Genomic DNA, 144,179 nt, shown 5'->3' on the forward strand with positions numbered 1-144,179 from the left:
TTTCTGAATTGTACAACAGAGAATTCTAGATAATGTCAGTTTTTCTAGTAATAAATGCTCTCCATCCCAGCCCCTTTTGAGGTTGGGCTTCTAAAGATTAATTAGGTTGTCTCCCAAGTTTCTCACAGTGGAGGAGGGGAGGAAGTGCAGGAGGAAGCAAAAATGAATTTATAAACACTATAATAAAAGTGAGCCTAATTACAGCAAGAGATCAAAATAAATAATACCGATAGTTGCTTTTAGTTTTGAGTGCTAGCCAGGTGCAAAACACTTTAAAATGTGATTTAATCCTCAAAGAATTCCTATGAGATTTTGTAGCCGAAGAAACCAAGGCTCAGAGTGGCCAAATGGTTTGTTATTTGTGGCAGAGAATTTAGATGCCAATCTAGGTGAGTCTCGGACTCTAAAACCTTCCCACGATGCTGATGTGCGGCTTTAAAGAAGAATACATCTCATCGAGTGAGAATACTATTGAAGGCTTTCTAAAGATGGTTAGGTTTGAGCTAGGCAGGAAGAATAGATGGGGTTTTGTTAAAAAAGAAGACAAGATAGGGTCCAAGCAGAGGGACAGTATCAGTCAATGAGTAAGAAATGCTGGGAGCATGTTCAACACATTATCATGGTATTTAACCAAAATTTGAGGAGGGACACGTCTCTCCTTTGTAACGGGCTTGGCTGGGTCCAAGAAGAGGTGATTGGTGCCTGACTGGAGGGAATCTGTATTTGTAGGAAAATAGAGAGAGCCTGGTCTGCAGAAGAGTATCACTGAAACCACTAGTCTGGGAGAAAGATTATGGTGCCCCCATAGGAACTGGAGGGCTGCAGAGCCAAGAAAGGAGGGGCAGGAGGGACAGAAGGGAATGGGGCTCCCTTTGAGATGGGTAAATAAATGGAGTGTAAACATACACCCATGTATGCTTGAATGTCAAGGGAGACTCACAGGTTATTAAAGGATCCACTGTGACTACTTGGAGGAAGAAACGGAGTGATGGAAGCCAGTGGGTCTCGTTGAGACTAAGTCATGTGAGACATGCCTTACTGCTTACCTGTGTTTTTAAGATTAATTGATTAACGGATCTAAGAGAATCTATTGACCAAACAATCAATTAAGTAGTTCTTAGGCATCAATTATGTGATGGGCCCAGCAGACAAAGCTTTTCATGTTGGTGTTTCAAAAGGATATTTTCCAAAAATCTCTTGAGGGAAATATGGAGAAATGCACGTTTGATGACTCTGCAGTAGCTGATGCTACCATGGCAATCTGGAGGCAGGCTTCCAGGGACTTAACCACGTTCTTTCTTGACAAACGTGTTGAGTGATTCGAATAAAGAATTTGCCAAAGGGCTATCAGATTTGGTAAGGAGAACTAATTCATCATCCAGAGAATCAAAAGCAAAGCAGTTATTGTCTGCTATAATTGATTTGACTCTATCAGGATAATGTTTAATTACAAAAACTATAAAGTTTAGCATTTAGCCTCAGGAAAACCAATTTTAAAAGAGATGTCTGATTTGGTAATGTCAGCCTGCTGGCCATTTTTTTTTTAGCTTGAGCTATCAAGATGCTGTGGTGAATAAACTACTGCCTCACAGGTCTTTCATTCCTGTCAAAAGATCTTTAGACACAGATGGAATTCCTTTTACACTCGCTGCTTGAATGAGGACTGCAAACACTATGGTGACTTTTAGTGTGCAGAGGAGGCCTGGCTGTGAATAAACAGTGACATCCTGGCTTTTCTGCTGGAAAAAGAGAATTTTTTAAGTTAAAAAAGTTAAAACTGAGGGGTGGGGTTGCTGTGTGTTATTTCTTTTTCCTAAATGCAGATCTCTGCTTAGAAAGCCAGGGTCTATTTATCAGGCTTTAGCCCTGAGGGAATAAGAAGAAATGAGAGAAGGGAATGTCTCTAAAGTAGCACTGGATGGGGGCAAATGTGGGCAGAAGAAAAGACTGAGCTGCTTGAGAGTGGGATTGAGTTTGCCTTACTTTGCTCTGCCTGTTGCAGGCACGTGTGGGGCAGGCTAGATGGAGTGTTTGTTAACTGACTTAGGTGATGGCAGAGTCACTGACCTGGCCTTTCCTCCCTTCTCCAATCTTTTCTCACACTCAAGCCAAAGAGATCTTTTCAAATGAGTATTTGTGTATGCCCTTCCCAAATCTTACACTCTGCTTAAAATCTTTCAGTGATTTTCCAGAACTCTCAGAATAAAGCTAAAATTCCCGAACATAGTCTACTAGTCCCTGCCCAGTCTGCCTTGCAGCCTCATTTTGCCTCAAATCTCCCTCTATTTTGCTATGTTTCACCTGCTATGGTCTTAGATTTCCTGGCAATGTCCCATACTTCTTCCCACTGCAGGACCTCTGCACATGCTCTTGCTTTTGGCCAGTGAGTTCTCCTGGGCCCACTCCCTTACTTTGAGCTCTCAAAGATCCACGTTCTTCCCACAAGCTCCAGAGAGCAGGGATTGGCCTTTGTTTTCTCATTATATTATCCCCAGCACAGTGCCAGATGCATAGAAAATCCCTAATTGAAACCACCTTTGCAAAAACTATAACAGTGAGAAAATTATGACAGAGAAAGAGATCTTATCTAACCAACCCCCATCTTACCCTTAACCTTGGTCATTCCTGGGCTCGGGCCCAGCTAACTTTGGGAGAAATTTAGTATATAGTTGAAATAATAATAGCCCTTCCCCAAACTAAACCACCTTTGTAAAACTAAGACCATTAGGTTAAGAGGATGAGAGGAGGCTGAATTCGGCTAAGATGTGGGTATAAATGATGACTAGTCATTATTCTGGAAATCAGCTTCCTCAATTACTCCTGCAGATAACATCACTATTGTAGAACCTAAGACTGGCCTTTTGAGGTGTCTTTTCAGGCTTTTGCATTTATGATGACTGGATGACCCCACCTGGACCCATGACTCTGGACTTAACTGGTCCTGTGTCCCTCACCCAGAAGCAGACTCAGTGCACTATGACCGTGTTCCACACCCCTAGGATTGCATCCTCAACTAATCAGCAGCACCTATTCCCCTGCCTCCCCTGTCCTTGAAAAACCGCAGCCTCTGAATTTTTGGGAACATGGATTTGAGTAATAAAACTTCAGTCTCCTGTTCAGTTGGCTCTGCGTGAATTAAACTCTTTCTCTATTGGAATTCCCCTGTCTTGATAAACTGGCTGTATCTGGGGAGTAGGTAAGGAGAATCTGTTGGGTGGTTACATAATTATTGAAAGAATGACTGAATTTTCTTTCTAGATTGCAAGACCTTCGTGCTGTCCATCAGATTTTGCTTTTAGGAAATGAGAAGAAAAAATAACTCAGCAGTCTGAGTCATGTGAGGTATAGAAGACTTATCAGGCTCAGAGAAACATGAGTTTAGGATGTCAGTCACCCCCACCTCCACCCTGCACCTATATCTGGGGACAATTGTTTAAAGATATTTTATTCCTGACTAGTTGCCTCACTCATTATCTTCAGGTTTCTGAAATTTGTGATACAAAGAACAAGGTATAGCCAATCAATAGCTTATGTTGTTTTAAGAACATCTTGATAAACAACATAGAAACTGCCTCCTTTTTTCCTTTAAAACCTGACCTGTGGCCAGGCGCAGTGGCTCACACCTATAATCCCAGTAATTTGGGAGGTCGAGGCAGGTGGATTGTTTGAGCCCAGGTGTTTGAGACTGACCTGGGCAACATGGTGAGACTTTCTCTCTACCAAAAATTTAAAAATTAGCCAGATATGGTGGTGCTTACCTGTTGTCCCAGCTACTTGGGAGGCTGAGTTGGGAGGATTACTTGAGCCTGGGAGGTCGAGTCTGCAGTGAGTCATGACTGTGCCACTGCACTCCAGCCTGGGTGACAGAGTGAGACCTTGTCTGAAAAAACAAAACAAAAGAAAACAACCAACTTGAGCCTGGGTGCAGTGGCTCATGCCTATAATCCCAGCACTTTGGGAGGCTGAGGCGGGTGGATCACTTGAGGTCAGGAGTTCAAGACCAGCCTGGCCAACATGGTGCAACCCCATTTCTACTAAAAACAAAAATACAAAATTTAGCCGGGAGTGGTGGCGGGTGCCTGTAAACCCAGCTACTAGGGAGGCTGAGGCAGGAGAATTACTTGAATCTGGGAGATGGAGGTTGCAGAGAGCCAAGATTGCGCCATTGCACTCCGGCCTGGGTGACAGAGCGAGACTCCATCTCAAAAAACAAAAGAAAACAAAACAAAAAAACAACTTGTAACTGCTGCCAATCAGAGTGTATATTCAGGGCAACTTGAATCTATGGTCCTGCGTTTCAGTCCTCAAATGTGGCCCCAATAAACTGTCTACTTATATTAATTTTGCCTCGGTCTTTTGTTTTCCTTTTAGGTTAACAGAAAGTATGTAGTATCCATTTTTCATTGCTCTTTCCTTAACTTCTGGGTGGGCTGGGGTGACATCTTTACTTCCTGATGGGAAGGCTTTGATGTTGATAAAAGGCCAATGAGTAGGTAGGGAAGGTTTCTGGGGCATGTGACTGGGGGAGAAAGAAATTTTCCCAGGCTGTCTTAGGAACCACCTGCTTTGCCAATAGCCACATTTGTTCTGCCTGGCCCAATCTGAGTTGCAGGAATTTAATCTTAATAATTGGATGATAAAGAACACATCCACCCATAGAGCCCTAAAGGAGCTGGGGTTTCACCAGCTTGAGGAGCAGTATTCTATTCAAACCTATGTATATGTGGGAGAGGAAAAAATTTTCTATCCTCTTAGAGTCTCTAGCTAGGCCTAAAAATGAAACCAACGTAAGACAGATTAACAGAAGAACAGCATGCAAACTTTATTACTTTCTTTTTTTTTTAAGATAGAGTCTTGCTCCGACACCCAGGCTGGATGCAGTGGCGCGATCTTGGCTTACTGCAACCACTGCCTCCTGGGTTCAAGCAATTCTCCTGCCTCAGCCTCCTAAGTAGCTGGGATTACAGGTGCCCGCCACCACGCCCAGCTAATTTTTTTTTTTTTTTTTTTTTTTGTATTTTTAGTAGAGATGGGATTTTGCCATGTTGACCAGCCTTGTCTGGAACTCCTGACCTCAGGTGATCCGCCTGCCTCCCAAAGTGCTGGGATTACAGGCATGAGCCACTGCATATATGGGGATCTTTATAAGAGGACAAAGACCTGAAGGAGTAACCGGAACAGAAAGCTTTTATACCGTTTAAATAAAGAAATGATACTGTAGGGAAAGCTCACTGAAAAACCACTGACATGAGACAGCTTAACAGGATAAAATGCACACAAATTTATTTGAGAAGTGAACTACCTTCATGCAATGTGCACAGAAAGTGCACATGGAGGGAATTACAGGGTGACTACTCACCTTGCAACAGGGTTAAGAAGCTTATATAACATCCTGACAACAGGTTATGGGAGAGGTGAGAAGAGGAATTCCATTGAGGGGCAATAAAGGATTATGAGGGAGAATGAATGGATTCTGGAACTGAGAGTAACTTGTAAATAGTTCTCTTTGACAGTGAAAGGGCCCGTTCTGGTGTGGTCACATTTGTGGTCTTACAGGAAGGGGAAGTAGGTATGGATAAAGGAAATTCCTCTATCTTTAGAATGTATGGATAAAGGAACTTCACCTTCCTTGGGAGAGACAGCAGAAGGAGAAGGTCAGAGAAACCTTGAGGCTTCTTCTGTTCAGCCTGTCAATGCATTGAATTTGGGGTATCTGTTTCTGAGCCCCAACAATACATTTGTGAAGAAATGACAAGACAAAAGGGTTTGAACTAGGAGCAGTAAGTTGTGGAGAAGTCACTAGGAGCTATATGGTGGGGGTGGGGTAGGGAATAAAACTAGTGGAAGATAAGGGTTATTTTAGTATGTTTGTTTGTACAGATCCATTTCAGCATTGATTCCCAGTCTCTGGTGATAAGGGTATTCTTCTCTTCCTGGCACAGGGAGGGAATCTTTCTCATGGAAAATTCTGTGGCTTGTTTTCAGTAGAAAAGGAGCCGTCAGATGACTCTTCCTGCATCTGCTGTTTCTCAAGTGTCTTCAGCTTGAAATAATTAATATATCAAAGCAGCATATTTTGGCGTGGCTTGTCCTTAGCTCTTTCACCTGTTGTATCTCATGTGACTTTAAATCATGTTAAACCATGATGCTGTGGAATAGCCTCATGAAAGTGGAATAGAGCTGTACTGAAAGGTTGCTATTTTCCTGTTATTAATGGGGATAGCCATGGATTCTTCTCTTGGGAGTCAAGCAACCCACACAGACCATGTGCCCCCAACTGCCTTTGGGCATATGCCATCGGGGGAATCCCAGGTGGTGCAAGAATTCCAGTGCTGGAATGGGAAGGTTTGCTTAATTCCTGGATTTATTATTCAGAAGCTGACTTGCTCATAGATGTTGTGCACACTTCCCAATATCAGAGTTTTGTTCTTTAATAAATGTAATATTTTGATCTCCTGCTTCACTATATAGTTTTATTTTCTCAATTAATTCAAAACTAAAACTGAAAGAAAAGGGGAGCTATAATTTTTGTCCCTTTGGAGCTCCAACAAAATATACAAATTTAAAAATAAATGATGGGACAGAAATACATTGGAAACCTGTAAATCTATTAAAATTATGTTTTTGAAGACTAACAATAAAACAGGTTCATAATGTATTCTGGAGTGTAAAAAAAGAGAATAGAATTATAGTGTTTGTCCAGCATTCCAAAAATGTGTTCCCTGTATCAATATTATCAGCACTACCTGGGAACTTGTTAGCAAGTTCTTGCACCCCACCTAGAGCTACTGAGTCAGACACTCTGGAGTGTTGCCAGTGGTTTGTGTTTAAAAAAACCCTGCAGGTAATTCTCATAAACAGTAAGGTTTTGGAATTCTTCAATTTTTAGCACACACACAATACTGGATGGAAATATACCAAAATGTTAATACTAATTTTATTTGAAAGGTGAGGCTACAGTTGTGTGCATGATTCAGTATAAGTTAATATTAAAATAAATTATTTCATTTCCAGAGGTTTTTTGTGGATTCCTTGGCTTACCTCCCATCAATAAATCCAAAAGAGAACAGTAATTCTTGTTGTCATTTTGTAAGTTATCATCATTTATTTATCAAACCCAAGCAAGATTACATACATTTGTGGTTTATGAGAGTAGGTCATTTTTCCATTTAAGATTTTTTTTTTGTTTTGAAGTAATTATACGTTCACAGGAAATTGCAAAGATAGAACTGAAAGCAATTGACTTTGGTATCCTAAACCTTTCTATAACTACTTATCAATTTCATGAGGGTTTTGTTTGTTCATTTTGAGATTCCTTGGGATTTTCTGTAGAAAGAATCATATCATCTACAAAGGCAGTTTTTTTTCTTTTACTTAAAGTTTTTTTTTTTTTTAACTTCTATTTTAGGTGCAGGTTTGTTATGTAGGTAAACTCATGTAACAGGGGTTTGTTGTACAGATTATTTCATCACCCAGGTATTAAACCTAGTACACATATAGTTATCTTTTCTGCTCCTCTTCCTCCTCCCCACCCTTCACCCTCGAATAGACCCCAGTGTCTGTTGTTCCCTTCTTTGTGTTCATGAGTTTTCATCATTTAACTTCCACTTATAAGTGAGCACATTCGATTTTTTTTTTCTGTTTCTGTGTTAGTTTGCTAAGGATAATAGCCTCAGCTCCCACAACAGCTCATGTTCCCACAAAGCACATGATCTTGTTCTTTTTTATGGCTGCATAGCATTCCATGGTATATACGTACCACATTTTCTTCATCCAATCTATCATTGATGAGCATGTAGGTTGATTCCATGTCTTTGCTGTTGTGAACAGTGCTGCAATGAACATTTGCATGCATGTATCTTTATGGTAGAATGATTCATATTCCTCCATGCATATATCTAGTAATGAGACTGCTGGGTCAAATGGTAGTTCTGTTTCAGCTCTTTGAGAAATCACCGTACTGCTTTCCACATTGGTTGAACTAATTTGCATTCCCACCAACAATGTATAAGTATTCCCTTTTCCCCACTACTTCTCTAGCATCTATTATTTTTTGACCTTTATAGCCATTCTGACTGGTGTAAGATGGTATCTCACTGTGGTTTTGCTTTGCACTTCTCTAATGATCAGTGATATTGAGCTTCTTTTTTCATAAGCTTGTTGGCTACGTGTGTATGTCATCTTTTGAAAAATGTCTGTTTATGTCTTTTGCTTACTTTTTAATGGGGTTGCTTATTTTTTTTTCTTCTAAATTTGTTTAAGCTCCTTATAGATGCAGGATATTAGACCTTTGTTGGATGCATAGTTTGCAAATATTTTCTCCTCTTCTGTAGGCTGCCTATTTATTCTATTGATAGTTTCTTTTGCTGTGCAAAAACTCTTAAGTTTAATTAGATCCCATTTGTTAATGTCTGCTTTTGTTGTGATTGCTTTTGGTGTCTTTGTCATAAAATCTTTGCCCATTCCTATTTCGAGGATGGTATCACCTATGTTGTCTTCCAGGATTTTTATAGTTTGAGCCTTACATTTAAGTCTGCCAGGATTGTCAAGTGACCATCAGATGATAGTCATGGGGGATGTTAAATTGTCTCTCTAAAGTAGTAATTGGTCACCACTTGACTGGCAGGGGAAAAATGAAAAATGCCTCAGATAAGCAGGTGCACAACTTCAGTAAACACACTGCACATGTGGCCCCTTCTAAGTGCTAGCAGGTCACTGTACATACAGACAGTCTACCCCAAGGGAAGAATTGGGGTAGAAGAGATGAAAAATCTGGAAGCATGCCAACAGATAAAGCCTCAAGTCAAAGGTCAAACAGCACACTTGGATATCTCCAATCACCTGCTTGGCCCTCTTCCAAATGTACTTTACTTCCTTTCATTGCTGCTCCAATAATTTTTAATAAACTTTCACTCCTGCTCTGAAACATGCCTTGGTCTTTCATTCTGCCTATAATCCTTGGGTGAATTATTTCCTTCAAGGAGGCAAGAATCGAGTTGCTGCTGACTTGTATGTCTTTGCCACTGCTAACATACTTCAGTGCCATGACTCACATACGTTCCCTAGTGGTAAGATACATCTATGCCTTTCCTTCTTGGGCTGGAGGTATTCGACCTCCTCATGTGGTTTCCTTCTCCCCTTTTGCTCTCCTGCTTGCTAAGCAATGCCCAGAATGATTCCTCCCCTGATTCTTCCCTTGGGGCAAACAGCGGCTCTGCTCTGCACAGCTGATCTCTCATCTCACACTGATGAGTGGCTTGTGGAGGTGGAAAAGACCTTGAAGTCCACATCAAACAGATCTGAGCCACTAATAGCCCTCCTGGACAGGAGGCTCATGAGAGTGGTAGGGCTAAAACCTAGGACGGTGCCATGTCTGGGGCTTCCTCTGCTTTTGAAATGAAAATCAGGTCTTTCTCCAAAACCCACTCTGCCTACTCTCCTGTTTTCTCGGTGTGTATTCTGAAATGGCCTTGCACACCCACTGGACAGTCTACCTCAAAGGCAAGTATGTCTCTTCTTTGATTTCACTTCACATGCCGTAAGACTTCCTTCTCTGCCTTAAACACACACTCCCTATTATTCATACACCTGTGGCTCTTGCTGCATTTGCGCAGCTGCAAGGAAACAGGCTCCCCTGTGGATGTCTTTTGGCTTATTGCTGGGACAGACAATAATTAGAACCATGGCTCTGCCAGCTTCTTATGACTTACCCTATGTTTTTTGTCCCTGTTATGCTCCATAGCCAAGTTTTTCAGTGGCTCTTGAAGAAATTTGCTCACCTGCAGAGGGCTTCCCTCTAATGGCCCTTTAAGGACCCCATCCACTTGCTTTTTATGAGTTAGCACCAGTTTGGTAGGAGGGAAAATTCTTCCTTTGCATTTGTGAGCCCTTATCCCAAGCCCCACATCTTCCAGAATTTCTCATTTATGTCAAAAGGGCAAATAAATGTTGCCGTCTCAAATTCAAGGGCTGTCGTTTTTGCAAGCACATGAAGCCTTTCCTTGAGTATCCCCCTTCTTCCTTCAGCTTCCTCCTATAGTAATAGGATTGTCCTGTCTGCTTAAGTATTTTTTCTGCACATTACTCTGGGAGGATGAGGAACCCAAAATACAAAATTTCCTCCATTCCTCTAATCACCTTCATGCCCTTCTCGGTATACCTCAAGACCTTCAAGGTCATGTTTGAAGGGAGGTAAGTCCAGCCCTCTTGCAGAAATTAGCTAAAAAATAGGCTTCTCATCTACTTAAAAAGCATGGGGAAATGTGATTATAAGAAAAGAGATAATCATTTTGTTGCCAGAATGCCCCAAGCTAGAGTCACTATAAGGTCATGGAGACAAGGATATAGGCCAGCCCAAGGCTGCAGATGCAAGAGACAGAAGTGCCCATAGGACAGAGAGATGAAGGCTGACCCCAGGACAGATTACCAATAGAACAGAGATGAAGGCAAGGTTAGGGGTACCCATAAGACTGGTTAATTTCAGAACCCTGGAAATGAATAGGATCCCCATGTTTACCCTAGTATCTCCTCTGTTCTCAAGAGGGTAATTGTGATGAGATGAGACCAAGGTTAAGGGTACCTGGTGAGACTGGTTCATTCCAGAACCCTATGGACAAATGGGGGATGACCTACCTGTTCAGGAAAGGATAATAGGGAAATAAGAGGAGACACATTCTCTCCTTTTTTATTTTCTGTTTTCTTTTCACAGATGGGTAATTGCACCTCCATACCACATGACATGCCCCTCAGATCCATCCTTAAGAACTGGGAGGAAATTACAAAAGTCAGCTTAGAACCCAGTGCCTCATGCAGGAACACCTCAAATTAGCCTCCTTAGTCTTTTCTAATTGACAGTGGAATAAGGAGGACAGGGCTAAGGAAAAGGGAAAATGCAAGAACAAGAGGCAGGCTCAACTATTGGCTGCTCTACCAGCCCTGCAGCCTCCCCCCGAGGTTGTCATCAGAATATACTCCCAGGTTCCTGCCATCAGTGAGGGAAGCCAGGAAACTGGAAGGCAAACTGTCCCAATAGGATAAATGGGAAAAAGCCCTGCACAGCTTGCTTCCTCTGTCACAAGCTTGGCCACTGGTAAAGGGACTTCTCTGAGTCCCAAAGGGCCCCTGGGACAGAATCCCAACCCATCATGGTGGTCTTGAGCTGAAGAGGCTCACTACTCTGATTGACTTACAAATGAGACATCATCATCAACAAGATGAAGCCAAGGGCAACTCTGGAGTTGAAAAGTAAAATTATAAATTTCCCTCTTAGGTCCAAGAGCTGCCTACTTCACTAATCTCCTTCTCTGAACAACTCTCCTACAAATCCTGTTGGGTAATGGGGGCAAATGACATCTCCTCTCTCCAAAAGAAAAGAGCCACACCCCTTTATATAACTTTAAGGGACCAATTACGATTCTCCCACCAGTCCCTGGTAATGTCTAAATATGCAATACCTCTTTGGGGCAAAAATATACTTTCCAAAATGAGTGCCTGCTTAATATTTACTCAACCTCTAAATTCACCTTTCTTTCTAATAGCCCTATTTCTCTTGGGGTAAGTTACAAAAATATTTAACCAATAAGTTCAACCTGGACAGTCTTACCTTAGTGGTTTAGAATAGTCCATACTTATTTGGACAAGCCCTAGGAAAATCTAACCAAGCAATCTCTTGAGGGAGGATAACTTATACAGTACATAGATAACCTCTTTATCTACTCCTCTGTCACAAGACTCACACAGCAACACATAGTACAAACATAACTTCCCAACAAACGGAAAATGACTTTTGTCTAATTCAGAAGTTATAAAGATAAAGAGGTATTGTTCTTGGTAAGGAAGGTTATAAAGAAAATATTTTGTCTAAAAAAGGATATTGTATGGTAAATTCTTGTCCTTAAGTAAAATGACTGTCATTTAAAAAGAGAGATGTTTAGGATAAGTCAGAAAGCCTAAGCATGTTGTAGATGGTCTATGTAAGTCATGAAAAGAATTGTGAAAAGAAATTTATAAAAATGCACAATTTTACAGACTATTAGGCCTAATAAATCCTTCATAAACTGCTACTGTGACTCTTAACTGTACAATTTGCCTGTTTTAAAGCCATTAAATTATATGTAAGGACTGGGGACAAAAGGAGTTAGCCATGCCCCTTACCTATGCTGGAACAAGTCAAACTTCTATTCTGTTTTGACATTTCTACTTGGTTTAAAACCCAAGGAGCCTTCTCTATTTGTGGCCAATCCTTTCACCAATGCCTCCTCACTAACTGGTCTAGGACTTGTATCACAGGCTATCTATCCCCTGACATCTACATAGCTCCTGGCAATCTCTCTCTTCCAGTACCAGTCTATGGCCATTCCATCTTTCCTGGGGTGAGGAGCATTATTCAATTAATCCCCCTTCTTGTGGGACTTGGCATGATAGCTGGTACAGAAACTGGAATTGATGGAATCACAAAAGCCTTCTTAATCTATAGCCAACTCTCAAAAGAAATAGCCAACAATATTGATGCCATGGCTAAAACTTTAATTATGCAAGGACAAATAGGTTCTTTAGCAGCTATAGTCTTCTAAAATTATCAAGGACTGGAAATGTTAATGGTGGCACAGGAAGGAATTTTGTCTACCCTTAGATGAAAAAATGTTGCTTTTGGGTAAATCAATTTAGAAAAGTATAAGGCAACATCAGACAACTCCTAAAACGAGCCTCCAATTTATAGGAACAAACCTCTTTGGGTTGGTTAAATTGGGAAGGAAACTTGAAATGGTTCTTCTGTGTGCTTTCTTTTATAGGCTCACTTGTTAGTCTCCTACATTTGATCCTTTGTGGTCCATGTTTTCTAAATCTAGTAACTGATTTGTCTTCTCTTGCCTTCAGCCCATCAAGCTCCTGATGATTCTCAGTGAGGGATACCATCCTGTCAACATTCAAAAGTCACCCTTCTACCGAGGACTCTTCGACCAGCCATCAGAGGGACACAGCAGAAGTGAAATCCCACCCCTGTCTCCCTTGGCCCTGACTGGATACCACTTTCACTAACTCACAGAGCCACCCTGTTCTGAGAGCTAGCAAGAAGCCAAGGCCCACAGAACAAGCACCACCACCTCCTCATCAGTAGGAAACAGTTTCAGAAGACTGACCTTTGTCCATTTTCCCAAAGAATTGGGTCTTGAATTCTTGAGGAGGGAAATGTTAGAGTAGGTAGTTAGGCAGGTGTGAGCAAGGAAAGAGAGGTTGCCCTCCCCAGGAATGTCAGGCAACCATCAGGTGATGGTTATGTGGTTGTTCAACTGTCTCTCTGAGATAATAATTGATCATGGCTGGTGACAGGAAAAGAGAGTCTCCCAATAAATAGGAAACACCTAAAGCTGGTGATGAGCAGCTTCCTGATAAGATTTAAGGAGTTTGGCAAGTGCTTAAGCCTGTGCACTGAGGCAAAATGATGGAATTCAATTGGTGTATGACCACCCTCTAAAAATACTAGAAGAACGCTAGAGGGAAAAATGCCTCAAATGAGCATGCACATAACTTCAGTAAACACACAGTGCATGCAGCCCCTCCCAATTTCTGGCAAGCCACTGCACATATAGACAGTCCCTCCCCCCAGGGGAAGAATTGGGGAAAAGATTTAAAAACCCTAGAAGCATGTCAACATATAAAATCCCAAGTCAAAGGTCAAACAGTGCACTTGCATCTCTCACATCACCCATTTGGCCCTCTTCCAAATGTACTTTACTTCCTTTTGTTCCTGCTCTAATAATTTTTAATAAACTTTCACTACTGCTCTAAAACTTGCCTTAGCCTTTCACTCTGCTTTATGCCCCTCAGACATACAGTTTTTCACCATTAACAATAATGTTATATGTAGATTTTTGTAGATGCACTTTCTCAGCTTGAAGTTCTCCTTAACTCTTAGCTTCCTAAGAGATTTTTTTTTATTATACTTTAAGTTTTAGGGTACATGTGCACAACGTGCAGGTTAGTTACATATGTATACATGTGCCATGCTGGTGTGCTGCACCCATTAACTCATCATTTAGCATTAGGTATATCCCCTAATGCTATCCCTCTCCCCTCCCCCCACCTCACAACAGTTCCCAGAGTGTGATGTTCCCCTTCCTGTGTCCATGTGTTCTCATTGTTCAGTTCCCATCTATGAGTGAGAACATGCGGTGTTTGGTTTTTTGTCCTTGTGATAGTTTACTGAGAATGATGATTTCCAATTTCATCCATGTCCCTACAAAGGACATGAACTCATCATTTTTTATGGCTGCATAGTATTCCATGCTGTATATGTGCCACATTTTCTTAATCCAGTCTATCATTGTTGGACATTTGGATTGGTTCCAAGTCTTTGCTATTGTGAATAGTGCCACAATAAACATACGTGTGCATGTGTCTTTATAGCAGCATGATTTATAGTCCTTTGGGTATATACCCAGTAATGGGATGGCTGGGTCAAATGGTATTTCTAGTTCTAGATCCCTGAGGAATCGCCACACTGACTTCCACAATGGTTGAACTAGTTTACAGTCCCACCAGCAGTGTAAAAGTGTTCCTATTTCTCCACATCCTCTCCAGCACCTGTTGTTTCCTGACTTTTTAATGATTGCCATTCTAACTGGTGTGAGATGGTATCTCATTGTGGTTTTGATTTGCGTTTCTCTGATGGCCAGTGATGATGAGCATTTTTTCATGTGTCTTTTGGCTGCATAAATGTCTTCTTTTGAGAAGTGTCTGTTCATATCCTTCACCCACTTTTTGATGGGGTTGTTTTTCTCTTGTAAATTTGTTTGAGTTCATTGTAGATTCTGGATATTAGCTCTTTGTCAGATGAGTAGGTTGCAAAAATTTTCTCCCATTTTGTAGGTTGCCTGTTCACTCTGTTGGTAGTTTCTTTTGCTGTGCAGAAGCTCTTTAGTTTAATGAGATCCCATTTGTCAATTTTGGCTTTTGTTGCCATTGCTTTTGGTGTTTTAGATATGAAGTCCTTGCCCATGCCTATGTCCTGAATGGTAATGCCTAGGTTTTCTTCTAGGGTTTTTATGGTTTTCGGTCTAACGTTTAAGTCTTTAATCCATCTTGAATTAATTTTTGTATAAGGTTTAAGGAAGGGATCCAGTTTCAGCTTTCTACATATGGCTAGCCAGTTTTCCCAGCACCATTTATTAAATAGGGAATCCTTTCCCCATTCCTTGTTTTTCTCAGGTTTGTCAAAGATCAGATAGCAGGGATGCCCTCTCTCACCACTCCTATTCAACATAGTGTTGGAAGTTCTGGCCAGGGCAATTAGGCAGGAAAAGGAAATAAAGGGTATTCAATTAGGAAAAGAGGAAGTCAAATTGTCCCTTTTTGCAGACAACATGATGGTATATCTAGAAAACCCCATTGTCTCAGCCCAAAATCTCCTTAAGCTGATAAGCAACTTCAGCAAAGTCTCAGGATACAAAATCAATGTACAAAAATCACAAGCATTCTTATACACCAATAACAGACAAACAGAGAGCCAAATCATGAGTGAACTCCCATTCACAATTGCTTCAAAGAGAATATAATACTTAGGAATCCAACTTACAAGGGACGTGAAGGACCTCTTCAAGGAGAACTATAAACCACCGCTCAATGAAATAAAAGAGGATACAAACAAATGGAAGAACATTCCATGCTCATGGGTAGGAAGAATCAATATCATGAAAAATGGCCATACTGCCCAAGGTAATTTATAGATTCAATGCCATCCCCATCAAGCTACCAATGACTTTCTTCACAGAATTGGAAAAAACTACTTTAAATTTCCTATGGAACCAAAAAAGAGCCCGCATCACCAAGTCAATCCTAAGCCAAAAGAACAAAGCTGGAGGCATCATGCTACCTGACTTCAAACTATACTACAAGGCTACAGTAACCAAAACAGCATGGTACTGGTACCAAAACAGAGATATAGATCAATGGAACAGAACAGAGCCCTCAGAAATAATGCCACATATCTAAGAGATTTTTAAAACCATCAATTGATTTTTAATTTTGAAAAATACTTTTTCCTACATCTCTTGATATTTTCATAGTTTTTCATCTTTCATCCAATAGTGGAGTACATATTGATTGGCTTGTAATGTTGAACCAGCCTTGGGCTCCTAGGATTCACCTCACTTGGTTGCGATGTATTATCCTTTCTACACGTTGTTAGATTCACTAATATTTTCTTGATAAATTTTGCATCTATGTTCATAAGGTACCTTGATCTGTAGTGTTTAGTTGGTAACGAATTTGTCTGATTTTAATATCAGAACAATTCTGGTCTCATAAAAATTATAAAGTATTCATTTTTATATTATGGAAGAGATTGTATAAAATAGATGTAATTTTTTTCTTAAATGCTTGATAGGATTTGCCAGTGAAGCCATTTGGAACGTGGCCTATTTTTATTTCCTGGAAAGTTTTTAGCTACAGATTATTTTATTTAGTAGATATATATGACTATTCACATTATCTCTTTTCTTTTAAGTGAGCCTTGTTAGTGTCTTGGAAAGAATTGTTCTATGCCATATAAGTTGTTAAAGCTATGGGCATCGAGTTGTTTGTAGTATTCCCATATCTTCCTGTGAAAAGTCTGTGGGGTCTCCCATAATGTTCCATCTTTTCTTTCTAATATTTGTAATTTGTGTTTTCATTCCATTTTTCTTCATCAGTCTGGGTAGAGATCTATTAATTTTATTGATCTTTTAAAAGAAACTTGTTTTAGTTTCTTTTTAATATGGTTTTTCACTTTCATTGAATTCTGCTCCTATCTTTGTTGTGTACTTTAGATTTCTATTGGATAGAACTACACTGGAATGTGCCTTGCATACAATAACACTCCATAGATAAGTGCTTCATGAATGAATATTTGAGTTAAGATATGAAAGATACTTTTTTTTAGACCTCAAGTCTTGAGCTCAGTCCCAATTCCTTAACCATTTAATATTTCCAGGCTTCCCTCATCAAAGGTACTGCATTTCTGTGGTGCACTGTTCTAAGCCTTACAAACTTACAGTCTTACCTGCTATGTTTTACTGTTGCTTCTGGCCAATATCCAAAACTAAAACTCTCTAATGTTTCCCTTAGAAAAATATTTTACTATTTATCCTTTGTGTCTTTCTCACTCACACCTTGGGATTTGGTTTTGGCAATTGTCAAGGAAATTATAAAGTAGTATAGAGACATGTAAACATTTCCAAGGAAAAATAATAGAGTGTGAGATGGAAAATTCTCCATTCTGGTTATCAACTAATTTATCATTTTGCTTTTTCTGTTTACCCACATTTAAAACAATGAGGTAACCAGTGGAATCTTTTTTTGTTTATAATCAAGGTATAATTTAATGCAGTGAAATAAATTAAGTGTACAGTGCAATGAATTGTATACACCTGTGTAACCCACGTACCTATCTACACTTCAATTATTCCAGACAGTTCTCTCTTGCCCCTTACTAATCAATCCCCGCTCCTTCAGTGATAGCCCTTCTGAGGTTTTCCAACTTATTTTGTCTTTGCCTGTTTCAGATGCTCATATACATGAAATCATATAGTACATATTTTGTCTTGCTTCTTTTATTTAGTATAATATTTTGAAATCCATCCATGCTGTTGCATGTTTCATTAGTTTTTTTCTAATTGCTGAGTAGTATTTTTATGGTTAAAATACAATTTAGTTTATCCATTTTCTTGTTGATGGGCATCTGGGCTATTTCTACTTTTGGGCTAGTATGAATAAGATTGCTATGAACATTCTTATACAAGGAGTTCTGCAGATATGCTTTCATTTCTCTTGGATACATGTCAGAGTGGAATTGTTGGGTCATGGAGCAGACACATGCTTAACTGTATAAGAAACTGCCAGTCTTAGGCACAACTTTAAATGTATGAGAGTTCCAGTTATCCACATCCTTGCCAACATTTAGTGTTGTCAGTTTTTAAATTTCAGCTATTTTAGTGGTTCTAAAGTGAAATCTCATTATAGTTTTACCTTGTATTTCTCTAATAGTGAGTGTGTTGAGCACTTTTATTGTACTTATTGGCTCTATTTTCTTTCTTAAAGTGTCTACGTCTTTTGCCCTTTTAAAATTGGGTTGTTTTCAAAATCAATATTGAGGTGTAGGAGTTCTTTATATATTCTGGATATAAGCCCTTTGTTGGATATCTAAGATGCCCACATATTTCCATGGTCTATCTTGCCTTATTATATTCTTAATGGTGCTTTTAATAAGAAGTCTTTAATTTTGATGAAATTTGAATCTTTTTTTAATAGTTACTGCTTTTTGTATCTTGCCCCAATTTTTGCCTACCACGTTTTCATAATCTTCTATGGTTTATACATTATATTTTAATTTTTACATTTAAATTTCCATCTCATATTAAATTTTGTTTAAAATGTCAGGTTAAGGTTGAGATACATCATGACATGCAGTTTATGTATATAACAAACCTGCACATATGTCACTGAACCTAAAATAAAACTTAAAGAAATACAAAAAAAAGAAACTAACAACAAAAATAATACAAATAAAAAATAATAAAGCATAGCAAGTATTTACATAGTATTTTATATCAATTTAGCTATTACAAGTAATCTAGAGATGATTTAACATACATAGGAGGATGTATGCAGGTTCTGTGCAAACATTAACTTGAGTGTCCTCGAATTTTGTTATCCTCGTGGATCCTGGAACGAATCATTTGAGCATACCAAAGGATGACTGTACATACATACATGGATCACCATTTACACGTACACGTGTGCTGTATGAATATATATACTTGTGTACATATAAACTCATGCATATGAACATATATGTAAACATACATAAACATGTGTAATCATTTATAAATATGTACATGTACTTGTGTACATTGTATACATATTTTACACATGTATACCTGTACATGTTATACATGTACTTATATATGTACCTATATGTTATATGTACTTATGCATTTATATAACCTATATTATCTATAGTTACTTTCATATATGAGACTTAAGAAATAATATATATATATTTATTGAAATTACACTCTTCATAATTTTACTTTTGTTCCTCTCTTCAGCTCACCTCTCATCCTTCCCTCCCATCCGAACTCCCATTCCAGCCACAGTAAACTGCTTGAAAATTTCTGAGTTGCCCATCTTCTCCTGTATCTTTCAAAGTATTGCTTCCTTAGCCTGGAAAGACTACTCTGATCCCTTTCTTAACTGGGCTTAGCGGGTAATTTTATTTCAAGACTCCTCTCAGCCATTATCAGCTTCCTAAACCTTCCTTGAATGCTTAATCTGAATTTAGTGCCTTTTATTTGTGCTTCCACAGCTTCCCTCCTTTCCTTTCTAGGTACAGGTACAGCATTCAAAATAAACTCATCGCAGCCATTTTGTTCAGCACCAATTACATGAAATATGTACATCAGGTTACATCTTGCTTTCCTTCAGAGTGAGGCGTGTCATGTTAGTACTTTCATACTGCCAGCTGTGATCACTGAAGCTGAACAAAGAGTTCTACCCACAGGTTGAAGCAGCCAGTCCCCTGGGAATTTCCCTTGGACTGGAACATAAGAATCAGGCTGGCAGAATCAGATTCCCTGAGTTTGACAGCAGAGGAAAGGGCTTTGCTAGGCAGTTTCCCTGATCCCCATCTCACTCTGGCACATCCTGCCCTAGCTACAAGAAAACTGCTGAAGCACTGTCGAAATTCATGTGACTCAGTTGAGACTCATTCTGTAGGGACAACAGAGAACTGATTTGGATCACCTGGCTCAAGTGGGTGAGTAGATTTAGTAAGATTTAGGGACACAGTCCTTGCTTCATTGATGGTCTTCATTTTTATTCCTCTCTCTTCTTTGTGCCTTCTAGGGGGAACTCCACTCCACATTTCCAGGGACTTGACAGTCCTGTATTTAGCCACTAGTTTAAGGCATATCCCACATGTCCTACCTGAGCCTATTAGAGGCTTTATGAAGTCAGCTGTATCTGGGTTGTGGGAATGTGGTGAGACTAGAGAATGTCATGGTGTTAAGCCCATTGCTGTGCTTCATTTGCTGTAAAATGATTCTGTTTGTGAGAGACAATGTTGTATAGCAGGGGTCCCCACCCCTGGGCCACAGACTGTTACTGCTCCATGGCCTGTTAGAAATCAGGCCAACAGCAGGAAGTGAGTGCAGGGCCAGCAAGCGAAGCTCCATCTGTATTTATAGGTCATCCCCAGTGCTCACATTACCTCCTGAGCTCCGTCTCCTGTCAGATCAGCAGCGGCATTAGATTAATATAGGAGTGTGAAACCTATTGTAAACTGTGCATGTGAGGGATCTAAGTTGCATGCTCCTTATGCCTGATGATCTGTCAGTCTCCCACTGTCACGCCCAGATGGGACCATCTAGTTGCAGGAAAACCAGGACAGGCCTCCCACTGATTCTACATTATGGTGAGTTGCATAATTATTTCATTACATATTACAATGTTATAATAGTAGAAATAAACTGCCCAATAGATTTAAGGCACTTGATACATCACCAAACTAATCCTCCCTTCCCCCAGTCCATGGAAAAACTGTTTCCCACGAAATCTGTCCTTGGTATCAAAAAGGTTGGGGACTGCTGTTGTATGGGATATCACGGAATGAAAAGGCATTCTGTATGTATATGAGTTGTTGTGCATTAAGAAGTGCTGCTGGCAGGGACATCAGATCCAATAACAGAGTATCTGTCCCTTCAAGGTAAATGAGTGTCCCTTTAATTATAGATGTGCCCATCTAACCTATTAGGTTCCTGAAAACTAAAAGTCCTCTACTGCATGTCTTTTGGCTAGGGAGAAGATGAGGGACTCCTTCAGAGCTGAAATGGAGACCTCTGGGTTTTTCAAACATGTGCTCAGTTGTCTATTTAGAACTTTAAATTTCCCCTTTTCCTTAAGTCCGTCTTCCAGGGTAGTCTGAAGAAGGTAGAGGACTGCACAGTCTTTACAATTGCTACTTTTTGCCATAGCAACCAAGTCATTTTGTTTTCTTCTCTGCACCTTACTCCTCACTTGCGGTTAATCTTTGTGCCTCAAATATTGGCAAATTGCATCCATATATTAGCTGTGCCCTCCTCGACTACATAAGCAACCCAATTTCAGAATCATATTTGGAGGGTTTCTTTCTGGGAGGCAATTTAAGTACCAGTTCCTGCATCAGTCATGGTTCTAATAAAAAAAAAAAGTTGAAATGCTCAAATTTTGGGGCATTCAAATAAAAGATCATTTACAAATGTGCGAACAAGGTGTAGAGAAATCCTATTGCAATACCCTGGAGCTAAAATAAAAGGGTTGTGACCAGGCCTGGGCTTGAGGGAGCAGGAGCAGGAAGCAGTAACTAAAACTTGAGGACAACAAGGACTTTTTTGTTTTAATGAAAATTATGAGTCGAGATTTGAATCTGGTTCCAAAGCCCCTGCTTTTTATCCCTTTTAAACAATAAAATTCAATATACTAAAAATGATGAGTGAACTAATACTTTATCATTCTTAATTTTCTTGTAGTACTTATACATTATAGTATAGTACCTATTAGGCACCATTATGACCACTTTATATATAATAATTCCATCAATTCCAACAATAAATGTAATGAGGAAAAATTATTATTCCTTACTTACAGCTGAATAAACAGAGTCACAGAGTGTTTTTATAGTAACTTGCCTAAGTTCATACAACTAAATAGTAAAAACAGGATTTCTACTTAGCAGTACCATTTTAGGACCTCGCTTTTAATCACTATGCTTACTACCTCTTAGCCTCTTAGTAGTTCCTATCCTAGAGGATAAAGCTTAAATTCATTACCCTAGCATATGAAGCCCTTCACAGTGTGCTCTCTGCCTCATTCCTTAATCTTGCTAGACAAATATATTCCTCAATTTCCCTTGCTCAGTAGGGTTTCTGCATATTGAATCTGGTGTATGTCCCCATTCCCTTTATATTCTATGAGATAACCACCTCATTCTTCAAAATGTTGACACCACCTCACTAGTAAAGTCTTCACTTTGTGGATCTTCTCCCTGCCATGATGCTGCAGAGTGAATTGCTCTCCAAGGTTGCAAGAACTGCCCATGTACATAAGATGGCATTTTTACATTATTGTTAATATCCAAGTGTCTGTTCACTTGTCTATGACCCTAGAATCTAGCAAACCTTTTTTTGTTGAGGGATGAATAGATAACCATCACATCTGTCTGCTGAAACAAAAGCCAAAACATTATAGAACTGATGAAAAACCTTCACATTAGACTAAAATATGCAATTGTATTTTACCCTTTGTTCTCCATGGCCATAGTAGGCTCATTCATCTGTCTCTAATTGTGAGTTCTTCAGAAGCAGGAAATTCTGAGGGATTGCCATAACTAAAGAAAAGAAAGTCATATTCTCTTATAAAGTGGTTACTTATTCATTCCATAAGAATAATAGATCTAAATGTGTCTTTAAATTTTTCTTTGAACCTAAATGAAACTAAATGTGGCAGATGCTTAGGCTACTAAGGTTTTGGAGAACAGGACCTACTCCCTAGATCTGCTGCCACTTTCTCTGGAGAAGCAGGTTCACCTGATGAAATTTACAACACCGGAAGACAAATGACATCTAGCCTGGGAGGAAGAAATCCTTTAATGAGAAAGAAGCCGCTGGCTGGACTTGGTCATTATATTGAACATCTTAAAAGTAGAGTTACCAGATTTAGAAAATAAAAATTATATGATGCACAAGAAATATTTATACCAAAAAACTTGCACTGCCGATCTGAAATTCAAATCTAACTGGGGGTTCTATGTTTTATCTGGTAACTCTATTTGAGAGTTAATTACTGCAGGAAGATGTGGAGATATGTGATTTCTGTGACATATTAATCCTGTTCTCACTGAACCTGCCTAATTTCTTATCACAGGTATAATGGAAACTACAGGGCTATCTTTATCCAGATACTTTGTTGTTATGAATCTCCTCCAGATGACAACATCAAGTTCAGGTATGACTCTCTCTTACCCTTACGGGCCTTGGCAATATGAAGTGTGCCAGAAAAAGCAAGGACCAAACAAAAGGGACAAACTCTTGAGCATTGTTCCTTAGGTTTAATACATAGTTATGTAATGAGGATATGTACTATAAGAACTGTCTTATGGTTAGGAAAAATTACTTCTAATCAGCAAGTCTTTATCATGTATTGGGTTCCAGGGAGAAAAAAAAAATGAAGAAGACCTAATATTTGCCCTTACGAACTCAATATTTGTATTGAGGTGACATGATTTACTTATATCTTATACAATGAAGAAGCTGTCCAAATTGTGGTCCATATTGGAACCCATGTGAGTTCTCTGTAGAGTAAGATAAGCAAAGACACAATAGGCTGGTGGGACCTTGATAGGTGATGAAAATTTGCAGTGGAAGAGGATTAATGCAAAGCAGACATAAATATAGTTTATTTAGAGACATATACATTAAAATCCTGAACCAATAAGTGGCACACAAAATTTAAAATTTCTGGCAAAAGCTACTTGTTGCATGGTACAAATCTTACCGATGCATAGTTGGGTAGTGTTCAGTCTTTGGCTAATAAAACAAAAGCTGCCACAAACACCCTTGTACATATATTTTGAGCATATCTATGAGTAAGAATGTAGGAAATATTTCTATGAATAGAACTATTTTGTCAAAGGCTATGTGCTGTTTTTATTATGATATTAAAAATATTATTCTGAAATAGTTACCAATGTACATGTCCACCAACAGCATATGTGAGTTTGTCAGGTGGGTGTTACAGGTTTCAGGGTATTTTATATTTTCCATACTTACAGATGAAAAATAGAAACTCACAGTGATAATATTTTAATATCTTACTTGTTTATTGAGTTAGGGTAGCCTTCTTTCCTCTCAAAAAATTGTATTCATTTTCTCTAAACTGCCTACTTGCTGGCCTTACTCCACATTTTGTTTGCATTAAACTTGCACAAATCTCTTTTTGATCTGTTATAACTGCTGCATGTGTTTCTGACCAGTTTATAATTCAATAGACTTGTTAGTTATATTTTGGATGTGCAGAATTGTTTGGTTTTTGACTTTTGATTTTATTTTGTGAATTACAAAATTTCCCGCAAGTTTCCATTTATTTTGCCCTCCTTTTTCTCCTCATTGACTTTTAACATTTTTATAGACTTTATTTTCTATAGAAGTTTTAGGTTTACAGAAAAAATGTGCAGAAGGTATACAAAGTTCCCACATAGCCCCACTCCCTCTTCCCTACCTGCCCCCCTTCCACAGAGTTTCCCCTTTTGTTAACCTCTTGCATTTGTGTGGTACATTTATTGAAATTAATGAACAAATATTGATAGATTATTATTAACTAAAGTCCAAGTTTACATTAGACACTCTGTGTGTACCTTTCTCTAGGATTTAACAAATTGTTATATAAATGAGCCAGAGATAGCCTTTGCATATTGGCCCTTTGCTGCTTACTTCTTAAATCAGGCTGAGACTCATTAGCTCAAAAGCCCACAATGCCAAACTGAAATGTTTTCTCATCCAGTTGTTGTAAATATATCTCCAACAGGCAGATTTTTTTTTGCCATTTTATGTCTTCCTGCTTTGTACAGCTTGGGAAACTGCACCCAACATCTGCCAGCCGTAGATAAGAAAAATCTTGTAGTTATATAAACTGCAGGCTGCTGCCCTTCAGAGCCCTCTGACCCAGCAGCTTCCTACCATGCTGTGAAGTGATGTTATCTAGACATGCAGCATCTCCCTTCCCATCTTTGGGAGCTCCTTTGTCCTCCTGCATTCTGGATGGTGGTCCCCTGTGCTTCTATAAGGCCTTATGCTGTGAGGACTGTTCTTTTTGCAACCCTGTCCAAGTAGTGTCCAAATAGAAGCTTTGTGTGCTACTGCCACCTGTGGTCTTATCTTTTTCCTTGATAAGCCTCTGAAATTCTCAAATTCATTATATAAATGTATTATGCTATGTATCCACTGTTATAGTATCATAGGATATAATTTCACCATCATAAAAATGTCCTGTGCTTCACCTGTTCATCCCTCCCTTCCCCTAAGGCCTGGCCAATTACTGCTCTTTTTACTGTCTCTATAGGTCTGACTCAGAATTTCATATGGTTGGAAATTCAACAACCCTTCATGCTAAAAACTCTCAATAAATTAGGTATTGATGGGACGTATCTCAAAATAATAAGAGCTATCTATGACAAACCCACAGCCAATATCATACTGAATGGACAAAAACTGGAAGCATTCCCTTTGAAAACTGGTACAAGACAGGGATGCCCTCTCTCACCACTCCTATTCAACATAGTGTTGGAAGTTCTGGCCAGGACATTTAGGCAGGAGAAGGAAATAAAGGGTATTCAATTAGAAAAAGAGGAAATCAAATTGTCCCTGTTTACAGACGACATGATTGTATATCTAGAAAACCCCATTGTCTCAGCCCAAAATCTACTTAAGCTGATAAGCAACTTCAGCAAAGTCTCAGGATACAAAATCAATGTACAAAAATCACAAGCATTCTTATACACCAATAACAGACAAACAGAGAGCCAAAGCATGAGTGAACTCCCATTCACAATTGCTTCAAAGAGAATAAAATACTTAGGAATCCAACTTACAAGGGACGTGAAGGACCTCTTCAAGGAGAACTATAAACCACTGCTCAATGAAATAAAAGAGGATACAAACAAATGGAAGAACATTCCATGCTCATGAGTAGGAAGAATCAATATCGTGAAAAATGGCCATACTGCCCAAGGTAATTTATAGATTCAATGCCATCCCCATCAAGCTACCAATGACTTTCTTCACAGAATTGGAAAAAACTACTTTCAAGTTCATATGGAACCAAAAAAGAGCCCACATTGCCAAGTCAATCCTAAGCCAAAAGAACAAAGCTGGAGGCATCACGCTACCTGACTTCAAACTATACTACAAGGCTACAGAAACCAAAACAGCATGGTACTGGTACCAAAACAGAGACATAGATCAATGGAACAGAACAGAGCCCTCAGAAATAACGCTGCATATCTACAACTATCTGATCTTTGACAAACTTGAGAAAAACAAGCAATGAGGAAAGGATTCCCTATTTAATAAATGGTGCTGGGAAAACTGGCTAGCCATATGTAGAAAGCTGAAACTGGATCCCTTCCTTACACCTTATACAAAAATTAATTCAAGATGGATTAAAGACTTAAATGTTAGACCGAAAACCATAAAAACCCTAGAAGAAAACCTAGGCATTACCATTCAGGACATAGGCATGGGCAAGGACTTCGTGTCTGAAACACCAAAAGCAATGGCAACAAAAGCCAAAATTGACAAATGGGATCTCATTAAACTAAAGAGCTTCTGCACAGCAAAAGAAACTACCAACAGAGTGAACAGGCAACCTACAAAATGGGAGAAAATTTTTGCAACCTACACATCTGACAAAGGGCTAATATCCAGAATCTACAATGAACTCAAACAAATTTACAAGAAAAAAACAAACAACCCCATCAAAAAGTGGGCAAAGGATATGAACAAACACTTCTCAAAAGAAGACATTTATGCAGCCAAAAGACACATGAAAAAATGCTCATCATCACTGGCCATCAGAGAAATGCAAATCAAAACCACAATGAGATACCATCTCACACCAGTTAGAATGGCAATCATTAAAAAGTCAGGAAACAACAGGTGCTGGAGAGGATGTGGAGAAATAGGAACACTTTTACACTGTTGGTGGGACTGTAAACTAGTTCAACCATTGTGAAAGTCAGCGTGGCGATTCCTCAGGGATCTAGAACTAGAAATACCATTTGACCCAGCCATCCCATTACTGGGTATATACCCAAAGGACTATAAATCATGCTGCTATAAAGACACATGAACATGTATGTTTATTGCGGCACTATTCACAATAGCAAAGACTTGGAACCAACCCAAATGTCCAACAATGATAGACTGGATTAAGAAAATGTGGCACATATACACTATGGAATACTATGCAGCCATAAAATATGATGAGTTCATGTCCTTTGTAGGGACATGGATGAAATTGGAAATCATCATTCTCAGCAAACTATCTCAAGAACAAAAAAGCAAACACCGCATATTCTCACTCATAGATGGGAATTGAACAATGAGAACACATGGACACAGGAAGGGGAACATCACACTCTGGGGACTCTTGTGGGGTGGGGGGAGGGGGGAGGGATAGCATTAGGAGATATACCTAATGCTAAATGATGAGTTAATGGGTGCAGCACACCAGCATGGCACATGTATACATATGTAACTAAACTGCACATTGTGCACATGTACCCTAAAACTTAAAGTATAATAATAATAAAAACAAAAACAAAAACAAAGACAGACTCTGCTGGGATGAGAGGCTGAGCTTCCTGACCCCAGGCTTGAGTTCAGTCTGTTGACTGTCAGATTACTGGGATTTAAACTACTAAATAAATTCAGCAAACTTTTCTACCTGAAAAAAAAAAAAAAAAAAAAAAAGAATTTCATACGGTTGGATTCATACAGTCTGTGCTCTTTTCAAACTGACTTATTTCACTTAATAATATGTATTTAATCTTCCTACATGTCTTTTAATGGCTTCATAACTCATTTCTTTCTATCACTGAGTAATAGTTCATTGTATGGACTTATCATAGTTTGTTTATTCATTCACTTACTGAAGCACATCCTGACTGCTTCCAATTTTAACAAGTATTAGAAAAGACTCTTTAAGCATTTGTATCAAGTTTTTGTGTGAATGTAGTTTTCAACTAATTTGGGTTATACTTAGAAGCACAATTTCTAGATTATATAGTAAGCTTATATTCAGCTTTGCAAGAATGTCAAACTGCCTTCCAAAGTTCCTATACCATTTTGCACTCCCACCAGCAATGAATGAGAGTTCCTGTTCTTCACGTCCTTGTTTGTATTTTTGATTTCAGCCATTCTTATAATAGGTTTAGGGTAGTATCTCATTGTTTGAATTTGCAATTCCTAAATGAAATATGATTTTGAGCATTTTAACATCTTTATTTGTCATCTATCTTCTTTAATAAACTGTTCAGATATTTTGTCTATTTTTAATTGTGTGGTTTGTTTTTACACTGTTAATTTGTATATTCTGCATAGAATCCTTCATCAGCTATCTTTTGCAATTTTTTTTTAGTCTGTGGCTTGTCTTTTTCTTCTCTTAACAAAAGCTTTTGCAGAGCAGACATTTTTAATTTTAATGAACCAAAATTTGAATATAATGAATTAGTGTTTGATCTGTTATACCTTTTCTATACATTCTTGACCAGTTTGAAATTCAATTTAGTGACTTATTTTTATGTTGTGCAATTCAACAGTTTCTTCTTTTCACAGTGTCCAAGTCCTACGTTTGCTTAGTAAGAGTTTTCCAGACCACATTTCAAGATTATAACAATGACTCTTTCATTTTTTTTAAATTTTGAAACTAACCCATGCAAAATGATTTCTTATATAATTGAGATTAAAATCTGACATTATTTTTTTCAAAAAATACCTAGTTTTTTTTTTATTTATTAAGTAATCCATCTTTCTTCAGATATCCCAGATGTTATTTTTATCATAAACCAAATTCCCCTAAGGATTTACATTTCCAAACTCTGTCCCATCGAACTCTCTTCTCATGGGCCAATTATAGAACTTTTAAAAAAATGTAGTATTTATATAATTAATTTAATATCTTGTAGAAATAATCTCTGCTCAGTGTTTTTTATAATATAGTTTTTCTATTTAAAGTTTATAAGCATATTTTCTTTTTTGAAGTACTTTAAAGATATTTTTATTTTCAGGATCTCAAATGGTTACATCAAGTTATGTGTGCTGTATTGTTGATTTTAACATAAAATGTTCGATATTTTCCATTATGCCTTTCAAATTTTTTTCTTTCTTTTTCTTTATTTTCTCTAAGATTGTTGTAAACTGGAAAATGTGATAAAATATGTATTATACAACCTTAAGAATATATCAAATTATATATCTAGTTAGATATAAAAACTAGTATAGAATAACAATGAAATAATTTTACCTTGCATTATTATTATTATTTTAGAATAGACATAAAGGTAAATATGACAATTAGCTTATAATCACTCTATATGTGATATTTTGCTGTTACATATGCATTTAAAACACATTCAAAATAATCAATATTTTAAATAGATCATTGGAGTTTAATTGATTAAAGCACTAAAATTTGCAGAGTCTGCAAAATATCTCAAGCACTGATCTTAGGAGCAGTTTAGGGAGGGTAAGAATCTTGTAGCCTCAAGCTGCAATGCCCTTTAGCCATAATTCCTAATCTTGTGGCTAATGTTAGTCCTACAGAGGCAATCTAGTCCCCAGGCAAGAAGGAGGCCTGCTTTGGGAAAGGGCTGTTATCATCTTAGTTTTAAACTATAAACTATAAATAAGTTTCTCCCAAAGTTAGCTCAGCCTACGCCCAGGAATGAACAAGGACAGTTTGGGTGTTAGAAGCAAGATGGAGGCAGTTACGTTAGGTCTCTTTCACTGACTCAGTCTTAATTTTGCAAAATCGATTTCACTTTCCTCAATGAGTGGGGCAAGGGACCAACATGGAGAGTTTGAAATGTCCCCTCTTCCCACATCTTATTGTAGTCAGGGACTAAATATCAACTTTGAGAGTTTCTGAGCCTCAACACTGAAAGAACATCTGTTACAGCCAAGTTGTATCACAAACAGAAAATGATAAATGAAACATCCTAACCTGTGTACATTTGTAGGGGCAGGTGGTGGTAGTTTAAGACATCTTGTTGGTAACATCCAAGAAAATAGAGAGACGCGACGTGTTAAGCATAGTACTTCCATAATAGCAGACTGTGAAGAATAAGGAGGTCAAACTAAACATAGAATGTGTGAGAATTTTCCAGAATTTAAAAAAGACAAGAATCATCCAATTCAAGAAGCACTATGAAAGAGCCAGAAAAAGACAAATGCATTCATACATGGATTCATTATAGTTAAAATGGAGTAAATTTTAAGAACTGCCTGAAAGTATGTTTAGAGTAAATGAAATAATGGAATGAAGATGGGCATGTGTGGCTGGCAAGATGACTGAATAGGAACAGCTCGTCTGCACCTCCCAGCAAAATCATTGCAGAAGATGGGTGATTTCTGCATTTCCAACTGAGGTACCCAGCTCATGTCATTGAGACTGGTTAGACAGAGGGTGCACTGAGGGCAAGCTGAAGCAGGGTGGGGCATCACCTCACCCGGGAAGTGCAAGGGGTTGGGGAACTCCCTCCCCTAGCCAAGGGAAGCCACGAGGGACTGTGCCATGAGCAGCAGTGCTTTCCAGCCGAGATACTACGCTTTTACCATGGTCTTCACAACCCATAGACCAGGAGATTCCCTCAGGTGCCTACGCCACCAGAGCCCTGGGTTTCAAGCACAAAACTGGGCGGCTATTTGGGCAGACACCAAGCTAGCTGCAGGAGTTTTTGTTCATACCCCAGTGGCGCCTGGAATGCCAGGGAGAGAGAACCATTCACTTGGCTGGAAATGGGGCTGACGCCAGGGAGCCAAGTGGTCTAGCTCAGCAGATCCCATTTCCATGGAGCCCAGCAAGCTAAGATCCACTGGCTTGAAATTCTTGCTGCCAGCACAGCAGTTGGAAGTCATCCTGGAATGCTTGAGCTTGGTGCAGAGAAGGGCATCCACCATTACTGAGGCTTGAGTAGACGGTTTACCCCTCACAGTGTAAACAAAGCCGCCTGAAATTTCAAACCAGGCAGAGCCCACCGCAGCTCCGCAAAGCCACTGTAGCCAGACTGTCTCTCTAGATTCTTCCTCTCTGGGCAGGACATCTCTGAAAGAAAGGCAGCAGCCCCAGTCAGGGGCTTATAGATAAAACTCTCATCTCCCTGGAACAGAGAACCTGGGGGAAGGTTGGCTGTGGGCACAGCTTCAGCAGACTTAAACATTCCTGACTGCTGGCTCTGAGGAGAGAAGTGGATCTCCAAGCACAGCACTTGAGCTCTGCTAAGGGACAGATTGCCTCCTCAAGTGGGTACCTGACCCCTGTTCCTCCTGATGGGGAGACACCTCCCAGAAGGGGTTGACAGACACCTCATATGGGAGAGCTCTGGCTGGCATCTGGTGGGTGCCCATCTGAGACAAAGCTTCCAGAGGAAGGAAAGGGCAGCAATCTTGGCTGTTCTGTAGCTTCCACTGGTGATACCCAGGCAAACAGGGTCTGGAGTGGACCGACAGCAAACTCCAGCAGACCTGCAGCAGAGGGGCCTGACTGTTAGAAGGAAAACTAACAAACAGAAAGAATAGCATCAGCATCAACAAAAAGGATGTCCACACCAAAACCCCAACTGAAAGTCAGCAATATCAAAACCAAAGGTAGATAAATCCACGAAGATAAGGAAAAAACAGGGCAAAAAGGCTGAAAATTCCACAAACCAGAAAACCTCTTAATAACAAACTCCTCCGAGCTAATGGAGCATGTTCCAACCCAATGCAAGGAAGCTAACAACCTTTAAAAAAGGTTAAAGGAATTGCTAAATAGAATAGCCAGTTTAGAGAAGAACAGAAATGACTTAATGGAGCTGAAAAACACAGCACGAGAATTTTGTGAAGCATACACAAGTATCAATAGCTGAATCGATCAAGAGGAAGAAATTATATCAGAGACTGAAGATCAACTTAATGAAATAAAGCATGAAGACAAGATTAGAGACAAAAGGATGAAAAGGAATGAATGAAGCTGCCAAGAAGTATGGGACTATGTGAAAAGAACAAACCTATGTTTGATTGGTGTACCTGAAAGTGAAGGGGAAAATGGAACCAAGTTGGAAAACACTCTTCAGGATATTATCCCAACCTAGCAAGACAGGCCAACATTCAAATTCAGGAAATACAGAGAACACCACAAAGATACTCCTCGAGAAGAACAACCCAAGACACATAATTGTCAGATTCACCAAGGTTGAAATGAAGGAAAAAATGTTAAATGCAGCCAGAGAGAAAGGTCGGGTTATCCACAAAGGGAAGCCCATCAGACCAATAGTGGATGTCCATGCAGAAACCCTACAAGCTAGAAGAGAGTGTGGGCCAATATTCAACATTCTTAAAGAAAAGAATCTTCAACCCAGAATTTCATATCCAGTTTCATATCCAGCCAAACTAAGCTTCGTAAGTGAATGAGAAATAAAATCCCTTACAGACAAGCAAATGCTGAGAGATTTTGTCACCACCAGGCCTGCCTTACAAGAACTCCTGAAGGAAGCACTAAATATAGAAAGGAAAAACTGGTACCAGCCACTGCAAAAACATACCAAATTGTAAAGACCATCAACACTATGAAGAAACTGCATCAACTAATGGGCAAAATAACCAGTTAGCATCATAATGACAGGATCAAATTCACACATAACAATATTAACCTTAAATGTAAATGGGCTAAATGCCCCAGTTAAAAGACACAGACTGGAAAATTGGATAAAGAGTCAAGACCTTCAGTGTGCTGTATTCAGGAGACCCATCCCATCTCATGTGCAAAGACACACATAGGCTCAAAATAAAGGGATGGAGGAATATTTACCAAGCAAATGGAAAGCAAAAAATGCAGGGGTCGTAATCTTAGTCTCTGATAAAACAGAGTTTAAACCAACAAAGATCAAAAAAGACAAAGAAGGGCATTACATAATGGTAAAGGGATCAATGCAACAAGAAAAGCCAAATATCCTAAATATATATGCACCCAAAACAGGAGCACCCAGATTCATAAAGCAAGTTCTTAGAGAACTACAAAGAGATGTAGACTTTGACTTAATGATAATGGGAGACTTTAACACCCCACTGTCAATATTAGACATATCAACGAGACATAAAATTAACAAGATATTCAGGTCTTGAACTCAGCTCTGGACAAAGTGGACCTAACAGACATCTACAGAACTCTCCACCCCAAATTAACAGAATATACATTCTTCTCAACACCACATCACATTTATTCTAAAATCGACCACATAATTGGAGGTAAAGCACTCCTCAGCAAAAGCAAAAGAATGGAAATGATAACAAACAATCTGTCAGACCACAGTGCAATCAAATTAGAACTCAGGATAAAGAAACTCACTGAAAACTGCACAACTACATGGAAACTGAACAATCTGCTCCTGAATGACTACTGGATAAATAACAAAATTAAGGCAGAAATAAGTAAGTTCTTTGAAACTGATGAGTACAAAGACATAATGTACCAGAATCTCTGGGACACAACTAAAGCAGTGTTTAGAGGGAAATTTATAGCACTAAATGCCCACAGGAGAAAGTGGGAAAGATACCCTAACATCACAATTAAAAGAACTAGAGAAGCAATAGCAAACAAATTCAAAAGCAAGCAGAAGAAAATAAATAACTAAGATCAGGGCAGAAGTGAAGAAGACACAAAAAACCCTTCCAAAAATCAATGAATCCAGAAGCTAGTTTTTTGAAAAAAATTAACAAAAGAGATAAATGGCTAGCCAGACTAATGAAGAAAAAAGAGAAGAATCAAATAGACACAACAAAAAATGATAAAGTGGTTATCACCACTGATCCCACAGAAATACAAACTACCGTCAGAGAATACTATAAACACCTCTATGCAAATAAACTAGAAAATCTAGAAGAAATGGATAAATTTCTGGACACATACACCCTCCTTAGACTAAACCAGGAAGAAGTCGAATCCCTGAATAGACCAATAACAAGTTCTGAAATTGAGGCAGTAATTCATAACCTACCAACAAAAGCCCAGGACCAGAGGGATTCACAGCCAAATTCTACCAGAAGTACAAAAAGGAGCTGGTAGCATTCCTTCTGAAATTATTTCAAACAATAGAAAAAGAGGGACTCCTCCCTGACTAATTTTATGAGGGCAGCGTCATCCTGATTCCAAAACCTGGCAAAGACACAATTAAAAAAAAAAAGAAAATTTCAGGCCAATATCCCTGATGAACATCAATGTGAAAATTCTCAATAAAATACTGGCAAAATGAATCCAGCAGCACATCAAAAAGCTTATCCACCACGACGAAGTTGGCTCCATCCCTGAGAAGCAAGGCTGGTTCAACATATACAAATCAATAAACCTAATCCATCACATAAACAAAACCAATGACAAAAACGACATGATTATCTCAATAGATGCAGAAAAGGCCTTCAATAAAATTCAACATTCCTTCATGCTAAAAACTCTCAATAAACTAGGTATTGATGGAATGTATCTCAAAATAATAAGAGCTATTTATGACAAACCCACAGCCAACATCATTCTGAATGGGCAAAAGCTGGAAGCATTCCCATAGAAAATCGGCACAAGACGAGGATGCCCTCTCTCACCACTCCTATTCAACATAGTATTGAAGTTCTGACCAGGGCAATCAGGCAACAGAAAGAAATAAAGCATGCTCACATAGGAAGAGAGGAATTCAAATTGTCTCTGTTTGCCAATGACATGATTGTATATTTAGAAAACCCCATGGTCTCAGCCCAAAAACTCCTTAAGCTGATAAGTAACTTCAGCAATGTCTCAGGATGCAAAATCAATGTGCAAAAATTACAAGGATTCCCATACACGAATAATAGACAAACAGAGAGCCAAATAATGAGTGAACTCCCATTGACAATTGCTACAAAGAGAATCAAATACCTAGAAATACAACTTACAAGGGATGTGAAGGGCCTCTTCAAGAAGAACTACAAACCACTGCTCAAGGAATTAAGAGAGGACAAAAACAAATGGAAAAACATTCCATGCTCATGGATAGGAAGAATCAATATTGTGAAAATGGCCATACTACTTAAAGTAATTTATAGATTGAATGCTAACCCCATCAGGCTACCATTGACTTTCCGCACAGAATTAGGAAAAACTACTTTAAATTTCATATGGAACCAAAAAAGAGCCTATATAGCCAAGGCAATCCTAAGCAAAAAGAACAAACCTGGAGGCATCATTCAACCTGACTTTAAACTATACTACAAGGCTACAGTAACCCAAACATCATGGTACTGGTAACCAAACAGATATATTGACCAATGGAACAGAACACAGGCCTCAGAAATAACCCCACACATCTACAACCATCTGATCTTTGGCAAACCTGACAACAACATGCAATAGGGAAAGGATTCCCTATTTAATAAATGATGTTGGGAAAACTGGCTAGCCATATACAGAAAACTGAAACTGGACCCGTTCCTTACACTTTACACAAAAATTAACTCAAGATGAATTAAAAACTTAAATGTAAGACCTAAAACCATGAAAACCTCAGAAGAAAACCTAGGCAATACCATTCAGGACATAGGCACGGGCAAAGACTTCATGACTAAAACACCAAAAGCAATGGAAACAAAAGCCAAAATTGACAAATGGGATCTAATTAAACTAAAGAGCTTCTGCACAGCAAAAGAAACTACCATCAGAGTGAACGGGCAATCTACAGAATGGGAGAACATTTTCGCAACCCGCTCATCTGACAAAGGGCTAATATCCAGAATCTACAAGGAACTTAAACAAATTTACAAAAGAACAAACAACCCCATCAAAAAGTGGGGAAAAGATATGAACAGACATTTCTCAGAAGAAGACATTTATGTGGCCAACACACATATGAAAAAAAGCTCATTATCACTGGTCATTAGAGAAATGCAAATCAAAACCACAATGAGATACCATCTTATGCCAGTAAGAATGGTGATCATTAAAAAATCAGAAAACAACAGATGCTGGTGAGGTTGTGGAGAAATAGGAATGCATTTACTGGGTATATACCAAAAGGATTATAAATCATTCTACTACAAAGACACATGCACACATGTGTTTATTGCAGCACTGTTCACATTAGCAAAGACTTGGAACCAAGTCAAATGCTCATCAATGATAGACTGGTTAAAGAAAATGTGGCTCATAAACACCATGGAATACTATGCAGCCATAAAAAAAGATGTGTTCATGTCCTTTGCAGGGACATGGATGAAGCTGGAAACCACCATTCTCAGCAAACTAACACAGGAACAGAAACCAAACACTGCATGTTCTCACTCATAAGTGAGAGTTGAACAATGAGGACACGTGGACACAGGGAGGGGAACATCTCACACCAGGGCCTGTCAGGTGGTGGGGGGATAGGGGAGGGATAGCATTAGGAGAAATACCTAATGTAGATGATGGGTTGATGGGTGCAGCAAACCACCATGGCACGTGTATACCTATGTAACAAACCTGCACATTCTACACATGTATCCTAGAACTTAAAGTATAATAATAATAATTTGTTTTAACTAGGGTGAAAAAAAAGAATGAAGAGGGGCAATTGTTATACTGGTAGTAGTACTTTTTCTTTATTTTAACAGAAATGAAACCATACAGCAACAATGGAAACCATTTTTTATATTTCTTTCTTTTTTTTTTTTTGTTTTTTGTTTTCAGATGGAGTCTCGCTCTGTCTCCCAGGCTGGAGTGCAGTGGTGTGATCTCAGCTCACTGCAACCTCCGCCTCCTGGGTTCAAGTGATTCTCCTGTCTAAGCCTCCCAAGTAGCTGGGATTACAGGCGCACACCACCATGCCCGGCTAATTTTTTTTTGTATTTTTAGTAGAGACAGAGTTTCACCATATTGGTCAGGCCAGTCTTGAACCCCTGACTTCAGATGATCCACCTACCTCGGCCTCCACATATTTCTTAAAGTAAATAATTTGATGAATTTCCATTCAAGCAAAGTGCAAAGTAAAGGTGTTTTGAAGGAAAAGAGAAAACAAAAGAATGTAGAATGTACTCTCAATAAAGTGTGTGTGTGTGTGTGTGTGTGTGTGTGTCTATGGGTGATTGTGATATAATAATTCAAATAAAAATTTTGTCTTGGTCCACTTCTCACCCTTTGGTTGCTGTCTCCCTTCACAGAACAATTCATAGTGAATAGCTTATAGAGGCCAATCTTGGCTCCACTGGGTGGAAAAGTTGAGCTCAGTTGCCAGCTGTCTCCACCACAAAGCGCAGAACACATGGAAATACGCTGGTTCTGGAGTCACTACACACGACCTGTTTACCTGTATAAGGATGGTAAAGACCTGTATGGAGAAACTATCTCCAAGTACGTGGAGCGGACAGAGCTCCTGAAAGAAGCCATTGGAGAAGGTAAAGTGACCCTCAGGATCCTTAATGTCAGTGCTGATGATGACGGGCAGTGCCACTGCTTCTTCAAAGACGGAGATGTCTATGAAGAGGCCATCACAGAAGCGAAGGTCACAGGTAAGGATGGATCCCTGTGAGTTTTCTATGCATCCAAGATTCTCAACCTGTATGAGGCTGAGTATTAGGAAAATTCTCACTATTTCTATTTTTATATTATATGATCTGGTTAACAAGGTCAAATTTATGAGTTTAGAGTTTGATTGGGAAAGAGTGGAGGATCAAGAATGAGAATTATATCTGTTCAGACATCAAAACTATCAGTAAATACTGTCTGCTTTTTTACATCTACATATATTGCTAGATTGCTAAAAAATTAACAGAATCCTTTTAGAATTTCTTACAATCCTTCTAATTATTTCTGGCAACACTTTAGTAAAACTTGACTTTTAAAAGTACCTGAATCTTTACAATAGACTCTTTAATGATAATTTTTATTCTCATTTCTCCCTGAATCAAATTACTGACTACTTAGTTACAGATTCACTTTTCTAAATGTATTTCAGAAAGCCTTCACCTACTATCTTCAAAATTCTACAGTCTATATACTATATAGGTGTTATTTGCAAATATGTAGCATTTAAGCCAATCACCCTTGAAGTATTCTGAATGAAAGGTGAATACTCACCCTTGAAGTATTCTGAATGGCAAAGAAATGGAGGGGAGATGGAGAGCTTGAAGCAAGCTAAGGTCTTCACAAATGTGAGGACACATGTGGAGGGATCCAGGGCACTGAGGCTTAACATCTTTACTGGATATTATATGACACTCAACTCTATAGTCTACAGCTGAGCTATCCAATATGATACATATTAGCCACATGTGGCCATTTAAATTCATATGAAAATTAAATAAAATTAAGCATTCAGTTTTTCAGTCTCAATGGCCACATTTCAGGTGCTTAGTTGTCTCATGTGGCCAGCAGCTACTGCATTAGAGGGCACACATATAGAATATTTCCATAATTGCAGAAAATTTTATTAGACAGAGCTGCTTTAGAGTCACACTTTAAATCTCTGTTCATTCTTTCTTTGCCCACATATTAGGCAAGACTTATGTTCTAGGTAATATCCTGAAATTTTTCAAAGACTTCTTTATTTTCTCTAAAGTGATATGCACCATATTTTGAAAACAGTAATGTATTTCCTTTTTTTTGTAAAACATATTGCATGTAAAAATACCTATTGTATGCAAAATACAGATTTGTAATTTGTTATGGTGGCTCAGAAGTGGCCAATGGTGAAGATAAAAGAAAAAAACATTAAGCCATAAATTCTATGAAGACTGAGATCTTGATTTTTTTGTTTATCATAATCCAAGGACCTAGCCAAGCTACTTAAATTTAGTAAATAGCCCATATTTTGAGTGAATGAATAAATGTAGAAAACAGGCATTTCCTTACCTCACTTACTTTGGACTATGTTGTTAATATGATTATCATAACACTTCAGTATGGCTTATCCCTTTTCCTTTTTGAATGGCTTGTCATAACAATCAGCCTCACAGCTTAGCTATCAACATCTAAGGACACAGGGATTAAAGAGGGCAGGAAGGCTTTTCCCTCATCTCTTCTGTGTTCCTTGTCTTCCTCTAAAAATAGTTTCTCCCTTTTTGTTTTCCAACCAGCTACAAGTTTAGAAATACAAATTCTTATTCATCCTCCGAATAGCAAAGTTCTTTTAGTGGAGTGTAATTCAGAAGGTTGGTTCCCATAGCCTCAAATGGAATGGAGAGACAGCAGAGGAGAGATCATTCCGCCTGCATCAAAATCCCATTCCCAGGATAGAAACAAATTGTTCAACATGAAGATGAGCCTTCTCCTTAGAGATAGCTCCCATGGCAACATCACTTGCTACCTTCAAAACCCTGTAACTGGTCAAGAGGAAAGGACAAGCATTGTCTTATCAGGTGCGATCTGAGTGTTTGTTCTTCAAATGATGGCCATTGACATAAAATTTGTAAATTAAAGAAAAAAAATCATATACATACTTTCTTCACTTGGTTTCCAAGACATTACTTTCTCTTGGTTTTATTCATTGTCTTCTTGCTTGTTTTCTTTCTTATTCTTTTTGTGATAGTCTTTTTCTTTTCACTCTGCCTTCTTGCTATTCAGATTCCCAGGACATAGTTTTTGTTTTGCTTTATTTTTTAGATTTTTAACTTTTATTTTAACTTTTATGTTAACTTTCATTTTAAGTTTATTTATTTTAAACACATGTGCAGGTTTGTCTGTTTGTTTGTTTGTTATATAGGTAAACTTATGCCATGGGGGTTTGTTGTACAGATTGTCACCCAAGTATTAAACCTAGTACCCATTAGTTATTTTTCCTGATTCTTTGCCTCTTCCCACCCTCCACCCTCCAAAAGGCCCCAGTGTGTGTTGTTCCCCTTTATGTGTCCATGTGTTCTCATAATTTAGCTCCCACTCATATGTGAGAACATGAAGTATTTGGTTTTCTGTTTCCCAGGATGTAGTTTTTTGAGCCTTTCCTCTGTTGTGAGTTCACTCTGTCTCAAGACTTCAGATATCATCAGTGTGACTATGGCTCCTCCAATAGTATCTCCTGCCCTGTCCTCTCTCCAAACTCGGTTTTCATCTTCAAACTCAACCTCTCAACATAGAAGTCTAATAAATATCCTGAACCGAACACATCATAAAGTAAACTCCTGATTACCTCCAAATTTGCTTAATTAATGTCTTTCCAATCATACTTTATATGTTCAGTTTCTCAAAACAAAATAATTGAATTCATCATTGACACCGATTTTTCTCTCATATTCTGCAACACATCAAGAAATAGTGTTAGCTCTACCTTTAAAATATATTCAGCATCTCATCACTTGTCACCAACTTACTACTGCTATCCAAGTCTGAGACAGTATCACCCATGGTCTCAACTTTGGCAATAGCATCCTAAATATCCTCTTATTTTTATTCTTGTCCACTATGGTACATTCTCAACATATAAATAGGAACCCTCTGTTCAAGACCCTGCAATTTTTCCCCATTGTTTTTCAGAGTAAAATGCCCTTCAATATCCTGCATTATCTCTGCCCCCATTACCTATCTGACCTCATATCCTAACACCCTCCTTTGTGCACTCTACTCTAGTCACACAGACTTCCTTGCTGTTCCTAAACCTGCAAGACATGCTCCTACCTTGGAGGCTTAGCTCTAGTTGGTCCCTCTTCCTAGAATGCTCTAACTTCCCGTATGTCCTTCCAGTCTCTTCTCAACTCAACCTCCCTAATGAAGAGTACCTTGACAAACCAGCTTGAAAAAAATGCCACCTGCCCCCAAATTACTTGATTCCCTCTCTCCTTACTTTCCTTAATTTTTCTTTCTTCCATGTTATTTTCACCATTTAGCCCACCATACAACCTATTTATTATGTTTATTTTCACTTATCTGTTTCCCTGTCTGAAACATGAAGATACAAATCTTTGTCAGTTTCATACACTAATACACTCCAACTGCTTCAAACATTGCGCAGCACATAGCAGGAATGCAATAAATCATTGATACCTGAATAGCAGAAATACACCCTAGTAAGTGTCTTATAAACTGTCAAGGAAATACGAATGTGTTAGTGTTTGTGTATTCCATGAAATTGTTAGAGTCACATGCTGAAAGGGACATTATCACTTACAGGAATGACTCCCCTAACAATTTTAGCAATTTACTACATTCAAACATTTTTGCGTTTATTTTCTCATTTGATTTTCCAGAAAAAGAAAGCTTCATATTATGGTTGTGTCAGAAACAGCAATACAAACAGTTACAGGGGATAAAGGAGAACTAAACTACATACCTTCCTTCCCCCAAGTTCATAGTAGGATATATATATGAATAAAACAAACAAAGAAAAAGGCAGGGCTGGGGGAAGCCCTGCTGATTTATTTACAACTTTAGTGAAAAATGCTTTTTAAAAGTATATGCACTTTTAAAAATGATGATTTAACAGAATTATAATTAGCACAAACTTTGAGCATGAGTTACAGTCCTGGGAATAGAGACATCTCAGGGAGACCTTGTCTGTATTCACTGAATGTCAAAAAACATGGAAGAGGCCAGGTATAATGGCTCATGCCTGTAATCACAGCACTTTGAAAGGCCTAGCGGCCAGGATGCCTTGAGCTCAGGAGTTTGAAACCAGCCTAGGCAACATAGCAAGACCTTGTCTCTATGAAAAATTAAAAAATAAAAAATTAGTCGGGCATGATGGCATGTGCCTGTGGTCTCAGATACTCAGGAGGCTGATGTGAGAGGATCATTTGAACCAGGGAGGTTGAGGATGCAGTGAGCAGTGATTACGACACTGCAATCCACCCTTAATGATATAGCAAGATTCTGTCACAAACAAACAAACAGAAAACATGGGAGAGCAGCCTTCACTCACCTTTGCTCCATCTTCAAACTAACTCACATTCAGCTCTTCCCTACTCCAGATCCTATCCCATTTTTCACATGCACAATTATAATTAATTTCCCAAATTGGCCTTGGTTTACATTTGAAGGTGACAGGTATTAAGCAGAAACATGCTTTGGATGAACCATCATTCCTAGTTTGGGTGGGTTCAAGTTTCCTAAGTGGTAAAATTTGTGACTCCCTATTTCAGATAAACTGTTTCCATGGAATTCTATCTGGATACTGATTCTGGTTGCAATCTTGGCTGTTCTGCTATTCTTCATTATGTTGCCAAGTGTTGAACTACAGCAAAGAGAGCAACGTAAGTTGGCTTGAAGGGTGAGAGATGCTAATGGGAGTGGGGAAGCTAAAGCTGCATGACCCATAATTCTCAAGTCTGTCTGTCTCAAGAAGTTCTGAACTTTTCCATGTATGTTAAACATATGCTCTCCACCCATTCCTTGATCCTACATACTGTTCTCTTTTGCTGCTGGAGCTGTTGACAATGCTGTTGTCTGAAAGTGTGACCTTTTTGTATCTCAACCAAGTTGAAACCCATTGTCCTTATGGTGACAGATTTTCAAACAACCTGGGAAAGCTTTTTAACATTTAACACCTAACAAAATTTACACATATTTCTCACTTGAATTCTTAAAGGGACCACTGACCCTTCGGGGCATAAAATAAAGTCTTAATTGCACAGCATCAGGAAAATATACCACATAGGGAGAGTTACACTAGCTGCAACACCAGGTGGTTTACTTTTCCTTAAACAAAAAGTTTTCATTCATTCTCAACTATGGTGTTGGGGGCGGGGATTGGGGGAACTTGCACGATAAGCAAAAAAATTTAAGACACCAAAAAATAGCTGTTCATGATTTGGGATTGTGCTCAATTTAAGAAGCTTCAGACTCACAGATCTCTTCTGGCAGAGCTCTGTTTCAGGAGTAGAGTCTCCTGTGCTTTCCCCCTACTTTTCACCAGGCTCCTGCGCCGCCTCCCACCACATGTAGTTCTGCTGTCAGCGAAGGATTTGGGTCTTGGTCTTCCTAAATATCTCTCCACTTCTTGGATTTTCCGTTTACATTTGCAGCTGCTCTTCTGGCCTGAACTCTCTTATCTGACCCTCAGAACTGCCATTTTCCACCACTGTGGCTGTGGGGTTTGGGGAAGACACCACTCCACCAGAAAGCCACCAGTTCACAACATTCACCTCTGCTAGCTGCTGTTTTGCAAAACAAACTGTACTGTAGCTTCTATCGGCTTATTCACACTATCCAAGTTTTTAGAGGATTTGTTTTTTTCTAATGTTCCTGCTTCAATACATCTTTTAATGCTTGTCCTTATTTAGTACTGACCTGCTTCTCTGTATCTTACACTTAATTGAACATTCAAAGGTCACATGTGTAACAGCTGACATTTCCCAGATAGCTCTTCAGAGATTAGCAGTCAGGAACATTTCAAACTTGACCTTTGCCAAGCTGAGGGTGCCCAGTTATTCAACTGTTTCTCATGGGCATAATTTGAGTTTCTGAAAATCTCTTCAACTTTATCTAAAAGGTATTGGTGAATCAGTTGGAATAAATAATTTTTAAGGATGCAGAATTAGTTTTATAATAGTAATTATTACATCATCATTAGAGGCTAACATTTTTTGTATTTTTACTACTGAAAAACTCCACACCAACAGATTTACAGAAATTCGTGCATTTAACCTCCATAATACACTTTGAGTTAAATATTATTACCACTCCAATTTCTATATTATGAAAATAAACCCACCAACATTAACTATTGCACCTAAAATCACACAGCTAGTAATGGTAGGAAACAAGATCGATTATAAGCCATACGGACACTGTATCCCATATTTTAACCACTAAGTTACACTGTGCCTATGCCACTCCAGTGGTGGAATGGCATCACTTGTGGTAGTAAGCCCCACACTGTCTATTTTATGGACAGACTAGATAGCCAAATGATGTTGCTATGATGCGTGCTAAAGAATATTTTTAATATTATGTTGTTGAAAACCCTTTCACTCATGAGAGTCGTATTTCCAAAGCTCATATGATCTTTTAAGCAGTTCAGAGGTCTCCAGAACTATTGTACTCCCAGCCTCTTTCAAGCCCAGGTGAAATGATAACAATCGGAGCGTAACTCCATCTAGTGCTCTAATGAGGCCCATTTACTGATGGGCTAGATGGAGAAAAAGAAAGATGAGTTGTTTTTCTCCAGACCTGTTTAGCCTCAACCCAAACCTATCCCATCCTAGAAACAGCCGTTCTTCTTGTCTCTGTCACCCACAGCTCTCTGATCTTTAGACCTAAGCCTTAGCCCAAATCTAAATGAATTCAGTGGGATGGCATCAAAACATACCTCTTGATTTCTTGACACATTGCGCCCCAGTCGAAAGTGCCTCCACACCAATAACTAACAATTACAATATCTCTTCTTCTTCAGGTAACTGGTGTGACTAGAATTCTCCCTGCCTGATATGCATTGGGATAGTCTTCTTTTCAATGTGTGTGATTGTTGGACTCATTATCGGTTTGCATCGCAGAAACAGAGGTATGTGGATTAAAAGGATGGGGATGTCCTGAAAATATCTCATTTCCTAAATGCCCATTCTCTGGTAAGACGTTTAGCCAAAGAGCAGTAATGCTTGTTTGAACTACAGGAATAATACCTACTTGGATCTCATGTCCTAGAGTTTGGAATACAGCTTCCTAAAATTTGTGGGCTTAATGCTACAAACTGCTGATATTTCTGTTCCTAGGAAAAGAAAATTTTTCTTTTAGTTGATAGCTTTATTTTTGCCAAACATTGGCCGTCACATCGTCAGATAAATTATGTTAATTTTTACCGTACTTTTAGCCTAGAAGGGGTAATAATTCAGTATATCTTTAACTTTTTAGGTCATAGGTATTTTTTCAGATATCAGTGTAAATCACACTCCTCTCAAAATTATTCACATGTTCACACACATTTTGCTAAATTTCATGGTCTGCATGGACACCTGAAATTGATTCTTTTCCTTTTTGGTAAAATGGGAATGGTAATTGTGAAAATGTTGGGATAGCTGAACCCAAAATGTTTGACATGTGCCCTCAGCTTTATCTTTGAGGTCCCTATGGAAATGACATATGCAAGGCAATAATCAGCCAGATAAAATAATTCTTCTTCTTCTTCATAAGCTGGAGCTATAGCCAGAAATCACAATTAGAAGTTATAAAGTAGGGCTGGACTCTTCAGAGAGTTTTGTTCAATAGTTTTCTCCTGTGAAATGAAGACACAAGTGGCCTTAAACCAAATTAAGGTTAAAGTGCTTTTTATATTTTACTCCAAAAATGTCCATACCTGAGCCAGTGAATATTTACTGTGTTAGTAGACTAAATTGCATATTCACCTTTACCAGAAGAAAAGGAGCAAAGTGATTTGATATTAGTTAATATACATTACATGCTTATTATATGCTCTAAGAGTTGTATACAGATTAATATATTCAATCTTTAGTGAAAGAGATGTTATAGTTGACAAATTCTGGTACAAAAGGAAGCTAAATATCTTATCTAAGATGACATAGCTAAATAATGGCAGAGCCAGGATCCCAACTCAGGCACTTACATGCCTTCACCGTGTGTTTCAACAATCTTAGTATATGGTTTTAAGAGAAAATAGAAAAAAATATTATAAATGCATCATGAAATTGAGACATAATGCATTCTAAATTCAAGTTCTTGTCAATATATGTTTTACAGATATTTTCTCCCACTCTGTGGGATACATTCTCCCACAAAGTATTTTCAAAAGCAGAAAATTTTATTTTTTTGGTAAAATCTATGTAACATAAAATGTACTATTTTAGCCATTTTTAAGTGTACATTTTGGACACACAGAGTACATTCACATTGTTGTGCACCCATCACCACCATTCACCTGATCTTTTCATCTTCCAAAACCGGAACTGTACACATCAAACAGTAATTCCCTATTTGCCCCTCTCTCCAAGCCCGGGCAACCTACATTCTACTTTTGGTCTGTATGATTTTCAGTACTCTAAGTTACTCATATAAGTGGAATTATAGAAATATTTGCCTTTTTATAACAGACTTATTTCACTCAGCATAATGTCCTCAATGCTCATCCATACTATAACACATTGCAGAATTCCATTCCTTTTTAGACTAATATTCCATTTTACAAATATAACACCTTTTGCTTCTCCATTTATCCATCAGTTGGGATTTGTGTTGCTCCCATATCTCAGCTATTATGTATAATGCTACTATAAATAAGAGCGTACAAATATCTCCTCAAGATTTTGCTTTTAATTCCTTTTGGGTATATACCCAGGGTGGAACTGATGGCTCATATGGTAATTCTATTCTTAATTTTTTGAGGAACCACCATATGGTTTTCCCCAGTGGCTGTACCCTTTTAAATTCCTACTAAAAGTGCACAAGAGTTTTCATTTCTTTATATATTTGCCAATGCTTGCACGTATGTATGTATGTGTGTATGTATATATATAATATTGTATAGAGATAATACATTTATGAAATATATGCACACATACACTATCCAAATACTTCCATTTGTATAGCATATGTGTGTATATATATATGAAAACTATATACAAAATGTGTATTTATATAATACACATATATATTATGTATGTGTAATATAATAATTATATATATATTATCCAAATGCATGTGGTTTCTCATTATAGATTTTATTTGCATTTGCCTAATGATTGGCATATTGGGCATCTTTTCAGGTACCTATTGGCTGCTTACATATATTCTTTGGAGAAATGTCTATTCAATTCATGTGCTCATTTTTGAAAAGGGTTGTGTGTCTTTTGTTGTTGACTTTTCAGATTTCTCAACATATTCTGGATATTAATTCCTTGTCAGATGTAAGATTTTCAAATAATTTCTCCTATTGTGTGGTTGCATTTTTACTTGGTGAATGATGACTTTTTGAGGCACAATTTAAAGAATTTTTCATGCAGTCCAATGTCTGAATGTTTATCATTTCTTTCATTGTTGTTCTTTTGGTTTCATGTTAAAGAAATCATCACTAAATCCGAGCCAAGAAGTTTTACCCTATGTTTTCTTTTAATAATTGTCTTACTCTATGCTTTTGATCTACTTTCTGTTAATTTTTGAATATGGTGTTATATAAGGGTCCAACTTCATTCTTCATGTGGATATCCAGTTTTTCCACAATCATTTATTGAAATGACTCTCCTTTTCCCAGTGAATGCTCTTAGCACCCATGTCAAAGATTTTTTAACCATTTTGTAAAGGTTTATTTCTGGGCTGTATTATATTCCAATGGTCTATGTTTCTTTTTCTATGTCAGTATTACACTGTTTTGTAATACTGTACAGTATTAAACTGTTTTGATTACTGTAGCTTTGTAGTAGGTCTGGAATTAGAAAGTGTGAGTCTTTTGGCTTTGTTCTTCTTTTACTTTTTAAAAATTGAATCCAATATATTACATTTTATGGGGTACATGTGGTATTTTGTGTAATAATCAAGTCAGGGGTTTGTGACAGGTCCATCACTGAGTATTTATCATTTGTATCTGTTGAGAACAATTTATCTCTTCTAGCTACTTTAAAACATATAATACATTGTTATTAACCCTACTCTGTAGTTGAGCAATAGAACTTATGCCTTTTATTTATGAGCATGTGCGTGCCCATTAAGCTATCTCTCTTAATTCCCCCTTGAATCCCCTCATCCCAGCCTCTAGTATCTATCATTCTTCTCTCTACGTTTATAAGCAAACTTTTTTAGCTCCCACATAGAAGTGAAAACATGCAATATTTGTCTTTCTGTGCCTGAGTTATTTCACTTAACCTCCAGTTGCATACAACTTTTTGCAAATAACATGATTTTCTTCTTTTTAATTGCCAAATGCTATTCCATTATGTATATGTACCACATTTTCTTTATCCATTCACCCACTGATGGACACTTAGGTTGATTTTATATCTTTGCTGTTGTGAATAGTGCTACAATAAATATACATGTATAGTTATTCCTTTGATATGCTGATTTCTATGCTTTTGTATAGATACCACATAGCGAGGTTGATGAATTTATTTTTAGTTTTTTGAAAAATCTCTATACTGTTTTCCACAATGGTCATGCTAATTTACATTCCCAACAACAGTGTATGAGTTCTCTTTTCTCTACATCCTTATGAGCATCTGTTATTTATTTATTTATTTATTTATTTTACTTTTTAATAGTAGTCATTTTAACTTGGGTAAGATGCTCTCTCACTGTGGTTTTGATGTGCATTTCCTTGATGATTAGTGACGTTGAGCATTACTGATGAAAGACAAATAAATGGAAAGAAATCTCATGCTCATGGACTAGAAGAATTAGTCTTGTTAAAATGACCATACTGCCCAAAGCAATGTATGAATTTGGTGCAATTCCTATCAAAATACTATTAACATTTTTCACAAGAATGGAAGAAATAATTCTAAAATTTTCATGGAACCAAAAAAGAGCCAGCATAACTAAAGCAATTGTGAGCAAAACAAACAAAACTGGAGGTATCATACTACCTGACTTCAAAATATATTACAAGGATATAATAACCAAAACAGCGTGGTATTGGGATAAAAATATACACATTGACCAATGGAACAGAACAGAAAACTCGGAAATAAGTCTACTTACATACAGCTAACCAATTTTTGACAAAAGCACCAAGAACATACACTGGCAAAAGGACACTCTCTTAAAAACCAAATATCAATATGCAGAGGAATGAAACTGGACTGTTATCTCTTAACATGTACACAAATCAACTGAAGATGAAATTAAAGACATAGATGTAAGACCTTAAATTATATTCTACAAGAAAACATAGGGGAAACACTTCACAACATTAGTCTAGGCAAATATTTTATGACTATGATCTCAAAAGCACAGACAATTAAAATAAAAATAGGCAAATGGGACTATATTAAACTAAAAATCTCCCATGCCACAAAACAAACAATCAACAGAAGAAAGAAACAACATGTTGAGTGGGAGAAAATAGTTGCAAACCATTAATCCAACAAGAGACTAATATCCAGGATATACAATGAACTCAAGCAATTCTCCAATAATAATAACTATTACTACTATTATTTCACTTAAAAGTGGAAAAAGTCATGGCTAGACAATTCTCTTTTCTTTCTCCCAGGTTAAATTTTATGTTAGGTTTCAGAGTACATGTGAAGACTTGTTACATGGGTAAACACGTGTCATTGGGGTTTATTGTACATATATCATCACCTGGATATCAAGCCCAGTACCCAGCCGTTATCTTTCCTGCTCTTCTTCCTCCTCTCACCCTCCACCCTCAAGTAGACCCCATTATCGGTTGTTTCCTTCTTTGTGTTCATAAGTTCTTATCACTTAGCTCCCATTTATAAATAAAAACATGTGGTATTTGATTTTCTGTTCCTCCATTAGTTTACTAAGTATAATAGCCTCAAGCTTGATCCATGTTCCTTCAAAGGACATGATCTCACTCATTTTTTTGGCTGCACAGTATTCCATGGTGTATATGTACCACATTTTCTTTATCCAATCTGTCATTGATGGGCATTTAGGTTAATTCCATGTCTTTCCTATTGTGAATATCGTGGCAGTGAACATTCCTGTGCGTGTGTCTTTATGGTAGAATGATTTATATTCCTCTGGGTATACACCCAGTAACGGGATTTCTGAGTCTAATGGTAGTTCTTTTTTTTTAGCTCTTTGAGGAATCACCATACTGCTTTCCACAATGCTTGAACTAATTTACACTCCCACCACTCCCACCGACAGTGTGTAAATGTTCCCTTTTCTCCACAACCTTGCCAGCATCTATTATTTTTTGACTTTTTTTTATTATAGCCATTCTCTGACTGGTGTGAGATGGTATCTCATTGTGGTTTTGATTTGCATTTCTCTAAAAACTTAGCGATATTGAGCTTTTTTTTTCATATGCTTGTTAGCCACATGTATGCTTCTTTTGAGAAGTACATGTCCTTTCACCACTTTTTACTTGAGTTGTTTTTCTCTTGTAAATTTGTTTAAGTTCCTTATAGACACTGCATAGTAGACCTTTGTTAGATGCATAGCTTGCAAATATTTTCTCTCATTCTGTAGGTTGTCTCTTCACTCTGTTGATAGTTTCTTTTGCTGTGCAGAAGCTCCTAAGTTTAATTAGATCCTACTTGTAAATTATTGCTTTTGTTGCAATTGTTTTTGGTGTCTTTGTCATGAAATCTGTGCCTCCTCCAGTGTCCAGGATGGTAGTGCCTAGGATGTCTTCTGGGGTTTTTATAATTTTGGATTTGACATTTAAGTCTTTAATCTATCTTGAGTTGAATTTTGTATATGGCACAAAGAAGGGGTCCAGCCTCAATCTTCTGCATATGGCTAGCCAGTTATTCTAGCACCATTTATTGAATAAGGATTCTTTTCCTCATTGCTTGCTTTTATCAGTTTTGTTGAAGATCAGGATGATCACAGATGTGTAACATTACTTCTGGGCTATTTTTTCTGTTCTATTGGTCTATATACCTGTTTTTATAGCAGTACTATGTTGTTTTGGTTACTGTAGCCTTGTTGTATAGTTTGAAGTCAGGTAATATAATGCCTCCAGTTTTGTTCTTGTTGCTTAGGATTGCCTTGGCCAATTGGGCTCTTTTTAGAATCCATATGGATTTTAAAATATTTTTTTCTAGCTCTGTGAAGAATAATGATGGTGTTTTGATGAAAATTGCATTGAATCTGTACATTTCATTGGGCAGTATAGCCATTTTAATTATATTGATTCTTCCTACCCATGAGCATGGAATTTTTAAAATTTGTTTGTGTCTTCTCTGATTTCTCTGAGCAGTTTTTTTTGTAATTCTCATTGTAGAGATCTTTCATCTCCCTGGTGAGCTGTATTCCATTGTTTTTGTGGCAATTGTGAATGGGATTACCTTTCTGATTTGGCTCTTGGTTTGGCTGTTGGTGTAGAGGAATGCTAGTGACTGTTGTACATTGATTTGGTATCCTGTAACTTTGTTGAAGTTGTTCATCAGCTCAAAAAGCTTTTGGGCCAAGATTGTGGGGTTTTCTAGATATAGAATCATGTCATTTGCAAACAGGGAGAGTTTGGCTTCCTCTCTTTCTATATGGATGTGCTTTAGTTTTTTCTCTTGCCTGATTGCTCTGGCTAGGACTTCCAATACCATGTTGAATAGAAATGGTGAGAGAGAGCATCCTTACTTGTGCCAGTTTTCAAGGGGAATGTTCCTAGCTTTTGCTTATTCAGTATAATGTTGGCTTGGGTTTGTCATAGATGGCTCTTATTAGAGGTATGTTTCTTCAATACTGAGTTTATTGAGAGTTTTTAAAATGATGTGTTGAATTTTACTGAAAGCCTTTTCTACATCTATTGAGATAATCATGTGGTTTTTGTCTTTAGTTCTGTTTATGTGATAAATCACATTTATTGATTTGTGTATGTTGCACCAATATTACATTCCAGGAGAAAAGCCTACTTGATCATGGTGGATAAGCTTTTTGATGTGCTGGTGGATCCGATTTGCAGTATTTTCTTGAGGATTTTTGACTCAATGTTAATAAAAGATATTGGCCTGGTCTGTTTTGTTGTTGTTTTGTCTCTGCCAGGTTTTAGTATCAAGACGATGCTGTCATTATAAAATGAGTTGGGGAGAGATCCCTCCTCCACAAGTTTTGCAATGGTTTCTGTAGGAATGGTGCCAGGTCTTTTTTGTACAGCTGGTAGAATTTGCTTGTGAATCCATCAGGCCCTGAGCTTTTTTTTTGGTCAGTAGGCTATTTATTACTGATTCAATTTTGGAGTTCATTATCGATCTGTTCAGGGAATCAATTTCTTTCTGGCCCAGTCTTGAGTGGGTGTATGTGTCCAGAAATTTATTCATCTTTTCTAGGTTTTTTGTTTGTAGAGGTGCTCATAGTTTCTGATGGTTGTTTTTATTTATGTGGGGTCAGTAGTAACATTCCCTTTATCATTTTTAATTGTATTTGTTTGAATCTTCTCTATTTTCTTCTTTGTTACTCTCTATAGTTAGTGGCCTACTTTATTAATTTTGTTTAAAAAAACCCTCCTGATTCATTGATATTTGGAATGTTTTGTGGGTCTCTATTTACTTCAGTTCAGCTCTGATTTTTGTTACTTCTCATCTTCTGCTAGCTTTGGGGTGGATTTGCTCTTGCTTCTCTAATTCTTTCAGTTGTAAAGTTGGGTTGTGAATTTAGATCTAACTTTTTGATGTGGGCATTTAGTGTGATGAATTTCCTTCTGAACACTGCCTTAGCTGTGTCCCAGAGATTCTGGTATGTTGTATCTCGGGTCTCATTCTCATTCCGGATCATGTTGTTTAATTTCTATGTAATCGCATGGTTTCGAGCAATTTTCAGTCCTGACTTCTATTTCTATTGTGCTGTGGCCCGAGACTGTTTTTGGTATAATTTTTTTTTTTTTTACATTTGTTGAGGGTGGTTTTATGTCCAATTATGTGGTCAATTTTAGAGGATGTGACATGTGGTGATGAGAAAAATGTATATTCTGCTGTTTTGTAGGGGAGAGTTCCGTAAAGGTCTATCAGATCCATTTAGTTCAATGTTGAGTTTAGTTCCTGAATATCCTTGTTAATTTTCTGCCTTGATGATCTAATATTTCAGCGAACTGTTGAAGTCTACCACTATTATTGTGTGGGAGCCTATGTCATTTTGTAAGTCTTTTAGAACTTCCTTTATGAATCTTAATGCTCCTGTGTTGATTCATATATATTTATGATAGTTAGGTCTTCTTGTTGAATTGAACCCTTTACCACTTTTTTAATGCCCTTCTTTGTCTTTTTGGTCTTATTGGTTTGAAATCTATTTTGTCTGAAATTAGGATTGCAACCTCTGCTTTTTTTCTGTTTTTCATTTGCTTGATAGATTTTCCTTCATCCCTTTATTTTTAGCTCGTGAGTGTCATTACATGTGAGCTGGGTCTCTTGAAGACATCATAGCATTGGGTCTTGGATCTCTATTCAGCTTGCTATTCTGTCCCTTTTAAGTGGGGACATTTAGCTTGTTTACATCAAGGTTAGTATTGATATATTGAATTTGATCCTATCATTGTGCTGTTAGCTGATTATTATGTTGGCTTGTTTCTGTGGTTGTTTTACAGTGACTCTGGTCTTTGTGTTAAAGTGTGTTTTTGTATTAACTGGTAGCAGTCTTTTCTTTCCATATTTAGTTGTCCTTTCACATCTCTTGTAAAGCAGGGCTGGTGATAATAAATTCTCTTAACATTTGTGTCTCTGGAAAGAATTTTATTTCTCTTTCACTTAGGAAGCTTAGCTGAACTGGACATGACATTCTTGAATGAAGATTTTTTTAAGAATGTTGAATATAGGCCCCCAATCTCTTCTGACTTGTAAGGTTTCAGCTGAGAGTTCTGCTATTAGCCTGATAAGATTCCCTTTGTAGGTGACTGCTCTCTCTCTAGCTGCCTTTAACATTATTTCTTTGATTTCAACCCTGAAAACTCTGATGATTATGTGTCTTAGTTATGATCTTCCTATGTAGAATCTTAAAGGAGTTCTCTGTATTTCCTGATTTTGACTATTGGCTTCTCTAGCAAGGATGGGGAAGTTTTCACGAATGATATTCTAAAATATGTTTTCCAAGTTGTTTGCTTTCTCCTTCCCTTTTTCAGGATGCCAGTGATTCTCAGATTTGGTCTCTAAATAATCCCATATTTTTTTTAGATATTTTGCTTATTTCTTTTTATTGCTTTTCTTTATTTTTGTGTGTCTTATTTCAGATAACCAGTCTTCAAGTTCTGAGATTCTTTCCTCACCTTGGTTTATTCTACTGTTAATACTTGTGATTGCATTGTCAAATTCTTATATTGTGTTATTAAGCTCTGTCAGACCTGTTAGCTTCTTTTTTATACTGGCTAGTTCATCCTTCAACTCCAGTATCACTTTATTTTGACACTTTTTTTTTTAGATTGGGCTTTACCATCCTTCTGAATCTCAATTATCTTTATTTCTATCCATATTCTGAATTCTATTTATGTCATCCCAGCCAGTTCAGCCTGGTGAAGAACTCTTTTTTTCTTTTTCTCTTTTTTTTTTTTTTTTTTTTTGAGACGGAGTCTCGCTCTTTTGCCCAGGCCAGACTACAGTGGCGCTATCTCGACTCACTGCAAGCTCCACCTCCCGGGGTGAAGAACTCTTGTTGGAGACCTGGTGTTGGAGGGCATACAACACTCTGGCCATTTGAGTTACTGGAGTTCTTGTGTTGGTTCTTTCTCACTCTGCATGTGGGTGTTCTTTTGACTGCAATGTAGACTGAGTACGGTCAAGACTTCTTTTCTGGACGTTTTCACTGGACCAGGTCTTTTTGTAGGGTCTTTATTTGAAGCTGACTTATTGCCTCTTGTTTCAGAGTTGGGGAATGTTAGCCAGGTATTTTTGATGTTGAAGCTTTGGGGTGTGATCCAGCAGGTGGCATGTAGGCTTACTGGTCAGTTGGTAGACTCTTTCTTGGCTGTGTGTCTCCCCCACGTTTCCTCACAGTTGCATCCTGAATGTCACCTCAGATGGAAAGGGAGGGTGTTGCAACAGCAGAGGAGATGCAACAACAATGGTTTCCCTTTCGGTGCCTGCACCTTTTGATTAGAAGCAGTGATGAGTGATCAGGCAACAGATCACCAATATTTAGAGGAAAGAGTTCTTTTTGCCTGCTGTGGCTGTTGCAATCTATGTGCAGGCTGCTCCAGGAGCACACACACAACTGTCTGTCAAGAGGATAGGGATAGGGAATGGGTTGCTGCTGTGCTAAAAGCTGAAATTGACTGTAATTAACTACAGTTTAGTATCCAAGACTTCCCCTGGTAGTTGCAAACTTTCAATACGCTCCAGAGATTCCAAGTTTACATCACACATATTCTGCTGATGTAATTTTTATTTACATGAGAAGGTTCCTTCTACTCTTTCATCTTTCCAGAATCTCCTCTATCAGCTTTTAATATGTTCTTTACACTGCAGTCAAAATAAGCCTCTATGTGTCTATAGGATCTTGGCACTTTGTTAAAATACTTCAGTGAACTTCTGTTGTTCACACAGTGAGCTCATTGCTCATTGCTTAAGCTGGTTTTCAAAGCCCTAAATGGTCTGATCCTGATTATTTCTTACTGATACATTGGATAAATACTTCTGATCATAAACTCTTTTGAAAATACAAACCATCATTCTCAGTAAACTATCGCAAGAACAAAAAACCAAACACCGCATATTCTCACTCATAGGTGGGAATTGAACAATGAGAACACATGGACACAGGAAGGGGAACATCACACTTCGGGGACTGTTGCGGGGTGGGGGGAGGGGGGAGGGATAGCATTGGGAGATATACCTAATGCTAGATGACAAGTTGGTGGGTGCAGCGCACCAGCATGGCACATGTATACATATGTAACTTACCTGCACATTGCACACATGTACCATAAAATCTAAAATATAATAATAAAAAAAAATTAAAAAAAGAAAATACAAACCTTAGACAAATTAAATAAAGTTTAATTGAATAAAGAACAATTAATCAGGCAACCTTCTAAACCATAATAAGTTCAGAGAGACTCCAGTGCTGCTGTTACTGGTGGAGGGTCTTGACTATGAGTCGTCCAGGTTCTTGACTTATTGAACAAGGAATTGGACAAAACACAGAAACAAAGCAATGAAAGAACAACAACATGAATGCATAGATTTACTGAAGCAAAAGTACACGCCACAGAATGGGAGCAGGCTTGAGCAAGAGGCTCAAGAGCGCCAGTTGCAATGTTCCTTGGGTTTTTATTAAGCTAGAAGAATTTGGTAACACCCCTAGGTATCTTTTAGAGGCTTCCAGTTGATTACACCTTATGCAAATGAAGGATTCACCCACAGCCAACCAGAGGCTGAAATGGGGGCTTGGCCCATGGCCAGTAAGAGGCTGAAGTTTTTCTTTAGTTTAATTAGAAGAAGCCAGCCATGGGTTGGCCTTAGGCTCCCTGTCTCCAGACTCTATTCTATCTCATTTCCCCCTGAGAGATGTGAGCCCCATACATTTTTATGGGAGGCAGAGAGACCAATGGTCTTTCTTCTGTAACTGCTTCATGATGATTTGTATGCAGTCCCTACCTATTGAGGATCACAAAATGCTCTCCCTTCTCTGTCTAATGAAGACAGTGTGACCTCTCAGTGACCAGGGCCATTATCTGAAACTGGCTGGTAGCTCTTCTGCATGATCACTTGAAGCTTAATGGTCTCTAGGTGAGAAGAAATAAATCTGGTTAAAAGATTTACAAACATGGTCTACAAATCATTGCAACTATAATTATTAATAATGGGCCAACTAAGCTAAGGAGCCCCATAACTCAGACAACTATCAACCTATTTTAGAGACATGGTCAGCTAATTTTTGGATGGCATCTCTTACTAATCCTGATTGGTTGACATAAAAACAGCATTCTTCCTCTAGGAAAAGACATATGCCACCTTTTTCAGCAGTTAGGAGATCCAGTTCCCTTCTATTTTGTAAAGCAACCACTTAGCCTTTCTTGTTGTATGTAGCAGAACAGAAAAGCATAGTTGTGGGTGTGCTCAATAAAAGATTAGGCCTAGAACCCAGGCCAACCACCTACTTCTTAAAGAAATTGGACAGAGTGGCCTTAGAGTGGCCAAGCTGCCTGTGGGCAATAGTAACCACTGCTATTTTTGTGGAAGAAACCACTAAAATCACCCTGGGTCAACCACTGGATGTGTTAACCCCGCATCAAGTAAGGTCAGTCCTAGAAATAAAAGGATACATCTGGATGAGAGAGGAAAGGTTAACCAAATACCAGCCCATGCTCCTAGACCATCCAGATATGAGAAGGGCTAAGTGAGTTTCAGGATACCAACTGGTGGAACCTGGCTGAGAGCCTTTTTTAACTTGGTGAAGCCTCCCTTCATTTCTGGGGTCAACTCCATTGATTTATTTTCTGCCTCCCTTATTGCTTCATAAAGTGGTTTTGCTATGAGCCCCAAATTTGGAACTTATATCATAGTTTTTATACATCAAAGGAAAAGTTCTAAAACCAACTCAAACTATTGATTCAATTGACTGACCCTGGAAACAAACACTACTCAAACATTTGCACTCTCATCCACCTCTCCAAAAAACAAAATATATAATGTACTTTCTCTGTTTATATCATATAAAACTAAGTCTTTTTTTTTTAGCTCTCTGGATCACCAGAGGCAAGCAAAACCAACCAAATTCCAAATAGCTGGTAGGCTCCATCAATTTCTGCACACCAAACAAAGATAGCCTAGGAATTCAAGATAAAGGGAAAAAATATTGACTTGCTAGAAATGCACAGGAAATGAAATAACCATTCAGAGAACCAAATGAAAGCCTTCCATCAGAAACTAAAAAAAAAATCAATGATTTTATATATATATATATATATGCATACACGAGCAAAACCCCAAACAGAACAAACAGCAAACAAATGAAAATGAGAAGCAAAAACAAATAAACAGAAAACCAACGCTCAACCTTTTTCCTACTCTGTCTACTCTGGAGGCTACAGTGTTACTCAGAGTCCCCCACAAAACATATAGTGAATACTTTAGTCCTGTTATGCAATTCAATATTATTAAGTCCACTGATATTAGCATACATCCTGTGCAATCAAGAAATTTACTCTAGGCACATGACCAGTAAGTACTCTAGTGCCAGCACTATCCATGCAAAACAGCAGACATAACGTGAAGCAATGTAAGCATGTACATTAAGGCTGGCTTCATGCTTAACTATATTAAAAAAGAATTGTCAAACTGCCAGTGCATTTCTTTACAATATTTCTTATTTTAATTTACTTAAGACTCAGAGCTTTAACTATGAAAATGTTAATTAGCCCTACTTCTCCAATTGTCTATCAGGTTTTAAAGAATATTTTATTATCTAAAATGTTTCAACTTTTTAGTTTCTCTGTATGTGCATGAAGATAAACACACAGAAAAACAGAAAAAAAAAAACTATGTATGACATACAGATAATCCACAACATGCCTGAGCTTTCCATTAAGTCCCAGATTTCCTCTACTCCTTCTTCTCCTCCTTCTTCCTTCTTCCGTCTTTCTTCTTCTTCTTCCCAGTCATTTTACTCCAGGACAAGAAAATCTACCATGGAAGATCCTTTCTCATACAAAATTATTAACTTTATATCCTTCCTTATAAAAAATACATCTTCATATAATAACTTTCTTCACATCTCTCTCCCTTACTTACAAGCTCCTTATTACTTTGTTTCAAAACCTTTTTAAAGTCCATAATTTTAATTAACTTTCAGATAACTTCTGAGTTACACAAAATTATTATTTTTTACTAATAACATAAATTTGGGCACATTTTATATACAGAATTCTGTGTTAACTATAATTCTTATCCTTAGTAACATTAAATTTTAGTGAAACCTAAAAAAAAATCCTGAACTATCAGATATGATCATTTTTATAGATGAGAACAATTTCACAATTTTTAGAAACATATTTCCTCATATCACAATCCTTTTGAAATTGGAAATAACCCAGATATCCAATAAGCATAAAAATAATTTTAGAATTTTAATTTACACAAAAATTAACCTAAAACATTTATCCCATTTACACATAGTCAATTTTTTTCATTTTTAACAGTTTATCTAGATTACTTCTGAAAACCAAGCTATTACACACCATTATTTAAGGTTAGTTATTTTCTTGTTAACCATTTTTTTTAAATAGCCAATGAACATCATATGCTCACCTAAATAAAAGCCTCAAAGTTAAATACGTAGGTATTTTTGCTGATAACTCAAAAAATTTAGCTAACAACATTAAACTATTTTCATTTGTCAAAGAAGGCACACAAATCAAGATGATTTTGTTTTGGCTGAGTTAATAGGTTTATTACCTTCTATGCCAAACGCTGACAACTCAAAATATCTAGCAAAGACAAATATAAAACCCAGAAAAAAATGTATGTTTACAATTCTGAAGACATTTCTATTTTTATTTTACCGATAATTTTAAAACCAGCTTGTTCAGTAAAGATATACTTTACTGAAGATATACTCAAGATATACTTAAGTCATATGAACTTGAAAATTGCTTGCACTTATTTACTTAGTTTATGAGTGCTCTTCTGCTTATAAGCCAATTTGGTAGCCACAAGAATAAGTGTACATACAAATAAACACATCTAGACATGTATACACACATAAAAATGAAGATCCAGTAGCTTTTGCCTTGGAACTTTAGCTGTAAGATAACAACACAAGCTCACCAGTTTTTACATGGTTACACTTTGTTTGCCCCAATAGGTAATCCCACAAAGACTGTGAATCAAAATTTTAGGTAAAGCAGCTTCTATGAAAGTTTGATTTTTAAAGGCCAAACCTCCCTAGACTCCAAAGAACACTGAGGACCAACAGCACCAAAAGAGAGCATCACAGTTGCATAGGGTGTAACTCTATGCACAGCCTGACCCTGCTTAGAACAGCAGCACAAAAGTCTGGATATGTGCAACTTCATTCCACTTTCCCATTCAACAGCAAACTCCAGATTCCAAACAATATTGAAGCCAAACAGTACTGCAAAAGAGTATCAAGCATTTCCTCCTTAGATTATCAGGGTCAAACTGATTCCAATGGTTGAGGATGCAGCCAAGGGCGGAATCAGGTAGAATAGATGCAGTGTTTCCCATAATGGTAAGGAATAAAAAAGATTCTAAGAAAAAAAGCCTAAGGAGGGCTTATTTATTGATCCAAAGTTTCTGCCTGGGGTGTCCCTCTGGGGAAGTCTTTGGTTTCACGTTGGACCCCCAGGTGTACCCTTTTAGGGTCCCATCTTAGATTTTCAGATGTCTCTGATCTTAGGTGGGCAACAGCACCACTTTGTATGTTTTCCCTTCAGAGGCAATGGCCAACTATGATCTTTCCTTTGGTTCCTGGATGTAATCTCTGGCCTTTAACATCCCACCAATTTAGATGGGCCACATCTTCTGGCATTTTTTTTGCAGGACTAAGGAGGTTTCCAAACATCACAGAGTTAACAGTAGCAAGGTTTGTGGGGTGTCTCCATGAAGGAAGATTCCAGGGGTTATATCAACGATTGGGGCTGAGAATTTATTTGGGGTCCATGGCAAGCAAATTGATGCTGAAGCAATGTCCATCAAGCTTGGGGTCCCATCAATGGAGGTTCAGGATGTAGAACATATTCTAATACTTGTGGGCCCCAAAGGCCCTCAGCCAGTTGAATAGATCAAGTAGAAGGGAGGTCTAAGAAACATTACCTTTTGCTGTTATGGGCTAACTCTATAAATAGTTTAGCATAAGAAAAGATAATTTAAGTTGCCTGAAACATGTGTGAGTTCACCCTGGATGAGCTGCTACCCCCATTGCCTCACCCAGGAAGCACAAGGGGTTGGGGATTTCCCTTTCCTAGCCAAGGGAAGCCATGACAGATGGTACCTGGAAAATTGGGACACTCCCATCCTAATACTGCGCTTTTCCAACAGTCTTAGCAAACGGCACACCAGGAGATTATGTCCCATGCCTGGCTCGGTGGGTCCCATGCACATGGAGCCTTGCTCACTGCTAGGACTGCTAGCGCAGCGGTCTGAGATCGAACTGCGAGGCAGCAGCAAGGCTGGGGGAGGGGCATCTGCCATTGCTGAGGCTTGAGTAGGTAAACAAAGTGGCTGGGAAGCTCAAACTGGGTGGAGCCCACCGCAGCTCAATGAGGCCTGCCTGCCTTTGTAGACTCCACTTCTAGGGGCAGGGCATAGCTGAACAAAAGGCAGCAGAAACTTCTGCAGACTTAAACATCCCTGTCTGACAGCTTTGAAGAGAGCAGTGGTTCTCCCAGCATGGAGTTTGAGCTCTGAGAATGGACAGACTGCCTCCTCAAGTGGGTCCCTGACCCCCAAGTAGCCTAACTGGGAGGCACCTCCCAGTAGGGGCCGACTGACACCTCACACAGCCAGGACGAAGTTTCCAGAGGAACCACCAGGCAGCAACATTTGCTGTTCTGCAATATTTGCTGTTCTGCAGCCTCCGCTGGTGATACCCAGGCAAGAATTTTCTGCAGCCTCTGCTGGTGATACCAGGCAAGAATTTTCAACCCAGAATTTCATATCCAGCCAAACTAAGCTTCATAAGTGAAGGAGAAATAAAATCCTTTACAGACAAGCAATGCTGAGAGACTTTGTCACCAGCGAGCCTGCCTTACAAGAGCTCCTGAAGGAAGCATTAAATATGGAAAGGAACAACCAGTACCAGCCACTGCAAAAACATACCAAATTGTAAAGACCATCCAGGCTAGGAAGAAGCTGCATCAACTAACAGGCAAAATAACCAGCTTACATCATAATGACAGGATCAAATTCACACATAACTATATTAACCTTAACTGTAAATGGGCTAAATGCCCTAATTTAAAGACACAGACTGGCAAATTCGATAGAGAGTCAAGACCCATCAGTGTGCTGTATTCAGGAGACCCATCTCATGTGCAGAGACATACATAGGCTCAAAATAAAGGGATGGAGGAAGATCTACAAAGCAAATGAAAAACAAAAAAAAAAAAGCAGGGGTTGCAATCCTAGTCTCTGATTAAACAAACTTTAAACCAACAAAGATCAAAAGAGACAAAGAAGGCCATTACATAATGGTAAAGGGATCAATTCAACAAGAAGAGCTAACTATCCTAAATATATATGCACCCAATACAGGAGCACCCAGATTCATGAAGCAAGTCCTCAGAGACCTACAAAGAGACTTAGACTCCCACACAATAATAATGGGAGACTTTAACACCCCACTATCAACATTAGACAGATCAATGAGACAGAAGGTTAACAAGGATATCCAGGACTTGAACTCAGCTGTGCACCAAGCGGACCTAATAGACATCTACAGAACTCTCCACCCCAAATCAACAGAATATACATTCTTCTCAGCACCACATTGAACTTATTCCAAAATTGACCACATAGTTGGAAGTAAAGCACTCCTCAGCAAATGTAAAAGAACAGAAATCACAACAAACTGTCTCTCAGACCACAGTGCAATCAAATTAGAACTCAGGATTAAGAAACTCACTCAAAACTGCACAACTACATGGAAACTGAACAACTTGCTCCTGAATGATCACTGGGTAAATGACAAACTTAAGGCAGAAATAAATAAGTTCTTTGAAAACAATGAAAACAAAAACACAAAGTACCAGAATCTCTGGGACATAGCTAAAGCAGTGTTTAGAGGGAAACTGATAACACTAAATGCCCACAAGAGAAAGAAGGAAAGATCCCTAACATCACAATTAAAAGAACTAGAGAAGCAAGAGCAAACAAATTCAAAAGCTAGCAGAAGACAAGGAATAACTACAATCAAAGCAGAACTGAAGGAGATAGAGACATGAAAAACCCTCCAAAAAATCAATGAATCCAGGAGCTGGATTTTTTGAAAAGATCAACAAAATAGACCACTATCCAGAATAATAAAGGAGAAAAGAAAGAAGAATCTAATGGACGCAATAAAAAAATGATAAATGGGATATCAACACTGATCCCACAAAAATACAAACTACTATCAGAGAATACTATAAATGCCTCTATGCAAATAAACTAGAAAATCTGAAAAAAAAGGATAAATTCCTGGACACATACACCCTCCCAAGTCTAAACCAGGAAGAAGTCAAATGCCTGAAAGACCAATAACAAGTTCTGAAATTGAGGCAGTAATTAATAGCCTACCAACCAAAAAAACCCAGGACCAGACGGATTCACAACCAAATTCTACCAGAGGTACAAAGAGGAGCTTGTACCATTCCTTCTGAAACTATTCCAAACAATAGAATAAGAGGGAATCCTCCCTAACTCATTTTATGAGGCCAGCATAATCCTGATACCAAAACCAGGAAGAAACACAACAAAAAAAGGAAATTTCAGGCCAATATCCCTGATGAACATCAATGCGAAAATCCTCAATAAAATACTGGCAAACTGAATCCAGCAGCCCATCAAAAAGCTTATCCACTACGATCAAGTTGACTTCATCCCTGGGATGCAAGGCTAGATCAACATACACAAATCAATAAACCTAATCCATCACATAAACAGAACCAATGACAAAAACCACAAGAATATCTCAATAGATGCAGAAAAGGCCTTCAACAAAATTCAAAATCCCTTCATGCTAAAAACTCTCAATAAACTAGGTATTGATGGAATGTATCTCAAAATAGTAAGAGCTATTTATGAAAAACCCACAGCCAATATCATACTCAATGGGTAAAACTGGAAGCATTCCCTTTGAAAACTGGCACAAGACAAAGATGCCCTCTGTCACTACTCTTATTCAACATAATATTGGAAGTATTGGAAGTTCTGACCAGGGCAATCAGGCAAGAGAAATAAATAAAGGGTATTCAAGTAGGAAGAGAGAAACTCCAATTGTCTCTGTTTGCAGCCCAAAATCTCCTTCAACTGATAAGCAACTTCAGCAAAGTCTCAGGACACAAAATCAATGTGCAAAAATCACAAGCATTCCTATACACCAATAACAGACAAACAGAGAGCCAAATCTTGAGTGAACTCCCATTCACAATTGCTACAAAGAGAATAAAATACCTAGGAATCCAACTTACAAGGGATGTGAAAGATCTCCTCAAGGAGAACTACAAACCACTGCTCAATGAAATAAAAGAGGACCCAAACAAATGGAAGAACATTCCATGCTCATGGACAGGAAGAATCAATATCGTGAAAATGGCCATACTGCCCAAGGTAATTTATAGATTCAATGCCATCCCCATCAAGCTACCAATGACTTTCTTCACAGAATTGGAAAAAACTACTTTCAAGTTCATATGGAACCAAAAAAGAGCCCGCATTGCCATGTCAATCCTAAGGCAAAAGAACAAAGCTGGAGGCATCATGCTACCTGACTTCAAACTGTACTACAGGGCAACAGTAAGCAAAACACCATGGCACTGGTACCAAAACAGATATATAGACCAATGGAACAGATCAGAGGCCTCAGAAATAACACTACACATTTACAACCATCTGATCTTTTACAACCTGACAAAAACAAACAATGGGGAAAGGATTCCCTGTTTAATAAATTATGTTCAGAAAACTGGCTAGCCATATGCAGAAAACTGAAACTGGACCCCTTCCTTACACCTTACACAAAAACTAACTCAAGATGGATTAAAGACTTAAATGTAAGACCTAAAACCATAAAAACCCTAGAAGAAAACCTAGGCAGTACCATTCAGGACATAGGCATGGGCAAAGACTTCATGAATAAAACACCAAAAGCAATGGCAACAAAAGCCAAAATTGACAAATGATATCTAATTAAACTAAAGAGCTTCTGCACGGCAAAAGAAACTATCATCAGAGTGAACAGGCAACCTACGGAATGAGAGAAAATTTTTGCAATCTATCCATCTGACAAAAGGCTAATATCCAGAATCTACAAAGAACTCAAACAAATTTACAAGAAAAAAAAAATAACCCCATCAAAAGATGGACAAAGATACGAACAAACACTTCTCAAAAGAAGACATCCATGCAGCCAACAAAGATATGAAAAAAAGCTCATCATCATTTGTCATTAGAGAAGTGCAAATCAAAACCACAGTGAGATACCATCTCATGCCAGTTAGAATGGCAATCATTAAAAAATCAGGAAACAACAGATGCTGGAGAGGCTGTGGAGAAATAGGAACGCTTTTACACTGTTGATGGGAGTGTAAATTAGTTCAAGCATTGCGGAAGACAGTGTGGTGATTCCTCAAGGATCTAGAACCAGAAATACCATTTGACCCAGCAATGCCATTACTAGGTATATACCCCAAAGGATTATAAATCATTCTACTCTAAAGACACATGCACACATATGTTCATTGTGGCACTGTTCACAATAGCAAAGACTTGGAACCAACCCAAATGCCCATCACTGATAGACTGGATAAAGAAAATGTGGCACATATACACCATGGAATACCATGCAGCCATAAAAAAGGATGAGTTCATGTCCTTCGAAGCTGGAAACCATCATTCTCAGCAAACTAACACAAGAACAGAAAACCAAACACCACATGTTCTCACTCATAAGTGGGAGTTGAACAATGAGAACACATGGACATAGGGAGGGGAACATCACACACTGCGGCCTGTCAGAGGGTGGGCGGCTAGGGGAGTGACAGTATTAGGAGGAATACCTAATGTAGATGACGGGTTGATGGGTGCAACAAAGAACCATGGCACACGTATACCTATGTTAACAAACCTGCATGTTCTGCACATGTATCCCAGAACTTAACGTATAATAAAAATAAATTTAAAAAAATGATTTAAGGCCGGGCGCGGTGGCTCATGCCTGTAATCCAAGCACTTTGGGAGGCCAAGGTGGGCGGATCACGAGGTCAGGAAATCGAGACCATCCTGGCTAACACAGTGAAACCCCATCTCTACTAAAAATACAAAAAATTAGCCGGGTGAGGTGGCGGGTGCCTGTAGTCCCAGCTACTCGGGAGGCTGAGGCAGGAGAACGGCGTGAACCCTGGGGGGCGGAGCCTGCAGTGAGCCGAGATGGCGCCACTGCACTCCAACCTGGGCGACAGGGAGACTCCATCTCAAAAAAAAAAAAAAGTTTTAAAAATCTAAAATTCATATGGAGCCCCCCAAAAATGCCCAAGTAGCCAAAGCCATTCTAAGCAAAAAGACCAAAGCTGGAGGGATCCCATTTCCAGGCTTCAAATTATATTAAAAGGCTCTAGGAACCAAAAATGCATGGTACTGGTATAAAAATAGACACATAAGTCAATGGAACCGAATAGAGAACACAGAAAAAGAGCTACGTATTTACAGCCAACTGGTCTTTGACAAATTTGATGAGAACATACGCTGGGGAAAGGACACATTATTCGATCAGTGGTACTTGGAAAATTAGATAGCCATACGCAGAAGAATGAAACTGGACCCCTATCTCTCAACAGTGACACAAATTAACTCAAAATGGATTAAAGACCTAACCATAAAAGGTGAAACAATAAAAATCCTAGAATAATACCTAGAAAAAACTCTACTAGACATTGGCCTAAGCAAAGAGTTTTTGAGCAAGTCCTCAAAAGCAAATACAACAAAAACAAAAACAGACAAATGGGACTGTATTAAACTAAAACTCTTCTGCCCAGCAAAAGAAATAATGAACAGAATAAAGACACAATCTGCAAGATGGGTCAAAATATTTGCAAACTATCCATGTGACAAGGGCCTAATATCCAGAATATATAAGGAACTCAAACAACTGAACAACAACTAAAACAATGAATGATATCATTAATAAGTGGCCAAAGGACATGAATAGATATTTTTCGAAAGAAGACACACAGGTATATGAAATAAAACTCAGCATCAATAATCATCAGGGAAATGCAAATTAAAATCACAATGTTATATCATCTTGACCCAGTCAGAATAACCATTACTACGCACTTTGGGAGGCTGAGGCAGGTGGATCACCTGATGTCAGGAGTTTGAGACCAGCCTGCCCAACATGGCAAAACCCCATCTCTACTAAAAAATACAAAAATTAGCCAAGCATGGTAGTGCATGCCTGTAGTCCCAGCTGCTCGGGAGGCTGAGGCAGGAGAATTGCTTGACCCGGGAGGCAGAAGTTACAGTGAGACAAGATCACCCCACTGCACTCCAGCCTGGGAGACAAAGCGAGACTCTGTCTCAAAAAAAATAAAAATAAAAAAATAATAACAGATGTTGACAAGAATGCAGGGATAAGGGAGCTAATATACTGTTGGTGGGAATGTAAATTACTACAACCTCTATGGAAAACACTATGGAGATTTCTCAAAGAACTGAAGATAGAACTACTATTTGATCCAGCAATCCCGCTATTGGGTATCTACCCAAAGGAAAAGAAATCTATATATCAAGAAGATACCTGCACTCATATGTTTATTGCTGTTCTATTCACAATAACCAAGGTATGGAATAAACCTAAGTGTCTATCAACAGATGACTGGAGAAATAAAATGTGGCATATATACAAAATGGAACACTATTCAGCCATAAAAAGTAATGAAATCACATTTTCTGTAGCAACATGGATGACACTGAAGGCTTTAGTGAAACAGGTCAGACACAGAAAGACAAATACCACATATTCTCACTTATAAGTGGGAGCTATTAATAAATAATGTATACCAATGGACATCAGGTATGGAATGATACACAATGGAGACTCAGAAGGGTGAGGGGGTTGGAGGGAGTGGATGATGATAAATCACTTAATGATTATGATGTACTTTATTAGGGTGATACCTTAAAACTCCTGACTTCACCACTATGAAATCTATGCATGTAACAAAATTGTACTTGTACTGAATAAATGTATACAAATAAAAAGAGATGCCTGATAATAAGACACTAATTGACCATAAAAACATATACTAGCCCATTAACATGAGCTGATGGGTGTGTCAGCTGGTCAGAATCTTTGCATAAATCAAGTTGAAAGGTTAGTAAATGAAGTCTGGGAAATGTGTTAATATAACTTTCAGAATGAGCACAAAGTATGATATTGTCGTGAATTATTTACATCATTATACAAAGTTGCCTATTGGAGAGGAAGCTTTCTACAGTCGAATCACAAGGTGCCCCATCCTGTGAATGTCAGTCACTCTTTGAGCAACTCTGGTGCTTGTTTAATGGACTCATGTACAAAACAGCCATGGTGATGGGCTAGAGGTTATGCATGAGGTCAACAAAATGGATTTTCTCTTCCCACAGCTTCTCTGCCTGCTGAAACAACTCATTACCCAAATGTCAATGATAGTGATTATACATTAAGTCCCAGATTGGCACGCATTCTCCACTGATTGATTATATTGGACCTCTTCCACCATAGAGAGAGAAGAGCATTCTTTTCCACTGGATTAGACAATTATCCTATATATGAATATGCCTTCCTTGGCTGCAGCGCTTCTGCCAGCATCCTCAAGCACAGACATATGACAACATTTGTATTATCATTATGCTATTCTGTGCAAAATGGTTTCTGATCAAGGAACTAATTTTACCACAAAAAAAAAGTACAGTGAAGAGCTCCTACTTAGGGAATTGACCAATATTACTATATATATATTTCTTTACATAGAAGCAGCTGCTCATCTAGATCTTTGGAATATCCTACTAAAACCATGTTGCTAGTTGAAAAGCACCATCTGCAAGGCTGCAAAAACCCCATAAAATGCAGTCCTTTATTTGGATCAATGACTTATATGTGGTGCTTTTTAGTTTCGTGACCAAAATGCATAATTTCAAGACTAGAGAGATAAAAGTGGGAGTGGTTTCTTTTACATCATACTCAACAATCTATTTATTATATACTCTTGTTTCTCACTCCCACGAGTCTGAGGTCTGTCAGTCTAAAAGGCTTCCCAAGAAAGGAGTGACTTCATATAAGTAGGCAACATCTGTCCTGGTGACATGGAAGTTGAGACTGCCACCTGGCCAAGTTAGGCTCCCAGTGCCACTGAATCAACTGGTCAATAAAAAGGGATTGATTCCAGCTATCAAGTGGAAATAAACACCATCAAGGTAGAGAGAATTATGCCTAAAATCCAAGGAGTTCTCTGAGAAACATGTAATTACTTCAAGTTCAGTAGTAGACATTAATTAAAGACCACAGGGATGCAATGAAGGCAGGGTCACTAAAGACTCAGATGCTTTAGGAATTCAGATTTGAGTCTTCTTACCAGATAAAAAAATAATCCCAACATAGAGAGGAATGGCTGAGGGAAAAGGGAATCTGGAGCAGGCAGTATTAAGTATAACTATTATTTATAGCTTTATAACTAATTACTGAAAAGAGGACTGTCACAGCTATGCCTATTCTCCCTCTTGTTGAGGAGGAATTATAAGCATCCTCCACATAATCTTTTCTTGTGGGACTAAGTAAAAATAAAAATGTGTAGCTGAAACACTGGCAATCAGAGCTGACCAGAAATTTTGCTATTCTAAGAAACATGCTACTTATAATATAGACAGATGTCCCCTAGTAGAGTACAAATGTGTCTTTTCTGTAATAAACTGCTTCCACATCATCATACTGCAGTCCATTGACACTAAGCCTCTGAAGAAGACAGCACTATAAATCCGAGGAAGATGAGTTTAAATGATGCTGATCACAAGGAAAAATCAGGACGAATCATTGTCTCATTGTCTTAAAGAGAAATTAGTATCCTTTGCTCTTATCCTGAATGTGGACATACTTTCCCTAAGTTCCATTTCTGTTAGTAGCTACAACCAAGCTGACAAAAGAGAAGGCAAACTTATTTTCTTTATTTGCCTTTCCCAGGATCTATCTGCCTCTAAACTAATTATGAGACTCAAGATGTTTATCTTAATTAACTTTCCTAAAACTAGCCAGTAGCAAACTTCCCTTCTTGACACAAAAGAGGAGCCAATAAAATAGGAAAATAAGATTTTTTTAAATTACGGAATAGAACCTGGGACTGCCACTGCCCAATCAGAAGAGAAGTATTAGACTAATCACCCAAATATGACTTAATCAATCCAGATTTTTAACATGTCCTTGCTCCCTCCAATTTCTCAGAAACACCACCTTGGTAATCAGTGCTGCTGTGAGGTGAGAAAAGAGCAGGACAGAACTGAAGTAACAACCAGCTCTCTCACAGTGAGTGATTCACATCAACTCAAGTCAAGCCAAGGCAAGTCACTGCAGCAATAAACCAGTAGCATGAAAATCAAAGTATTAGTGAAACTCCTAAGTGAAGGAAATCTCCTCTCAAAGATAACCTTACAAAACTCAATTTCGTACTTTCTACAGTTTTATTGAGGTATAATTGACAAATAAAACTTGTGTATATTTAAGGTGTACAACTTGACATTCTGGTATACATATATACTATGGAATAATCATCATAATCAAGCTAACTAACATGTAAATCACCTCAATCAATCCCCTCACATAGTTATCTTTTTCTTTTGGGCGAATGAAAACACATAAGAACTACCCTCTCAGCAAATTTCAAGTATACAATACAGTATTGCTAACTATAGTTACATTGTTCTAAATCTTACTCATCTTGCATCACTGAAAATTTGTGCCCTTTGACCAACATCAACCCGTTTGCTCCTCTTTCCAGCCCCTGGCAAACACGATTCTACCCTCTGCCTCTGAGACAGCAAGATAGAGCTTAAGTAGCAACCAGCTCACTCACAGTGGGTGATTCACATCAGCAGCACCAAGACAAGACAAGGTAAGTCACTGCAGCAACAAACAGCAGCATGAACATCAAAGTATCAGTCAAACTCCTAAGTGAAGGAAATCCCCTCTCAAAGATCACCTTACAAAATTCAGTTTGATATGTCAAGCTCGAATATTTGAAATTACACATATAAATGTGATTATTCAGTATTTGTCTTTCTCTGACTGGCTTATTTCACTTAGCGCAATGTCCTCCAGTTTCATCCATGTTGCCACAAATGGCAGGATTTTTTTCTTTTTTAAGGCTGAATAATACTTCATTGTATATATACACCATATTTGCTTTTTCCATTCATTCATTGATGGACATTTAGATTTTTTTGCATATCTTGGCCACTGTGAATACTGCTGCAGTGAACATGGGGGTGAAAATATCTCTTCAACATACCAATATTATTGCCTTTGGATAGATATGTAGTCAGAAGTGCAATTGCTGGATCATAAGGCAATTGTATTGTTAATTTCTTGAGGAACCTCCATACTGTTCCATAATGGCTGTACCAAGGTACATTCCCACCAACAGTATACAAGCATTTTCTTTACATCTTCTCCAACATTTGTTATTTCTTTTTTATGATAGCCGTTAGAACATGTGTAAGATGATACGTTATTGTGGCTTTGATTGGCATTTCCCTGATGATTAGTGGTATTGAGAACTTTTTCATATGCCTCTTAGCCAATTGCATGTCTTCTTTTGAAAAATATATATTCAGGCTCTTTACTCATTTTGTAATTGAGTGTTTTGGCATTCTGCTCTTGAGTTGAATGAGTTCCTTATATATTTTGAATATGAATCCCTTATTAGAAATGTGACTTGCAAATATTTTCTTCCATTCCATACATTGACTTTTCATTTGATTATTTCCTTTGCTGTGCAGAAGCTTCTTAATTTGATGTAGCCTTACTTATCTTTGCTTTCACTGCCTTTGTGTTTGATGTCATATCTAAAAAATCATTGCCCAGACCAATGTCAAAAGGCTTTTTGCCTGTATTATCTTCTAGGGGTATTATGGTTTCAGTTCTTACATTTAAGTCTTTAATCCATTTTTAGTTCATCTTTGTACATGATGAGAGATAAAGGTCCAATTTACTTTTGCTACATGCAGGAATAGTTTTTCCAACATCATTTTTTGAAGAGTCTCTCCATTTCACATTGTTTTTATTGGCATCATTATCAAACATCAGTTGATAGTAAATGTGTAAATTTACTTCTGGGGTCTCTATTCTATTCCACTGGTCTATATGTTCTGTTTTTATGGTGGTACCATACTGTTTTAATTATTGTATCTTTATAATATATTTTGAAATCAGGGAGTGTGATGTCAGCTTTTATCTTGCTAAATATTGCTTTGGCTACTCAGATCTTCTTTAATTTTTTCACATCAATGCTTTATACTTTTTAAGGTATAAGTATTTTACCTCTGAGTCACATTTATTCCTAAGTATTTTATTCCTTTTGATGTTATTTCAAATGGGCTTTTATTACATAATTTTTTATGTGTCAATTTTTGTCAGTGTATAGAAGGACAAGTGTGTTTTGTATGTCAAATCTGAATCCTGCAACTTTACTAAATTTATTAATTCTAAAAGTTTTTTACTAGTCGTTAGAGTTTTTACATATATGATTATGTCACCTACAAACAGATAATTTTACTTCATTCTTTCCAATTTAGGTGGCTTTCATTTCTTTTTCTTATCTAATACCTCTGGCTGGGACCTTTATTAATATGTTGAAAAAAAGTATGTCATGTGGATATATTGTGTAATGCTAAGGTTCAGAATATGAATTATCTTGTTACCCAGGTAGTGAGCAAAGTATTCAATAATTTTTCAACCCTTGCCTTCCTCCCTCCCTCTCCACTTCAGTAGTTCCCAGTGTCTTTTGTTGCCATCCTTATGTCCATGAGTGCCCAATGTTTAGCTCCCCCTTATAAGTGAGAACATGTTATATTTGGTTTTCTGTTCTTACATTAATTTGCTTAGAACACTGGCCTCCAGCTACATCTATGTTGTTGCAAAGGACATGATTTCATTCTTTTTTATAGTTCCGTAGTATTTCATGGTATATATGTACCACATTACCTTTATCTAGTCTACCACTGATGGACACCTAGGTTGATTCCATGTCTTTGCTATTGTGAATAGTGCTGAGATAAATATATGCACACATGTGTGTTTCTTATAGAATGATTTATATTCCTTTGGGTATATATCCAGTAATGGGATTGCTGGGTTAAATGTTAGCTCCATTTGAAGTTCTTTGACAAATCTCCAAACTGCTTGCCACAGTGGCTGAATTAATTTACAGTCCCATCAGTAGCGTATAATCATTCCTTTTTCTCTGTAACCTCATCAGCATCTGTTATTTTTTTACTTTTTTTCTAACACTACTCCAATATGATGTAGTGTACTTTAGCCTTCTGTACTTGTGCGTCTGTAACTTCCCTCTTTCTGAGAGAAACTGGCTTCCAGCACCTGCTATCCATTTACTTGTTTTGGGTTTTTGTGTTTGAGATGGAGTCTTACTCTGTCACCCAGGCTGGAGTGCAGTGGTGTGATCTTGGCTCACTGCAACCTCTGCCTCCCAGGTTCTAGTGATTCTCCTGCCTCAGTCTCCTGAGTAGTTGGGACTACAGGTGCCCACCACCATGCCCAGTTATTTTTTGTATTTTTAGTAGAAAGGGGTTTCATTATGTTGGCCAGGCTGGTCTCAAACTCCTGACCTCAAGTGACCCGCCCAGCTTGGCCTCCCAGTGTTGGGATTACAGGCATGAGCCACCACGCCCGGCCCATTTTTTTACTTTTTAATAATCACCATTCTGATTGGTGGGAGATGGTATCTCATTGTGGTTTTGATTTTCATTTCTCTAATGATTAGTGATGTTGAGCATTTTTTCATATGTTTGTTGGCTGTGTGTATGTCTTCTTTTAATAAGTACCTGTCCATCTCCTTTGCCCATTTTTTAGTGGGGTTGTTTAGTTTTTGCTTATTAAGTTCCTTATCGATTCTGGATATTAGACCTTTATTGAATACATGGCTTGCAAACATTTTCTCCCATTCTGTAGTTTTTCTGTTTACTCTGTTGATAGTTTCTTTTGCTGTACAGAAGTTATTTAGTTGAATTAGCTCTCACTTGTGTATTTTTGTTTTTGTTGCACTTGCTTTTGGAGACTTTGTCAAAATAGTCTGATCTTCGACAGTGTTGACAAAAGCAATGGCAAAAGGATTCCCTATTCATTAAATGGTGCTGGGATAAACAGATAGTCATATGCAGAAGATTGAAAATTGACCCTTCCCTTTCACCATATGTGAAAATCAACTCAAGGTGGTTTAAAGACTTAAATATAAGACCTAAAACTGTAAAAACCCTAGAAGAAAACTTATGAAGTACCATTTGGCAAAGATTTCATGACAAATTCTTCAAAAGCAGTTGGAACAAAACTAAAAATAGGCAAGCAATGTTTTTCTTCAATAAGCCATTTTTCTAACTGAAATGCATAAAATGTGTTTGTGGTGAGTGGGTGGAGAGCTTTAAGGAGCATGTGCTCTTCTTAAACTACTGTGTTATGGGACATTGCCATGGTAATGAGTGGCCAAAGGGAGTTCAGATGAAGGGTTTTGGAATGAGGGTCAAACAATCTTGAAACTGGGGTGTTGGATTGCTTTTCCTTTGGTCACTAAAGCCTCGTATGATTATATAAGAACCTATGCTGAATAAAAACATAATAATTGCTGGCTCCTATGTATTGAGTGCCTGCTAATGGTCTCATATTACTAAATATTTTGTACACATTGGCTCTAATTCTGACAATTACCCTTCAAGATATATATCACTGTCCCAGATGTATTGGCTAAAGCCAGACATTATCTGGAAAGAATTAGTGGAAGGGATAGGAAAGTTGGTTGCTTTTGTTAAATCAAGAGGCATAAAAGTAGTGTGTACTGTTTTGGTTGGATAGCCTCAGTAACAAAGAAAGGTGGATTTTTACCTGATAAGAAAATAACATGCCTTCTGAGGACATATAAGGGAGCTTCAAAATGCTGACACTGCCCCCTGGCTCTTTGGTCTAGGGTGGGAAAGGAAAAGCAGTAACAATTAGTGACACATACAAGGTAGGTGGTTTCCATGGGGCAGAGTCAAGTTTTCTTTAAGGGAATGTGTTAGTAAAGGTTCTCTGAAGAAAAAAAGCCAGTAAGATGTGTATATGGAGAGAGAGACTTGTTTGAAAAGACTGCCTCACATGATTGCAGAGTCTGGCAAATCTGAAAACTGCAGGGCAGGCCAGCTATCTGGAAACCCAGCGAAGAGTTGCTGATGTAGCCTTGAGTCCAAAGGGGATCTGGACACAGAATTTCTTCTTCTTCAGAAAGAGGAAGGTTTTTTTTCTGAAGGCCTTCAACTCATTGCATGAGGCTTGCTCAGATTATTGAAGGTAATCTGCTTTAGTCAAAGTCTACGAATTTAAATGTTAATCACATCTAAAAAATGTTTTCACAACAACATCTAAACTGCTATTTGATCAACAACTGGATACCATAGCCTAGCCAAATTGGAAAATAAAATTAACTATCACAGGAAGGAAGAAAGAAGATAATTATATAAATAAGGCAGAAATATTGGGTAGAGTAAACTGAAATAGGATGAATGTCCTGGATCAACAGATAGAATGGGTAGAAAAAATAAATGAAAGACTAAAAGCATAAAAGGATCCACGAAATGAGAGACTACAGGAATTTGCATTTTGGAGTGCCCTATGATGAGAAAGATAAGACGCATGGTAAAATGGATGTTTCTTGAAGGGAGGGTCAAAGCTAAGCTAGTAAAGTCCTGTACTATTGGAGGCCTGAGCAGATTAATAGACTGAGTCTTTCTCATTATTGAAATGGAATGTTGTAGGGCACCATTCTAATTTCTTGGAGCAGTTCTTTTAGAAACAGAGAGGGACTAATCACCTTAGCAGCAACTCATCAATATCAGTCCTTCTCTTGTGGTCAGAAAGCCCTAAGCTCTGGAAGTGGACCTGAGAAAGAGTAGATTTTTTTCCATATTGCTTCAGTTAAATCTACCAGCTAACTCAGACTTTTCTCAATTCTCCACCCACACCTTTAATATTTCCACTATCTAATTTGAGATATTTATGAGATATCCAACTGTGCGTGACACTCTACTTCACCATTTTACATTTTTGAGGCTCACCCAGTCCAATTGTCCCAAGTCAGAACTGGTTTATGGAGGCTGTCCTCCTGCTGGAATTTGGTCTGCTTGTTATCTTTGTATCTTTCTGGTGTCTCATGTGTGGCCACTGCTTCTGCCATGGTCTCTCCTCCTAAATTCCTGAGAATGACTCCTCAGCACTACTCCTTGCCTTGACCCAATGCAACTTGGTTCCAAATAGTCTTTCCTGTAGCGCCATAATAAAGCACACTCAAAGCCCTTTCTGAAAATATTTCTGACAATAGGTTTATCAAAGCTCATACATAACAAAACAAAAACAAAACAAATAACAATAACAAAGCCTATCTGCCCAATCTACTCTGAGGGGGTATTTTAGCTGATTCTGAGTTCCTATGTCCTGAACCCAGACAGCCTGCTAAATAAGAGTAACTGCCCAGACAATTTGTTTCATTCTACCAGATCCCAGATTCATATCTTACTGACTTCCAAAATCCCCTACTAGAAGGCTCCAAAAAAAAAAGAAGAAGAAGGGCTCCAAATTTGATATCATCATGGTCCATGTGACAACCCAGACACACCCTGAGAAAGTAGTGACATAATGGATTGAATCAGACTGCTCTAAATTATAATCTTGCATGCTATTTGCTGGCTGTGTGGTTGCAGCAAGTCAGTGTAAAAGATAAATATTAATTCTGTGCTCAATATTGTATATTAAATGGAACTAGTCTCATGTTTGTGAAGCCAAACTACCAGACTACTCAGCAAAAGATCAATGTTGAGTCTGTTAAATGTAAATATGAATGAACAGAAATAGGACTTTCATCCTACTTGCATTCTCTGGTACAAGAGAAACTTAAGAACCTTGATTCTGCTCATTAATCAGCCAGAAAACCTTGATTACTATAGTATTTATAGCATCAAACATAATAATGTAGAATATATAAACATGGAGGGATTATACCACTTACTTTTCAAAAGATTTCTTTAAACTGCAAGTTCTTCCACTTGCAATTATATACTATGAAATATTAAATATATGTCAAAACAGCTGATTCTAAAGCAAACTGGAGAAATTGAATTTTTATTCTTCTTTACTCCTATTTCCACTCCATGATCTCAGCTGAGTTCTTATTTCTCTGAGAGCCAGAAAAGGAAACATTTCCTGAATATTCAAGGAGAAAAGAGAGGAAATAATAAAAGACACATTTCTTCTCACCCACTATCCAACACACTTCCTTCTTAGTAGATGCCAATGATAGGCAGACAACCAATAAACTAGAAGAACAGGAGTTACATTTTCCTCAACAATGGGCAGGTATAATATGTGTAAAATTGTGTATTTTCTTCAGTAAGCCTTTTTCTAGCTGAAATAGCATATAGGATGGGACTGTGAGTAATTTTAATGAGCATTGCAGAAACTTCATTTAGGTGTTGAAGTGGTGTGATGACAAAGAAAAGAAATATGCAGGACAATTTTGAACCAAGCAGTAACCCAGTCCAGAGAAAATGGGATTCCATTTAAGAGGTAGGAGCTTGGATTGGTTAAGAGCTTAGACTGAAGAGAGTACAGAGAACCTAGGAAAGAACTCAGGCCATACCTGGATTAAATTCTGGTAAATGAAGGGAAAGTAAAATGAATGATTGATATTAGCATCTACTTTTCCTTGTACCTCCATTCCATTGTTAGATATACTGCTTTATTATTTCAGTTCACATTCCTGCTGGCCCTGCCTGGAATGCCATTTAATACATCCAATATTGAGAACAGAATTAATATTTATCTTTTATACTGACTTGCTGCAATCTTTCCTAAAAAGGATATTTGTGACTTATGCAAAATTTGAGCTGAATTTGGCTAGGTCATATGCAATAAAACTGAAAGTTGATAAGGGGAACCAATTCCTGGGTGAGGCAGCAACGTTGACACAAACAAGGTAAATTGTGCAAGCTCAGACAGGCTGAGCTTAATTTTCAAAATACATGGCAATGACCATTATGCATTATTTCTGGAAGCAGAGGACTGCATACCAGACCATCCTCCCTCTCCAGAAAGTCTACTAGGAATATGTTCATACTATTACTTAGGTCACAGTAACAGGAGGCTGAGAGCTTTGTAGGGTCATAGATAGAGGCAGAACGAAAGTCAGGCTAGAGAGTGCTCAGCAAAAGGGACCAGAATGCAAAAACCAAACCATGGACTGCAACAAAACTTGCAAAAACTTGACAAAGCTTTGTGAAAGAATAAGAATTATAGAGGAAACAAGGATAGGATCTCAGACAGAAGGACATATAATTTGACCTTAGTGTGTGTCCTTGATACACAAAAACCACATGATTATCTCAATAGATGCAGAAAAGGCCTTTGACAAAATTCAACAACCCTTCATGATAAAAACTCTCAATAAATTAGGTATTGATGGGACGTATCTCAAAATAATAAGAGCTATCTATGACAAACCCACAGCCAATATCATACTGAATGGACAAAAACTGGAAGCATTCCCTTTGAAAACGGGCACAAGACAGGGATGCCCTCTCTCACCACTCCTATTCAACATAGTGTTGGAAGTTCTGGCCAGGGCAATCAGGCAGGAGAAAGAAATAAAGGGCATTCAATTAGGAAAAAAGGAAGTCAAATTGTCCCTGTTTGCAGATGACATGATTGTATATCTAGAAAACCCCATTGTCTCAGCCCAAAATCTCCTTAAGCTGATAAGCAACTTCAGCAAAGTCTCAGGATACAAAATCAATGTACAAAAATCACAAGCATTCTTATACACCAATAACAGACAAACAGAGAGCCAAATCATGAGTGAACTCCCATTCACAATTGCTTCAAAGAAAATAAAATACCTAGGAATCCAACTTACAAGGGATGTGAAGGACATCTTCAAGGAGAACTACAAACCACTGCTCAATGAAATCAAAGAGGATACAAAGAAATGGAAGAACATTCCATGCTCATGGGTAGGAAGAATCAATATCATGAAAATGGCCATACTGCCCAAGGTAATTTATAGATTCAATGCCATCCCCATCAAGCTACCAATGACTTTCTTCACAGAATTGGAAAAAACTACTTTCAAGTTCATATGGAACCAAAAAGCCCGCATTGCCAAGTCAATCCTAAGGCAAAAGAACAAAGCCGGAGGCATCACGCTACCTGACTTCAAACTATACTACAAGGCTACAGTAATCAAAACAGCATGGTACTGGTACCAAAACAGAGATATAGACCAATGGAACAGAACAAAGCCCTCAGAAATAATGCCGCATATCTACAACCATCTGATCTTTGACAAACCTGACAAAAACAAGCAATGGGGAAAGGATTCCCTATTTAATAAATGGTGCTGGGAAAACTGGCTAGCCATATGTAGAAAGCTGAAACTGGATCCCTTCCTTACACCTTATACAAAAGTTAATTCAAGATGGACTAAAGACTTACATGTTAGACCTAAAACCATAAAAACCCTAGAAGAAAACCTAGGCAATACCATTCAGGACATAGGCATGGGCAAGGACTTCATGTCTAAAACACCAAAAGCAATGACAACAAAAGCCAAAATTGACAAATGGGATCTAGTTAAACTAAAGAGCTTCTGCACAGCGAAAGAAACTACCATCAGAGTGAACAGGCAATCTACAGAATGGGAGAAAATTTTCGCAACCCACTCATCTGACAAAGGGCTAATATCCAGAATCTACAATGAACTCAAACACATTTACAAGAAAAAAACAAACAACCCCATCAAAAAGTGGGCGAAGGATATGAAGACACTTCTCAAAAGAAGACATTTATGCAGCCAAAAAACACATGAAAAAATGCTCATCATCACTGGCCATCAGAGAAATGCAAATCAAAACCACAATGAGATACCATCTCACACCAGTTAGAATGGCGATCATTAAAAAGTCAGGGAATAACAGGTGCTGGAGAGGATGTGGAGAAATACAAACACTTTTACACTGTTGGTGGGACTGTAAACTAGTTCAACCATTGTGGAAGTCAGTGTGGCGATTCCTCAGGGATCTAGAACTAGAAATACCATTTGACCCAGCCATCCCATTACTGGATATATACCCAAAGGATTATAAATCATGCTGCTATAAAGACACATGCACACGTATGTTTATTGTGGCACTATTCACAATAGCAAAGACTTGGAACCAACCCAAATGTCCAACAATGATAGACTGGATTAAGAAAATGTGGCACATATACACCATGGCATACTATGCAGCCATAAAAAATGAAGAGTTCATGTCCTTTGTAGGGACATGGATGAAACTGGAAACCATCATTCTCAGCAAACTATCACCAGGACAAAAAACCAAACACTGCATGCTCCCACTCATAGGTGGGAATTGAACAATGAGAACACATGGACACAGGAAGGGGAACATCACACACCGGGGACTGTTGTGGGGTGAGGGGAGGGGGGAGGGATAGCATTAGGAGATATACCTAATGCTAAATGACGAGTTAATGGGTGCAGCACACCAACATGGCAATGTATACATATGTAACAAACCTGCATATTGTGCACATGTACCCTAAAACTTAAAGTATAATAATAATAAAATTTAAAAAATAATAATTAAAAAATTAAAAAAAAAAAGAAAATAAATAAATGGTACACAAAACAACAGAGATGAATCTCAAAATAATCATGCTGGGTGAAGGAAGCCAAACACAAAAAAGTTCATATTGTATGATTCCATTTATATAAAGTATTGGAAAATTCTCAGCCATTATTTCTTCACATATTGCCTCTCCACCATCCCCTGATTCTTCTCCTTCTGTGATTATTATTATACGTAATTTGGCCCCTTTGACACAGACCCTCACGTCTTTTACATTTCTCTATGTGTTTTGCATTCTTTCTCTGTGCTTCAGTTTGGATACTTTTTATTTATTTGTCTTTCTGTTGTTTTGCTGTGCTCAATTGACTTAATTTCAGATTTTGTTTTCAGTTTTTAAGTCCCACTTAATTTTTTTATAAATTCCAATTACCTATTAAACTTTCCATCTATTCATCTGTGTTAGCTTGGGCTGCCATAACAAAACTATAGACTAGATGGCTTCAACAACAGAAATTTATTTCATTGCAGTTCTGAGGAGGCTGGAAGTCTGAGATCAGGGTGCCAGCATGGTCTGGTTCTGGTTCTGGTGGGGACTCTCTTCCTGCTTGCAGATGGCTACCTGCTCACTGTCTGAAGGAGACTTTATTTTATCTTCTCAATTTCCTATTAAGTTTTTTATAATCCAAATTTTAATTTCCAGTAATTTGTTGTAATTCCTTAATCTTTATTACTGTGTTGCCTTTTTGATGTTATTGGCAGAGAAGGTGGGTATTTGGGGTTTGTTTCTGTTTGATTTTGAACTCCTATTCTCTAAATACATCTTTATTTTTTTCAGTTTTTTTAATATTGAATTTCTTTCCTTAACATTGCACACTTTTCTCGAGTATCTTGGAATCATTTTTACCAATATATATTTAAGACTGAAGAAAAAGAAAGATGAAGTCAGAGTGAGACTCACAGACCATCAAACTTTATCAGCTACCAGAAAACCAGTCATTTTTCTAAAGCACCTCTCCCTCAGAAAAGTGCCAGATTATGGAAAGGTTTACACAGATAGGCAGTAGCTACACCTGCTCTCCTAAATGGCTTCTTTAATATTTTTTAAAAGGAACTTCTATTTTATTTTGTTTGTCTGATATAATCAAAGTTATGGCCTGTTTGGTTTGCTTTTGCCAAGGTATAAATACTGCCTAAAGGCCATTCTGCACATGGGGATAGGATGCAAGTCGACTTGCATGTACAAAGCTTCAACTGGTCCTTCTGTCTGGGCCCTCACTTTTAATTCTCATTCTTTGTTATGCATACAGTCTCAAGCCTTTCTAGGGTATTACCAGGGGAGTTGACTGCCTTTAACTGTAGTTTCCTTGGAATTGCAAATATCAATAGAGAGCTGGTTCCTTCTCTTTGTTCAGGTTTCAGCTCCAACATCACCCCAGAAAAGTCTACCATGACTTCTCTATCTAAATAAACCTCATCTCAATCACTCTCTATTATGGTTTTCTATCTTGTCATCCTCATAGCATTTACCATCATCTGAAATGATTTTGTTATTGGATTTTTACTTCCGCTACTAGCATGCAAGCCCATGGGAAGAAGTTTTGTTTGCCTCATCTGTAGCTACTTCCTCAATGCCTTTACCAATACTTGAAATGCGAGAGGTGCTCATATATTTATTAAATAAAGACATAGTCATAAGATACTGGGCAAGGTCAGAAGAAGGAGAGATGCTTCTGCTCCATCTCAAAATTCAACTAGCCCAGGCTCAGCCCCATTCCCAGAACTTCTCATTCCAAACTCAAATTCATTCTCCCCTATCCAAGCTTAGAAAACCCAGGATAATATTATTTCTCTTTTACCAACCCTTGCCTCACCTCCAATTCCTATGTTCCTAGTTTATTGATCGTTACGTCTGTCTGGTAATTTCAAATTCACAGTTTCTCATGACTTCCCTAAATACAATGCTTATGACTGTGCCTTACCTCCATCCTGTCTACCTAGATGTGTCTCAGAATAATAGAATAGTTAACAGCAACAAAAAGTAATAAATATGGAATTGAAGAAAACAAATTTCCTCCACCTCTCTGCCACTTGAGACAAAACTGGTTCTTTTCCCCAGGGCAGGGCTGTGTCAGAATCTTGTCCCTTCATAGACTCAAAGTCCAAAGCCTGACCTTCTGTGCAAGGATCCAAAGAGAATGAAAGTTGCTCTTGGATCAGAAGGACTGTCTCAAGGGCACCTGTGCTGTCTGCCTCGAATATGTATAATACAGGATGCTAGACTGGTCGTTCAGCCTCAAATTCTTTTTATCCACAGAGAAGGTACACATGCATGAATTAATAATCAATAAAATAAACATGTGTCTGTCCTCTGGCATTGCATTCACTGTAAATGGACACTATGACCTAGAGAAATACAACAAAAAGAAATTGGAAAAACGTTGGACAGAACCAGTGCTGTGTTTCTTTGGAAGCTAAGCAGTAAAAGCTGTAAAAGTACATGAGTGCCATCTAGAGGCAAAACTAGCACGGCAGTGTTGTTAAAGGCTGTTCATACTCAGGAGAAAAGAGAAATTTGCTCCTGGAAACCCCTAAGTGATGGGAAAACTTGTCATGACCACCTGATGGATCCTGCTCTATCATCAATGACTGGCAGTAAGCAAGTTTTTCATATCCCGAGTCAAAATTTGCCTCTGTCTTTCCTGACCGCTGCAGACCACAGTAACCTCCCCTCCTCTGATAGATCCTGGGGTATTTTCTTTAACATTTAATCGGTCCCAAGTCAGAACACGTTCTCTCTTCAACAAATATCTTTCTCGATATATTCTTTGCATCAGACTGAGCTCAGCAATGGGACTGTCTGCTGGTTCACAAGTCACTTCCTGAGCTGGAGGGACATTGTCCATCCCCTCCTTCCCTGTGACAGGAGTTCCCTGCATAACATCTCTGAAATGCACTTCCTAACCTTTTTAGAACTGGATCCTTTGGAAAAGCACATCCCACCTGCTCTAAGACAGGTAAAAATTTGTAGCCATATAACTTCCCGCAGTGAAAATCATGGGTTTGGAAGTCAGTGAGATGTACTATTGAATCCTACCTCTGTGATTTGTGAAATGTGTGAACTACTGAAACTTGGGCAAAGGACTTAACATCTCTGAGACTTGATTTCCTAGTTGTTAAATGGAAAAATAATACCTACCTATGGTCTTATGGTAAGGATTAGCAATAGCACATTTTTTTTTTTTTTTGAGACAGTTTCGCTCTTGTTGTCCAGGCTGGAGTTCAATGGCACGATCTTGGCTCACTGCAGCCTCCACCTCCCAGGTTTGAGTAATTCACCCACCTCAGCCTCTTGAGTAACTGGGACTACAGGTATGCGCCACCACGCCCGGTTAATTTTGTATTTTTAGTAGAGATGGGATTTCACCATGTTGATCAGGCTGCTCTTGAACTCCTGACCTCAAGTGATCCGACCTCAAGTGATCCACCCTCCTTGGCCTCCCAAAGTGTTGGGATTACAGGTGTGAGCCACTGCACCCAACCCAGTATTTATTATTTATATACAACCTGGCACAACCTGGAACAAAGAAAAAGTGGTAAGAAAATATAAACTTTCACTATCATTATGATAATAAAAATTCTATGAGATTAAGTCATCTACTTTGCAAAGTTGTTGTGAAGATTAAATTATGTACACATGTATGATGGACTGCCAGGCAAAACAGAACTTAGAATTTTTTTCATCAAGAGAACCTGCCAGTGCGTTTGGCAGGATATGATGTCTCACGCCTGTAATCCCAACACTTTGGGAGGCTAAGGCAGGCAGATCACGTAAGGTCAGGAGTTCAAGACCAGCCTGGCCAACCAACATGGCAAAACCCCATCTCTACTAAAAATATGAAAATTAGCGAGGTATAGTGGCACACACCTGTAGTACCAGCTACTTGGGAGGCTGAGGCAGGAGGACCACTTGAACCCAGGAGGCAGAGGTTACAGTGAGCCAAGATCACGCCACTACACTCCAGTGTGGGTGACAGAGTGAGACTCCATCTCAAAAAAAAAAAAAAAAAAAAAAAAAGAGAGAACCCGCCAGTGGCTTCTATCTGACAACATTGTAAGTTTTATCACCTTGAAATAGATGTTTTATTTTTCTCTGAACACTTCAGTTGCATCTCTGAGTTATTGCAAACAAAAGACCACAAGGTACACACTAAGATATTAATATGGTTTGGCTGTGTCCCCACCCAGATCTCATCTCAAATTGTAATCCCCATGTGTTGAGGGAGAGACCTGGTAGGAGGTGATTGGATTATGAAGGCAGTTTCACCCATGCTGTTCTCGTGATAAGTGAGTCAGTTCTCATGAGAACTGATGGTTTTAAAGTGTGGCACTTCCTGGCTCTCTCGCTGTCTCCTGCCACCTTGCAAAGAAGGTCCTTGCTTCCCCTTTGCCTTCTGTCATGATTCTAAGTTTCCTGAGGCTTCCCTAACCATGTGGAACTGTGAGTCAACTAAACCTCTTTTGTTTATGAATTACCCAGTCTCAGGTAGTATCTTCATAGCAGTATGAAAACAGACTAATACAGATGTGGAACAGCTGTAACAGGATTCTTTAAGGCTCACAAAGATTATCCTTTGCAAAATGTCCCAAGATTTGGCTACTTGGGAGAGGGAGCTAAATTTGCACAGGGGTGGCCAGGCATGGTGGCTCATGCCTGTAATCCCAACACTTTGGAAGGCTGAGGTGGGCAGATCACCTAGGTCAGGAGTTCAAGACCAGCCTGGCCAACATGGTGGAACCCTGTCTCTACGAAAAATACAAACACTAGCCAGATGTGGTAGCAGGCACCAGTAATCCCAGCACTCAGGAGGCTGAGACAGGAGAATCACTTGAACCTGGAAGGTGGAGGTTGGAGTGAGCCAAGATTGCTCCACTGCATTGCAGCCTGGGCAACAGAGCAAGACCCTCTCTCAAAAATAAATAAAATAAATAAATTTGCACAGAGTCAAGCCAATCTCTTCCCCCTAACAATCGAGATTAGATTCTCTCTGATAGACTGAATACATTTGGAAACATCACCAAATGCTTTACACTACACAACGTTCATGAAAAAGTCAAGGAAGATGGACATGACTGGCCGGTAGGCCTTAAGCAATTAAATGAAAAGCAAAAGTGATATAACCTATTTTTATGCCTTGGGCTGATAAAGAAAATCAATCCAACTATTCATATGCAGTATCACATCTGGTATGTGGTAGCACTCAATCAATGGTGGTTCTTATTACTGATATTGTTCCAAGTGGTTTCTTGCTAATCCAACCCAGAGCTCGTGTCATCTGGCAACAGTCTCATCTGGGCCCAGTTAGCAACTTCTCTATGAGCTAGCCATGTTAACAACCTTTCTAGCTCACACAGTGGTAGGCCAGAGCCTGTTAGGATGGAGGGAGAGATGGCAGGGAAGCGTGGCCAGCCAAGGCTGCCAGCACAGACACAACTCAAAATTTTAAAATATGTTCCCCAGCAAGGAGAGACCTGAGAAATGCCTCAGTGTAATGCTTGCCCTTTGGACTTGTCTAATAGGAGCAACTTGCTCTAAGTGATGTATCTAAAGTGTAGCTACCCATGCTGTAGATTATTTTTCCTTTTTCTTTTCCCCCATCAGTGTTAACCTTCTTGCACAGAATAGAGGAGAACAAACAGAGGAGGGAATGAAGTAATAGTTCTTAGGGATGTGACAAAGTCCAGAGGCCTCAAATCATGAGTGTGTTACACTTTCTCTCCCAATGGATTTTCCATGTTTGCTACATGAATAATGCACTGTTAAGCACTGAAGCAATACAATGGTAGCCTTAACAAAATAGCAATTTGAAAGTTAAACTGTCATTACTAGTTTGTATCTCAATAGTGCATCTTTCTTTATAATGTACGCTTAATTACATTAGAGGCATGGGGAATAAATCATATTCCCCTTGCCTATGGTGGGGATCACCTTATGGATGCAAACATCAAGATCTATCTTTAGATTTATTGGGGACAAATATCAGCCCATTGTCCTAATGGTGAAATAGCAGTCTACTAGCACAGGATACAAATTTAATTTAGTGAAATTTCTTTTAAAAAAAAAAAAAAAAAGCTCTGAATCACAAGCAGTATGAGCTGGAAGCATTCAGAAAAATAACCCATGCCTGGTTCTTAGCCTCAGAGGCACTCCAGAATCACCTGGGAGCTTTCAAAAAATGCATTGCACAGGCCCCACCTCAGATCTATTAAGTCAAAATCTGTAATTATAGGGCCCAGTTATCATTTTTGAAAACCTCCCAGGTGATTAATAAGTACAGCCTGGAATGAGTACCACCCATATACATCAACCCCATGATTGTACAAGGGGTCTTTAGCCCCACAGGGGAGATAGCTGGTGCAGGATTCCCAGGGATGGCTGGAGAGCTGGGTCCAGAGCCTGGTATTTTGCCCCAGCTGGCATCCTTCCTGATTGGATGCTGTGCCTTAACATCTCTTTACCTTGGTTCCTTTTTCCCTCAATAGCCCACCCCTGCCTCCAGGTTTCTACTTCATTCACTAATTCATTAGACTTGTGCGGAGTACCTACTATGTGCCAGATAACCCCATACCTGGAATATCCCCCTATGTCTTAGCTCTACCAAATCTTTTCCATTGCGGTGATCTTTTTAGCACTCCTAAAAGGCAAGGCTTCCTGCAAGCAACAGCTTCTGACTGCTCTAACCACAGGAGGGAGCCAAGCACCCCACTCTTTTTTCTATAAATCCACAGATTGGACAAATCAAGCAAGTGGATCGCAGGAGGCAGGCCCTGCAGGGAGTGGGCGAGGGCTGTAAGAAATGACCTCCGAGTGACCTTTCGGGCTTGAGCCACCGTGCTGCCCACCTGAAGAAGGCCACGGGGTACCACAAATACAACAGGCTTGACAGACAGGCACACCAAGGACTTCACTGGCTGAGAGTTCGCCTGGACCATCACTTGTAAAGCAACCACAGAAGGTTTTACCAAGATCGAATGTGGCCAAGTATATAAGTGCTGGAACAGAGCAAGTGCCCAATCAACGGGAGTTCCATCTTCTGACAGCCCCTCCCCTTCCTTTTCTCCCTGCTTTCTTTCATCCTCATCCTATTCTCTTTCCTTTTCCTGAGAAGCCACATAGAGCAGGGAAGGCCTGAGCTGCAGAGCATTCACCCCTCCACCATGGGTAGCAATTCATGATGTAGCTTCTCCTGCAGAGCCTATAAATGTTAAGTTGTAGCCTTTACATGTCCCAAGGATATGATGAACACTGCCTCAAATGGTCTTGTCTGTCACCAATCCTTCACCAGATCATCCCTCAGTCAGAGGATCTGAGGCAGGAGCCTGCGGTGACCTGCAGGGTCCTTGCTCTGCCCTCCCCAGCCCTCTATGGCCACCTGGTCCCATTGGTCAGTAGTCGTTGGGCCTCTGTTGACTGTTGACTGAAACTCACTGCCACATAAGGCAGCCACTGTCAGGCTGTCCCTGTTGTAAATGAAAACTTGACACTCCCCCAGCGCTTCTGCCTTTGGCCCTTCAGAGATTTGAAGCCAGAGAGATGCCCCTGAGTCTTCTCTCCTTCAGACTTTAACCAAAAAATCTCTGCCCACCCTGGTGAGATCTCCAATTTTTTTGTGGCCCTCACTCCTGAAGATACCTGGTTTGGTGTGGTGACCCCAGTGAGGGCAAGGGGATCTCTAAGGGTTTGTGCTATGCTATGAACCATAATACACTTGTCAACACCAGCCAAGATCACATTAACATGGGAGCAGCAGGTCAGCCTCCTCTTTCCTGTCCACCTCTGGTTCCCAGATTGGTTTTTTATGAACAAACAAAAGACTGAGCTCCCTAAGATGAGGTATTCATAGTTGGGGGTTTGGGCATAAAGGCAGACTGGTTCCACTAGACTCCTGCTCACTGTCTGCGGTTCCCTCTGCCTCTTCTCTGTGGCTATCCCCAACACGCAGATTGGCATCTACCTGTCAGCCAATGCACACAAGGCTCAGCTCTCTCAATCATTAAAGAAAAAAAAAAAACAAAAAAAACACTCCTTGAGACTCCAACTCCTAGATTCTTTTCCTAGGAAATGCAAACCCATTCTCAAATGAAAAGTCACATTTCCACTGTCAGCCAGGCACCACCAAAGTTGGTCTTGACCAGTAGGTGGATTGACTGATTCCTCCCAGGGCTGTGAATGAGGATACATCTTCCATGCTGACCCATCTGTCTCTCTCTTTCTTTCTCCCTCCCTCTCAACACACACACACATAGACAGACACACACCCAGGGACACACATACAGAGACACAAAAATACATACACACAGACACACACACAGAGATACAGGTATACAGAGACACACAGAGGTAGACACACCCAGAAACAAACAAAATGACACACACATACATAGACACAGATACACACATATAGACACACACAGAGACACAAACAGAAACACATATCAAAGACACATAAGGCACACAGAGAACACACACACAGATACACACACAAACACACAGAGACCCACAGACATTCACACAGACATACACATAGACACAGAAGCACAGACACAGAGACACGCACAGACACAGAAACACACACAGACACAGAGATACATACAGACACACAGACACACACACAGACGGCCTTAACGTCCAGCTTCAGGGCAATGCCCTCAGGCATAGGCACTGTCCCCATTTCATCCCTGTATGCCCAGCAAAGTGCCTGCACACAGTATGTGCACAATAAACGTTTGCGGAACTCAACAAAGCCACAGGGGAGCCAGTCCAGGCTGCTTAGAGCAGCTGCTTAGAGCAGCAATGAGAAAAATGAGTCCTGTCCAAATTTCCTTCTGATTAAATCCTGCATATAAAGTTCTAACTGGAAGATTTTACATTGTAAAAACATTTCTGAGACCCTCCCCACTTCCTTTCCCACAAAGCCCAGACTCCATCATGAGCCCCTGTGACGTGGCCCCTATTCTCTTGGCTGCAGCCTCTTGGGGAGAGTACAGTATGAGGCAATTCTCCGGGAGGTTCCCAGATCATCTTTGGCCTACTTGTGTGCCCCCAAGAAACCTGGGATCCTGGGAAACCCCATTATCAGATAGTGCCTGTTCACCAAGAGTCCTCCTGCCCAACAGCTTCCTACGCCATATTGAAACCCACGTTTGCCTGACTCCAGAGCCTGTGCTTGAAACCACTGTGCCCCACAGCCTCCAGCACCATCAGCAATGAGAATCCCCAGATAAGATGAAAACAGCGTTTCCAGCCAGGACAGCAAGGCCCACGGCTGCAGCAGGAAGAGTCACAGGAGGAACTGGGCCCGGTTTCATGAGGAGGCAATTATGGTTGTCAGAGGCACCTCAGAGTCTGGATGATACATGTGAGAACATTCCTTCATTCATTCCTAGAAATGAGACATTACAGAATATGGTTGAAGCAAAGGGTCTAGCATCAGACAGAGCTGGGTTTAAATCTTGGCTCTGCCACTCAAATGCCAGGTAACCTTGGTCAAGCCATCTGAACTGCCTCATTCTCACTCAACTGTAAATTTGAGAATGATCGTATCCCTATTTTAAAGGTTGTTGTGAAGATTAAATGAGATAATGTATATAACATAGTTATTAGACCCTCACAAAAGCCTTACAAGGTAGATATTTTATTCCCATTTTGCATTTGAGAAAACTGAGGCACTAGGAAGGAAAAAAATGTTTCCAAGTTTGCCCGGGCCCAGTGGCTCAGACCTCTAATCCCAACACTTTGGAAGCCTGAGGGGGGCAGTTCAGTTGAGGTGAGGAGTTTGAGACCAGCCTGGCCAACGTTACAAAACCCCATCTTTACTAAAAATACAAAAATTAGCCAGGCAGGGCGGCAGGCACCTATAATCCCAGCTACTTGGGAGGCTGAGGCAGGAGAATCACTTGAATCTGGGAGGTGGAGACTGCAGTGAGCCGAGATCACACCACTGCTCTCCAGCCTGGGCAACAGTGCAAGACTCTGTCTCAAAAAAAAAAAAAAAGTTTCCAAGTTTGCACAGCTTGTCACTGGCAGAGGCAGAGGTGGGACATAGAATACAGTTCTGCCTGATTCTTCAGCCTCTGCTGATAGCCCATCTCACTTTCTCTGTCCATCTCAGGATGTGTGGAGTCCCCTGCCATCTGAGTGACCACTCTTGCAGGACGAGGCGTCACCATGGCCTGGAAAAACCAGCCTCAGTGCCCTCAGTATTTTTTGGTTGCTCCTTCCCTGCAGTCCTTCATGGCACCAGAAACTGACTCTTCCTGGCTCCAGTTCTCTTCTAGATCTGAGAGGACAAAAGCCCCACATCCTCCCAGCAACCTGTGCATCAGTAAAGGCTGCCTTGCTCCCTGTCTACAGTGGGCAGTAGGTGCCTCCCAGCCTGAAGCCCTCTTCTGCTTCAAGAAAGGACCTATGCAGTTCTCTCCTGCTTCTGAACCCACTATTACAAGCCTATGAACAGGGAGTGAGTGGCCTGTGCTCACAGCAGGTGCACGGTCCACCACTCTGCCTCTGGCAGCCAGAGACACTCACCCCAGTGTGAGCTATTTAGGCCAGTCTCAAGGGGTCCTGGCCCATCTCACCTCCCCTCTTCATCCCTCTCAGTTCAGGATGTGGGCCTTCTTGATTTCATAGTTCTCTTTTCTTGTTACCTAGAGGACACGCTCTCCCCACCCACCTGCAAACACTTGTGTGGGAGTAGCTATTTCAACATCATGAGCAAAAGATAAGTTTTTAAAACTACAGCAGATGGTGAGAACATAAGAATCACCTTAGGTATTATAGTTGCTTAAAATTATCCTCCTGCAAGAGATTTTAATATGGAAGAGCCTGAGGTGAGGCTCAAGAAGCTGCGTTGTTAACTCTGGGGTCTCCTGACACCAGCCCTCAGGGCCTTGCTGCTTTAATGCTCCTGACTCAAAGTCCTGGGGAAGGATACCAGTCATTAAATCCCAGCCAGGACCTCCAAGGTGAAAACTGACAAAGCACAGGCTCCCGTGTCAAACAAATCTGATTCACATCCCAGCTGCACCATTTTCTAGCTATGCAGTTGGGGTCTAATGACTTACCATCTGTGAGCCTCAATTACCTTTCCCTGGGACCCCCTCCCTCATGCCTATTTTTACAGTTATCATGAGGATTAAGTGAGGAATTATACATTAACTAAATGGCTCAGAACAAGTTAAATCAGCCTCCCTTCAGTCTCTGCTTACCTCTCTACCAGGGGATCTCATGCCCATGTCTCCAGCTTAGCATTTGTTGCAACACATTGAGAATATCTGGGTATGTCTCTCTCTCCAGTAGGCTGTGAGCTCCTCGAGGACAGGAGCCAGGATTAAACCCTCTTTTTATTTCCATGGCCTAATGCAGAGCCCAGCATACAGTAGGGTCTCCATGAGTTGTGGGTCTATTGAAATAGAGAGGACATTCATTGTGTCCTTCCACCCCTGGAACCTCAGTCAGTTCATGCAAAAATAGCAAAACCTATCTGTGTCCACTGAATTACTATTTAGTACCAGGCCCTGTGCTAGGGACATAGCATACCTCACTTCTAATCCTTATTCATCCCTGTGGATATATATTACTAACTCTGACCCCACTATGCACATGCACACACATCCTGGGTTTTTGTTTTGTTTTTTCACTTAGGAGGTTACTATGGTTCAGAAAGATGAGGTATCTTGCCCACAGTAATATAGCTAGAGGATCTAGTTCAACCATTGTGGACGACAGTGTGGTGATTCCTCAAGGATCTAGAACTAGAAATACCATTTGACCCAGCCATCCCATTACTGGGTATATATCCAAAGGATTATAAATCATGCTACTATAAAGGCACATGCACACGTATGTTTATTGCGGCACTATTCACAATAGCAAAGACTTGGAACCAATCCAAATGTCCATCAATGATAGACTGGATTAAGAAAATGTGGCACATATACACCATGGAATACTATGCAGCCATAAAAAAGGATGAGTTCATGTCATTTGTAAGGACACGGATGAAGCTGGAAACCATCATTCTCAGCAAACTATCGCAAGAACAAAAAACCAAACACCACATGTTCTCACTCATAGGTGGGAATTGAACAATAAGAAACACTTGGACACAGGAAGGGAAACATCACACACTGGGGCCTGTTGTGGGGTTGGGGGAAGAGAGGAGGGATAGCATTAGCAGATATACCTAAGGTAAATGACGAGTTAATGGGTGCAGCACATCAACATGGCGCATGTATACATATGTAACAAACCTACATGTTGTGCACATGTACCCTAGAACCTAGAGTATAATAATAAAAAAAAAAATTAAAAAAAAAAGACTGACACCCAAACCATAGCCCCAAAGCCTGTCCCTCCTCACTGCAGCAACAGCCTCTCTTCCATAACCAAGGACCAACGCCTTTGCCTGAGGATCCTTCCCCTTTCTCAAGACTTGTTGAGGTCAAGGTGAAGGGCATGAAAGGAGCCAAGCAAATTTCAGTGTCAGTGCGTGCCTTAATGCCCGTCTGATACGTACTCATCTAAAATTCTCCACAGACTGAAGCCATAAAATCATAGCCTTATTTAGTGGTTTCTCCAAGTCTAGCTCTGAGGCAGCTCCACAACTCTTGGCTAGGAATATTAATTCAAATAACTCACGCAGACAGCTGTGTAACCAAGACGAGAGATAGATGGAGCCCGGAACGCCCCTGTGCTGTAGATCACAACCCCCCACTCCCATACCCTCCCCCAAGCTGCCCGGACAGAAAGAGGTCAGTGATTAATTATGCTAAGATAAACAGAGTTAATTTTCTTCCTGGATAAAACTAATTACAACTGTGTTTGTTTTGGTAGGACATGGAATTACTGTCCCCGGTGACAAATCTTCCTAATTGAAAAGAGTGTTTATTTTAAAGGGGTGGGCGTTGGGGTCACTAAACAACAGTTAGCTAGTGTTTTCCCCATTTTTCACTCGAAGAGGGACAGTGATTAGGCGTTGGCCTCAAAGAAGCGAGCAAAATCTTTTTGTCCACGTTTCCTTCCTTCAAGCCCGCTTGAGAGCCTTGGCAACAGCATGAGGGAGAAGAAGTTGGCAGTTTGGAGGTTTCCAAGAAGAATTCATGCCCTGTGGTTAATTAGCTTTTAGTGGGTGGTGAAATCAGGGTGAACCCCTCTTTGGAAATCCAGTGAGGAGGGAGGAATGAGCATTTTGAATCCCACCACCCAGCAACATCATAAACTGTGGGAGAACATGTGACCCAACTCAAATCAATTCTTGCAGCATTATGCTACGTCAGCTCAGTGCTAAAGCAACAGGGATAGAGAATAGGGCAGCAGTGTCCCTGCTCTCAAGGAGGCCAGAACAAGTCATCGTTGTTCACATATCTGGTGCAGAAGGAGCAGAAGGAAGAAGCTGTGGAGAAGGTGGGCAAGCAGAGAAGAGGAAGAGCCTTCCACCAGAGACCAGTGTGAGCAAAGGCACGCAGGTGCACGGTGTGTTTCAAGAGCTGTACGTAATCCAGTGTGCCTGGGATAACAGGGTGAATGGAGGCACGTGACTGCAGAGGAGGCTGGAAAGATACCTGGTATTTGGATCATGACAGTTTATGTTCATTTACTAAGGCTGCCATAACAAATTACCACAAACTGGGTGGCTTAAAACAACAGAAATGTATTGTCTCGCGGTTCTGGAGGCTGGAGATCCAAAATCAAGGTATTGGTAAGGGTTTGCTCCCTCCAAAGCCTTTTTGGAAAGAAGAATCCTTTCCTTGCCTCTTCCAGCTTCTGGAAGCAGCACCAGGTGTTCCTTGGCTTGTGGCAGCATAACTCCAATCTCTGCCTTCACTTCCCATGGCTGTCCTCCCTCTATTCCTATGTCTGTGTCCAAATTTCCCTCTTCTTATACAGATTCCAGTCATACTGGATTAAGAGCCCACCTTACTCCAGCATGACCTCATCTTACTAATTACATTTCAACAACTCCATTCCCAAATAAGCTCACATTCTGGGGTATGAGGATTAGGGCTTGAATGTACATTTCTGGAGGACACAATTCAATCCATAGCACAGGTTGCAGAGGCCACTTACAGGAGTATAAAGTTTAGGAGCAGAGGGAAGACACTCTAAGAGCTGTAAGTGATGGAGGGGCTTCATTTGTTTGTTTTATTTTATATAAGAAGACTTCTCTGGGTCCAATTTGGAGGACTCATAGGTGAGCATGACTCAAAACAGGAAGACCAGTTGGGTAAAAAGTTGTTACAAAAATGCTGGTGAATCTTGATTGTACCCAGAGATTGACAGTGGCAGAAAAGGTGGGTTGGAGAGAAAGGAATCTGTGACAGGGCTGTTTCGATTTCCAGGATTCTGGGGTTTAAAGAACCTCATTATTACTGGGGTGGTGGAACAGTAAAGAAAAGGGGGGGGAGTCAAGGACCACTTCCAGGTTTCTGAGCTCACTGAGGAGAAGCAGACTGGAGGGGAAAGGAGTTCAGTTCTGTACAAGTGACAAGTTATGCAATCAGTGACATTCGGGAAACAGTAGGAGATAAAGGTCTGAGATTCAGGGAAACACTTTCCTCTGGAGATATAGATTTAGAAGCCATCAAGAATTAGACGATCATTGAGGCAGGAAGATGGATGATGCTCCAGAAAGACCACATAGAGTGAGAAGAGAAGGTCCAGGACAGAAGCCTGCAGAACCAGTCATGAGAGAGGCTAAAGGAGAAGGGGGATCAAGGGTTTACACTGAGAAAGTGCAGGGTCTGACTTCCCAGCCTTCCAGCCCCAAACCAAAGTGACCTCCTGCCACTGCGGTGCACACAGCAGTACTTACGTGCACTACACCTTCTCCTGAATGCTGATTATCCACACACGCGCAGAATCCCCTGATCCCAAACTCTGCCAGCTCCTTAAGTGCACTGTGGACCATGTCATTATCTGCTCCCCTTGGGTTCCTCACGGCCTCCCTAAAAAGGATTTAGCACAAAGCAAGTGCTTATCACTAAATATATGAATAAATGTGAATAATTAAACCACCGTCAAAGATTTATTTAGTACTTACTGTAGGTAAGGCAAGGTTCTCTAACAGAAACCAAGTATAGGGCACAAGATAAAACAGGTGCTTACTAAATGTTGATGAAAGGAAAGGAGGAAGGGGAAGACACCAGTTAGCATCAGAACTATTCAGAATAATGATAGTAAGAGGCTCCACCGGAGAGGCCCCAGGACTGCGTGATTGTGATACGGAAGAAAGGGCAGAAGGTTGGACATCGGGACACCTACATGCCAATCCTCCTCTCACAGTAACTCCCTGTGTAAATCATTCAGCTTTCTGGACCCAGTTTGCCCGAGTATAAAGTTAGGGGTTTCGGTTATAGATTTTCTGATAACTTTTGCCTCTGCAAAGCTAGAGTCCAAATTAAAAGTGTTGAAAGACACAGTACAGAGGAAAACTAAGCTCTGGTTTTTTTCCGACAGTTACACACAGAAATGCTGAACATTTTCTCAAGTAATCCTCACCCCTGTCTCACAGAGAAGAAATGGAGGCTCAGAGACGTTTTGATATGCCCAAGGACCGTGAGAAGGCTGGAGCACGGGACTGGGGACGCACCAGGGCTGGGAGACAGGGGCGAGCATCCCCACAGTCATGGATGGCAGGGAGGCCGCGCTGCAGAGCCATTAAAACATGGCCTCTGGACAAAGGCCACCCGGTGTGAACCCTAATGCAGGCAAAAACGTGTTTCACACAGTTTTGAATTATTTGAGGCTTGGAGTTGTTCCAACAGCAGTTAAAGGTACTGACTCAGGGAGGAGGTCCTTCCCGTGGCTTACCAAAAGTATTTTCAGATCCTTGGGCTAGCGGGGAAGTGACAGTATTATAACCACGGGGAGCCGCGGTCAGCAGGGCTGCGGAGGAGGGATGAGACCTGCACTGTAGCTCAGGCTGTCCGTGGCACGTTCCCTCTGGCCTCAGCCTCCTCGTCGCTAATGCTTCATCAGTAAGCCCCAAGATCCTTTTCAACTCTGACACTCTGTGAAACCTCACCCTGAATTCTAGGAGCCCAGGTTGTTGATTTGTGTTGCACAGTTAAACGCTTCATGCTTGTGTGAGGCTGCCATTCTCTGGAACACTCTGAAGCAGCAGCTTCGAAACGCAGGTCCCTGCACAAAGCTGAATCATAACTACCTGTAGGGCTTTATAAAAACACATATGCCAGGCCGCCACACCAAACCCACGGCGTCAAAATCTCGGGGGCGGAGCCTGGGAATTTGTGTTATTAGAAATCTCCCAGGTGAGCCCGGTGCTCAGATCCACCCGTAGAACCAGTTATGCAGCTGCCGCACCTGCGTTTCCGAAGCAGCACCTGCCACCTGGTGCACATAGAAGGTACTGCAGGGACTCTGCAGGTCCAGGCAGCTCACTGCAAAGGGTGGAAGAGGACTCTGGGGTTTCTCAATCTGGGTAACCAGCTGTCAGATATAGCTGAGCTTAAATCCTCACACTGACACCTCCAGCAATGTAACCAGAGGTGTACTTAGAAAAACTGGGTGGAAATCCAGTGTCAAATGTGGGTTCTCTCTTGGAATAGCAAAAAAAAAAAAAAAAAAAAAAAAAAAGTCCTATTCTTTCTCTTATGAATGGGAAAAGTGTTTTCTGCTATGCAAAGATCTAATTTCTTGGGGTGGTGATGGAGATAGAGTAATGAAGCAGGGGCAGCGAAGATGTGGAGGAGAAAATAAACGCATATGTTTGGGTTCATTTGGACTTTTTCTTTCAGTGGTGAAGAGAACTTAACTAGTAATAAAGGACAGATAATAACCATGGTTAATCCTTGGATAGAGCAGACCATGTGCCAGACACTGATTAACAGCTTCATCTGTATTCACACTTCATTTCCAGCGCCAGCCCAGTGAAGTAGGCACTATCATGACGCCCATAAAAACATATAAAGAAACTAAAGTACAAAGAGGTTAAGTGATTTACTTGATGCCTCTCACCTGGATGTAGTTCCGTGCGTTCTGATCCAACATTTCATCTTCATAAAACAAATATTTTCACATAGTGTTCCCCTTCCTCATCCACCTCCATTCAGCATTCAAACTGCCCTTGCTTCATCAGGAGATGGACTGACAACACAGCTTAGAGAAATGGAAAACACTCAACATAAGCAAAAATGTTTGGAAAAACATCAAGGATAAGAGCAAAGTGATTAAGGAGAATGACGCTTCCTGTGAACTGGAGAGATACATGTGAAATTTCTATAATCTATATTTAGACAAATTGGTTGTGCCTCGGTTTCTGTCATCTGCCAAGTGGGGGAAAAACTAGTGCCTATCCTATAGGTTGTGAAGAGCAAATTACATAGTGTGTGTACAGCACTCAGCACAGTACCCCTTTCAATGTTTAGCAGCTGTTGTTAGCAGATCAGATGTAACCAGTTTATTGAGAAGCTGCAATCCATTGGGGTATAGGTATAAACAGTTCAACTTATTTACTCTAGCCACAACTGTTAACCATGATTTGTCCTATCTGTCAGTATCATTTTCTAATGATATTTTCAGGTAGATCCTATTGCTTTCCCATCAATATCAGTTACCAAAAGTCCCGTCTGGTCTAGTTCACAACTCCCATCTCGTATCCAGTTTCAATAGCATTTCCTCGTCTCGCTTCAATGTTTGCCAGACTTGTACCTCAAGTTACGAGAGTGGGAAGGGGACATGGAGAAACCCCCGTCACTACAAAAAAGTACAAAATTAGGTGGGCATGGTGGTGCATGTCTGTAGTCCCAGCTACTTGGGAGACTGAGGCACAAGAATCACTTGAACCTGGGAGGCGGAGTTTGCAGTGAGCCGAGATCACATCACTGTACTCCAGCACCTGGGCAACAGAGTGAGACTGTCAAAAAAAGAAAAAAAAAAGAAAAAAACCCACAAAGAGTGGTAAAGGGTTGTGGTCTTGTCTTCTAATATTCCTCCTTTCTTTTCTGGGTCTAGTGCCTTTCATGTTGAGGGAAGAAGGGAAAATAAGAGGAATAACAGAGATCACTCTAAATAAGTGGCTGTTTGTCATTGGTGGAGAAGGGTTCCTGATCTTACACAGGCTTTACCTGCTTCCCTCTGTTGCTGATGGCCTCTGACAATATGTTGGCCTCCTATTAGATGATGTGGTATATGGAGTTATATGGTTTTGGAGGCAGATGTTCATCTTTATGCCAGCCCCCTCCATCTCTGATGACCCCACAGAGGGGTAGCTGTGTCTCCCTTCATCCTATTAGCAGTCTGTGGCTCCCAGCTTCCTCTTTGGCCAGATGTCACCTTATCTGGTCCACATCAATCAGAAGTTCCACCTTATCCTCCAACTTCTGTTCTCTCCTTAAAATGGAGCCCTGATGAACATGGAGGTCTTCTACACTCCCCAAGGGCTGAAGGGAAGTTGGTGAGGTAGACAAAGAGCACAGCATTTTCTTCTTTTGGGGAAAACTTCACTAGAGCACCTGCTCTCCCTTCGGAAGTGGTTGCTCCACCATGCTTCCAGACATCAGAAATCTGTGGTAAGAATTGGATGCCAGGAGATTTGCACTTTTGCCCATAATTAAGTTACCAGGATTGAATTTACCCTCCTGCCTTCAAAATAAAAAAGTCAAAATGTCAGAAACAGCCATTTTCAAGACACTAGACCTAAGACAACAAAGGATAGTTACTCCCTAAGAGACAAGAAACAAACTAGGTAAGCCCTATGACTGCCCCAGCTTGCTGCCTTCAGAGAATATCCAGGCTACGGGACAGAGAAGAAAGTCTGAGTGGAGCCCAGTAGGATCCCTGAACTGAGATGATAAGGCTGCAAGTTAGGGAAACCAAGTGGACTAGAGTTCATGGATGGACAAAGTAATAAAAGGAAAGAGACGTGCAGAGAAAGAGCCCTGATGATCTGCAGAGCATCCCCCTCTGATATTCAACAGAGTCCTGATTAGCACATGCATATGAAGTAACACTTGAGGATGGAGGAAAAATAATTTGAAAAGATTAAAGAACATTGTCTGATTCTCACACGGGGCTGGGAATATTGCATACTCCCCCCGACAGCTGAACGAAATCATACTTTATGAGCATTGGGTAGAGTACCCCAGAAAATCTTGCTTAGTAGTGGGGCATAATTAGCCCTAGACTGCTCAGATATGCCAAATAAATCATAAAAGCAAGACCCAAGAAGATCAAACAATGTCCAGGCAACTTAACACATCCCAGAACAAAGCTCAAGAAGATTTATAAGAATCAAAAAGATCCACCACCCAATAAGGTAAAAGTTACCATTTCTGGTATCTAATCAAAGATAACCAAGCATGCAAAGAAGCAAGAAAACACAGAGAGAATAATCAAGCAATCAAAACCATCCAAGAACTGAAACAGATTTAAAATTGTCAGGCTAAGATGTCAAAATAATTATTATAATTGTCCTCTATATGTTCAAAAGTTAAGTAGAGGCATGGATGATTTCAAAAATACTCAAATAGAACCTAGAGATGAAAACTACAATGTTTTAGATGAAAAATACTCTGAGTAGGATTAAGGATATATTAAACATGGCAGAAGAATGGCTAACTCGAAGACACAGCAATTTAAAAAATGGCAAAATAAACATCAGAAGAAAAAATAATAGAATTCAGTGCAGAAATCAATGGAATAGAAAACAGTACAACAGTAGGGGGAAAATATCAATGAAACCAAGAGATGATTTTTTTAAGATCAATGGAATTGACCAAACTCCAGCCAAGTTGATCAGGGAAAATATGAAAAAAGACATAAATTACAAGATTAGGAATGAGACAGGTGCCATTACCACACATTCCCCTATATTAAAAAATAGGAGAATATTATGAGCAACTTTATACCTATAAATTTGACAACTCAGCAAACCAATTCTTTAAAAGACACAAATTATGAAAGCACAGTCAAAAAGAAATAACCTTAGCATCTCTGTATCTACTTGTTTTTTTCTTTTTTGTTTGTTTTTTTGTTTTTTTCAGTCAACATACATTTATTGAGCATCGACTCTGTGCCGGGCCCTGGGTGGGCACAGGGGGCTCAGAGACGAATCAAACGCAGACCCTACCATTGAGGCCCTCACAGCCTGGCAGGGCAATTGGTGACGTCAATGGACACTCACGATACAGTGTGGTAGTGTGGTGTTAGAGGTAGCACAGGTGACCGAGGGAGCACAGAGAAAGGTCCCCTGACCCAGCTGGGGGTGGCAAGGAGGGCTTCTTGGAGGAGGTGACACCTGAAGAGGGCTTTAGGGAGTGAACGAGAGGGTGTCTCGTCTGAGGAAGTGGCCTGTGCAACGGTTCAGTGGTAGGGACAATGGTGGCGGCTGGGAGTTGAGCAAGGGCCAGTCCAGGAAGGGCCGTGGAGTCCGCAGGCAACAGGGAGCGCTGAGGGGTGTGAAGCAGGCGGTCGGCAGAGGGCACGCTAGAAGCCAGCATGAAGGGTGGCCCAGGGGACAGGGCAGGGGAGAAGGGTGGGTCGCCGTGGACAGCAGAGGTGGATGAACACGGCCCTTGCCCAGGGGGTCTCGTCCTGCCTGGAGGCCCCCTCGGCAGCGGGGAGGTGGGGGTGCAGGCTGCCAGCCACGGGGCCGCAGGGTGCACAGCACTGGGTCCAGTGGCTTGAGCGTGGCCTGCTACTGCAGCCCGAAGCCCTGCCCAGGCACCAGCTGGAACTCCAGCCTCTGCAGTAGCTTTGCCATGACCACCTTCACCTCCATCTGAGCAAACTGCTGACCGACGCAGGAGTGGTGGCCCAGGGAGAAGGGGAAGTAGGTGAACCGTGGCTTGGGTGCTCCGGGGCCGAAGCCATAGGGGTTGAAAGTCAGCGGGTCTCTACTAATAAAATAGAACTTACAGACAAAAAAAACTTTCCCACTAATGAAGAAAACTCTAGTTTCTTCACTAATGAGTTATCCCAAACATTAAAAGAAGAAATAACACTAATTCTACACAAACTCTTCCAGAAAACTGAAGAAGGAATGCCCGCCAACTCATTATTTGATGCCAGCATTACCCTGACACTGAACCCGGATAATGACAATACCAGAAAACTACAAGCCAATATCTTTCAAAAACACAGATACAAACTTATAAACAAAATTTTAGCAAATCAAATCCATATTAAAATTTAACAAATTAAATCCAATAGATAAAAAGGATAATGTATTATGGCCAAGTGAAGTTTTTCCAAGGAATGCATGCTTAGTTTGACATACGAAAATCAGTGCCAGTTCTGCAGATCTTTTGCACAACAATGTGAACATACTTAATAAACCGTACAGTTAAAAATGGTTTAGATAGAAAATGTGTGTTATGCAAGGTTTTTATCACAATTAAATTTTTTAAGAAAAATCAATGTAATTCACCATTTTAACACATTGAAAAGCAAAAAAAAAAAAAAAAAAAAAAAAAAGACCCCACATGATTATATCAACAGAGACAAGAAAAAGCATTTAGCAAGATCCAACAACCTTACAAAATCCAGCTAATCTGGATAACAACTCTCAACCAACTAGGAATAGAAGAAAACTTTCTCATTTTAAAAAGTCAACAAAAATATCTACAGCTAACATTTTATTTAATGATAAAGACTAAATGTTTTCCCTCTAATATCAAGAAAAAGAAAAAGATGTCTACTTTCAGCAATTTTTTCAACATTGTTCTGGATGTTTTAGCCATGTGTGCAATCAGGAAAGAAAAGAATAGGAAGAATCCGGGTTGGAAAGGAGTGAATAAAATCATTTTTTATTCCCAGACGATGTAACTGTCTATGTAGAAAATAATGGTATGTGCAAAAATCTATTAGAACTAATAAGTTTAACAAGATTGCAGGATATAAGGTCAATATAAAAAAGCGATTGTATTTCCATATCAGATACACAAACTATCAGAAATAAAATATTTTAAAATATATTTACAATAGCATCCACCAAAAAAAAATTAAACAATTAGGGGTAAATCAGACAGAAGGTATGAAAGACCTATACACTAAGAACTACAAACCATCACTGAGAGCAAGCAAAGAAGATCTAAATAAATGGAGACATTCTTTGTTTGTGGATCAGAAAACTCACCATGGTTAAGATTTTACTTCTCCCCAAATTGATCTATACATTCATGCATTCCACATCAAAATCCCAGCAGGCTTATGGCATAAATTGATAAGTTGATTCTAAAATTCATGTGATCATAAAAAAGACCTAGAATAACTAAAACAATTCTGAAAAAGAACAATGTTGATAGGATAACTCTACCTGATTCAAGACTTATTATAAAGTAATCAAAGTGTGACATTAGAATCAAACTAGACAAATAGATCAATGGAACAGAATACAGAGTCCATAAATGGATCCACACATATATGGACAATTGATGTTTGACAAAGATTTAAAAGCAATTCAAGGGAGGAAGGACAGTCTTTTCAATAAATGTTGTTAACACAGCTGGATGTATGTAAGCAAACAAAACAAAACAGAAAGAGAGGGTCCAATTCGTAATTCACACTGTATATAAAAAATTAACTCAAACTAAGTTATAGATCTAAATGTAAATCATACATTTATAACATTTTTTGGAGAAAATTTTTGTGACCACAGGATAGGCAAAGTCTTTTAGATTCAACATCAAAGTACAATCCATAAAAGAAAATTTTGATAAATTGGACGTTATCAAAATTTAAAACTTCATACTTCAAAAGACACAAGAAAATGAAAAGACAAGCTACAGAATGGGTGAAAATATTTGCAGAGCATATATTTGGCAAAGGACTTGTATTCAAAATCTATAAAGAACTCTCAAATTCAATAAAAAGAAAACAAGCAATCCAATAAAAAAATAGACAAAATATTTGAAGAGACATTTTACCAAAGAATATATGTGCATGGCAAATAAGCGCATGAAAAGGTGCTCATCATCCTTAGCAATTTTAAAACCACAAAACCATGACACACCTATTAAGATGGCTATAATCTAAAAGACTGATCATGCCAAGTGTTGGTGAGGATCTCAACTTGATACTCTTCTAATGGGAATGTAAAATGATAGAACCACTTCAGAAAAAATAGTTTGGCAGTCTCAAAATCTACAGCTACCATATGATCTAACCATTCCAACTAAAAATACATGAGCACATATGTTCATACAAGACTTGTACATGAATGTGGATAACAGCTTTATTTGTAATAGCCCCAAACTGAAAACAACTCAAAAGTCCATCAACAGGTGAGTGGATAAATACATGAGTGTATTTACATACCATGGAATGCTACTCTGCAGTAAAAAGGAATGAAGAAATCATACAGCAGCAATATGAGTAAATCTCAAAATATTTATACTGAGTGAGAGAAGTCAGACAGAAAAGAGTGCATACTGTATGATTCTATTTATATGAAACTCCAGAAAATGCAAACTAATCTATAACAACAGAAAACAGATCAATGGTTGCCTGGGAAGGGTGGGTGGGGGATGAGATGGGGGAGTAATCACAAAGGGGCAAACTTTTACCAAATAAAAGTGAGGAAGATGGGTCTATTCACTATCTTCATTGTGGTGAGGGCTTTAGATGTGTATATACATGTCAATACTTGTAAAACTGCACACTTTGAGTATGTGTAATATGTCTATTACACCTCAATAAAGTTGTTTTTTAAAAAAGAAGCAACAGCAAATCTCAATCTCTGGTTCATGTGTACCCTCAAATTCCAGTGAATTTTGAAGAGGCTAAGCTCTTCCTAGAACTTTCCCTCTAAGTTCCACTGTGCCCTAATAGGGATGAGCCTGCAAATTCTTCACATCAGCAAACTTCTAACCAGGAAATGAACCTCTCCCTGTCCCCACTTCCTGTAGGTGCTCCCAATCTCTACAGGGCTCTCTCTTGGAACCACCTCCCCGACTTAGATTAAGTTAGGAGAGAAGTGGGGGGATGGGAGTGAGAAGGGAGTATCCCCTCTACAAACATTGCACTTTCTGAAATGACTATAACAAATTTCTGTCCCTCTCCTGACCTATCTTCTTGTGCAGACTGGTCGGGGGCAGGGAGTGGGTGGTTCTTCAAAGCTTCAGTGAAGATTAGGCATACTTGGGATGTTTATTTGCCTCCAAAGGTGATTTCTGACCCTGATTGTTAGCAGCTGCAGGGCAACCTCCTGCTCAGATAGAAAACTCAGGAGAAAGGGAGTCTTGCTGACTGGCTCAGGCTTTGCAAGGGGAGGAGTCTTTCTAAGTGGGAAGTGGGTAGGGGCAGCCGTGGGTCCAGAAAGCTTCAAGCTGCCTATCAAGCTAAGAAAGTAAATCTTTAATGACTTCTCTTTGGGGAGAATTAAGAGTTGGGGCAGCCAGATAGGGAAGGCAGCAGTGTTTTGTCTCAGGCTTTCTTCCCCCACACTCTTTTCCCCTTTTTTGCTCCTCCTTTCAGCACTCAGCATTGCTGATGAAGGAAACATAGAAAACTCTTTTATGTCTAATATTTTTCTACTATGAATGTAATTTGTAACATACAATTGTTTACTCTTGACCAAAAGTAATTAAATATTTAAATCATACAAACATCATGTCAATTAGAGTAGGTTTTAATGATGCCTGCCTTATTCTGGAGGTTCTGAGAGAGATGGGAGAAAAAATATCCTTGTAAGGGTCTCATAGGAAACTCCAGAACAAGCTTGTACAACCTAAGGCCCATGGGCTGCATGCAGCCCAGAATGGCTTTGAATGCAGCCCGACACAAATTTGTCAACTTTCTTAAAACATTATGAGTTTTTTTTGAGTTTTTCTTTTTTAGCTCATCGGCTACCATTAGTATTTTATATGTATTTTATATTTGGCCCAAGACAATTATTCTTTTTCTGATGTGGCCCAGGGAAGTGAAAAGATTTGACAGTTCAGAGAGAAGGTTCTCTCTCTGAACTGTTATCTGGAGTTCATCCTTTACTCTTCATTCCCATAAACTGACCTCTCACTTCTAACTTGGCATGAAATTCTCTGCCTCGTCTTTGGGGCTCTTGAGCAAGCCTTGCAAGGATGTCTGAGACCCTGACACCCAGCCCAGTTGTGGTTAATGTGAAACTTTACAAGCAGATCTGCCAGTGAGCATTCTTCTGGGCTTCCAACCTTGCCCAAATGGGCTACGTCAATCATTGCTCTGACTGCCTTCTGAGGAAGTCAGGATAAGGGTCTAGTTATTTATGACAACCTCCTGAAGGCTTCTCTCTGCGAACTGGTTCCCTAGGAGAGGAGGTGGTCATTAAACCATCCACCTCCACTGTGCCCTTCCCTTACAAACAAGATCTTATTCTTTAAGTGCGTACTGATGCCAAGAAAGGGATTAGTTTGGTGGGGGAGAGGGAAATTCAAGCAACAGATAAACTTACATTGGATCTTAGAGCTACAGAAAAATCACCATGCCCACTCTGTAACAAGAGCCCTGAGATCCAGGGAAGGAATGTGTCCGAGCCTACACATGCCATTCAGAGGCAGGACTGGAACTAGAAGTCAAGTGCCCCTCTACCCCTCAGCCAAGGATTCTTTTCTGTAGCCATTTTTATTTTCAGAGAAAATTTCTGAGTAACTGCAAGATGTCTCAGAATCCTGCAAACATATTCATTTTTCTTTCTTTGAGGACTGAGTTTCATAATCAGGATGAAACTTCCTTTTCTGGAATGGGGTACCTCAGAGTCTTACTTTGGTTGGAAGGAGGAGGGATCACCTTTAAGAATGCAGATAGAGCAATAGAGCAGGAGAACCCCTCCCAACAATCCCTGCAAGGTCATTTGTACTAACTCTGTGTTGTAGATTAGCAAAGGGAAGACCAAAGAGTTAAAGCAGTTTGCCCTACTCAGTATTTTAATCCATGGGTGATTAAATTTGAATGATTTAAGAAATAAAAGAGAATAGAGATGGAGGCCAAAACAGCACCTTTACAGGTTATAGTTGGAGACAAATGGGTCTTATGGCAGAGAGTGGATAGATGCTCAGTAAACCTGCTTCCTCTTTTCGCTGGCCATCATTAGACCACAATTCCCAGCCTTGTTCGTTGTATGTGGTCATGTGACTTAGTTCTGGCCAGTAGAATGTGGGCAGAAGTGTTACACATCACTTACCAGTGAGATCCATAAAATTCTCCGACATATAATTCTCCATTCTCCCTCTTTTTCTTCATCTGCTGGTTGAATGATCCAAGAAGGCCCTAGAACAAGATTTTTCAACTTCAGCACTACTGGCATTTAGGCCAGATAATTCTTTATTAGAGATCGTCCTGTATACTGTAGGATATTTAGCAGCATCTCTGGTGTCTACCTACTAGACGCCAGTAGCATTCCCCACTCTCCAGTTGTGACAAACAAAAAGTTTCTAGACATTTCCAAATGCCCCAATCTGTGGCAAAATCATCCCCGGTTGAGAACCACTGTTCTAGAAGATGCCAGAGCCACACAACGGAGGGAACTTGGGTCCTGAATGACTGCATGAAGCAGAGCACCCTTTTCACATCTTTCAGTTACATGAGCAAGAAATTAACTTTTAGGCTGGGCATGGTGGCTCATGCCTGTAATCCCAGCACTTTGAGAGGCCAAAACAGGCAGATAGATCACTTGAGCCCAGAAGTTTGAAACCAGCGTGGGCAATGTGGTAAAACCCCATCTCTACAAAAAAATACAAAAAATTAACCTGGTGTGGTGGCATGTGCCTATGGTTCCAGCTACTTGCGATGCTGAGGTGGGAGGATCACATGAACCCAAGAGGTTGAGGGCGCAGTAAGCGTGATTCTGCTACTACACTCCAGCCTGGGTGACAGAGTAAATCCTGTCTCAAAAAAAAAAAAAAAAAAAAAAAGAAATTAACTTTTATCACAGTTTGGGAGATGTTGGTTCAAAAGGTATCCTGAATGACACAGTACAGCTAAATCATCCCCCTAAGTAGGCAGACTTTCCCAACCAAGCACAGCAGCACTATACGAGGCCATCCTTGGCTCAGCACTATACGAGGCCATCCTTGGCTATCAGGACAAGACCCAAGAGCAAGAGCAGAAAGTATGCTTCTTGTAGACAGACAGCTCTTAAGATAAACAAAGTAGCAGAACTGAGCTTCACATGCCCTAAAGTTCTTCCCAAATTCACCAATCAGATGTCACTTCTCATCTACAGGGGCAGAGAAATCTGAAATGTGCATAGTGAAAAAGCCTTCTTCTCAGAAACTCCCTCTTCATGAAACCAGGAGGCTCTGTTCCAGGAGACCCTAGAGCCTGTTGTCTTTCCCCTACACCAGAAGATCTGACTCAGTACAGAAAATGACCTGTATTCTGCTCAGTATGAATTATGCCCTGTGTTCTCATTTTCTCATTAAATGCTTTATCTTATTTTGTTTTCAAAGTCAAGGCTCAGTCTTCAGCCATGGCCAAGGGTCCATCTGTGACTAGACCGAAGCCTCACTTTGGGACTAGCCAGTTCAGCCCATCAAGGACAGGAGTTGGTCTGTGACACGAAAACAGAACCGGGCTGGAGAAGGGTAAAATTCACAGCCTCATCCTGAATTAACTCATGAATTTTGCCCAGCGCTCCCATCGCACAATCCATTTCCTTTCTTCATTGTCCTTTATATTTCTAAACAGGCCAGTGATATACTAACTGCTTCGCATAAAGCTGTCAAGAGAATGCAATGAGTGACCTCAGTCCGGGAGGAGCAGACCAGTGAAAAGGAAATAACTGGCTGGAAGCCAAGCAACATGGACCCACATCCAGATCTGATCTGTTGCTAACTGATTATTCCAAACTGGACATATTACTTTCCTTCTCTGGACCTCCGTTCCCTCTGCATAAGGTATGGATATTAAGTGGGGCATCTCTTTTATTTTAATTGCACTAAGAAGTATTAAATCAAGATCCTGTCTTACATCTATCATTAATGGTAACCACGTGCTGCTGCTTTTCCCTCCCTCATTGTTCCTCAGGTCCAGCTCAACTTTGGATGTTGTGAAACTCATAAAGCGGCAATAGCCCACAGTAGGTCTTCTTTATCCCAGACTGTCTCCAAACCCCAGCCTATTTCACTGGGAAAAAGACTAGGTACATTCTTAGGACCCTTAAGTTATATTATCCTAGAATTCTAGGATTCTAAGATTCTAATCTACATCTTTACTATTCTAGATTCTAGTCTAAACATCTGGTAGCCTAAAAGGCTTTGAGTCTTAATTCTTTCTTCTTTTTTTTTTTTTTTTTGAGACAAGGTCTTGCTCTGTTGCCCAGTCTAGAGTGCAGTGACATGATCATAACTCACTCCAGCCTCAAACTCCTAGGCTCAAGTGATCCTCCCACTTCAGCCACCAAGTAGCTGGAACTAGAAGCTTGTGCCACCATGCCCGTCTATTTTTTTAGACAGCTAGCACAGGCTGGCCTCAAACTCCTGGGCTCAAGCAATCCACCTCCCTCAGCCTCCCAAAGTGCTGGGATTACAGGCATGAGTCCATTCATGGCTCTTTGAGTCTTAATTCTAAAGCCCTAGAAGTCCAGACTTCTAACTAACTTGAGTTAAATGAGGTTACATAATAGTAATAGCTCAAATTTTCACTGGCTCCTGCCCCGAAGATTCCCAAATTCCTCATAGGTATCTTTCATGTCCTTACGAACACATTTGGTCAGTGAGAATGCAGCACCTTCTGTTCCTCTCTGCAGCTTCCACCTTTCCCCACTCTTCAGCCAGGTCTACCTGTCTACTGCCAATCATTACCCGGCCATTTCCCACCCCTACCTCCACCACACACACCAGTTAGCTACATCTGTTTAGCCTCATCTAAACCCAATGGAGGACAGAGGCCTAGACTCAAACTAAGCTCCTCACTTCTGAAATTCTTATCATTCGATATTTCAGTGCCCCCTATTTCTGTTTCAGATAGTTTAGAATTCCAAGTTTCTCACAATTTATAATCTGACTATCCTTGGACATTAATAATCTCAGCTTGAAAGATGTTTAGATTCTAAAACACTAGGCTTCTAATTCGGTGAGAGATGCCAGAGTATCTCCTACTCCCTCTCAGAGGCTCTGGAATCAAGGAAGTCAGAGAGGCCTTAGCCAGCTCTGAGAGAGCCTATGAGAGGGAGTAATAGATCTAAGGTGGGAGCAACACCACATGGAAAGAGTGCTGTGGACTCAGGGTGGAAGGAAGAGCAATCAAGCTTCTCTGTAGAATGCCCAGAGTGGTCACACCCCAGCAGGCTTCCCAGGCCCTTGGCAAGCAGTGAGCACCAACTTAACAACCTCCAATCAAGTGTGTTATTTATTTTACAAGTGACTATAAATATCAAAATAAAACTGAGAGTTTATGTACATGAGCTGGCCCCGGAGCTATTAAACTGCTAGTGGCTGTACATTTAGGAAGTTCTCCTCCCAGGGCTAAGGGTGGGACCGCCTGGCCTTTTGCAGGCTTGGTCCTAGCCCCACATCTCCCACGGTTCAGAGTTTTGGAGGTTTGATTCTTCCCAGCTTGGCTGCAGACCCCTCTAGCTCTAGTGAGTGGTGGATACATGGAGTAGGTTTCAGAACAGTGGAAGTGATTTAGGCATGTGTTGGGAAACTGGGGCCCCGTTCAAATATCTGATTTCGTAAGAAGCCCAGAAGGCTGGCAGAAATTCTTGGCCCAACACATCCCAGAGCCAGGAGCATCATCTGCAGCCAGAAGCAAGGAAGACTCAGCTTGGAGGAAATTGAGGGCAGAAAGAGAATTTTTTCTGTTGTAGCAGGGCTGGGCCTTCAACAGAAATGGCTCCAATATACTCCCTGGTGCTATGGAGAAGTTTTGACACATACCCCTATCAGCCAATCAAGTCCTCTGTGTGTCAGTCAATATGGGGGTCAGCCAGGTCTGTCCTTCATGATCATTATCAATAAAGCATTATCATTGAGATAAAGCCAGCCCTTAGCCTGGTCTTCAAATCTTTTACATCTTGACCTCAAGCCCTTTCCCAGTCTCACGTTCTGGCCCTCTCCATTGTAAACCCCACTGGTTCCCCCCCAAATCCTGCTTTGCACCGGCATGTCTCAGCCTGCACTCTCTGTCCCCTCCCTCTTCTGGTGGTCATTTACTCAACTCAGATGCAGATGAAATATTTCCTCCTCTTCTGTGAATCCTATTCTAACTCCCCAGGTGCTGGGGTCATGCGTCTCTTTAGTACTTAAAGAACTACTTTGTAATGTTCCATTTAAATGTCAGCCTCCCTATTAGACTGTACCATTTCTCATATCTGCATTCCCAGCCCCTAGCACAGGGCCTGGAATGGTATTTTATTTGGATATTTGCAGACATGGAGGAGTAGGAAGTGTGGCTAAAGCATGTCAGAATAAAATGGAAGAATCTGTTTTGATTCAGTGAAAACAAGGTGACCTCTGAAAGGATAGCAGGAGAAAGGCCAGAGTGAGACATGAGGACAGCTTGTGCCGGGCTTTAACCCCAGAGAGATGTCTGGCCTTTGTGCTGCTGCTTCTCTCTTTACCAATGGGATGATCACAGGCAGATTACTTAACCTCATCTGTAAAACGATGGTGGCTGTGAGGATTAACTGAGTTCATGTGTGTAAAATACTAGGACAGTGCCTGGCACATAATAAGCGTTAGAAAGATATGAACTTTTATAGTAGTAATTGAACTGCTGGAAAGGGCAGTGGTGGTAGTAGTGGCACCATTGTGGAGGTTATGAGGAAAACAAAGCCTTGCTAGCCAGGTTGAAATAGGCAATAGAGGTTGGCTTCTAGTGGAAATTGAGGCTTCCCCATTTTTACCAAGGTTACTCATGCTGTGACCCACATGGATAAAGGTCAAGGGCACTGCTGAGCCCACAGTGAGGGGAGAGTTCTCAGTGTTCTGAAGTAACACTCAGGCTGTCTGTCATGTAACATAGTATGTTTTGGATTTAATTCCTCTTAGGTCCCAGTCCTGAGTCTCTCTGTCTTTCTCTATATCTGTGTCTGTCTGTCTTTCTGACTATCTGTCTCTCTCTCTCAACTTGAGTGGAAATGCTTTCTTTCCCTTCGCTTTCCTTTTCTTAGGTCTTTCTGTTTCATAATTCTCTACCCTTCTCTTCTACCTTAAAGACATGACTGACAGCATAATGTAGTATAAAGAACATCAGATGGGGAGTCAGAAGAGCTGGGTTCCAGCCCTAACATCTGGTGGAATCCTGGCCAAGTGTCTTCCCTCTCTGAACCTAAGTGTCTTCCTCTCAACAAAGAAGACCTCAAGTTGCATGTTGTTCAAAAGCCCTTTCTGATTCTGAATGTCTGTACGTCTCTGTGGCAATGTTCTCATATTGAAATTTCTCTGTGCCTATGGAAATCATACAGAGAATTTGGTTTCATTCATTATTCAGCCAGCATTGACTGAGCACAGATAATATGTCAGGCATTCTACTGGGTGATGGGGATCCTGGGGTGAACAAGCCAGATAAAGTCCCTGCCTCGAAGGAGCTTACATTCAAGAGTCTTGAGGAAGATTAGATGATAAATGCATTACTTCACAATCACAGCTGAAGATAAGAGGAAATGATGTGTACTGCACACCTCCCATGGCAGGTGGTATGCTAGACACAGTGGCCTGGGTCATCCCAGTTGATCCTCACAATCACCTTAAGAGTTATTGTCATGCCCATTAAAGACTAAAATGAGGCTAAGAGACATTCGGTAGCTTAGTCAATGTCACCCAGCTAGGTGTGATAGAGATGAGTCCAATACCACACCTGGTGTCCTTTTCACATGAGCACATTCTTTGTTCTCTCTGGATTCTGCATTCTGAGGTCTGGGCACACCAGGAGAGCAAATCTCAGAGCCCCACTTCTCAGGAAATACCCTAAGGCACTTTCTCTGGCCCTTGCTGGAACATCTATGCTTCAGACCACCATAGCTCACTCCCTCTGTCCCAATGTCTCAGCAGGGAGAGCTGTGAGATTTGTAGTTGGATTCTGCCCTCCTGGCCCATATCCCTATAAAATAGCAAGCAGAGAAAAGAGGGCGGAACACAATTTAAAAAAATAAACACTGACGCAGATAAGAAATGACTGGGGAGTCTTGGGGATTTATGCCTCATGAAGTGAGATGGCAAAGGAGGCCAGACAGGGAGCAGACAGCCCTGACGCCTCTGCCTCGTGGATAATTTATCCCAGAAAGTAGAAGCCTCTGTTTGCAACTCACACAGGCCAGAGTGGTTTTCTGGGTCCTCCTAGCCCACTGTCTGAGGAGACCCAGGCTGAGTCAGAAGTTTTGTTTTCCCAGACTAAACCCACATGTGTGATACTTTTTTATTTCTTTCTACTTCGATGATTTGTTGGAGGTTCATCTTACACTCCCAGTGAGGCTGACAGGATGGAGACCGTTAACCCTGCTGGTCAGGTGAGAAAGTTGAAGCTAACAGACCCTTATCCACCTTATCCAGGCATGCCCAGGGAATTGGGAGTATGAGCCATTGTTGGTTGACATTACAGCTCCCATAGGTACGCATTTCCCTCCTTCTCATTCTCCTTCCTCAACTGTAACCCACTCTTAAATTAACTTTGTTTAGCCAATGAATTAATTCAACTACCCTTTATGGAGTAATAATATGTACTAAGACTGCTGCAGACACAGAGATGAACAAGATAAAGGCAGATATTACAAACAAATGAACACTTTTTAAATACATGTTGTTGGTGATTATAAAGATTATGTTAATTGAGGGTCTCTTTCCAACATAATAATCAGCAGAACTGAAAAGCAGAAGAAATTAACTAAAAACCTTAGGGATAAAATGAGAGAGGTAATCAATGCTTGGGTCAAGCACAGGAAAGACTTTATCTGCTGGGTTCTTCAAAAGCAATTCAATGGGCATTGGGAAGGTTCTTGTCCTGGATGATGTCCCAGCAAACGAGTTCATGGATAGGAACGTGCTTCAAGATTAATAAGTAGCTGACAATCACACTCGATTGTGATGTGGATGCTTAACTTGGCTGTGTGGCAGGCCCTCAAGCATTTTTATATCCACCAGCTGCTATAGAGGTAAAGCTCAATCTTCATGCAGGATGAAAAGAATTCAGGTTTTGATCTGATTAACTTGGTTTTTAATCCCCACTAGCTGTATGCTTAGAGCTAGTTGCTTAGCCTCTCCCAATCTGTTTTCTCAACCATTAAATACAGGTAGCAATATCTACCTCAGAGTTTTGCCTTGGAAAAAAAATGCAAACTACATTAGTCCATATTACATGTGAGGCCCCAAGATAATGGATACCACCTCTGCAAGTACAGTGCAGGACCAACCTGGAAGAACTGCAAAAGATTGTATTAAAAACTACTTTTGAGGTTCCTTGCTGATCCTTACTCAACTCTGGCATATAAAAGAGGCGGGAGAGGCCAAGAACAAAGTGGGGGATTAGGTAGGGCTTTTCTGGAAAGAGCTGTAAGTACATCGTGTGTATTTGTCCACTCCCTCCATTAACTCAAGCCTAGGGAAAGTGGCTTTAACGGGATAGTCAGAGAACATGATGTTTTCCCTATATTTGGGGGATACTATAAACTAGAATCTGATTCCCACTGCTAAATGTAAAAGGTTAGATGCCGGCTGACCAGCTGCCCAACAGAAGAATAAAGGGAGGTTGCTGCACTGGGGACAACCTAAATTCTCAGTTTATCAAGGTAGAGAATGCAGATGTGTTTTCTTGAACCAGATCTGGAACATATGAGAGAGAGATGGTCTAAGTCTTCCTAAACCCTGTCAGAGGACCATCTAGTGGGATGAAGGACCTCAGCATAAAGAGGCAGGTGGTGCTGGAAGATGCCTAGGGGCTGAGGAAGGAATCTGAAGGAGCCAGCTGGAATCAAAATGCATTTACCCACATCAGGGATCACCTGCATGAGTTGGGGTGGGGATTCTCCAAAGAACCCACAAAAATACCAAATGAAGGAAGAAGTAAGGTTAATGCCTGCCAAGATCAGAGAGACCCTGAATCTTAATTCTACGCTTGTCCAGTAAGAATTTTCCTGTTCCTCTTCCTTCTTTTTCTCTTCCCATTCCTGACAATAGAGATATATAAAAAAAAAAAAATCCACAATGGTTAGCAAGATGTAGACAGAGAAGTAGAAAGAAGAAACAGCCCCTTTCTCACTGTAGGAGATTGAGCCTCTTTCTCACTGCAGGCCAGCAGCAGTTCCAGGTCCAAGCAAGTAGTGAGGAAAAAAAAATCTTGCTTTTAAAGGAAGTTTGAAGTTTATTACTGCTATTATTGTTAATAGGTTAACAGTAGTGCTATGGTTTAAATGTGTTCCCTGAAAAGCATGTGTTGGAAACTTAATCCCCAATGCAACAGTGTTGGGAGGTGGGGCTTAATGAGAGGTAATTAGGCCATGAGGGCTCCACCCTCAAGAATGGATTAATGTCAATTATAAAAGGGCATGAGGCTGGGAGTTCAATCTCTTGCCCTCTCTTTGCCTTTCCACCATGGGATGATGCAGCAGGAGGGCCCTCGCCAGATGCCAGCTCCTTGATCTTGGACTTCCTATCCTCCAGAACCATAAGAAATAAATTTCTCTTCCTTCTAAATTACCCAGTCTCAGTTACTCTGCTATAGCAGCACAAAATGGACTAAAATGAGTAATAGTAATATCCTAGACATGTTAATTACTGAGCAGAAACAATATTTTGTGATTTAAGACAGATGGGGAAATTTATATTACTTAAGAGAAAACAAAAGAGTCATAAAGTAAGTCCCAGATTTCATCAAAAAGGACAAAAGAGACTCAGATGTGCAGAATGACTGATGAAAGTTGTTTCTTGATTATTCCCCCATAAGTCTGGCTTATTCAATGTAACAGTTACATGAGACAACATTGTCATCCCTTCCTTGAACACAGTTGACCTGAGTATATCTGAGTTTGCATCTACCATGTCTCTGGGCTTGGTTGACCAGCAGTGGACAAAGTCAAACAGCTACGTTGTCTTCGAGCAGCTACTGTGGATCTGGCCTTTTCTCTAACCCAAGGGTAGAGATAGGAGGAGACCCAGTCTTAATCCTTGGCCAACAGGCAGGTCACAGGGTTAGAAAGCCCCTTAGAGATGTATGGATAGGGTGGCAGAGACCAGAGAGGGGTTAGTTTCCCAAATCCATTATACAGCCAGGCATGGAACCTGGTTCTCCTCTATCCCTCTTCCCTAACTATCCTATTACTCCCTCCACACAACCCCTGCTAGAAACCTAAGACAGGGTAGAATTAAGTGCTTGGTTGACCAATCTGGGTTGACCAGTAAATGGCATCTACCATTTATTGAGCCTCTACTATGTGCCAGGATATAAGCTAGCCCTAATTCTAATAATAACCTTCCAAGGTAGTGGTATCAGTAGCTTTTTCATAGATGAGGAAATTGAAGCCCATGAGGTTAAACAACTCGTCCATGGTCATATAGCCATTAAGTGGTAAAGCTGGGATTCAAACCAGTCAGCCGGACTCCAAAGCCAGTGATCTTGTCACACTGCCTTACCATCTCCCCTGAGGGCTGCTGGAGCCAGAAAAGAGTGGTGTCGGCAAGGCTACAGGTGGGTCCTCAAAGCCCCAAAGGGAGCCCCCAGGCTTCCCACAGTGCCATCTTTGTGGAAAAGAAATGGTGCAGACTGGCCCACATGCTCGCCCGAAGCCAAAATGACCAGAATAGGCTTGCACATTACCAATTCCTTCCAAGCAACTAAAAGTGATGCAAATTTTTAAAATTATAAAGCTGAATAACTTTTAATTAGTTGGCAAATTACATGGCCAGAGGGGCCTTACTCTGTTCTCTGAAGTAGATATTAACTTTATTAACTTTGTTCCTTTTGCAAGTTAAGTTGGTTCTTTGCGAAGGTGGGTGCGTGCGAGTGTGGTAAGTTCTCATTTTATTTGGCAGGAATTTTGGCTGAGGTTTACAAGGAAAAGATACTTTTAGATTTTTCTTCTGATGGTGAACTTGGCCTCCCTTACTCCCTACTGAAACTCTACTCTTTGGAGGCGGAAACAGGGGATAAAAAAAGGATAAAGAAAGACAGAAATTAGGGGGTGAAAACAACTGAAGAATAAATAATCCTCTTAAACCAGTCACTGGGAGAGGCAACGGAAAGAGCTCGAGACGGGGGAAGCGGGGGCGGGGAGCAGGCGGGGTGGGTTCTGGTTGGTGATTCACTTACTAGCTGGCTTTCTGACCTTGGACAAATGACCTAACCTCTCCAGGTCTCTGTTACCCTGTCTGTAACATGGAGAGGATAACCCCAGCTCAAAGGCCTCCCTCAGGTCTGCTGAGAGGATCAAGTGGGATATCATCTGATAAAGTGATTTGACTTTTACAAAGCACTGTCCAAATAGAAGGCGCTGGTGTTATCTCTGACATCTGAAGCGAGGTCCTTGGATGTTCCTGGAGTCAAACCTGACAACAAGGAAACTTTCAGCATGACTGAGAAAAGGGTCTCCCTTAGCTCAGCTCCTGAGAGGGCCCCTGAAGGAGATATAAAATGTGAGTCTGTGGGTGGGAGTGATTGTGCTGGGCATATTTAATGTATGTCAGCATGCACTCACACTTCTGAGTGTGCACATCTTATTTCTTGTATATACAAAAGTGATGTGTGTGAATGCCTGTGTCAATATGGTGGACAGGGAGGGTCATTTATTCATTCATTCCACGAATGAGTTTTGAGGATTTACTCTGCTCTCTAAATCCTGGAGATTCAGTGGAGAACAAGACAGACTAGCATTTGCATGTATGTAAGAGTGTTTATAAGAAAACATGAGTTCTTAAGTGTATGGAGTATTAAGTGCATATGTGAGAATATCTGTGTGAAAACACATGTCCTTATGTATTAGGAAGTGTGTATTTGTGTAAGAGTTTGCATGTGAGTGTTTGAGAATCCGTGTATTTGTACCTATGTGTGGTGAGAGAAAAAAAGAAAAACAATTCTTGGTCACCCTAGAGCGCATCAAATTTTGTTAAAATACCTTAGAGCTGAAAGACCCTGTCTTAGTCCATTTGTGTTGCTATAACAAAGTATCAGAGAACAGAAATTTATTTCTTATAGTTCTGAAGTTTGAGGAGTCCCAGATCAAAACACTGCCATTGGTCTCCGGTAAAGGTTGCTCTCTGCCTCTGAGATGATGCCTTGTTGCTGCGTCTTCCAGAGGGGAGGAACACTGCGTCCTCACATGGTGGAAGGCAGAAGGTGAGACAGTGCTCCCTTCAACCTGAGCTCTTTCATAAGGGGGCAAATCCCATTCATGAGAATAGAACCTTCATGACTTAATCACCTCCCATAGGCCACACCTCCTAGTACTGTTGCATCGGGGATTCTGTTTCAACATGGATTTTGGAGGAAGCACAAACATTCAAACCATAGGAGACTCTGAGCTTTCATCTAGTTCAATCTTTAACATTTTCAGATAAGGAACCAGAGAAAGGAAACAGTGTGTATAAGGTGACCAGATGGTCAAACAAGGGCCAGAATATACACCTACGGCTTTTGAGCCCAGGCATCTTTTCCTAATGAAGATGTGTGTAAATGTGAATGTAAACTGCGCATCTGCGAGGAAGAATCTGGGAGAGCAAATGGAAAGGTTGGCCTGGCTCGAATATGGAGAACCCTGAATGCCATGCCAGGAAGATTTGAGCAGGAGGGCAGAGTGGTCAGGTTTCTGCCTTCTAGGTGCCCTTCTGCTGTGGAGAAAATCAGCTGGAGCAAGAGACACTGCAGGGGAGAGATTGTGAGAAGGCAGGTGGAGTTGTCCAGGTGAGAGAGGATGACACCTGAATTAGGGAAAGGGGAATAAAGGATGAGGTGGGGCTGGGCGTGGTGGCTCACACCTGTAATCTCAGCACTTTGGGAGGCCAAGGCAGGTGGATCATGAGGTCAGGAGATCGAGACCATCCTGGCTAACATGGTGAAACCCCGTCTCTACTAAAAAAAAATACAAAAAAAATTAGCCAGGCATGGTGGCGGGAGCCTGTAGTCCCAGCTACTCGGGAGGCTGAGGCAGGAGAATGGCGTGAACCCAGGAGGCGGAGCTTGCAGTGGGCAGAGATTGCGCCACTGCACTCCAGCCTGGGTGACAGAGTGAGACTCCATCTCAAAAAAAAAATAAAAAAAGGATGAGGTGGACAGGGGAATGCTTCGAGCCTAGAATCAGAGGCTTTTATATCTGTTAGGATGTGGAAAGTGAGCTCACACATTCCAATCGTTTACACGATAAGGCAGTTTCCCCTAAACCTGAGAACCAGGAGGAGCCTGGGAGACTTTACAAGCATCTCATTAAAACTTCTCAATAGCCTTGTGAGGAGGCCATTATTTTCCCCATGTTACTGAAGGCAACTGTGGCTCAGAGTGAGAGGCAGCTGCCCAAAGACACGTAGTCTGATTTTGGTGGATCCAAAATAAGAACCCAGGTCTTATTTGCTTAACAAAATATTGAATAAGTCAACAATCACTTATTAAGCATCTACTTTGTGCCAGGAACTGTACTTGGCACTTTAGGCCCATTACTTCGTGTAAGCCTTCTGATGACCCTTTCTCCATTTTTCCAGTGAAGAAAATGAGATTCAAGGGTATGACCAAGAGTACACAGTTGGTTCAACCTGTACCTGAACCCAAGTCATCTGATTCCAATGCCCATCATTTTCAATGATTCTGCATTTCCTTTCAAAATCAGAACACATGTGCATGCAGTAGTTTAGGAAGAAGTGGATTTAGGAATTCCCATCCCTAGAGAACGTACAGGTTTAGATTATGGGCTGATTCAAAACAGTTTTATCAAATGCCTGGGTGATAAGTCCATGCTGCAGATTGAAGATTCCTATTCCTAATCATCAAAAACCACATACAGGAAGTCAGATTGGGCCTCCTAAATCCCATTGCCTGCCTTTCTCAGGGGTAGAGCAACTGTGGTCTCTACTGGGTCCCAAGAGCAACCATATGGGGTTGGAGGCTGGAAATCAAGACATATGGGACACAGGGTCCCAATAATTTCATTGTGAGGCCCAGGCAAGACCTTGTGGATATGGGTCCTTCCAACTCCCACCATCTGGGATTCTACGTCCTCATCCATTCGCAGACACAATGTGCTTTTCCTTCAGTGACAGAAGGCTTGGTCTTTGCATCAGTGCCAGCCTGGTTCCCTCACCCTGAGCAAGTATAGGCATTGAAGGCCTTCACGCCGCACACTTAGACCTGCTTCCTCACCTGAGCCCGCCCTGTCTAATGCAGAGAGGATAATGAGCCCCTCCCACTGGAGGCTGAGATCTAGAATTTGTCTGATTTTCCTAAGGCCTGTCTCAGGTTCAACTGCACTGAGACTCTCTAGCCCTGCCACTCTTTCAGATGTTTCCTGCTTTCTACTCTATTCCCATTTCCTCAAATCGCTGACTGACGTCCTACTATAAACCAGACAGGATGTGCAGAACCTGCCTTCCAAGACTGCCATGCATGTCCCTGAGATACCCACTGCCAACCCTAGTCAGAGGTCCTGGATGAGGCATCAGAATGAATGGGGCCTAAATACCACACCCCCTCCTGAACTTTGATCTCCAAAACTGGTCACTCTGATAGCCTGAGGCTATGCCAGCTCCAATACTACCTTTGTCTTCCCCCACCAACTTCTCTGCCAAAACCCCAACATGCCTTTGGTCAAACTTACCCATTTTACCTCAATTGAGTTGATTTCTTCTGACTTTTTTGTTCCAGAGTCTCTAACCTCACCCCACCCTAATCCCTGAAACTAATTCCTGGCCCCACTTGAAAGGCCTTTCAGACTGAGTGAAAGTAATCTTCTACCCCAAGCACGCTGACACATCAAGTCCCCATGGGTACTTTCTTCCTGACCAGAAATGCCATCAGAGAGTCCAGGAAGGGCTTGGCATACTGCCCTTATCAAGGTCTCATCAATGTTCATTCCAAGAAAATACAGTTGTCAGAAGACACACCCAAGAAAGTGGCCAGGAAGCAACCAGTCATCTGAATTATTTACTGTCACCTGGAACCTAGCCAACTAGATGCTGGCCATGCAGATGCTGGGAAAATATTTATGTGGGTCTTGATGGATGCTTGGCCAGGAATGACTGCCCTCTGTCATGTTTCCTTCCTCCTGATAAGGTAAAGCTACACATGTCAGACAGCTCTTAGAAGAGCCCGACAGCCAAGGCCTGGCATCCGATCAGAGCCGGGTGAGCAGCCAGTCCTTGGTTCCAGACCTGTCTCTGCTACCAGAAAGTTCTGCCCCTCCCAGGGCCTCCACTTCTCCATCTAGTAGACTGGATGAACTCAAGGTCTCTGTGATCCTATAAGATTGTGACTCAGACAGAGTCGAATGTATTTTCCAGATCTGCCATCATGATGCCATTGGTTCATCACAGAGCTATTTTTCTTGGCATCGTGGAACGTTCTTAAAATTCCAACATCCTAGGATTTCTGTATTTACTGTTCCAGTTTCTGTAACCAGATGGGAGAACTCCATCTGCAGAAGGAAGATCTGAGCTTAAAATAAAGGGGCAAAATGGAAGAGGGGAAATTGAGTTCAAGGAGTGTTTTTCATGCATCCACTAATTGCAAAGCACAATGCAGAGCCCATGCTGGTAGCAGAGTGCCCCCATGTTTTGTCCTCTAAACCACATGGAGCCCCGGTCCTGTTCTCTATGAGCTTACAATGTCAGTGATGAGGGTGGCCGACAAGGCTCATTTTTTTCCCCAATGCTCTTCGTGTTTCTTCTTTCTTGTAAACCCCAGGATCTCTGCCTGCTGCCCTCCTCGGCTCTGGAATTCTGTCCTCATCAATGATCATCCTGGGCTCCTTTCTGGGAGGAGTTCTGGCCTCCCAACTCTCCATTCCTTGCAGACAGCCTGACCTTGCAAGTCCTTCTCCACTTCAGAGTTCATGGCTAGTTCCCTTGAAGACCCACCTGAAGTAGCAGTTGTGGATACAGACACAGGACAAAGGTTCGGGAGCCTCCAGAGTTCTCTCAAACATTGTCTCTACTCAGATGCTCCTGACGCCTCCTCTGAAATACTCAGTGTCATCTCAGGAAACTGCTGCCTACCTCAGTTTCCCTGAGCAGGAAGCTCTTCTTGCCCCTCTCTCTCCTCAGACCTGCACCTCTCTAGGAAGTCTCTGTATCCCAATGTGAAAATGTGATCTGCTGTAGTGGCCACTGAGGTTAGAATTTGAGTCTTCTAGGCTGAGTGAGTGAATTCAATGGGTCTTTCCCCAAGACAGTCATCGGGACAGGCCTGGTTGGGTTTGGGCATCATCTCAGTTTATCTGGTCTGAAGAACTATTCCTGTGGACTCTCCTTGTCTCCATTCAGCAGATACTCACTTAACACATATTCTTTGCTGGACACCATGCAAGGCATGAGTAAGGCAATATGCAAAGACAGACAAAACTCTGTCCTCTCTACCTCCCCAGGTGCCTGGGATTCTCAAACCATGGCCTAGGACATGACCAGGCAAGTCTCTCAGCCTCTTGTCCCTTGTCGTTCTTTGTTCCCTCATCACAACTCTTTCCAGTTACCTGCCTCACTCATGAAATCATGGCATCATGAGAGATCAGAGGCAAAGGGCCTTTAGAAACCAGACTACCTAAGAAATCAGTAAGAATGAAGCTGTGTGATGCAGGCCAAGAATGGCCTCCCAGAAGGCCATGGCCTGTACGGTAGAGCTCTGTGACCAAGGATCACAGCTTGAGAAATGTTATCTTGCAGAGATAGTCAGATCATGTTATCTTACAGAGAGCCAGAGAGGCAGAGCTGGGACTCAGACAGCATGACTGATATCCTCAGGATGAGATATTCTACTATTCAGTGTAGATACCTCTTATAATCCTCACAAGAACCCTAAGAAGTAGGCTTTGTTAAATTCCTCTTTGTTCAAACGAGGAAACAGACTGAGAGAGATAAAATGACATCCAAGGTCACATGGCTTTGAAGTGGTTGAGTATAGATTCATACCCAGATCTCTTAGATTCTAGAGTTATTTTTTCCAGAGCCCAGGTACTCGGCTGTTTAAAAAAATCATGCCAAGGAACCAATGACCGTAATTAAAATGCCAGTCCCCAGGGGAAGCAACAAATAACTTCACCAGAGGTTTTTGATAGGGAACTGGAAAGGCTTTTCAGAAGACAGAACATTTGAAGCAAGTCCTTGAAAGATGAGTAGAAATTCTCTCAGAGAAAAGGGGATGGGAGCTTCAATGCACCAAGCTAACAGCTATACAAGATCAGTTTGCTGGGTCTCAGGGGGCAGCTGATGGGTGGGGAGAAGCAAGAGATTCAGTTGATGAGGGAGAGAAGGGCCTTGGGTGCAAGGCAACGGAGTCCTTACTTTATATTTAACCCCCTAGGGGTCATAAAGTGTTCAACCAGAGAAGCCACTCCTTGTAGAAGATGACTCTGGGGATGAAGAAATTAATATATCCCAGGGATAGGAGCTTATAATGTCAAGAATGACAATAGCAACTCACATGTGAATATCATTCTTATAAATCTTGAAATAAAACACTTTCAAGAAAATTAATTTATTTCTAACATCGATCCTGTGAGGTCAATAACCTCATCCCACTTTTACAGAAGGGGAAGGCAGGGCTTCAAGTCACATGCATGCATCTGTCCACTCTAAGTCCAGCACCACTCGTCAAGCACACACACTCCAGATAATGAGCTCTTGGACAATGGCGAGTGTACAAACAGAACCTGTACTTCTGCCCTGGGTGGGAGTCTAGACCAGCTGCTCTTTGAGTCTGATCTAACTTTGAGATGGTAAAATTCTGCAAGTCAGTGGCAGGACTGGCTGCCTCGTGGGGCTGACAGGCTGAGCCATGGGTGGTCAGGAATGTTTCAGGACTTCCTGTGCCCAGTGTTCCAGGTCAGAGTGTCTAGATTAATGATCCATCTCCAGGCAGATCAAGCCGAGGCCCTGACGCCAAGTGTGGGGCATTGATTAGACTTTACACTCTGAGCTTGCTTTCATATTAAGCCCTCCAGGTGGGCTGGGGCCTAATAATTAACATTCTCTGAGCCCCACAATATGAGTGAGCTGGAAGAAGAGAGTGCAAGTCTCTGAGAAGGACCCCATTGGTGGTGGGAGTAGAGCCCCCAAAGCCTCAGCACGGCCACTTGGTGGACAACCACATCTACCCAACCAACACTCCCACCCTGCCTGGAGTTTGTCCAGTGAGTGATTTTGGTCTCACCTTTGAGCTTCAAAACATTTCTATGGGGAAATAGCACTAGGATTATTATCCTCACTGTAGAGATGGGGAAACTGAGGTCCAGAGGAGGGCAGGGGATTGCCCAACAGCAGAGGGATCTGGCTCAGAACTCAAGTCTCCTGCTTCCCTCTCTGGCATCTTTCCAGAGCAAGAGGCTGTCTCTTTCAGGGATGTTAGACCCTCTTGGCATCTTGAGGAAAGAGAAGGTAGAAATGTGATAAGATATTTTATTTCACAAGAGAAATCATTGCAGAAGGGCCCTTTTATTTGTTCACACACTGTTTCAACAAATACTGAAAACCCAGTATGCTCCAGTTGCTGTGCAAAGTGCTGGGAGTGGCAAAAAATAGTCCCTGGCATCAAGAAGCTTAGAATCAGGGAGGAGGGGGAGATGGGTGGTGTGGCATGGGAGAGATAGGTATGCAAATAGTGAGGTCAATGAGGTGTCATGGTGCTTTAAGTAGTAAGTATATTGAGCATATTTAATAGTAAATACATTTAATAGTGTAGCGCACTTTGGGCTGCAGGTAGGGTTTGAGTAAGAAAGCATGGGAGATGAGGCTGGAGAAATATGCAAGGAACAGGACACTGAGGCCTCCTAAGCTGGCGCAAGGGGACTGAATTTACCCTGAGGGATTCAAGCAAGAAGGCAGCAGGGTCAGAACTGCTTTTTAGGATGTCCCCTCCTCTGCTGTGTTGAAGATGTCTTTGGGGAAATGAAGAAGACACTATCTGGGAGGCAAAAGATGGTGGTAGCCTGCTTTGATCAGGTTTTAGCCACAAAGGACACCAAAAACTTTTATCTAGTCTGGAAAAGCCTCTGTGTGGGGTATTTTCTTATTATAAAAAAGTATGTCCTATGGTTGCCAACTTATGCCAAGGTCCCTGGATCTGACCCATTCCACACTCCTCTGATCTAAGAAGAAGCCACAGCGTTCTTTTCTCTCTTCACATTATAGAATTCTCCATACCACTCTACCCACTTCTGCAGGTTCACACTCTCCCGTAGTGGGTTCCCCACTGCCACCAACACATGGCGGCAAAGCACCACACCTTTACAATCCTCTTCTTTGACCTTAGATGACTCCACATTATGTGGCCTTCCCCTTTCATTCAACATCAGGTATAGATTAATTGAACATCTACTATGTGCAGACATTTCTAGGCTTTGTGGATGTGGCCTCTACCCTCACAGCCATGGGCCCCTGTGGTTAAAACCCAAACTCTTCAGCCCAGCATTTCAGGGTCTTCTTAGATAAAGCCCAGCTGACCCCATATTCTCCTTTCCCCCTCCAGCACTCTGTACTTGTCACATTTTTTATTCTCTAAATACACTATACTATTTTTTTCAAAATTATAGCATTATTAAAATGCTAATATACACACTCTAATTCAAACAATACCAAAGGTAGAAAATAGAAAGTAATATTTGTCCTATACCTCCTTGCAGCCCTGCAAATCCCAGTCCCCAGGGATGAACTCTGTTAACATTTGGATAAATATCCTCTCAGATTCTTTAAAAAACTTTCCCTGCCCTCACACACCACCTTTTGCAAACAACTATTTGTCCTCCAAGAATCATGACACTGCCATATTCTCTCCTCTGAGAAGTTGTATGTGTTCCCACAGAGACACAATGCTCACATCTGACATAGCACCTACCACTCTCTATTAAAATAATCGGTGCACACATCGTGCCTCCATCAGGTTGAGTGTGAGACTGTGACCTGAGATCATCATCTCTGTGATGATCACAGAGCTGCCACAGTCTTGGTCATTATTCACTGTGCCTAGCATGTAGTAGGCCCTCAATAAGTATCTATAGAATACATAGGTGGGTGGATGGATGGATGGATAGATGGATGAGTGGATGAGTGGATGGAGGGAGGGAGGGATGGAGGGATGGATGGATGGATGGATGGATGGATGGATGGACGGATTGATGGACAGACAGCAGGCATGTCTGTGGGATGCTCCACAGGACACAGGTACGGTGACAGTACTGGCACTAAGGAGTGGAAAGGACCTCAGCTAAGGGTAAAGGACCTGGATCCTGTCCTGGTTTTGCCTTCTACTTTCTATGTAGCCTTGTATAAATGCCTCACCCTCTCTAAGACCCCATGTCCCTACCTGAAACTGAATAGCGAAGCTGTGGAGTTTCCCAGGACCCTCCCCAGCAGATGCTCCAGAACGCTCAGCTGGCCCTGGCCCAGCACCCTCACTTTACACCTCTGTAATTACCCACCTGCATGCCTTTATTATAGAGATTGGGGTGGGGTGAGGGCTTGTTAAATAAAGGGCAAAAGGAAATTGCTGGCTTGCCTAAATGACATTGTTGGCATTAACTAGATTAACTTCTGAAGTGAAAAGCCCACAAAAGCAAAACCAAAACAGAGAAGGGGCCATGGCTTCCGCTGGGGGCTTTGTGGTCCCCTGCTCAGCCTGCCTGACCTCCAACCCTGGCTCCCGATCTGTCTTCATGAGGGAGGTCACAGAAGCTACTTTCCTGCCTTCACACATGACTTCATCTCAGCAGTCCCAGGAACATAGTCATGGGCACTGAGCTCCAGACCAGGACTGGGGGACTCCTCATGGAGCTTCCAGACTGTAAGAGGGATGGGCAGGTAAATAGATACACACAGAGCAGTGGAAAGTAGTGACTATTGGAGCCAGACTTTGCACTGAAGCCTTTCCAGCTCCAAATCTGTGTTCTTCTCCCACACATCTCTCCCATCCAGACCCTTGTCCTTGCCCATCAGATGTTCCTGAGCTAAATGATGAGCTGTTCTCCAGACAGAGCTTCTAGGAAAGGCATTTCAGGCAGAGGCAAGAGGAAGAGGAAGACACAGGAACATGAAAGAGGATGGCACGTTCAGGCAGTCAGGGACAGTGCCACGTGGCACTGGAGCATAGAGGGAAGAATAGCACCTTTCCATTTGGTGTCCTTCCTGGTCATGCCTCTCAAGATGAAGGATACAAACTCTGCAGTGGCCTAGGCAGGGAACTGAAATGCCACATCTCCACACCATGCCAGAGATGCCAATGTGTGAGAGCATCCATCAGGCAGCAGAGGGAGGGAGTTGCTGCCAGACCCATGGTTAATGCAGGCTGGTATCAAGACACAAAACAGAGGCAGAAGACTGTGACAGACTCTGACCAATGCAGTTTCTCAGTTTGCAATGTTTATAATCATCAGAAGAGGCAAGGAGATACCGAGGGCGATGGACCCAGGCCTGCTCAGTGGTTCCAGATGCTTCAACAGGTAGGATAGGATGGAGCCTTGATATCTAGCTAACTGTCCAGTCTCACAGGGAGAGGCCATCCTTGTAAAAATCCCAAAGTACATAAGAAAAATTCTTTTCCCCAGATGAACCAGTGATCTTCTCTTCCTCACTACAAAGGGTCAGCTAAGTCAAATTTAAGAGGAGAGAAAATGAAGGAACAGCATCTGTGCCTGGCTTAAGTCTGTGCCTCTGTAATAACCAGACACTTTACATATGCTTTCTCATTTCATTCTCAGAAGAGTCTAGAGAGAGGTATTATTTTCTCCATTTGGTTGACAAATAAGCTGAAGCTTAGGGAGGCTTGCCCAAGTCCTCACAGCTAGTGACTATCAGAGCTGGACTTTGCAACAAGGCCTTTCCAGCTCCAAATCTGTGTTCTCTCCCCACACATCTCCAGACCCTTGTCTTTGCCCACAAGAAGCTTACAGTCTAATTTCACTGCAGATCCAGTGATATTTCATCAGCTTGCTAACCTGGGATTAAAAGTCATGAATCCTGTAATTCTTCTGAGCTGCTGGACACCAGAACTGCCAAACGACAGCCCAAGGAGTATTTGAAACACAACTTACGTTACTAGCTCCTCTTGCCAGGGACATTTGTGATACCCTACTTCCGAGGAATGACCATCTAAATAACAGAATTTCAGGCACAGGACAGGGAAGCTATTCTTAGGTAGGAGGCCATTCCAGCACTTGTCAAGCCTCATCCACCTGCATATGAGCCCACACTTGGGCCTGAAGGCCACCAACACTCTCCTGGGTCAGGCCTGGTCAGGTTCACTAGATGCCAGACTAGGTCACTGGGTATTAATCATTGCCAAGGGAGCGGTTAAACTGAAAGCCAGTTAATTAAAGATTAAGCTTCATCTCCATAGCCCTCAGGGAAAGGGAGCTTTGGGTGGGGAGCCAGGTCCTATTCCAGGAGGTCACCTACTATGAACAGGAGGCATCAGGAGCATCTGAGTAGAGACAATGTTTGAGAGAACTCTGGGGGCTCCTGAACCTTTGTCCTGTGTCTGTATCCATGACTGCTACTTCAGGTGGATCTTCAAGGGAACTAGCTATAAACTCTGAAGTGGAGAAGGACCTGCAATGTCAGGTTGTCTACAGGGAATGAAGGGTTAGGAGGCCAGTCTCCCTGGAAAGCATATGGTAAGGAGTCAAAAGGCCTGGATTCTGGTCCTGACTCCATTCTCCATCTGCTGGGGGCCTTGCACAGGGCAGTTCCCCACTCTGAGCTCCTGTTTTTTCCTTTGATGAATGAAGAAAACATTTGATAAGTGGATTTGTAGTGATGCTTTAGCATGGGTTGCCCTGCGAATGATCTATACATGTTTGCCTTCCTCAGTCTATATTAGCTCTGCACCCCCAGGCTGTCTGGCCCAAGTTTCACTTCCTGTTGACAATCTCTGTGGCCAAGGAAAGTTGGCAGTAAATCTCAAATTCACCCTGAGCCCTGAATTGCAGAGATCAGATCTCTCTTTCTGGCTCCCCACACTGGACAGATTGCATCTGCATACTGGCCTAAGAAAACTCTGGAGGAAACTCCTGTGAGCGCACTAAACCTCAAGAGTAAGAATTCCCCATTTGGTCAATTCTTGGTACTTACATTTAGATTATCCCATCCCAATGGAATCTGTTAAGCCAAAGTTTTGCAAATTCTGCAAAGATACAGGACCTTCACAATTTTGATCCAGTACCAAAGCAATGATACAATATGTACTGAACCAATCAATGAATGGATACAGAATCATCTCATCTCTTATACAAGGTGCCATGGTGATTTCAGGGCTCCAATGGTGGCCCCCCAAATGGAAATGGCACTATATGCATCCTAGTTGGCAATCAGTGATTTCTGTTAAGGTGAGATGTCTGAAGATAATAGTGGTAAACATGATAGATTTTTAAATAGTAGGGTAATAAGGTGTGGGAGATTTTTGGGGCTGACGAAGAAAGCTTTCCTAGCTTTTTCTGCTGCTGTTTAACCAGGCTCTTTATGAAATGAATCTAATCACCTTTCTGTCTGTAGGTGGCAGCACCGGCCCCTTTCACTCTCCAAGGGGGACCTTGATTGTCATTTAGAACAAGTGCTCCTCTCAAGAGCAAATTACAGGACAATGCGAAGATAGAATAAGATTAACTAGCTTCAGAACAAATGTTCTCACACAGTTAAGATGGGATGCATCTGGTGAACTCACAAAACTTCTAAAGCCTCACTCCACTTACAGAATAGCCCCTTCCAGATTCTAGTAAGATCACCAAAAATGTTTTAAGGAACCATTGCAAAGATGAAAGTTGAGGAAGACTCCCCAGAAGCCCATAGGGTCCACAGAACCCAGCTTGAAAACCCTTGAGCAGGGGAACAGCAGACCAACCACCCAAAGACAACACAATTCTCTCCCCAGCCTGTTCTGTAACAACCTGGAATGTCTCACCTTGGGGTCTATTCTCTCAGATATTGCCCAAAACTTATATATGTTGAGTGCTCACTCTGTGCCAGACATATTGCTAAGCTGGTTACATGCATGTGTCAATTACGCCTCATGACAGGTACTTCCACCATCCCATTTTACCAAGAGGAATCAGTGGATCTGAAACATTAACTTCCCAGAATATCCAACCATCACCTTGCACAAATGGGAAAACTGAAGAGAGCAGAAGACTGTTGCTCAGTGTCACATGACAAATCAGCGACAGGGCTAGGACGCTGATTTCTGCTGTCCACGGTGAACACCTTAGAATGAAGGGTTTACAGGAACCGTATGATGATGCAGGACTGGGGCCATTGAAATGGGAAGAGGAGGACAGGAATGAGGCTCTAGGATCAGGACACACCCAATATCTCCTTTCAATAGTTTACCCCACCCTCAAAGAAAGTCCTGGGGAAGGAGTCAGGAACGCCCCTTCAATCTAGTGCCAGCTTTGCCCTGAACAACCTGAAAAAGCTGTGTGGCCTCAGGCAAGTCCCTTCACCTTTCTGCACATCTACACCCTCCCCAAAGCAGTGGTGAGTATCTAATGAGATACTGGCAGGAAAAAAGCTTTTAAAAGTATAAAAGCTCCCTTGAAGCTATTATTATTAATTATTATTATTATTACCATCATCATCTTTCATGGTTATTAATGACCTGTTACCTGCTAGGGATCTGTCATCTAGGAATTTCTTTAAGCCCTTCTTGAACCTGTTTATATTCACAGTCAGCAGCACCTCCCTTGCTTTTGATCCCCAGTCTCTAGCCCAGGTTGCTACAGGCAAGATCACTGGCCTATAGGCCTGTGTTTGAACAACTGTTCTCAGTCTTTTTTGTGGGTTGCATCATGGCCAATTGATACAGTGCAATGCAGCCTCATTTCCTCCTGCCAAACCCCATTTATATGCCCAGGTCTGTGTTAGGGATCTCAGAAAGAAAGAGAGAAAGATACAGGCTTTGACTTCTCAACCCGCCCCTTCCCCAGGCCCAGAATCCCAGGGTAAGGTGGGGATATAAGACTCCCTCTTAACCACCTGTGCCAGGGCTGAGAAGAGCATCCAGACCTCACAGCCCCAGAGAACACCAAGGACCAGGGCCCCACCTATTCTCAAAGTCTGTTTTCCTCTTCATACCAGGGGCAAAGGACCAGGAGCCCTTCCCTGAAGACACTGTACAAGCCAAACATAAACTAAGCTCAACCAACTTTGACACCTACTCTTCTCTGGGCTGTGCAGATTTCAAGTTGATTAGACACTGTCAGGCCCCTGCCTTTAAGAAGTTCATTGTCTGATAGGCGAGACCAAGGCGTTAACAGCCATCTTGCAGAGCAAGGTTAGCTAAATGCTTGAATAGAGGATTCATGAAAAGCAGAGTTAGGGAAGGGCCTAATTAGCCCTGCCTGGGACAATCTGGAAAGGATTAATAAAGAAGGGACATTTGAATCAGGTGCTAAAGAATGGGTAGGAGTTTGCTAGGCAGAGAAGGTGGTGAGCAGAAGAGAAGAATTTCTAGAGCAGGTAGAGCATGAATCAATATTGATGGCCACATGGTTTTCAGGGAATAGGGATGGACTGGTCGGAGGACAGAGAGGCCCACCTGGGGTTTACTAGCAGGTGAGAACTGCTGGGTGCACGGTTCTACCTGTCACAGAAACTGACAAAAGCTCTCATTTCCTGCTGTTCAGAAAGGAGCCCTGTGGACAATTGAAGTTAAAGCCCCATAGAAGAACTCTCTGACTTCCCCTAGGCAAGTCCTTTAGATCTCTCAGGTTGTGGAGAACCCAGAAGAGCATGGGCATTAAGGTATTTTCATCCTCAGTCCTGTGTTGACTGTTCACCAACAGCATGGGTATCAGTGTCCCGGCTGAGAAGGGCTACTCAGACATATCGCATCCCTTCCCTTAAGTACTTCTTCATTGTAGGCGACAAGCCAGAAAAAGACCCTTTCCTCATGAATCAGGAGCAGGGGCTGGGAGTGGAGCCCAGGCCTCCTGATCCCTCCCCTCCCTTCTGCTCATGTAATGGGGTAAAGCCCACCTGACGCACTGGAGGAGCGCTTCAGACAAATTCAAGGTGATTGTAACAGTAACATTTGCAGGCAAATTATACTCCATGAGCTAATTAGGAAAGGATTGGGGCCCTCAGCCTTAATTAATATCTAGTCCCTAACAACTTAATCCTTGGTAAAATCATAGCAGGGATCTCACCCGAATGCTGAAATTCTTTCCTCCAACAAATCACCTATATAAATACATATATTTTAATAGCAGCAATTACAAAGTTCTCTGCCAGCTTACGGGGCTGTTTAACATTCCTGGATTGAGGCCACAGTTTGTTCCCCAGTCTTCCCTCTCCCCACGACCGAGGCCTAATGAATAGTAACTCTTTTGTGGCTCTGCGTTCCATTTAACCAATATCTCCTGCCCAATGGGTCTTCACAGGGAGTTAATAAGCAGCCTGGGAGGACTGCCTGAGGAGGTCCACGAACCTAATCGTTAACGGCAAGGCCTAATCAACGTCTGCTTCCCACCCAGAGTCCCCCACAGCTACACAGCTCTGGTCCTCCCAGTAATGGATGGAAAATCGGCAATTTCCTGACAGTTAGCAACCAATTTTCCACCAATTAGGAGAGAGATGGTGGTCTCTGGAGGAAAGAAGATGGCCCCTCTGCAAGGAGCTGGTAGCAGAAGAGAGATGATCCTAGAAGCACTAGGGAACCAAAACCTGTTGGGGTAGGGGGAGGTTGCTGGATCCCTCCCCTGCCTATTTCTCCCTCCCCTAGGTCTGCCTTGGCTTGTATCAGTGGGAGGAAATTTCCAGGGACAGAAACTGCCCTGGAAATTCCACAGGAGCTCTTCTCACTCAGACACCCCATTACACAATAAACTTACCCCTTCCTTCTCTCCTCCAAGAGCAGCCTGACACAGGTTTCTCCTGCTGGGTCTCCCCTCAGTGCCCAGGACTGCCCAAGAAGGAGCTGGTGTGGTGGCTTAATTAGAGCATAAGCTCTGAGTTGGACAGTTGTGCCTTGAAGTTTTCTTTCTCTCCAGTTGTGTGTGACCTTTGACATAGCACCTAACTTCTCTGGGCCTCAGTTTCCTCATTTGTAAAATAGGGATAGTAAAGCACCTACTTGATAGGATAGTTACAAGGATTAAACAAAATAGTGTGGATAAAGTACTTTATACCAAACATTACAAGACTCAATAAATAGGCAGAAGTATTCTTCTTACTATTGTTTTCATAATGAATATTATTAATTAATATTAACAACATGTGTGCCAGGCATGGTGCTAAGCTCTATGACAGCCAATATCTTAGATAATTCTCTGGCTCACTTGGCCCTATTATCTCCCATTTAGATTACTACGATGGTCATCTCCCATCTGGCCTCACACCCCTCCAGTTCATCCCACACCAGATCTTTCTTTATTTATTTTAGAGATGGGGTCTCACTGTATTGCCCAGGCTGGGGTGTGGTGGCACAAGCATAGCTCACTGAAGCCTCAAATTCCTGGGCTCAATGATCCTCCCACCCCCGCCTTCTGAGTAGCTGAGACTACAGGCACACGCCATCACACCTGGCTGATTTTTAAATTTTTTGTAGAGACGGAGTCTCACTGTGTTACCCAGGCTGGTCTCAAAACTACTGGTCTCAAGCAATCCTCCTGGCCTCGATCTCTCAAAATTATGGAATTACAGGCAGGAGCCCCTACACTTGGCCCAAAGATCTTTCTGAAATACAGATCTGACTATGCCATGTCACTCCTGGATTAAGACCCTTCCATGGCTTTTGCCCTCGAAGAACAGTACATGCTCCTTTCCTGTGGTTCACAAGCCCTGAGCCCTGTGCTCCCTGCAAACTCCCCAGGTTCACATCTCACCACTCCCAGTCCTATCTCTTATAATCCTAAAACAGAACTGCTCTTTAATGGCCATAGTCCCCTAGCACCAGACCTGCCTCTCTGGCTGAATGCGAGGACTCAATGACAGAAAGAAGAAAGCTTTGCACACAGTAGGTACACAAGATATGTGGCTCCCTTGCTCAGTGCTCCTGGGCCACAGCACAGTGCAAAGGGGAGGTGGGTAATAAAGTTGCAGTAATGCTTTTCAGTCATGAAAGAGAGACAAAGTTATCCTCAGCATCACTATGGCATTTATTGGACTTGATTGTACTCTGAATTCTCTCATAATTGGCCATTCTCATCTGGTAATTGTAACTGAATCAGACACAGTCCCTCCCTCAACAAGCTCAGTCTGCTGGAGAGAGAAATAACAAAAGCAAAGATTTAATGAGCACTTACTCTATGCCAGGCACTCTGCTGGGAAACTTTACATGGATTATCTCATGGTATCATCTAATTTGATCTTCATAAGAGCTTTAGGAGTAGAGTGAACATATAATTTATCATACAAACAGAGACACTTTTGCGAGTAAAAGGGCACACTATTAATAATTACACAGAGACAACAGGCAGAAACTGGGACGTCTCAGGCAAGCCAGGACAGATGGACACCCTGTCTACAAGGCCCATATTCAAGAACCTTATTTTAGAAACGAGAAAATAGAGTCATGAAGAAGTTAAGGTCCACACCCAAATTTCCACCACTCTTCAGAGCAGGGCTTCAAACCAGCCCATCTGACTCCAATCACATGGACACAAGTAATGACAATTCAAGGTGAAACAATGTTTTCTAAAACAAGAGGGTGAGACCTGGCTCAGGCTGGAAGTTGAAGCAGGAAGAGAGGGCGGCAACAGGGCAAGGGAGGCCGGCCAGGACAGAGGCACCTGAGCTGACGGCAGGTGGGAAAGGGTGCCGCGGGGACACAGGATGTGCAGCAGGTGGAGGCAGAAGAGGGAGGGAGTTGCTTGGAGAAGAGGGAGGAGCCGGGATCCAGGGGGTGTGGGGAGGAGGAGCTTAAGGTAGAGAAGCGGACACAGAAACAGGAGAGGATTCAACAGAAAGGGTCCTGAATGCCAGGCCACAGGAAATACGGAGGAAAGAACAGTCATTCGGCTTTAGCCCCAGCCTCCTGTGCGCACTGCGTACCCCCTAGTCACTTACAGTACACCCCCACCCCACGGCCCTCTATGGGTGTCAGAGTCTCTCCTTTTCTAAACATGCCTCTTCAAAGCAGGCTAGAAAACCCTGGACATCAGAGTCCCCATCAGAAAAACGAAGGGGCTGCAGAGGTGCTTGTACCCCTTCCTTGGGTTGATGTTCTATGAGTTCTCCCAATGGACAGGATTGGGAGTGGTGACCTGGACACAGTCACCTTGCAGAGCTGGGCTCAAACAGCATCCTCTTGCCCCAGGCTTTCTTATTCTTCAGACCCCAGTGCCCCCCACTGCCTTGCCCTACTGTCTGCTGTCTGTTCTATGTGCCCCCCATCGCCTCCAGCTCCTCCTCCACAGAACCCAAGAGGTGTGACATCACCCCCTGCCTGAAATTGGGGTCAGAGCTGCTGGTTTGACTCAGGCGGTCCCTGGATTCCAAGCTCATGTCCAGCCTGGGAGAGATACCACATGCTGCTTCTGACTGGCAGGCTCAGGGTCCAGGTAGGAAACACTGCTGCTGGTGGAGAAGGAGCCCCACACCTGTGAGAGCCAGGCTTGGGGAACACGCACAGTGCCTCTCCATCCACGCAGCCCTGCCTTCTTCAGCCTTCTGAGGGCTCTGCACCAAACTCTGCCCAGGCCTACTCACCCTGCTCAGAGCCATGGCAGCACATGTGGCTGAGGCCACCCTGCTCCCAGCTCAATCCTCTGAGCCATCTCCACACCTCTGCCAGAATGATTGTTCCATCAGATCTCATCAGTCACTCAATAGCTCCCTGTCACCAATAAGAGAAACATTTGAGCATCTTCACATACAGCCCAGGGGACCCTGCAGATTCAGGCCTTGCCCACCTCCCCAGCTTCACCTTTCTCCAGTTCCCCCACGGGCACCCATGTACCTGCATTCAGTCACTTACTCGTGCATCAAATGGGTGCTAAAGGTCTTCCTCACCCTGAGCCCTGCATGGGAGCTGAGAATCACTCCCTACCCTCCAGTGTCAACATGCTGCCTAGGCCTCCCACCCCAGCCCTCCTACCCGATGTCCTCCTGTTGATCCTTCACAGCCTGGAGCTGGGAAGCATGTGGAGACCACCCCTCGACCCCCAGCTCCCACAGCTTTTCCTCATGGTTGGTTGGGTGTCTGTTTCCTGTGTTGGACTAGAGCTCTTACACGAAGGCACTGGGTCTGGGTCAGTCCTGTGCTCTGTCTTCCTGGGAAGGCCTGAAGCATGCAAGCCTTCAGGAAAAGGCCAGATAAATGTCACCCTTCCCAGCTCCTATATTCCTGGGCTGGCATTTTCCCTTATTTTATCACCCACTCCCCCCACCTCCTTTTGTGTGCTGCTAGACCTTGGGACACCAGTGTATGCATTGGAAAAAAGTGCCCCTTCCTCTGGTTGGACATTGCCCCAGGCCAGGGGAGTGTGTCTTATGAGCAGAGCTCTGGCTGGATCTCAGCCCTAACTTGCCCCTCACCAGACACCTTTGTGCAGGACACACCCATACAGCCTTACATATCTTCCCAATGCTCACCAGATGCCCAGCAAGCTACATTTGGGAGAAATGCCTTCAACTCACAGTCACACTTGTATCAGGGATGAATAGGTGTCCCATCTGCAGGCCGTTTACTTCTTCTGAAAGGAAATAATATGGGGAAATTATGAAACAATAAAATGGGATATTGTAGATGTTCTGCAGACCCATTGGAGGCTACATAAGACAAAGGCCTTGCTAGCCTGCTGCCCATCTGACCACTTCAGCAAGTGCCCTCATGATGAGGACTGGGCCAGTCTCCACTGGGAGAACTTCAGCCATTGTACTTCCTTCCTTTTCCCTCTAGTCTTGATAGTCTTAAATTCTGAGATTCAGCCTCAAAACTCCCTTTCCAATCTTCTACTCAAAGGCACACATACATAGGCTCACACACATACACATGCATATACATGCATGCTCACTCCTGGAACTATTTGCTGAAATGGGCTCTAGGAGTTGAGCTCCAGGGAAGCTAACCTGCCAGGAAGAGCCTGGTCCTGGACCAGGTTAAGAGATATGGAGGGTGACAGAAATCCCTCTAAGCCCTGCCACAGGCATATTTACCTGGTATTCACACTGGGACAGTAGGAAATAGGGCTTGGCCAAGCCAAGGTAGCCCAGCAATGGCACGATGGAAAGCCCAGTTGAGAGGAAACAGCTTAAAGAAGAGCAGGCTTTGGGTACTGCCTCCATCTCGCCCCAGTTTCTCGTGGGAGAAAGAAGCAGATGTGTTCTGGTGGCCAGAGAGAACTAGGACCAACAGGGGCTGACAAAAGAAGGCAAAACTGGGTTCCATATTCAACAACTTCCCAGGGGCAGCCTTAGGAGGTAATGGGCTGTCAGTCACGGAGATTTTAGAGCAGACCCTGGACAGCTAGCTAGTCTGACCTTTAAGGCCTCAGGATGTGAATATCATTCTGTTTCATAGCCTAAGAGTCCACATTGAAAGTTATTATTTGATTCCATTACTCCATAATCTTAAGACTGTCGTAGTTCAGTGATTCAAATAATCTTAAGACTTTCATAGTTCAGTGAGTCAAAAATGCTAAGACTTTATTATTCCCTGACTCTGGAACCTGGGATACTTAGAATTGTAAAATTATCTGAGACATGGTCATCTCTGAACATTTATTTTAAAGATGTGTTAAGCACATGCTTGCATGAGCTACTTCACATATATTACCTCATTTAATCTTCACAGTGTATGTTACATACTATTATTATCCATACTTTTCAGGTGAGGAAACTGAGGCACAGAGAGATTAAGTAACTTACCTAAGATCACACAAGTAGTACATAGTGGTCCTATAACCAAAACATGGAGTCTATAATCTTAACCACTGTACTAGGCTGCCTCCTTGTGCTATAAAAGGAATATATCCAGGAGCCCTGGCCAGGCCCAGAGCAAAGTTATGGAGCCCTCTGAGATTGTTGCTGGACCTGGACTCCACTGGCCTGTTGCAGTCCCAGCCCTTGGGCTGGAGGAGCTGTGACTCTCCCTTCCCCTTCCCACCTTAACAAGGGGTGTTCCTTCCATAGTCTCAGGTCGTGAATTCCCCAGGCAAAGCCCGCCACATTCTTCAGGCTAGAGTCCAAGTTTATTTAAGAAGAGGAAAATGTTATTATGGAAATTACAACAGCTTTACAAAACAGAGCGTCGCTGTATCAATCCAGGACCACAAGAATGCTCATCAACTTAATAGCTTCCTGTTGGGAGCCTTTCAAGCTGTGCCTGAAGCTGGCAGGCATCAGGGTGTGGGAGTGAGGCCAAACAACTGGGTGACATTGCCCCCTCCTCTGCCCCCTGCCCTTGGGAATGAGAGCCGACAGAGGGGACCCCTCCCTGACTCCTCATACCCTGCAATCCTAAACAATACAAGCAGCTCAGTTTCCCATTCTCGAAAGTGGAGGGGTGGGGGTGTGTGTGTGTGTGTGTGTGTGTGCTTGTATGTCTAGGGGTAGTGAGCAGAGCAGCGTAGAGGGCTGGGGCTCCCCTTCCCGCCAGCCCCAATCCCATTCCACACCCTCAGCCTAACTCAAGCATAAATGGAGTTGCTGCTCTTCAGACTCTCTTCACAAACCCAGTGCTTAGCATCTAAATCTAGGTCCCTGATAAGGAGAGGGTAGAAAAAAGTTTAGGAAAAAGATTCCTTTTTTTTTTTTAACCTCCTAAGCCTAACGAGAGAGAAGGCCAGGGGCCAGGGTCTTAACTCTTTTTATCTCTTTTTTTAATAAAGGAAGAAAAAAAGAAAACCATTAAAGCAAAATTCCTGGGGCTGGGAGCAGCCAGGAGTCTGGCGCGTGTCTCCTCCTGGGTAATTATCTGGCATTTAGCACCCCTCTTCCCAGCACTTGTAATTAGCAGGGAAATTAAGATGCTGTCATCCTACCTCCCAGCTTCTTGCCACTACACCCAAAGGCCTGGGGAGGGGCCTAATGAGATGGGAAGGGGACCTGCACAGCTAGAAGAAGTGAAACTACACATCGGAAAGGACTTTGCGCTGTTTACGGGGCCTTTTGACAAGAGGAGAGCAGTGGAGGGTCCTTTGGGGACCACTTCCTGCTGTCTCCAGCTGAAGCCATCTCTTCCCCCCTGAATTCCTGGAGCATGTGCAAGCTGGGCCACACCCCTTCCCACGGGTTGCTACCCTAGCTTTGATTAAATGGCTGGGTTTCAGCAGGGTCTTATTGCACTCACCAACATCATTACAGATGTCTCTTGGGTGCCTGCCTCTGTGCTGGACCCTGAGGACAGAGATGAGTCAGACCCACCTGGAATTGCAGGTGTTCACCAGACAAAAGATAAGGCATTTGAGTGGACAAATGTAATACAAGGTCAAAAGTGACAAGACCTAAGGGAGGCAGGACCAGCTGCAAAATTGGAGGGGCCTAGTGAAAAAAGGAAAATGTGGGGCCCTTGTTCAAAAATTACTACTAATTTCAAGACAACAACAGCAGAGGATTAAACCGAGTGCAGAGTCCTACGTGAGGACACAAGCTGCACGCCCAAGAAGCCAGGCCTGGAGGGAGGGCTGTGTAGGTCTTGCCAATTTGAGAAGAATCCTTGGAAGAAGCAGCATTTGAATTGGTCTGGTTAAAGAGATCAGTACTGTTTAACAGATAAGGTTCCTTTGCCTGTCTGGCCAGTTTTCTCATCCTTTGAGGCCTCACTGTATGCTCTCTCCTCCAGAAAACCTTCCCCACCAAACCCAAGCTGGGTTAGGGCTCTCACAGCCCCTTCCCCAATCCCTCTAACCCTAGACTTCTCTAAAAACCCATTTCACACCACTGCAAATGATCTGTTTATGAATCTGCATCTCCCACAAATCCACATGCTGCCTAAGGACAAGGTCTACACCTAAACCCTGTCTGTGTTCTTAGTGCCCCATGGAGGCCCTGAACAAGGTAGGTGCTCAACAGTGGTTGGCAGAATGAATGAATACACCTGAGGGAGTGGATTGGGCAAAGGCCTCCTTTGACTGATGCTTAGGGAACACGAAGGTGAATTTTTACCTGTAAGTCTGGAAAGTTAAGCTGGAATTCCATCAGAAAGACTCCTAAATGGCAGGCCAAGGTAGGAAAGCGTTACTGTCTAGCAAGGTTTGAGCTTTTAAAGATCTATTTAGCTGCTATCTAGAGGACGGATTGAAGTGGATGATGGGATGCAGGGTAATCAGAAAGAGGCAGCGCAGTTAGGAAGCTGTAATCATGATCCAAGCAGAAGGTCAGGATGGTTTGGACCAGACAACAGCCACAGGAATAGAGAGAGAGAGGAAGAGTTGGATGAGAGCTTTGAAGCTCCAGCTACCCTGGTGGCAGCAATACTGGGTCACTAGCCAGCTATTCCAATTATTCACAGAAATCAATTCCATTCCACAGAGGCTCAGATAAAACTTGTGTTGCCAGCCGACAGTAATGGATGGGGAGCTTAGAGTAAGGAGATAAGAGGAGGCCCAGAGTGTGGGGTGATCAGGTGGGGCTTTGCAGGGTGGGGTAGGAGCGGTAAGAGGTTATCAAAACATCCCTTCAAATAGCAAAGGCTCAGAGCTGGCCCGCCTAGTTGTGATCTGTGACGGGACAAGTAGGCTCCTTTCCAGGCCTGGAGCTGTGAGACTCAGGCCTAGTGGTCCTTGGGCATTATTCCCAAGGGGAATAATGGGGAAGCTAGATCAGTCTTGCTGCCCTGAGGCTTATATTGAGATCTAGTGCCTTCTATCGGGTGGGTGGAGAGACAAGGGCAAGGCCATGGAGTAGGGAGGATGCCCTCTGAGGCCCCTTTCAGCCTGGGCTTTCTGGAATTCTGAGTCCATGAATCACCATAACGACATTTTGTCTGCAGGATCAGGAATAGAATGTTCCATTCTCCAGCATGGGACAGAGGGAGTAGGAGGCAGCCTTCATGGTCTCATCTAAGCTGGGCCAGAAAGGCTGTGTCCCCATCAGCCTCAAATTCCTCCACATATGCTGCTAAGGGATCCACAGAGCATCCTTCCTCCTGAGACATAAGAGAGGATGTGAATGTGAGAGAGAAAGTTTGCCCAGGGGAAGAGAAAAAAAGCAAAAGACACTGGGGCTTCAGCAGTCAGAAGGTGGACCATAGACTGATGCTGATAATAAATAACTGATTCTTCCATAGTGTTTGCCACCATGCCAGGCACTATCCTAGATGCTTTATGTGAACTCATCATCACCCTCTCAACAACCCTCATTTTATAAAAGAGGAGACCAAGGCACCAAGTTGAAGTGAACTTCCCCAAAGTCACACAGCTAGAGGTGCAGATGCACTTGGACCTGGACAGTCTGACTTCACTTCATCCCAACACTGTGAAGATCATCTGCTTGCAAAGGGCGTGCTATGCACCAGACACTAATTTAGGCACTTTTATAAGAATAATATCACTTAGCACCTAGAAGGAGTTATCCGCTCCCTTTTACTGATGAGAAGCTAAGGCTCACAGAAGTAATTTGCCTATCTTCTGCCCATTTCAGAAAAGTAGCAGAACTAGGATGTGAACACTCATCTCAGATCCTTGCACGCTCACCTCTGGGTCCTCCCTGCTGGGCAGGGGCTGTGCTGAATGGCTGTGCTCGGGCAGCTCCAGATGGAGGCAGAGCCTGAGGGACAAGCCCCTCCTGCCCTCCTCAGACAGCTTTTCCTCACAGTGTGGGTGGAGGCAGCTGGAGGTTGGCCCTAGAGGCCCCATCTGCTAACACTCAGGGCTGGGAGAAGATAGTGCTTTTTATCTCTGCAGAGAGTTCAAGAGTTTATCCCCACCCGGGGCAGTGGGGAGCCTGGTGCCCATTCTTGGAGGGTGTCCCATGATAGGAGAGATGGAAGGCACTTCCTCTCCCCTCGAGCACTCACTCCTCTCCACACCCCAGCATCACCAGAGGCCAGCGGGAAATGTCTTGGACACGGGTGCTGGGTCCAGCGGAAACTATCCGCCTCAGAGTCCAGGGAGGGCTGGGTACCAAGCAGCCAGAGCGGCCTGTAAAAAGGTCACAGCTCTGGAGGTGGGCACCCCATGGGCGGTGGGGATGGGGGTGCACTTCTAGCTCTGCCACCTTCTGACTGTGTAACCTGGGACATAGTACTTCACCATCGAGCCTGTTTCCTCCTATTGAAAGCTGAATTCCCATTCCTGCTTTGGAGAGTTGTTGTCAGGGTTAAAACAAGAAAGATCAAGTATTCAGTACCTGCCTCACAGTCTGACTTATAGATGGGGCTCTGAAATGACCCCTTTCCTGTATGCACCACATGAATTTGACTTCAATCAATAAAACAAATTCCACTCCAGTCTCCCATAGAGTGAGCAAGCTCACCCTCCTGCTCCAGCCACCTTCCTTTCCCCAGGTCCTCCACATTTTCGCCGTGCCCTATAGAGGACAGAGCACACCCCTCAGCCATTCAGGACCCCCCATGAGTATCTGGCTACCTGTCTCTAGCCCCCAAGTGACTCATTCTCCCTGAACAAAGGAGGCCCTATCTTTGTCCCCCAGTACATCCTTCAAGGCCCAGATCATCCGCTGCCTCCTCGCTGAAGCTGCCCTCAGATCCCTGAGGGAGAATGAATCACTTGCTCCACTGTGCTCTGACAGTTCTGAGCTCATTCTGCTTTGTGCTATGGGTATGGATTTGTGTATCTGCCTCTCCAGCAGACTGGGATCATGGTCTTCTAAAATGCCTGGCACAAAATTTGTAAATGTTATTTAATTAATTAATTAATCATACAGAATATCCTAGAATTAGAGCATCTCAGAGCTAGAAGATCTTAACAATCATCTGGTCCAAATGCCTTACTCAATAGTTGAAGGGGCCTGGAGCTGGAAAGTGGGGGAGGGTTGACATGAGGGTAGAGAAGGACAGGTCCGAGGTTGCACAGTGAGATAGCAGCGGAGGATACGCTACAATGCTGTCCTTCACAGCAGAATAAAATCAAGGGTTGTTATTTTTGCTTTACAGTTAGATAGACCAAGACCCAGCGTGCCTCTCTGTTGCCCTTGGAATAAAGTTCAAATTTGTTATCCTGACTCCCTAAGTCGCTTTGTGGTGTGATCCCAGCCAACCTGTCCACCCTCATCTCCTAGTGGACACCCTCACCAGGAGGGGATCCTCATCCTCCTCCATCTCAGGTTGCACTGCACTCCTCCAGTACCTGGAATGGGCCCTCCTCTTTTGCCTCCAGGCCTTCCTTGCTGTGCTCTGTGTCTGGGACCCCACCCCTTTGCCTAGTACTCTCGCTGTTCCTTTGTCTGGCCAAGTGAGATAATCCTTCAGGTGTAAGTTTAGATGCCACATCCTCTGAAAAGGCTCCCTTGTCGCCCCTTGTGCCACAGGCCCATATGATCCCATCTATCAACCCAGGCTATAGTTGTCTCTGTTTCCAGTCAGCCCGAGAGTTCACCAAGTCAGTAACTGAGTATCTTGTATTCCCAGTGCCCAGCTCAAGGAATTCGTTCTGGAATTCTGAATCCATGAATCACCATAATGACATTTTGTCTGCAGGATCAGGAATAGAATGTTCCATTCTCCGTTCATTCAAAATGAATGAATACGGATGAATGAAGTATAAGGACCAGAACTCCACACCACAGACAGGGATACTAGTGATCCCAAATGAACTCCAAGCCCTGTGCAAGGGGTAAGCCACTGAGTTGAGAGGAGATAGAAGGAAGGTGTGTGTCAGGGCAACTGGGGGTGGAGTGAAGGAAATGCTAGCAGGAGGGAGAGGGAAACGATGTCCAGTTCATTTACCGGAGCCTCCCTTCTATTCTGAGGTCCAGTGACCACTCTTGTTTCTAGAAAGCCTTTGAATCACTGGGAAGCATTTGGGAGAAAGAAACCCCTTGGGGAAAAAAATCAGTCAGCACTTCAGCCCAAGTACACCTTCACCATCCTGCCAGCATTCCCACCCTCCGGCCAGCCCTGGGAAGCTGCTCTAAAGCTGGCCTTGAAAAATAGCCTGAAGTTGGCCAGAGGAAGAAGTGGGGAGGCCATCCAAGGTGACTGCATACACAAAGCCTTGGAGGGAATGTGGCTTGTTCAGGGAACAAGGAAGAGTTTGGGGACAGGAAGAGATGAGCCCGAGGGTGAGCCAGAGCTTGATGGTAAAAGACTTGGAATGCCATGCTAAAATACCCAGACTTTCCACAAGTTCACACATTCATTGCACTCCTGCCCTGTGCCAGACTCAGTCCCCACCCCAGAGAGCTTACGGTCTAGTTAGGAGAAAAGGAACCAAGACACACTCAAAATTCAGTGTAAGAATGGATGTATAATGGAGACACAGAGAGGCTTCTGCCCAGCCTGCCCCGGAAGGTACTCTGGGGAAGCAATAGCTGCTAGAAATTAGATGATGAATAGGACCTCTTTCCTTCTTTCTTTCGTCCTTCTATCCTATCTCTTCTTTCTTCTTTCCTTTCCTTTTTCCTTTGTCTTCTTATTCTATCTTTCATTCAATTATTAAATAAGTCATCACTAAAGAACTACCATGTGTCAACCACTCTCCTAGGCCAGGCTATATGAGGTGAATGTAGTCAGTTGTGGCCCATGACTACATGAAGATTGTGGTCTACTGGAGAGACAGACATAATATACATGACCACACCCTATATGCACATACACACGAAAAAACCACAAACCCGCAAAGGTCTACCAGAGAAAGAGAGAGAGTGAGAGAGACATTTAGCACCATTAGAAAACAGACCTATGATCCGCTGAATGAGCAGGAGTTGCCCGGCAGAGGAGTGTGAAGGATCATATTCAGCAAGAAGGAGTCGTGCATGCAAAGGCTCTGCAGTGGGAAGGAGCTTCACATGTTCAAGGAAACAAACAAAAAAACAAACAGAAGGCCAGGGCAGGCCAGGTGCAGTGGTTCATGCCTGTAATCCCAGCATTTTGGGAGGCCGAGGTGGGAGGATAATTTGAGGTCAGGAGTTTGAGACCAGCCTGAAACCCCGTCTCTACTAAAAACACAAAAATTAGCCAGGCCTGGTAGTGGGTGCCTGTAATCCCAGCTACTTGGGAGGCTGAGGTAAGAGAATCGCTGGAACCCGGCAGGCGGAGGTTGCAGTGAGCTGAGATTGTGCCACCGCACTCCAGCCTGGGCGACAGAGCAAGACTCCATCTCAAACATAATAATAATAATAAAGAAAGAAAAGAAG

At 41.3% G+C, this 144,179-nt stretch overlaps 1 pseudogene; it reads left to right on the plus strand.

The window, feature by feature from the left end:
• The first annotated feature begins 19,656 nt into the window (after positions 1-19,656).
• LOC129044728 (putative selection and upkeep of intraepithelial T-cells protein 1 homolog) lies at positions 19,657-93,396 on the plus strand (annotated as a pseudogene).
• The last annotated feature ends 50,783 nt before the right edge of the window (positions 93,397-144,179 follow it).

The sequence above is a fragment of the Pongo pygmaeus genome, chromosome 1 (assembly GCF_028885625.2).
Source record: "Pongo pygmaeus isolate AG05252 chromosome 1, NHGRI_mPonPyg2-v2.0_pri, whole genome shotgun sequence".
Classification (NCBI taxonomy): Eukaryota; Metazoa; Chordata; class Mammalia; order Primates; family Hominidae; genus Pongo; species Pongo pygmaeus.